Source organism: Zootoca vivipara, chromosome 8, assembly GCF_963506605.1.
Source record: "Zootoca vivipara chromosome 8, rZooViv1.1, whole genome shotgun sequence".
Classification (NCBI taxonomy): Eukaryota; Metazoa; Chordata; class Lepidosauria; order Squamata; family Lacertidae; genus Zootoca; species Zootoca vivipara.
This window is the reverse complement of record NC_083283.1, coordinates 37,003,005-37,133,105: the sequence shown is the minus strand read 5'-3', so window position 1 is coordinate 37,133,105 and position 130,101 is coordinate 37,003,005. Positions and strand designations below refer to the sequence as shown.

At 43.0% G+C, this 130,101-nt stretch overlaps 4 protein-coding genes and 1 non-coding gene across 12 annotated transcripts; 2 read left to right on the top strand and 3 right to left on the bottom strand.

The window, feature by feature from the left end:
* Nucleotides 1-6,337: 6,337 nt before the first annotated feature.
* TGS1 (trimethylguanosine synthase 1) lies at nt 6,338-30,039 on the top strand. 4 transcript variants are annotated; one of them, XM_060277807.1, is made up of 13 exons: nt 6,338-6,639; nt 9,116-9,180; nt 10,750-10,934; nt 11,395-12,181; nt 13,760-13,886; nt 15,688-15,774; nt 16,942-17,116; nt 18,006-18,348; nt 19,205-19,375; nt 19,601-19,744; nt 20,349-20,567; nt 22,854-22,930; nt 28,734-30,039. In XM_060277807.1, the coding sequence occupies exons 3-13, from the start codon at nt 10,878-10,880 to the stop codon at nt 28,848-28,850; spliced, it is 2,304 nt and encodes a 767-aa protein (XP_060133790.1). In that variant the 5' UTR covers nt 6,338-6,639; nt 9,116-9,180; nt 10,750-10,877; the 3' UTR covers nt 28,851-30,039. The 4 variants fall into 4 exon arrangements, 3 of the variants coding, with proteins under 3 accessions (XP_060133790.1, XP_060133789.1, XP_060133788.1); XM_060277806.1 differs by having other exon boundaries at nt 6,589-6,831; XR_009558016.1 differs by lacking the exon at nt 6,338-6,639 and having other exon boundaries at nt 6,866-9,180; nt 22,854-28,368; nt 28,734-28,849.
* Nucleotides 30,040-43,717: 13,678 nt separating this feature from the next.
* Nucleotides 43,718-89,627, top strand: LYN (LYN proto-oncogene, Src family tyrosine kinase). Of its 5 annotated transcripts, none has more exons than XM_035125192.2 (13): nt 43,718-44,038; nt 61,275-61,340; nt 64,228-64,273; nt 64,373-64,478; nt 65,028-65,126; nt 65,226-65,329; nt 66,354-66,503; nt 68,464-68,616; nt 73,962-74,144; nt 77,973-78,049; nt 84,524-84,677; nt 85,363-85,494; nt 87,670-89,627. In XM_035125192.2, the coding sequence occupies exons 2-13, from the start codon at nt 61,281-61,283 to the stop codon at nt 87,870-87,872; spliced, it is 1,467 nt and encodes a 488-aa protein (XP_034981083.1). In that variant the 5' UTR covers nt 43,718-44,038; nt 61,275-61,280; the 3' UTR covers nt 87,873-89,627. The 5 variants fall into 5 exon arrangements, with proteins under 5 accessions (XP_034981083.1, XP_034981081.1, XP_034981082.1 ...); XM_035125190.2 differs by having other exon boundaries at nt 61,275-61,403; XM_035125191.2 differs by having other exon boundaries at nt 43,719-44,038; nt 64,370-64,478.
* Nucleotides 89,628-89,682: 55 nt separating this feature from the next.
* LOC118089973 (kinesin-like protein KIF20A) lies at nt 89,683-113,543 on the bottom strand. Its single transcript, XM_060277804.1, has 17 exons — nt 113,388-113,543; nt 112,632-112,709; nt 111,353-111,472; nt 109,600-110,004; nt 107,305-107,401; nt 106,208-106,381; nt 104,221-104,332; nt 101,656-101,727; nt 97,939-98,085; nt 96,631-96,796; nt 94,849-95,019; nt 94,072-94,211; nt 92,183-92,348; nt 91,526-91,631; nt 91,390-91,445; nt 90,929-91,048; nt 89,683-90,474 (listed from the first exon to the last, which is right to left on the bottom strand). The coding sequence occupies exons 1-17, from the start codon at nt 113,496-113,498 to the stop codon at nt 90,232-90,234; spliced, it is 2,484 nt and encodes an 827-aa protein (XP_060133787.1). The 5' UTR covers nt 113,499-113,543; the 3' UTR covers nt 89,683-90,231.
* A 6,846-nt stretch (nt 113,544-120,389) lies between these two features.
* RPS20 (ribosomal protein S20) lies at nt 120,390-123,998 on the bottom strand. The gene is made up of 4 exons (XM_035126186.2): nt 123,855-123,998; nt 122,333-122,432; nt 121,539-121,612; nt 120,390-120,614 (listed from the first exon to the last, which is right to left on the bottom strand). Exons 1-4 carry the CDS (start codon nt 123,855-123,857, stop codon nt 120,432-120,434), a joined length of 360 nt encoding a protein of 119 aa, XP_034982077.1. The 5' UTR covers nt 123,858-123,998; the 3' UTR covers nt 120,390-120,431.
* Nucleotides 121,689-121,752, bottom strand: LOC118090580 (small nucleolar RNA U54). The gene has a single exon (XR_004693276.1). It is a non-coding gene; the product is annotated as a small nucleolar RNA U54 (small nucleolar RNA).
* Nucleotides 123,999-130,101: the final 6,103 nt, after the last annotated feature.

Below are 130,101 nucleotides of genomic sequence, written 5' to 3'. Positions count from 1 at the left end.
GCGGTCCCTATTTATCTACTTGCACTTTGATGTGCTTTCGAACTGCTAGGTGGGCAGGAGCTGGGACCAAGCAACGGGAGCTCACCCCGTTGCAGGGATTCAAACTGCCGACCTTCTGATCAGCAAGCCCTAGACTCTGTGGTTTAACCCACAGCGCCACCTATGTCCCATAATAAAACCTACATACATATAAAATCACAAAGGTGTGTGTGACAAGGAGCAGGAATTCCCCAGCAGTCCCATGAGCCTGGCTTTCAAAATCACTTTCAACATGCATGTATATAAGCCATCCCTAGCTCCCATATTGCGTCATCTTACTTTCAACCCCCTTCTTCACTGTTCATTGCCAAGTTCCTATATTCCTTGCTTGCTGTCCACCTCCTGGTTCTTCCCCCAACCCAACAGTATTTCAGTTGCACTGTCAATTTGCCCTCTGTGTTTGGGGTGCTGCTGTTTAATGGCAGATTGGCCCATAATCAGACATCTGTCATCAGCTTCAACTGGCCGGCTAAACCAGGTGAGGGTAGCCAATGAGTATGAAATGTTTGGTGAGTTAGGGACTTCCACTGCATGCAAAGACAGGCTCCAGCAGACTTGAGTGGACAAAACAAATCCAGATTGGAGTCCCCAAGTTAGTTGGATGGCGTCTTATATGCCTCCTTCTGGAGACACAGGGTGGATCTTCACAGAGGTCAGCAGATGCAGGTGAAACACTACCAGGTTAATCTGTGCGTCCACCTCGAAGGCACTGATATGCTTTGGGTTCAACTTACGCAGTGCTTTCCAAGGCAAATCCTGTGTCGAGAGCCAGACACAACCCCCCACTTGGATCAGAGTTCCCGGTTGCCTGTGCACATCAGCTGTCCTCTGGTATGTCACTTCGGGTCAATCAAGTTGCGCTCATAGCAACTGTTGAACTGCTTCCAGCTCTTCCACAACCTCTGCTGCAGCAGGCACTGACAAGAGGGGAGCTGGTGTCTGGCAGGTGTGAGGATCATATCCAATCCATAGTTCACAAAGAAGGGGGTTTGCTTGGTGGAGGCATGCAATGAGTTATTGTATGTCAACTTTGCTAGTTAGAGGAATGCCATCAAATTGTCCTGCTGGTAATTGACATAGCAGTATAAATATTACTGCTTCTTCTGCCTTGTCATTTGTAGCTGGGTGGTGGGCAGAAGAGATGCTCAGCCACTGCATTGAATGCCTTCCAGAACTGGGCACTGAAGTGGGTTCCTGTGTCAGAGACAATCTGCTGCGGTAGCCTGTGCAGCTTTAAAATGTGGTCTACAAACAGCTGTGCAGCTTCTCTGGCAGTAGGGAGTCCCTTGCATGGGATGAAATGTGGTAGATAACCACCGTGATGCATTTACTTCCAACACTCTTCAAAGGAATTGGACACTATTTTCTGGCAGCCTAGGCTGGATAAGTAGAAACCTGTATGCAACTAATTGATTTGCTGTAAAATAGGCATTGTGTAACTGAATTTTACATAGTAAGTGAATGCCACAAAGAAGTTAATTTCACATGACTTGCTTATTGCACAAATTTTAATTATGAGTTTCAATCATGTGCCAAGTGGTTTATTATGTATGCATTTATAGTAATTGGGTTTTGTGCAATTAGATTTTGGACAGTTAAGTGTATAATGTGCACATGGCTTATATGCAATATTCAAGCTAAAATAATTGGGTCATGTTCAAAGAAGCTCAAGAAGAAAGTATGAATATTAGAAAATGAGGAAAAATTCAAAAAACTAGAGAAATTAGTCAAGTGTAGTTAAAGTTCTGCAGTTCAGATTTTGTATGTATGGTGTATGCATTTTATATTTTTGTATGTTTTTCAATGCTTGTGTGTTTGTGTGTGTGTGTGGAAAATACATGTACTGTATTCATTTTGGTCCCAAACTTCACTGTAGAATCTGGAGAAGGATGCAATACAATTGATAGCTGTGTTCAACCCTGCAATTCAGTTTGGGACTGGCAAGTTGTTTTAAAATGCTGACCATTTAAAATGCTGACCAGATAAGGAGAGTATGTTTAGCATAAAGAAGCTATGGGTCTGAAGGGAAGGGAAGGATCTGGGGCTTGCAGTTCCAGTGGTGAGCTAGGAGAGGTGCAGAAAAGGAAAGAGCCCACTATATTGTTATGTGTTGGGGTGGTAGGCTGTATGTCTGAACTACCTTCTAATTCCTGGGATCAGCATAGATTTAATTCCTGGAAAAGCCTGGCTAGCTTCCTGATGAAGTAATGGGCCTCTAAGTATGGGCCATTAAGGTAACAAAGGAAGTAGCTCTGTGCCATAAGAAAATAGGAGGGTGACAAAGGCCACAGTTGAGCAGTTAAGTGAGCTTAAAGGTAGAAGCTGGCAGGCTTTAGGTTGGGCAGCTGGAAGATAGAGCTATAAAAAGAGCCTGTTGGAATCCAACAGAAGAAACAAGACCCTCTTCAGGTGTTAATGCTGTGAACCCCTCCATCATACGTTTGGGTAATGTATGTGTGTGTAAATAAACCATATACCGTGTTTCTCATATTATAAGTCATGTCTTATATTAATTTTTTCTTCAAAAAAACACGACATGGCTTATTTTTGAGGGATGTCTTATTTTTTAATAAAGTGCACGCGGGCGCTGTTTGCCGGGCTTGTCAAGCCCAGCAAACAGCGCCCGCCGATCTTCGGTGACAGGCGGGGGTGGGCGGAGAGCGGAGAACGATCTCCGCTTCCCCCCCACCCCCGCCTGTCACACAGCACAGGTCGGCGGGCGCTGTTTGCCGGGCTTGTCAAGCCCAGCTAGGAGTGCCCGCCGATCTTCGGTGACAGGCGGGGATGGGGGGAGAGCGGAGAACGATCTCCGCTTCTCCCCCACCCCCGCCTGCCACACAGGACAGGTCCGAAGATCGGCGGGCGCTGTTTGCCGGGCTTGTCAAGCCCAGCAAGGAGCGCCCGCCGATCTTTGGTGACAGGAGGGGGTGGGGGGAGAGCGGAGAACGATCTCCGCTTCTCCCCCACCCCCGCCTGTCACACAGCACAGGGCCGAAGATCAGCGGGCGCTGTTTGCCGGGCTTGTCAAGCCCAGCAAACAGCGCCCGCCGATCTTTGGTGACAGGCGGGGGTGGGGGGAGAGCGGAGAACGATCTCCGCTTCCCCCCCACCCCCGCCTGTCACACAGGACAGGTCCGAAGATCGGCGGGCGCTGTTTGCCGGGCTTGTCAAGCCCAGCAAACAGCGCCCGCCGATCTTTGGTGACAGGCGGGGGTGGGGGGAGAGCGGAGAACGATCTCCGCTTCCCCACCCCCACCCCCGCCTGTCACACAGGACAGGTCCGAAGATCGGCGGGCGCTGTTTGCCGGGCTTGTCAAGCCCAGCAAACAGCGCCCGCCGATCTTTGGTGACAGGCGGGGGTGGGGGGAGAGCGGAGAACGATCTCCGCTTCCCCCCCCACCCCCGCCTGTCACACAGGACAGGTCCGAAGATCGGCGGGCGCTGTTTGCCGGGCTTGTCAAGCCCAGCAAGCAGCGCCCGCCGATCTTTGGTGACAGGCGGGGGTGGGGGGAGAGCGGAGAACGATCTCCGCTTCCCCCCCCACCCCCGCCTGTCACACAGGACAGGTCCGAAGATCGGCGGGCGCTGTTTGCCGGGCTTGTCAAGCCCAGCAAGGAGCGCCCGCCGATCTTCGGCTCTGTCCCCCGATGCGCGACGGCTCGGGGAAGCAGGCAGGGAGCTCCTGCTGGGTCCCGCGCCTTCGCCTCTCGCTCGGTCAGGGCTACACGACATGGCTTATTTTCGGGGTATGTCTTATTTTTCACCAACCCTTAGAAATCCTGTCATGGCTTATTTTTTGGGGATGCCTTAAAATATGAGAAACACGGTACTGTATCATAAAGACACCACAGTCTCAACTGTCCCTCATTCTGAAGGAAACACATACCCTGGATAAGCACCTGGAGCTCCTGGAATCGCAAACCTCTCAGATACTGGAGTTGTGTGCAACAGAATTATAAAAAAGAACCTATCAAATGCAATATTGAAAAGAGTACCCAACTTTTCAGAGTAATGGACTCTGCAGGATGTAAGAAACACTCTGATGGTCCGGGAGACCTCGGGCAGGTACAGGTTCTCATATGTCATGAGTGTCTTTACAATTCTGAGATTCTGCTTTCTGTGTGTCTATCATAGAGTTGAAAGGTGTCCTGAAGGTCATCTAGCCCAACCCCCTGCAATGCCAGGAATCTCAGCATTCAGTGCCCCATCCAACTTGAAAGCATCCCAGATCCTGTTAGCTTTGTACATGTGTGTGGCGTTCGCACAGAGCCCCTGGTCGATCCACAGACTATTGACCCTGCACCACCACGGCTTATCTCTTCCACGGCCACCAACCAGGTTTCCCCGGTAATATATTCAGGCTCAGTCAGGCTGTAACATATTAACAAAGATTCCAGTTTATTGTGAACGCAAACAGGTTTTAAATACTTTGAAACACTGTAATCCGATTCACTCTCTCTGTCTCTAACTCACTCTGACTCCTATGCCTCCCACCCACAAGAAACCAACCGAACTAACTGCCAAAACCCCTGTGTTGAGCCTTAAGCACAGTTAGGCTCCGCCCCTGGGCTTTCTTATTGGTCAGCCTATTAACCCTTTCTCTCTCTCCCCCAGTACGACATCTCCATAATGAGTGGGCAAATGCCACAAGGTGCTAGCAGTTTTATTGCTGTATCACTAGGAGGACATTAACATCCATGTGTATGAGAGAATGGAGCCCTATTCTGACATTCATTAAACAGAGGGTGAGAGATTGAACTGTTTGGTCCCACTCAATTTCAGTGTGTTCAACAGAAGGTGTGAGCAGGGCATTATATTCATACAGTTGTATACAGCTTTCACTTGAACTTGTGGTGGTCAATGATGAGGTCACTTGGCAAAACCCCATTCCCGTTTTCCATGCCTTCTGTGAATGCCGTTCGAAGCACATCTCTCGAAATATCTTCCTGACTATAGGTGCAAACTTAAATTTTTCAAAACAAAATTTAAAAAATCCTTCCAGTAGCCCCTTAGAGACCAATTAAGGGGCTACTGGAAGGATTTTTTTTATTTTGTTTTGACTGCGTCAGACCAACACGGCTACCTACCTTAAATTTTTCAGACATATTTTAAGAATGGGAAATATTAACAGTGTTATTAGAGCAAGGGACAAACTGCGGTAATGTATAAGGATCGCACTAGACACGATAGGAAACAAAGACCACTATCATTCTTTGCGTCTTTGTAAAGGCCACATTCCCTTGGGGTAATCAGGTGGATGTACATGGGTGGGACTGAAGTCAGTGGTCGACAAAGCTACATTTTCTCTTTCTGCCACCCCGGTTCCTTCACTCAATTCCTCACCCTCCCCACATTCTCTGTGGGCTGCTAGAGAATAGACAAGATTCGACAGGTTGTTCTTCCAGAGATCTTACCTGTTTAGACTTCCTATTTCCTCCCCCAGTTCCCCCCTTCTGCCCACTTTCTGATTCACTGGGCTCCTCCAATCTGTATGAATTTGAGCCATGGGCTCCATGAAATTAGACCCTCATGTTCCCCATCCCTGGTCTAAAAAGAACAATGGGTAACAACTGCACATTGCACATTCTTCTTTCTTGACTGATCAATGTGGCACAGTGTGGAGAAGAAGGGAAATCATTTATCTTTGCTCATGCATTATTTTTATTAAACGTGGTGAGAAGGATGCCGATGTAAAGAGACATGGGGCAACTGTGGTTCTGTCTTGGTTTTCAAGAGACCAAATGAGAGCCAACATGTGTTTCTGGTATGGCAAAGAGTTATTGGGTATTTGTAAGGGGAAAATAATTCCTGATAATGCTCTTAGGCACAACAAAAAATCCAGAAGACACCACGAAATGAAACATGTTTTACTGCACAGGGGTTAATTTGATCTTTTCTAGAGATTAGCTCTGGAACATGTGAAATAATAGCAGCGCTTTTGAGCACGAGTGCAATCTCCACAAACGCCTATTTTGGATCATGGGGAAGCGCTTCAGTAACCAAGGATGTGGTTTCTAGGAAAACTAGTAGCCTGTGTGGCAGCTCACATTTTAAAAATAGAGCAGTTTGGCTTATAGAAATGGAGGGTGTGAATTTCCACACACACAGAGAGAGAGTTCCTTGTAACATTGACATTAGAAAATGGGTGACCGGCTGTCGTTAAGGATTGTTGTTGCGCCATCCAGCGGGATAAAGTTGCATTTCTTACGACGGAGCCCTTTTTTTTTTGCCTCTGCCTTCCTGTGCCGAAGACAGAGAGGGAACCAGCCACCAGCCTCCATTTCTCGGCTGATTCTTATCGGCGCAGGGGAGGGAGGGGGAAACCGGCCTCGAGGACACCTGGCAACAGCACAAAACAGCTGCACGGCTGAAACAGCACAAAATCTTTTATTGTATTTGTAGTTCAAATGTCCGCAGAACAGGGGAGCCACCCCCCTTCCTTCCAGCCTCGCCAAGCAAATTCGCCCTGCTGCTCCGGGGCACAAAGCGGCCCCGCGCTCGCTCGCCTTTTTTTCCCCACCGGACACTTACGGGATGCAACACTCGCGGAGGCGCACTTCCGCCGGAAATACCAGTTCCCGTGTGTCTGTCAGCCTACAGGTCCGCCGCGCTGTTTCTCCCGCGGGGTTCGGAACGCTTGCCTCGAGTCCTTTCGAGGGGTAGAAGCGGCGGCATGTTGCGCGAGGCGCCGCAGACCCTGGTGGTGGCCGAGCTGCTGCTCACGCTGCGGGGTGAAGGAGAGGCGGAGGCAGGAAGCGACATCCTCTGTCTGTGCACGCGAGCCTTCGTGGAGTGAGTGGGAGGGGGGCAGGGGCGGGGGGCCGGTGTGAGCGGCCAGCCATAAATAAGGTCTCACTCGCTTTATTTGCTTGTTTGTTTATTTCCCGCCTTGTTCCCTGACAGGGATTCCAGGCGGCTTAATTGCGGGAGAAGTGGCGCCAAGGAGTGACTTTTTGAATTCCCGCGGCTTCTGAGTACAGTAGTACCGGTAGTAACCTGGTGGTGATGGTGATGACCTGGCATCCCCAAACTGCGACCCTCCAGATGTTTTGGCCTACAACTCCCATGATCCCTAGCTAACAGGACCAGTGGTCGGGGGAGATGGGAATTGTAGTCAAAAACATCTGGAGGGCCAAAGTTTGGGGGTGCCTGGTGATGACAGTGGGTTAGATCAGGCATCCCCAAACTCGGCCTCCCAGATGTTTTGGGACTACAATTCCCATCATCCCTGACCACTGGTCCTGTTACCTAGGGATGATGGGAGTTGTAGTCCCAAAACATCTGGAAGGCCAAATTTGGGGGTGCCTGGGTTAGATCTAACAGTTCACTGTTTCCCACCAAACTTAGAACAATAACATGACGCTTTGGAGAGCATAATATTTACTGCTGTAAAGATCTTCACAAGTGGAGATATATAGGGGGCAGGCGTTAATAATACTGTTCTATCTTTGAATTGTTTTCTGCAGCCAAAAAAACATCACAATGAAGGGGGGTCATGCACCCATTGATACCCCCAGGGGTATGTATATCACACTTTGGGAAATCCTGTTCCTGTGTTAGTTGAACTTCAAGTCCCACTGAAATAGATGGGACATGTTAGTCACAACTAAGTCTCATGTACTTTAGTGGGGTTCCAAGTTCAGCTAATTTAGCCTGGATTTTAGTACATAATTATGAGGTTCTGTCACACTTTTGCTAGCTAACAGTGGGGTGAAATGCAAGGGGTGGTGCCCCCCCCCAGTAAAGTAAGGTAAAGCTGCTGTATGGTAGACTATTCGTGTTGTTGGCATTTGTCTATCTCAGGATACAATGGAAGAGTGTGTCTTTGGGGGTAAAGTCAAACTTTTGGAGAGTTGCAGCACCTGCTGTGGCTGTAGAGACTGATATGGAACAGGCATGTTTTGTTGCAGATTAGGCTGCCTCATGCTACGAACATGAGTTTGACCAAACTACGGGAGGCAGTGCAAGACAGGAGTGCCTGGCGTGCTATGGTCCATGGGGTCACGAAGAGTCGGACACGACTAAACGACTAAACAACAACAACAGGCTGTCTGGTTTTGCTGCTCCAAGTGCACTGTGGTGTTTCTTTTCTCTGTGCTCCTCCTAGTGGATATTCCTCCATTGCTCACTGGTGTGGATGCACCTGACTGTCCATCTCCAGACACCGTGATTGTCTGCAAAGGATTCCCATATGATGGGGTTAATGTTGCCAGCCTTCATGTCACGTTTGCAGGCATCTGTAATTTAGAGTTGGTCTGCCAACAGGCCTGTTGCCTGAAGGCAGCTCTCCATAGAACACATCCTTGGGGATTCTCCCATCTTCCATTCTGTGTACATGAGCAAGCCAGCATAGATGCCACAGAGACAGAAGTGCAAACATGTTGGGAATGTGAGCTTGGGAGAAAACATCTTTGTTTGAGACTCTGCCCTGCTATGTGGTGCCCAAAACCTTCCTGATGCAGCACATATGGAAGGCATTGAGGCGTCGCTCCTGGTGGGTGGCTAACCATGACTCACTTCCATAACAGAGGATGTTGGTCTTTGTAAGGCTGATGGTGAGGTCGAACTCCATGTAGGCTTGGGGTTGATGAGTAGGCTTGGGGTTGGTGATTCTCTGTAGAGTTTCCTTGGAGTGCGCTGTCAAGGTTGCGTTATCTACAAACCACATCTTGTGGATAAGAACCCGTTGCATTTTTTGTCTTGGCATGGAGATGTGCCAGGTTGAACAGACCCCTGCCACTTCTTGAATGGAAATACACACCATTTTCAGTCAAGATGAAGGCATATGAGAGCAACAGAAAGAAGGCTATGCCAAAGAGAGTTGGGGTGTCTACACCTTGGGACAACATTTCATACATTTGATGAAATTGAATGTAGCCCAAGAAATAAATTCGTTAGTCTTTAAGGTGCCTCAAGACTCTTTGTTGTACATGATGATTAGTTTCAGGAAAACCAAAATTATAGCATGTTGTGTAAAGAAGGCCTTTTTTGCATGCTTGCTTTGTCATCTGCTATTTTACTTCCATATTTCATTGATGGCCTTAACAGTGACATGTATTTTTATTTTATTCCCTAGGGATCGAAAACTTTACAAACTAGGCTTGAAGGGATTTTATGTCAAAGATGAAGGTGACAGTATAGGTAAGATATGCTCAAAATATTGAATTAACATTGTGTGCATTGCAAAATAAGTTGTTTGCACACCTGTAAGGTAGAGAAACTTGAATTAACAAATTATAGTTGTATCCCTGCTATTAATTTATCAACTCAATGTTCAGATACAAATTTTTCAAAGTCCATATAAGAAAATGTAGGTGAAGACTTTTGAAAAAGTGAAGAGAACTTATATACGGAAAGTGTTACAACAGTAGTTGTGCTTGAGTAAATATATTGTTGCAAACAACATATGAAATCTGCATGAGAATTGGCAAGATAGGGTGTCTTTAGGTATGTAAACCAATGTAGTATTACTTATGACCTACATACACATCAACCTGGGAGTGAGCCTAGATTAACTTACTTCTGAGTGAACATGCACAAAATTCCACTCTTAGTGTTACACATGTATGTGAATAAACATGGATTGAAATCACTGCTAAGCACTTCTACCCAAGGCTATCCAATATCTCGTAGCCTGATTCTAGTGATTCTTATTAGATGGTTACATCAGTACCTGAAAACTAAATCTCAGAACTCGCATCTAAAAGCCCTCAGCCATAAAACAGTAGGAAACTGACCAACAACCAGAAAGTAGGACATCTCAGCAGTGCCCCTTTCCTGCTTTCCCCACTACCCCATGAAACTGCTGTACAAACTGCTGCATGTGAATTCTGTTTAGGTTTCTTGACTGGTTCAACAAATAATTATTTATTTTAGTTAGCTTACTGTACAATTCATACCCCACCTGTCAATGAATTTTTGTAGCGATTGTAGTGCTGCCCTGATAGTATTCAGGGCAGCATTGCAATCTCCACAAAAGTTAAATGATAAAAACAGCAAATTGGTAGCAAGTGCAAAGCAGCAGAAGAGAACATAGCAGCAACAAGAACAGGCATGGGAGAATAAGGAGGACATTAGAATAGGTGCCTGTGAACCTCACATGGAGATAACATTTCACAAACAGGGACAGGGACATGGACTAGGGAAACATGGTATGGCTGCTGGCTGGCTGCTTTGTTACATAGCTTTGCATTAAATACAATTTCAGACTTGGACTTAGTGTTTTGCAGCTGGGTTCTCATTTAGACAGTTTTGTGCCTTTGGTATCTAGTCTTCATGACTGTGAGACCCTCTGGTGCTTTCCCCCCTTGTGTTTGTGCCTGTAGGAAGAAATTGTCTCTGCAGTAGGAAATTGTGCTTTTTAATATTTTATTTAAATTCAGGCATTTTGGGAAATTTAGCTTTGGACTAACAGAGTTAATCTAAGCATAGAATCAATCACTGAATATTCATTTGAAACGATTATTCACTTACATTTGGTATTTTCAAGAGAACATCTTCTCAAACTTCAATAAACATCTAATGCAATTCGCTTTAAGGGAAATTAATCATTTTTCCTAAGGAACTTGGTGTACTCTTTTGAAATGACTGCCACAGGATGCTTGTTGGGAAAAATAATTTGGTATTGTAATTCTTCTGCTTCATAAATCTATGACTGACAAAAGTAAGAATGAAAATACAAACTTTGTAACTTGGTATTGTGGTTTACAGGGGAAGATCAAGTAACCACCGAGGATGAAGAAAAAGACAAGAAACATAATTCCTTTGGGACTGCTGATTTATCTAACAGTCATGCTTCTGGAGTGGAAGACATTGAACTCGATTCAGAGACTGAACTCATGAAATGCATGGGCTTACCTATTCAATTTGGCAATGCAGCAGCCCATAAGACATTGGTAATAAAACCCAATGTATTTTCTGTTCCTTTGTGCTATTTAAAGTTCTTGGAATGTAAAGTAAACTTAATACTTTGCATTAACATACCCCACAAAAGAATTTTCAGGAATACATTTCCTTTTCCTCCTGGCTCTAGAATAAAAACCAAAGTTAAATGAGAGAAGGAATGGGGGAAATGGGCTTTTAAGAAGTGTGACAAAAGAAAAGTTGAGTCGAAAATAACAAATTGGAAAGCAAATGTATTATTGGCTGTTAATCTAAGAGCACACCAAATAATATAGCAGTTGAAGATTATAGGGTAGAATCATAGAATTGTAGAGCTGGGTAGATGTGTCATTTGTGATTTTCTGGCTGGGTTACAACCAAGCTATACCATGAGAATTTGTGAAATGAATTAACCACGTCAACCAAGTACATTAAATTGCATTTATGCTTATTCTCTTTCATGCTGAATTTCAGGCACCTGAGAATATTAGTAAGAAAAGTAAGAAAGTGAAGAAGAAGATGATGATGAAGAAAAAGAAGATGCGGCAAAGAGAGATTTTCACAGTAATGCAGGAATCATTGAAAGAAGATCATGATGAAGATGACCTCTTTCTTTCCGATGATCACTCTTCAATTAAAAAGGGATCTGAGAATGACAAGAGCTGTGAAAATGGAGACCTTTTACTTGATGGGTTTCATATGAAAGAAAAATGGGAAAAGTATTGGAGTGAGTATGGAGAAGGACTTCTGTGGCAAAGTTGGCAAGAGAAAAATTGTGAACTTGTGTCTATTACTGAGCCTTGGAATAATCCTGAAGTAAAGGAAAAGTGGGAGCAGCACTATAATGAACTATACTGGTATTACTGGCAACAGTTTCACTACTGGGCAAGTCAAGGTTGGACTGTTGACCCCACACACAATATTGACCTGGAAAATAGTGCAGGGGAGCTGGAAACCAAGCAGCCAGCAGAAATGCAGAACATTGGTGTAGACACTGTTTTCGTAGGAGTGCTAAATCCTTCTCCAAGTGATAATCACTGTAATAGTGACATTCTTCCTGAAATTAGTAAAATAAATCTAAACTCTGAAGAAACAGAACGGATCAAATTGGAAAATGCAGATGATTATAATGGTGAGAGTGGACTGAGCATAACAAGCATTGAAAGGTGTTGTCCTTGTGATACTGCTCAGACTGTGAAATGTGATGAGGGAACAAGAGAAAGTAATGCGTCTTCTGAAAATGGATATTCAGACAAGCCAGGTTGGTATACCAGGTTCCCTTTCCCAGAAGGCATAAGACCCTATGTTTGAAAAAGCTAGGAAAGAGATTCCCTTGCAGCCATCCCATATTCTGTACTGTGCATTTCTCCATTGAGTGGCCCGTATAAAAGCTGTATTATTTTGGATGTTTTATTCCCCATTCTTTGCAATCCTGTTTCCCTTCCTCTCCCCTTTCTCCCCATTCCTGCCACGCACATTCTCAGCTGAAGAAGTGTAGATGACGCATCGTAACTTTGTGTCTAGAGCTGAACACTGTCTTTCAAGCATCCTAGACTGCTTTGGCACACAGATATAAAAAGACCCTCTCCCTGTGCTCTCAGTATAAGAGATATTGTCTGTCTACTACATTCCTGCACTGAGTCCAGTAGAGAGTAAATAAGTGTGTATAAGCAGCTACTTCTGCAGCCTGGAATTCTACCTATCATTTCCAGGGCAGGTGAGGATTAGGCATTTCTTCTCAAAAGGGATATGTTTTGGACTCAGAACAGTCATTTGCAAAATGTGAATGGTCTTTAGAACATTGTTTACAAAGTGAGCCTCACATCCATATTGTGGTCTTGGGTATCAAAGGTTATTTAGCACCCAGATGGCTCACTTTGAAAATATTAATCTAATAGAGTGATTGGTTCTGTTTTGCAAGATGTACAGGGAATGGCCTTGAGTCTGTGGTAAAGGGGCAAAGGGTTTGTGTGTTCCATCCACATGCATTTGTCATTCTGAAGGGAAACTATTGTTTAATCTTCACTTAAGACAAAGCCCAACCTTGCTTCTCTGAAACACCCCTAATATTCTACCCACAATTCCTCTGATCTTTCCACAAAAATGTTTGGTTTTCTTGCTAGGCATTTCTACCAGTTTGAGGTGCTATCAGAACATACTGCAGCGCCCAGGCACCTTGATCTTTTCCCAGCCCTGTCAGAAATTGAACATTCCTGAGACCCTGATGTTTTCAATTCAGAGCTGGCTACTTGGACTTTGTTATATTGTTATTTGGAAAGAGGCTCTGAAAGAATGGCTTTCTGATGTTTTTGAATTTTAAATGCCTAGATCAGATACTTAATGAAGCAGAGGCTTTCAGATTGGTGATAGATTGATTTGCTTCGCCAAATGCACAGTCAACAGTTTTGTCTCGACACCAGATAGATTGATGAGTGCAGTTGGGTTCCTAATGAAAAGCAACTGGAAAACAGTATTTCCACTGTGAATATGGTGAAAATGTAAATTTTCTGATTGAAGTTGCTTTCCTCATACAGGAAATGAATGACTACTTGAAGATTGCTGTTTTATTGTATTTTATTATATTTTGCTGTGTTTTGTATTATTGTTGGCCATCTTGAGTACCATTGGTGGGATACAAATTAAGCAAGCAAACAAATAAAATTCATTAACACAGGGAAGATCAACTTGTGGCCTTCCAGATGTTGTTGGATTTCAACTCCCATCATCCCTATTGTCCATGAACGATGGAGCTGATGGAGTCTTAAAAACCGGGCGGCAAACAAATTCCCCACCAGTGTATCAAAGCAATGCTTTCTCTTTTTTCCCTTTTCCTTCTTAGTTTCACAGGGGTCATCTAGATCTTGTTCAGATGCCACAGGAGGTAGGGGATCACACAGTAACAGTGATGGTGATGATGGTGATGATGATGAGCCACCTGAACGCAAACAAGTCAGATTAAAGAGGAGGCAGGTTATCTATCATATATTTCGCTTCTCCCATTCACATTTGGGTGCCTATATGGTTTAGTGTACAGTCGTACCTTGGAAGTCTGTTCCGGAAGTCCGTTCGACTTCCAAAACATTCCTGCAGCCAATCGGAAGCCCCTTCGGACATTCAGCTTCCAAAAATAGTTTGCAAACTGGAACACTCACTTCCTGATTTGCGGCATTCGGGAGCCAAAACGTTTGAGAACTAAGCTGTTCGAAAACCAAGGTATGACTGTACTTATTAACCCTTACTGGCTGCTGCCATATTGCCTTTTTCAAAATGTTGCTGCTTTCATGTTATTACTAGTGATTTGAATATTCTGTGAAATATAAGGCTGTTCTCTTGGGTCTATTTCTGTTGACGAATGATTCACTATAGTTTAGATCAAGGGTCTGCAACCTTTTTCTGTCGGGGATTCAGTGTTGGAAGGTGCCAAAGCCAGCATGGCCAGGCATTTCCTCCTCTTCTCCCCTTCTGCTCTCACTTCTCTGTCTCTCCCCTGCCCTTCCTTCCTACTCAGCTGGCTGCTGATAGACAGACATGTTGCTCTTGCCAGAGGTTTGAACAGACAGTGGCCTTTGGAGCAGCAAAAAAAAAAGCTAGCACTATTCTAGGCTGCATCAACAGAAGCATAGTGTCCAGATCAAGGGAAGTAATAGTACCACTCTATTCTGCCTTGGTCAGACCACACCTGGAATACTGTTTCCAGTTCTGGGCACCACAATTTAAGAAGGATGTTCAAGCTGGGACATGTACAGAGGAGGGCAACCAAGATGATCAAGGGTCTGGAAACGATGCCTTATGAGGAGCACTTGAAGGAGCTGGGCTTGTTTAGCCTGGAAAAGAGGAGACTGAGGGGAGATATGATAGCCATCTTCAAGGTTGCCACATGGAAGAGGGAGCATGCTTGTTTTCTCCTGCACTGGAGGGTAGGACTTGAACCAATGCTTCAAGTTACAGGAAAGGAGATTCCGACTAAACATTCAGAAAAACTTTCTGACAGTAATAGCTTTTCAGCAGTGGAACAGACTCCCACGAAAGGTGGTGGACTCTCCTTCCTTGGAGGTTTTTAAGCAGAGGTTGGATGCTGTCATGGATGCTTTAGCTGAGATTCCTGCATTGCAGGGGGTTGGACTAGGTGAGCCTTGGGTCCCTTCCAACTCTAAGATTCTATGAGTTCTATGAGTTCAAGGTTGTCCCCTCCCTTCCTGGTAGAGATAGCCAGACTAATTGTTTTGTACAGTTACTTTTTCCTTTCAAGCAAAAAGTCTTTATGACAGTTTCGGTAGTGGCATACCCTCCCACCAGATGTCAAAGAGAAAAACAACTACCAGACTTTTAGAAGACATCTGGAGGCAGCCCTGTTTAGGGAAGCTTTTAATGTTTAATAGATTATTGTATTTTAATATTCTGTTGGAAGCTGCCCAGAGTGGTTGGGGAAACCCAGCCAGATGGGTGGGGTATAAATATTTATTATTATTATTATTATTCACTGAAGACCCTGAGTCTCAATTTGAAACAATACTGGGCACAAAACTTCAGGTCATGCTGAGAAGGCATTTATTAGGCATCATTGGGGAACCTGGCCGTACAAATTTCTGACCTTGTCAACAAGTGATAAAAGTTATCATTTGAATTCAATGAACACTTGCTTCTTTTGCTTAGTTGCTTTATAAGCATTTAGAAATAGACTTACCCTTCATTTGAAGTCAAAATAGGCAGCTCTTTTGTCTCAACTTGCTGTGAACTGTAGTGACAAATATTTTTGTTTCTTTCTAGCCATGAATTGGATCCTGAAGAACATTCCCAGGCTGATCCAGAAAAGATTTGCTGTCTTTTGGGGCTCAAACATGGCAAAGGACAAAAGTAATAAGTGTTCTAATGGTTTCCTTAAAGCAGGAGTGAGGAACTATTTCAGCCCGAGGACCACCTTACCTCTTAGGCAACCTGCCAGGGGCTTCATGCCAGTGGTTGGCAACAACAGGCGTGGCTCTTGCCTTTGTACAGTAGGCTACATTCAAGCCATGCAAAATCTAGAGGTTTCTACACACCTCTATCCATTCAAGCAAGTAAGATGCAAAAGCACTTCAGGAGCAGGCAGAGCAGGGTCAGTGAGAGGTGTGACTTGGAAACTATCCTGAGGACCAGATAGAGAATTCTGGAGGTCCACATTTGGCCATGCTTGTTTATTGTAAATAGTTTTCTTTTTCCACTAACAGTTCCTGTGTGATCTATTTAGATCAAAGGTAGAGAACTGGATCTGGCCAGTGGGCCAGATCATGATCTCCCTCGCCCTGGGCAGGCAATGTTTGGTAGCTTACTTGTCAATCACTTGGCATCACATTGCTGTTTGGTGACATTTATGCCCTCCATATGTCTTGCAGAGTGCTTTGCAAAGTGCTACTCAGTATCCTCTGGAGATACCCCTTTCAAAGTACTGCACAAGATAGCACTTTGTTCACTGTTGCTAAGTCCCTTTCAATCATCTGATCAAGGTCTTCTGGAGTGATTTGAAAATGACTTCTAAGCTCCTTTCAAAGCACTTATATTTGCAGTACTTTGCATAAATTGATTGGTTGTGCCTGCAAATCACATTTCAGCTGAGCTGGATTTTTACCTGTCCCACCCCCAACATCATATATGACATCAGTATAGGGTATGTGGGCATGGCTTGGCTGAAATGTCATTGCAGACCAAATGGGGAGACCTGATGGGCCTAATTAGCTAGGAGGCTTGAAGGTTCCCTAGGCCTTATTTAAAAGCTTGAGTGATTCAACACAATATATATTCAAACAAAATACATTAAAGCTTTTTGGTAAGCTTTAAATGTATCAAAGTACAATATGTATAAAAGCAAAGTTTACTGCAGTAACTCCATTATTTTTTTAGGCCTATTTATGTGGCAATTTTGGCATGCTTAAAAGGAGTCTTCAGTTGAAGAAGGCACAGCTAATAAACATACTGTGAAGCGGAGCAAAACGTCTCCCCCATCACTGAAAATGTTGTTTTTAACCTTTCTTCTGTTTTCTCCAGATACAGAGACATTCCTGACTTCAGTGAAAGAAGAGTGAGTCATCTCAATAAAAATATGAAGTTTAAATCAAAATTATTGGACATGCACAGAACAGTCAAGACCAAAAGGAAACATATATTTTTTACAGAAGAACCTGAGACAGGGGCAATTAAAAAGAGCAGTACTTTGATTAAGGTCAGTATTGTATATGGTATATTAATACTGTAGTCTTGAACTTGGGATTCTGATGTTAAAACCTGTGTGTCTGTTGGCTCTTAAAAATAGTGCAAGATTGTGTTCATAATTCAAATTTTATTAAACGGTCACAGACCAAAATGACTTGTGTTCATAATTTAGAATGCTCTTAGTTGCTAGTGAGAGAAAGAAAGTAGGTACAATTTTATGTTTCTTACTGTATACTAGATTATGTAAGTAATTAAATTCGTATTAGTCTAGTAAGGACTGTATCTTAAGAAGAGACTTCAATGTTTAGGAAGGACTCAGCCCCATTATACCATCTTGGATTGTTCCTGGGGCATATACAGGACCTGAGATTTTACCATGTCAAAAGCGCCCTACATAGAGATACCCTGCAGCTGCCAAGGTCATCTGATGTGGTGGTGCGTCATGTGATGACTGTACTGCATTTCCATCCTAATATTTTCGTTGGTTTGCCTGTGTACAGTGAAAGAAACTGCAACACAATATACCCAAGGACCAGTTTACACAGATAAAACAGCTTGTTTCTCTCTGCAATGGCATTGTCCGCTTACATCAAGGTTTATTGTAGACATAACATGAAACTATCAGGATTAAGGCCGAGCCATAATTTTTAAGCAACTTGGATATCACAGTAAGCAGTGGTGGAGTGGAGGAAGAGCCCTGCCTGGGGGTGGGGGGAGTCTACGAGCATGTGAGGTGAATGCTCCCGAATGCCAAAACGTAGTGTTCCTTTGTAGGGTTCTGTTGACTTCTTTTTCCTTTTACTTAGACTGCTGAAGTAGTGATAATCTCCCTTCAGTAGCAGCAAGTCACATTTCTGCAATTGTTTGAAATGTGGTTCTGTAATACATGGTCTTCCTAGGTAGAAAGCTTCTTGAAACAAGTGAATGAGGCTGCGGAAGAGATGTCTCAAGACAGAGTTCACCCTCCTTCTTCCAGTAGTGATTCAGAGGAACAGGAAAACGTTGCTGGCTCACAAAATAATTTGGATTCTCCCCAAAGTGACCTGCCGTTCTCCAGTTCAGATTCTGGAAAGCGTGGAGGAAACAGCACTGAGGAAAGAGGCGAAGAAAATCTGGTAGTAGCAACAAGTGACTGGAAGTTCCAGGAGCCCAAGGAAGAGGCAGGAAGAGAAGATGCACATCCTTCAGGAAGAGAGTTAGTTCCTATGGATATTCCAAACTACCTGCAGGTGGAAACAGAAGGTATGTGATAATTCTGAGTAAAAGCTTTTAAAAGGGGTATGTGGGTGTGCGTGTGTGCTTGTATGAGAAACTGTTGATAAGCCCCCAAGATACTAGCCTTCAAAAAACAAAAATTAACCCCCTTTTTATTTGCAAGAGGGATGGTTTGCTCCTTTGAATAAAAATCCAGCTAGAAGCAACTTCTGCTGGAAATAAATGTAGCAGATTAATGGGGGAACATGGAACTCTGCCTGCTTCTGTGAGTTTGTTTTACAAGAGAGCAGTTCCAACCTATAGTAGAGATCTTCTTGGTCCAATGAACAGTTTCTTTCTCAAGAAATGTTATATGATAAGCAACATAGGTGCTAGGGGAATTTTGCATAAAAGATTTTGTTGGTTAGATTTCTGTGTTCTATTAAATTCCTGAAATCTCTGTGGGAGAAAAGAATGTTTTGGTTTTCATTGTACTAATTTTTGTTGAAATGTCTTTGTATGTTTTCATATGCTTCTTTATATTTTTTTTATTTCTAAAGACAGTTTTCCCAGTGAATAAATTTGTGGTGAATTTCACATTTGATTACTACAGTAGATGCAGCAATAAAGCAGATTGTTGTGGCTTTTTTGTTTCCCTGTTGCAATATCAGCAGCTGAAGTGAACAATCACACTAATATTTATTTCAGTTTAATGGATTTTATTGTATGTTACATTTTGCATGTTGTTGTCCCTGTAATCACTTTGGGACTTCTCATGGCTCTGTGAAGCAATCCATAAATTGAACTGAAATGGGTACTAAAAGTAATTTAGATTTTTCTTTGTGTTCCTAAATCCATTTAAGAGAAATGAGCTAATTGCACAGTATGGTTTTCTTTGGTTTAGGTGATGTAAAAACTACGAACAAGAGGAAAATCAAGATAATACTGAAGAAGACAAACAGGTGTGGGCAGCCTCTGCCCCCTGAAATAGTTGCTGATCCCGAGTTGGCTAAATACTGGGCACAGCGCTATAGACTCTTCTCTCGATTTGATGAAGGGATTCAGTTAGACAGAGGTAAATTCATAGTAATGATAGAGCTGAACATATTAATTGGAAGCTACTTTGTTTTGAAGTGATTGGCAAGTTCTGTGATAGACCATTCTACACATCTAGACCATCACTTGATACTTCAGCACTAAATGATTATTGTGCATGTGTGAGCTATATACTTCACTGATTTTTATGTTCAAGCTTGTCCTTTTTAAGTACAGAAATATGACTACTGCTTTCTTCCATTAGAGGGATGGTTTTCTGTTACGCCTGAGAAGATTGCAGAGCATATTGCGGATCGTGTAAGTCAGTCCTTCAACTCTGACTTAATAGCAGATGCATTCTGTGGCGTGGGAGGAAACGCTATTCAGTTTGCCTTGGCAGGGAAGAAAGGTAAACATTTCTGTTTGCTTCTTTTCTCTTATCTACTGTTTGCGCATTAATGATGCTAGTTTTGTGGTAGATATATATCTTGTGTGTGTGTGTGTGTGTGTTCTAGTTAAAGGTAAAGATTCTTACTACTGGACAGATCCAGTCTTTGCTATTGGCTGTTGCAAATTCCCCCCTCTAGTTCCCAGTGTCACTTTCCACGTTGTCTTGGAAGTGTTGGATACTGCCTCCACCCTCCACCGTGTGGATGTAAGAGGAGGGAGGAATCTGCAGAAGTGCCTTTCCTGCTTTCACTAGTGAGATCCTCCAAGAGATGGTGTCTTTTTCCCCATGGTGATCTTTGTTCAGCCTTATGCTTTGCTTGCTTAGAAAAATTAAACCATTATCAGCTTAGTTCAGAGTTACACAATATACACCGGCCAAAAAAATTATACAAATGCAGAGAAAATATAGTGGTGTTATTCCAGTTTAGGTAATTGGTTGTTTATGTGGCACAAGTACAAATTTCTACTGCTTCCTTGCTTTTCAACATACATGACTGGTTAAATTATTATTTTTTATAAAAAAAACCCTACATTTAAAAAAATACCTTGTTCATTGTTTTTAGTAATCGCAATCGATATTGACCCTGTGAAGATCAGTCTTGCTCTCAACAACGCAGAAGTCTATGGAGTAGCAGACAAAATAGAGTTCATATGTGGAGACTTCATGAAGCTAGCATCCAGTTTAAAAGCAGATGTTGTGTTTCTGAGCCCTCCGTGGGGTGGGCCTGAATATGCTGCTGCAGAAATCTTTGATGTTCAGACTATGATTTCTCCCGATGGATATCCTTTTTCAAGTCACTTGTTCCACAAAAGTAAAACAAATGCTGTTTTTTCTTACAGGGTGACCGCTTATCACGTATTAATGCTTTCTGCTATCTATAATTTCGTTTTATACATTAAATTAACACCCCACCCTTCCTCCCAAAGAATCATTTCCAGAGAATAGGGTCCTTCCCCCTTACTTTGTAGTTGCAAGGGGCTCAGATGATCTGAAAAGTGTAGTCTTAGTTTCAAGCTGCTTATATTAAGCTTAAGTTCTGTTGTGGGGTGGGTTTTTTTCCCATGACACACCTTGCATAGGAATTCCAGTGTCATGAGTTAAGATTTTTGTACGGTTGAATGATTGGTGATATCCTTCTTCAAAGCAGCTGATGGCAGTGTTGCAATCTGATTCTTGTAAATCATATGTTCATTGCTGTTTCTCTCAGGAGAGATTTTGGTACTCTGACTAACAAGAGATATGGACAATTACATCATAAATAAGCTTCCAGACAAGCTGGGGGTTTTCCACATCCCCCTATGTTTATTATCTGAATACTGTTGTGTGTGTGTGTTTCTTTTTAAGTGACTTTCTTTTCAGAATTGGTCCTAATTAGGATGTTGGATTTATAATGCTGACAACCAGATTTCTGTTGTTGAAGAGGTTTTGTTTGAGTTGGCATAAAGTCTTGCGTAAGCTGGGAGATTTCTGTTGTTGCTTTCTAAAAAAGCCCACCACATTTTGACAGTTCCTTGTACTAAGTTTGACTGTCTGTTAGACAAAAGGGTTGAATTGGTTCATAGACTCCAAGGGCTGAAAAGGATCAGATACTTATCAAATCTCATTCTTGGTCCTGTGGCGGGATCACCTACTAAATCTAATAATTCCTTCTGGGTTAACATTTCTGAGTTCTTATAGGATGACTTTACATGTGTACTAGATGATGCAGTAACTAATTCCCACATTGAGGAACTAGTGTAAAGGGCAGTTTCAGGTTCCCAAATTCATCGCAATCATCATTTCAGATCTGTTGTCCATATGGTATGAGGGAGGGTTAGAAACAGTTATGTCTCTGGAGAAATACCTTCTTTTTCCTTGGCAATCACTCGTAGCCGAGTAAAATTGTCTTCCGTGAAAATGGTCTTAGCAGTTTGTCTGTAAGTGACTGTGGAGATTGATTCTGGATCCACACATCCTTCCACAGTGAGGATATAGGTTTCCAGGTGAGAATTAGATCACTGTGAGGATTTGCCAAACGTTTCTCCCTTTTGGCCTGAGTTCATACTTCTTCAAAGTCCATGTTGCCTTTGATATAGGCTATTCTCCAATTGGTGGGCTCGCAGGCCAGTGATTCCCAGGTGTTGGTGTTTATACTACATTTTTAAGGATTTACCTTGAGATCATCTTTAAACCTCTTTTGCTGTCCACCAGCATTACACTTATCATTCTTAAGTTGGGAATAGAGTAGCTGCTTTGGAAGACGATAATCAGGCATCCGAACAACATTTGACAAGTAGTTTGGGTATGGTCAGTACATGCAGCAGAGAAGCTGGGAATTGGGGTAAAGGTAAAGGGACCCCTGACCGTTAAGTCCAGTCATGGACGACTCTGGGGTTGCGGCGCTCATCTCACTTTACTGGCCGAGGGAGTTGGCATTTGTCCACAGACAGCTTCTGGGTCATGTGGCCAGCATGACTAAGCCGCTTCTGGCAAACCAGAGTAGTGCACGGAACGGTACCTATTTATCTACTTGCACTTTGACATGCTTTCAAACTGCTGGGTGGGCAGGAGCTGGGACCGAACAACGGGAGCTCACCCTGTCGTGGGGATTTGAACCGCCGACCTTCTGTTCGGCAAGCCCTAGGCTCTGTGGTTTAGACCACAGCGCCACCCGTGTTGGGAATTAGGTTGGAGAGACCTAAAGTGGTTGCATGGAATATGCCACTTAAACTGCAAGGGGTAGGGGGAGACACGTTTTTGAAAGTGATTAACACCTCTAAATTGAAAATTAGCATAGAAAGAAGAAAGCTAATCTGAACAATATTTCTTGCTGATTCGTTAATGGCTTGTTTTCATTTTTATGCTTGCAAATAGTTTTGTTTTTTACTAGAATATTTAAAAACTATACCTACCCCTCTGTTACCTTATCCTGCTGCTTGTGTAGACTAGGGCCCTGATCAGAATATCACTCATGGTATTCTGTACACACCTGTGGAAGAATGTGTGTTACGTTAGGGGACTGTCTTACTAAGGGGGCCATACCCATTGAAATAGTATTTGCTTTTTCTTCCTTAACACATCTGTACATTTGAAATTTTCAAGCTGTCGCAAAAGATTACCAGCAAGATTGTGTACTTTCTTCCTCGTAATGCTAACATAGATCAGGTAAGTTTTAATTTGCAGGTTCAGGGGTAGTGCAGTACAGTTGACTTAGGGTGGAATTCAATGTTGCGCATTTGCAGCTTGCCAAAAGGAATGACACCCCCCCACACACACACACACTCTGTTCTGGGGACTCTCCCCATACTCACTCAAGCCATTTGGGGGGGGCAGAGGTGGGGAAAGCCCTGTTGCAAGTGAAAGTCCTTATGCAAGGCTTCTGCTGACTGAATTCTGCTCCTGAGCTGCGAACAGACATTTCACCTCTGCCCAATGGGCTTAAGTCAAATCTCTGTCTTTCACCTTCCATTTCTTCCCACCTCCATCTATAATATGGCGATAACACTGGCCTACCTTACACATTTGTTGTAAGGAGTACTGAGAGCCTATGTAGAATGTGTAAAGATTGAATATTATTGTTATCAAATTTTCTCCCTGTATAACAAGGATGGGGAATCAGGTGGCCTCTACCTCTCCAATCATTCCTGACCTCTTGCCCATTGCAGAGTGGAGCTGGCGGGAGTTGGAGTCCAACACCTGGAGGGCTATGGGTTCTAGAATACTAAGCTTCTTCTGTAAATATGTATTTTTGTTGGAAAAAAGTAGGCTCTTTGATATTCAATAACCTTAGAAGTTTGGGTGGAAAGGACCAAAGGGGGAAACATGATAGAGGTTTCTAGCACAGACAGTATGGATAGTGTTATCATTCTGTGCTAGAAACCGAGGTCACACTGTGAGATTGAATGGCGGAGCAGACAGAGAGGAAAACATAATTTACCGGTATATCAGTGAGTACACGAAAAGTTAGCAAGGACCGCCAGCTTAGATAACATTTTAAAAGGATTAGGCCAATCCATAGGGGCTAGGTCTATTAATGACTATATAAATGGAATCTCTTTGTTCTGAGGCAATGTAACCCTAAATCAGGCATCCCCAAACTGCAGCCCTCCAGATGTTTTGGCCTACAACTCCCATGATCCCTAGCTAACAGGACCTGTGGTCAGGGAAGATGGGAATTGCAGTCCAAAACATCTGGAGGGCCGAAGTTTGGGGATGCCTGCCCTAAATACTAGTTGATGCGGAGCAAAGAACTTAGAGAGCTTTTGCCTTTGTGTTCTTATGTGAAGGTTTTATATTGATACCTGGTTTGGCGCACTTAGGTGGTGGACCAGGTGTAATTTTTTGGCAAAGGCCATAACTAAATGTTTTGCAGTACTAGGCTGATGCAGCTGCAACTTTTCCAATACTAGTAGTTACTTAAAGGTAAAGGTACCCCTGACCGTTAGGTCCAGTCGCGGACGACTCTGGGGTTGCGGCGCTCATCTTGCTCTATAGGCCAATGGAGCCAGCGTTTGTCCGCAGACAGCTTCCGGGTCATGTGGCCAGCATGACAAAGCTGCTTCTGGCGAAACCAGAGCAGCGCACGGAAACACCATTTACCTTCCCGCCGGAGCGGTACCTATTTATCTACTTGCACTTTGACGTGCTTTCGAACTGCTAGATAGGCAGGAGCTGGGACCGAACAACAGGAGCTCACCCCGTCGCAGGGATTTGAACCTCCGACCTTCTGATCAGCAAGCCCTAGGCTCTGTGATTCACTTTCTCACTTTGCACTCACTCTCCTCTTTTTACTTAACGATTTTTGACATCTAAGCATTCTAATCATGGTTAAGGATTTTCCCAAGCCCTGGTGGTTTAGCATTAAAACCTTGTTTTAGGAATGTCCTCAAGCATGGCTAGCAATGAAAGGCTTGCAGGCTGCACATCAGAGATCCTGAACTATACCTGTTACACTACCTTGTACTGGGGTCTGACATCACACTTCAAAGGTTTGAGCACCATTACTTTGCATTTTCAGTTTTCTTTCAATATTTACAGTGCTGTAGATATAGCAATATACAAACCCCCACAAAGTTTAATATAAACAGTTAATAATCAAATCCAGCCTTAAAATGTGGAAGATATAGACACTGCCTGAAGGGGCAAAGCTGTTCAAACTTGAATTATTGTCAGTTTCTTTGTACTTCCTCTAGAGGGAGCAGTCATACCAAAAAGATACAGATAGTGCAAGTAAATTATGCGTGCTGTGCTTTTAAACTAAGCAAAGAATGAACTGTTTGGTATAGGGGTGCTGCTGGCTTTCTTTATACACTTTTCAGGACAGAGTTTTCAGGTTGTGGGATACTTGCTTGGCATGAAAGTATTTTTGTTTAAAAAGCTCAGAACCACAAAAGCAAAGTGAAGGTAAACCAGGTCAACAGTTGTTGTTTTTGTGGTGTTTGTTATTAGACATTATTATGTTTGCTCATGATGGAGACTTAATAGCAACTTGCAGTAATAAAGTGCTACTTCAAAGGCAATTTATATGGATGTAGACACCTACCCTGGAATAGGACAGACTTATTAAAAGTTCATTGTATGTATGTTTGCACATACACATCCAGACCATAATAATAATAATAATAATAATAATAATAATAATAATAATAATAATAATAATTTATTTATACCCCGCCCATCTGGCTGGGTTTCCCCAGCCACTCTGGGCGGCTTCCAACAGAAAAATAAAACACAATAATCTATTAAACATTAAAAGCCTCCCTGAACAGGGTTGCCTTCAGGTGTCTTCTAAAAGTCTGGTAGTTGTTTTCCTCTTTGACATCTGTTGGGAGGGCGTTCCACAGGGCAGGCGCCACCACCGAGAAGGCCCTCTGCCTAGTTCCCTGCAACTTGGCATCTCGCAACAAGGGAATCACCACAAGGCCCTCGGTGCTGGACCTCAGTGTCCGGGCAGAATGATGGAGGTGGAGACGCTCCTTCAGGTGTGCACTGTCATTTCTGGAACTGATCTTTCTAGAAACTGAATGTTTGGGCTTACAATCTAGGCCATTGTCTGTTCTTCAGTCACATTTCTAGGTTTGTTGCAATAACAAAGTATGTAAACAGATACTTATTCCCTCAGGATCTTGAGCCTTTTCCCAAGTTTACATAAAAGTCTGCTGAGATACTGCAGATTCCAAAAGGTTCCAAAAATGTCAAATCTTACTAATGTTAACAGAGATAAAAACTGGTAGCGCATGAAAAAGCATAACTTTAAAATGTCAGTGATAGCTTGTACAATCACATAGGAAAATGGTCCCAAATGAGCAGGTGTGTCAAGTTAGCATGATGTAATCACAGGTAAATGTGCATAGAATTCCATCTTTGTACTGAGGTACCTGTCAAGTTTGGGATGCTCAGATATGTTTTTCCTAAGTAATCTTTGCTGCACAAACTAGACAGATCTCATCACTGATGGCATTTGCACAAGCATAATGGATATCCCTTTCAAATATAAACACAGCTTCCACATCCAATTCTATCCTAGGAAGCAGGAATATTTATGTGTGTGTTTTTCCTTTTTCAGATATGCTAACTCAAATTCAAACCATTGGAGATGATAATGAACAAGTTTGACTAGGTTCAGTAGTCTATAGGCAGGCACTCTGGAACTGTACATCTCCATGTCCTGCAGATAGAGAACATGTACACTGAGAACAGAAAGAGTAATGTGATGTCTGTGAAATTTATTCCATTAGGCGCAGCCCAGGCCATGCAGCAAAGATGGGCATTTCACATACAGATGCTCAAATTTGTGAGAAGGTCCCATTGAGCTTTATAGGACTCAAATTGTCCATTTGAGGTTTTGAGATGAGGGTGTCCTCCAGACCATTTTGAAAATTTCCATGTAGCAACTTTCCATAAGCAGCTGGTAACGAAGCGGCATCCATTTGAATGACGCTCCCTCATTCTTTTAATTGATGAGGAGAACAGAAATTCATTTTCTCTAAGAATGTTTATTTTTATTTTGGGGGGTTGCATCTCTTAAATATAATCCAATCTGTTTCTCCCTAAAAGCCTGCTGTGCTGCCTACATGCACATGTGTTTTAACAAAACAAGTGTGCATAGGACAGGAACTGAGTAAATGCAGTCTCCAGAAGCAGTTAGATTGTATTGAGCGTCTTGTGTAATCCAGTTTTTCCCCTTGTTAACTCTCAGGGTTCAATGAACTTTAGAGAAATCCACTTGCAGTAATATGGCCAGTCCACACAAGTAGATCATGACTCCAGTCATTTGTACATAAGCAAAAATGGAAACTGCTGAGATATTTTGGGGAGTCAAGATAAGTTAGTAACTCCTTAATGAATCACAGCACCACAGACAAGATTCTCCCCTACCTAGCAAGGAGCTCAGGAACTAGCACTGGGAAATGAGTTTTAGTAAACGTAGGTTTGTCACTTGGGGGGGGGGTTATATTCAATCAATTAAATATGCTTCCTTCCAGTTTACTATTTTACTACTTAAGTGCTTATGCTGGCATGTCATGAATTGATATTATATCCAAATACAGCCATGGGAGGATGCATTAGCCACATTCACATGCCACATGGTTTGCAATGCACAAATGAATCACAGCTGCTTTCAGTCTCCCTCTGAGTGTTGGGAGAAAACAAACCATCATTCTGGTTTCATTTGTGTTTCGTTTGAACCAGGGTTTGTAGGTTTGTTTCACTCCCAAATGATCTGGCTACAGATTGTGGTTTGTTAGGGCTGAGACAAACCACAGTCCCTGATTTGGATGTAGCACTAGGTGAAGAATGTGATTTGCTTTCACATAACCATAACAGGGAACAGGGCATTAGACATGATTTATGTATGCATGGTAAGCTATGGTTTGTGCTTCACAGTGGCATGTGAATGTGGGGTGGAATTGGCATTAATACAGGTGCCACATAATAGCCGGTTTAAAGATGCCAGTTTAAAGGACTTGTCACCCTCTTTTTGCTATTAAAGAGGGCCATAGGTCAGTGGTAAAGCATCTGCTTTGCATTCAGAAGCTCCCAGGCCCCATCCACAGCAGCTCCAGGTAGGGCTGGGAGAGAACAGTCTCTGAAACCCTGAAGAGCCGCTGCCAGTCAGTGTAGACAATGCTGAGCTAGATGGATCTATAGTCTGACACAGTATAAGACTGAGCTTCCTGTATTCCTAAGTGTCAGCAGTCTGGTTCCATTCTAGTTTGAATGGAACATATCCTCTTTGTACAGGCATTGCTTGCCCCAAAATGTCCCCCACTTTTTAACAAAAAGAAACCTGTTTCCCACACACACCATGGCCTTATCAATAAATAAAGCTCCTTCGCTATGCCTTCTAGCTGTCCCTGTGTATGGAACAGGTAGCATTTATTTCAGCTTCTTGTGGGCTTGATTATTTCCCCAGCAGAGGCTCATAGTTGCCTATCAAGGATCCTGTGGTAGTGGTTTTCTGAAAGAGGTTGGACTAGATGAGCCTTCCTGCTAACAACAACAACAACAACAACAACAACTTGTTATTTATATGTCACCCATCTGACTGGGTTCCCCCAGCCACTCTGGACAGCTTCCAGCAAATTCAAACATCAAACACAGTAAGATATCATTAAAAACTTCCCTGAACAGGGATGCTTTCAGATGTCTTCTAAAAGTCAGATAGATGTTTATCTCCTTGACATCTGATGAGAAGGTGTTCTGCAGGGTAGGGGCAACTACTGAGAAGGCCCTCTGCCTGGTTCCCTGTAACCTCACAGTGAGGGAAGTGCCAGACGACTCTCAGAGCTGGACCTCGGTGTCCAGGATAAATGATGGGGATAGAGACACCCCTTCAGGTATACGGGGCTGAGGCTGTTCAGGGCTTTTAAGGCCCTGAATCTATTACCATCTTGGTGTTATTTTGAGTTATTAAATAACATTTTGAGTTATTTAACCGTTGTTTTTCTTTCTTTTTACTTTTTAGGTAGCTTCCTTAGCTGGGCCAGGAGGAAAAGTTGAAATAGAACAAAACTTTCTGAACAACAAATTGAAAACCATAACTGCATACTTTGGTGATCTAATAAAAAAACATGCATCCTGACTTTTTTATGTGAGTGAACCTGCTTGTCAAGGCAAAACATATTATCCCAAAGCTTTGAAGAATACTTTGCCTGCTACATATATTACAATCAGTGGCTCCTCTAAAATATTGTCATTTTGTTAATTAATGAAAAATGGTTTAGAATGCCTGTTGCAGGTATCAATAAAATATTTTACAATAAATCTGAAGGATTTTCTAAGTGATTATCAAAGTAAAGTGTGAAGTGGATTAATAATTATACTTACATTTACATACACAGAGCAGTGAGGCAATTCCCCAAACAGATTAGCTAGATCAGCCTCCAAGGATAGACCATCTGAACTCCCTGCCCTCTTGCAGATGGGAATAGTTGCTGCAAGTACAAACTTCACCAGGAAATAGTCAGACTATAACAGAGGGACAATGTCTGCCCCTATTTCTAGACCACCACACCTCCCTATTTGGAGCAAAGGCCAAATCAAGGGTGTATCCCACTCTTCCATGTGTCAAGCAGATAACCACGGGTGCATGGATGCCAAAATCCTCCAGCACTATGCTGGAGACCACCTCAGCTTGGAAAGCTGTTGGGTCCCTAACCTGTCCGACCCAACACCAGATACAGGCCTTGTACTCCTCCTTCAAAGGGAAGGGGTTTCCTGGTGATGGAAAATGAACTCTGGTGGTCCACAGCAACTCCCCCTGCCAAATCTGACTAGGTTAGCTGGCAGAGCTGAATCTGGCCCACCCAGGTCTTGATAAAATGCAGTAAGTCAGCCTGCTCATCCACAATTAAGGGATCAGCATGATCCTATGGCAAACAGACCCAGTCTTTTAACAGCACCACCCCCAGACTGTTGGTCACAGTGGTGGAGCATCCAGAGATACCAAGAATAGAGGGGAACTCAATAAGGGACCCACCATGCAAGCATATGTAATTTGGTGCACCCTACCCTGGCCATGCTTGCCCCTCCCCTTGAACACTTGAGTGTCAGTGACTGGAAGGGCTCCAAAGAGTGTGGTGGAGGTAGGGTACAAGGGGAGTGACCCAGAAGAGGGGACCAGTGATTTATGCAAGGTGGGGTGATGCTGCCTGCAAGGCAGGAGCTGGGGAGGAGGGAAGGTCAGGGCAGAGGAAGGTGTGCCAGATGTGGAGGTGGTTCAGCTGACAGTAGACTCCCACTTTTCCCCACCCCACTTTCTCCTAAAACCAGGGGGGGGGGCTTAAAGTGGAAAGAGCAGCGGCACCTGTGCAGGAGAAGCCTCAGGTTGCAGGCACGCAAACCATCAGGGTTGCAATGTAAGCTGGAGGAGAGGAGGGCCCCCACTGTTGCTGCAAGTACTCCATAGGGTCCAGACCTGCGGACAGCTGCTTAGAGGCTAGAAACGTGTGGTATCTGGAGCACCTTGGAAGCTGCTGTAAGTGTTTCTCTTGTCAATAAACAGTTAATTATCAGGCATGTTTCCTTCCTTATCTGGGACAGGCCTGCCACTGAGATAGACTGCCCTAAGATTTACTCCCTGCAGGCACATTCCTCCTACATTCCACCTTCTCAAGAATAGTCACAGGCAGCTACCCACACTACCCACAGGGGACAACCAACCACAGACACATTACAGCCAATTCACATTAAAAGGATAGCATCATAATTTATAGCACCCATAATTTAAATCCTGTTCACAGGCATTCCACTCTTTCACCTGTAGTATTGCAAATATGCATCATCCCCTGGCTCATGCCCAGTGGGTGCTAACTCATCAATCACAACTGACTTCCACACTGGGTATCCCAAGGATCACACTTAATCCTATGGATGGTCAAACAACCCACATACATTTCTCCAATTTCCCAATCCCATACTACCGGTAGAATACTGCCGGAAATATTACAGCAAAAAAGGCGAACAAGGAATGAAAGGAGGGACCCCCAGCCTTACTCCACACTCAAAAGTAACAACCCCAAAGGAGCAACATGCTTTGGATTTGTCCTTTCCTGTTAAACATCATACTAGCAACAATAACTTTCTAATTGCTGCCAAATTCCTTTGGATTGCTGCACTGGGACAAAGGAGTGACCAAGCTGATCAGTACAACATGCTCTCTTTCCAGAGTATTAGTGAAAACTGACAGGGGGCAAATTGAAACTGAACCATCGTTAACATGGGAAGATTCCTGGAAGTGTTGTTTGTTAATAAATCAACAAAATTGTTGGTCGTTAATAGAGATATCTGGTGGCAAGTGCTGCTAGGATTGTAGCCAAAACAGGGCCACTGAGAAATGAGAGAGGTAGGTATCCACATGTTCATGGGGATCATGTAACCTGCTTCTAAGAGAGCAAGACAAACTCTGAAACAAATCAATGAAAACTGCATGCTCAGTAGCCCGGGAGAGGGAAAATCCAGTAGGGGGAGGGGAAGAAAGAAGAGTAGAACGCTTATTGGAGGAAATGACTGACCAGATTCCTAAACTTTTAGGAAGGAGGACATTCAGCAAAATTTTGTTGCAGTCCTAGTTACAGAGTTTTGAACTGAACAGAATGAGCAGCCAATTGTCATATTCTGCCGTCATTTCATTCAGGGTAGATCTATGAAAGCTGCCTACATGTCCCGTGCTCTTTTGTAGTCTAGGAACCAGTGGCACTTAGAAATAGAGCTGCTCTCCTCACACAGCCCTGTGTAAGACAGTATTTATGGTAGCTGCTCCTGCTGCCCTTCTCTCTGTGGCAGTGAAAAGAGGATTGTTATATAAGTAACCAGCCAAGTGCTAAATTACTGAGCTGCATTAGATGATTATGATTTGCAGTTGAACTTAGAACCATAGAATGCAATGAGACAGGCATCCTGCTGCTTTTTATTGCTCTATTGAAAACATTCAACCATTTGTCATGATTAGCAGCAATAAAACTAGGCTAGGCTGGCATCTTTATTTGTGGAGCAGCTGAAAGCGTAAGACTATCAGTGGCTACCAGCCACAGTGTCTTATGTTCTACCTCCACCGTCAGAGGCAGTATGCTGAGAATCACAAGTGGGGAGGGTGCTGCTGTGCCCAAAGCCTGCTTTTAGGCTTTCCATAGGATGGCTGCTTTGAGAAATGGGATGTTGGACTAGATGGGCCATTGGCCTAAGCCAGCAGGCTCTTTTCATGCTGCTATGTGCTCACACACGTGATCCTAGAAAAACTTGCTTAATAAAACTAGCAACTAAAGCAGCCAAGGCACAAGTGATCATCACAATTTGTTGTAAATTCTCCAGGCTTATTGGAAAGCTTGCCTAAATGCAGTAGAATCTGCAGCACTTCTTACAGCTTCTTATTTCTAGCACTGCAAGAAATAAAGATAACTATATTTGAGATTTATTTGAGATGGGAAGCAGAGCCCTCTATCTCCTCTCCTAGAGGACCAGCTCCAGGCCATCAGCTTCCTCCTTGCCTCCCTCAGTTGTCATGTGGCAGCAGCCATTCCACTTGGCTGCAGCTGGAATAGATGCTCCCTCCTGGCTCCTCCTTCCCATGACCTGCTTCCATTCCAGAAGGTTGTATTAAACACACACACACACACACACACACACACACACACAGAGAGAGAGAGAGAGAGAGAGAGAGAGAGAGAGAGAGAGAGAGAGAGAGAGAGAGAGAGAGAGAGAGAGAGAGAGAGAGTTTTAAATGAGCAGAAAGCTGTCCAGTAGGGTCTGGTTATTAAACAGTTTGATGAGTCATGTATCTGACTTTGCTAGATAAACAAAGCAGGATATCCTGATATTGCTGCCCAGTTTTTCCTTTAACTTCTTTGCTCTCCCATCTGATGAGCATGGATGGAAAACAAGTGGGGGAAGGAAGGAGAGAACCTTTCATACTTCAGACTCTCAGCACCTCCCTGGAAGAAAGGAGAATATGTTTCAAAAACATCATAAAATGTTCGCATTCATGTCTGCATTTGGACAGCTTTTTTTTCCAACGAAACATTTTAATATAGTTTTAAAAATAAGCCGGTCCAGAATATTGCACTTTGATCTTCTACCTCCCAAGCAAAGTGCTTAGTATTGTCAAAGCTGATTGTACTGACAATTTGTCATGATATGCCCACTCTCCCAGATTCAGAAAGGAAAGCAAATAGGACTTGGCGTGACATCTGGGTCTCCATCAAAGGAGGCTTCAGGTGTATGCTCTGTGGGTACGAGTCCTATACATCGAGAGGTTTCCCAAACTGAACTTAGCCCAAACGCCAGCCTTGCTCAGTCATGACAATAGAAAGTGGTATAATTTGTTTGCTTGATTCTGAGTGTTGTGGTATTGCATTTAATCATTTTGAATATAGGTGGCCGGGGGGGGGGGCAGTTCATTAGTGTGAAAGCATCATATACCTTATACTGAGTCAGAGAATAGATCCACTGAGCTCAGTATTATCAACACTGACTGTGTCTTTCCCCAGCCCTACCTGGAGAGGCCAGGGATTGAACCTGGGACTTGAAATGTATGTGAAATGTGGACTCTGCCACTGAGCTGCAGCCCTCCACATACATCTCTCTTACTGTGAGAACTCAACCTATTAAAGTGCATTTTCCTCCCTGGCCCTTCTCATTTTTCTGTACATGCTGTGTGAATTGTGTCCAGAAGTTCTATATTTTTGTATAAGCCAGGTATTTGAAAGGGCAGTGCCTTGCTGATGGTGCTGCTTTAGCGTCCCATACCGTTGGCAGCCTTTGAGCTCCATCTTGCAGTACTAGGTTCACATGATCTGGCTTGTTCCTTTTCTGTTAATGGCCAGGATGTGGTCGAAAACAACTATTTCACACCTAAAGCTGTGGGGTCATTTGCAAGATTACTTTGCACCATCAAATTAGAAGTACGGATGAAATCATGTCTAGCAACTTTTCAGCATCACAACTGTCATACAATTTTGTCTCTAACTTTCAATTTATCAGAGAAAAACTCAAGATGATCAAATGGGGAGTAGGAGGAGGGAGAGGGTACATGGGTTTTGAAGGGTGGCATCTTTATAATTTTATTTGTTGGGAAAACACACAAAAAATGAGCTTTTTAAGCTTTTCTATGCTGAAACACATTGTTCATATTTAACAATCAAACACTCCATTATTTGTGGTATCTTTGAGACCTGCTTATCCTTTTGTCCTGGGCGGCGGGGGGGGGGGGTGAAAGCAAAACCTATGGTAAGTGGTTTTCCAGCTGCTTTTGCTATGTAGAAGCAACTCTTCCCACTAGAGGGGGTGGTTTATGGAAGAGTGCATTGTAACTACGGGCTTGGAGAGCTTCTTGGGAGATTGTCCCAAGAGGCAACTTTGTCAGCAATCATGGATGTCAGGAAATATGGATGGTCAGGAATGGAAAACAACTGGGAGAAGAGATTGGCTTTAGGAAAAATACAGGGCCACTAGAAAGTACTACCGTAGTTGGGTCTCACCCCAAACTTTGCAGTTTCATTTGTCGCCAAGCTTTCTCCTGTCCCTTCAGACTGCTGTTGCATTAGCCTTTTCTCATGTAACATTTGAAACATATTTTAAGCCTCGTGTGTTACTGATTTTTGTTTGCCAGCCATGCCATAAGTGGGATTGTAATAAAAAGGTAAAGGGACCCCTGACCATTAGGTCCGGTCGTGACCGACTCTGGGGTTGTGGCGCTCCTCTCACGTTATTGGCCAAGGGAGCCAGCATACAGCTTCCAGGTCATATGGCCAGCATGACAAAGCCGCTTCTGGCAAACCAGAGCAGCACATGGAAACGCCGTTTACCTTCCCGCTGTAGCGGTACCTATTTATCTACTTGCACTTTGATGTGCTTTCGAACTGCTAGGTTGGCAGGAGCAGGGAACAAGCAACGGGAGCTCACCCCATCATGGGGATTCTAACCACCGACCTTCTGATCGGCAAGCCCTAGGCTATGTGGTTTAACCCACAGCGCCACCAGCCTAATTACAGGGTACTCTGGACTGCAGTAGATTAGTCCAGAGTCGATAAGTGGGTAGTACCTCATACATTCAAAACACACTTTTTTCTCCAAAGAATCCTGGGAGCTGTAATTCGCCCCTTCAAAAAGCTACAATACCTTGCACTCTTGACAAACTACAGTACCCAATATTCTTGGAGGAGGGGGTACTTTATATCTATGGTGTGCATGCAACCATACCAGAAGAGTTGTGGTGACATTTGAAGCAGGAAAAATATGAACTGTGAGCAGTAATGTGTTCAATGAATCAAAGAGGAAGTTTCCTTATGAACATGTTTTAAAAAACAAAATACTAGCCTAAGGTTATAATTCCTCCAAAATTAAGCACAATGAAGTCCAGTTTATTTGTATTTCTTTCTTTTTTTCACAGCCTCACTTATTTTGGGTGTGAGATGGTTAAGCACAGACTTCATTTTCCTATTAAAAGTGCTGGGATTCACAAATACTTAACTTTGCCTGAGTCATGCCTTAACCACGTTAGTTCTGTAAAGGATTATGAACAACACTACTGCCCCTTCAAAATACTGTAATCAATATGAGCTGGGGGGTTACTAGAGGCTTTAAATAGCTGTTTGGTTACTTAGCGAGTTGGCTTCAAATGTTTGCTTTTGGTTCCTGTGATATTAATCTTCACAGTATTATGCTTTCATCACTTACCGTTGTCTACTTAACTGTAACAGTCCTTTGCTTCTTTCCTTATAATAGAATTCACCTCAAGTAACCGGTTCAGGAATGTGTGATTATGAACAAAAGACTCTTGATAGCAAAGCAGCTAACAAAAACAAAGTGCACTTCCTTCTTCCGTAGGAGAAAAGTATTTAAGGTTGACTTCATGTAGTACAGTTTGATTCTATAAGCTGAAAATAACCTGATTTTTTAAATGCTTTAAAACAGTAACCATCATATTATCTCTCTCTTTCAGAAAAAGAAATGTGCTTAGAATGTTGTAGTTTAAGAAGTTGGAAGTGCTTTGTTTAAATCTCAGGTCAGCTATGCACTCACTGTAAGTTCAGGTCTATAGTCTCCCAGGCTTTACCCTTCTGACCATCTATAATACCTGGATGTATTACTGAGATAATACATGTGAAGCCTTTTGAACATTTAGGAAAGCTCCTATCTAAATTTGCATTACATACTGCATGTACAAAGTGAGGTCATACATTCCAGTCTGCGATCCAATCTACAGGATATAATGCCTGCAGGACAGAGCACGGTTTTCTAGGTCAAAGAGAGGACATCTGTGTATACAATTGGAATATTTCAAGGCTGCCTTTTACCCTTCCTGTTCTAGGATGGTGTAGGGAAAAAAGAATGAACCGATGCTCCAACCCACAATTTGTTGCTTGCATACATTACTTTGGATCCTATCTTTCCTTCCCTGAACAAAACATATTCACAGAATGGGGCTTTCTCTCCTCTCCCTTCCAGTTGCATTCCCCTGAAAATCTGCTCCAGGGGCCTCTGAATGTTTTGAATATAGAAGGGGGTGCAGGCTGCGGGTGGAACTAAAGCTGGCAGAAATAGGGCCTCCTTATAGACGCGGGTGGTGCTGTGGGTTAAAAAACAGAGCCTAGGGCTTGCCGATCAAAAGGTCGGCGGTTCGAATCCCCGCGACGGGGTGAGCTCCCGTTGCTCGGTCCCAGCACCTGCCAACCTAGCAGTTCAAAAGCACGTCAAAGTGCAAGTAGACAAATAGGCACCGCTACAGCGGGAAGGTAAACGGTGTTTCCATGTGCTGCTCTGGTTTGCCAGAAGCAGCTTTGTCATGCTGGCCACATGACCTGGAAGCTGTACGCTGGCTCCCTCGACCAATAATGCAAGATGAGCGCCGCAACCCCAGAGTCGGTCATGATTGGATCTAATGGTCAGGGGCCCCTTTACCTTTACCTTTACAGAAATGAAGGACTAGCAGCCTTAAATCCAAACCTTTAGCAACATGCTGTACGGAGACAGACTATATGGAAACCATTTTTTCCAGCAGCAACTACATCACTAAAGCACCCAGATTCATGCATCTTTGGCTGTGCAAAAACCTGCAACTGGTTAAACCTGCATTTGTTGCATCCACCTTTATGGACAGGGGTACTTTACAGACTTTCACTGTTGAAAGATTGCTGTCTGCCACATTATATCCTGGGTTATACTCCTTTATTCTGCATTAATGAATTCAGAATTACTATTGGAGTGAGCCTGTAGCTTGATGGTAAAGCACCTGAGGGTCTGAGGTTCAGTTCCTGTTATCTCACAGGCTGGGAAAGTTCCTTGTACAAATCCCTTGGAGAACCATTGCCAGGAAGAGAAGACATTATCAAGCTAAAATGACCTATGCACTGCCCCGGGTCTTAGGCAGCTTCATATAGGTACATGCCCAATTCCACAGTAGCATGGATTATGACATACATTCCACCAACATCATGACTGAACAATGGAGAGCCATAACAGAAGGAGACTCTCTTTGGATTCACCTGGACTCTAAGCAGTGCATCCATCTGCTATTCAGCTTCACAGATAAGAGCTCAGTGATAGTCAATGGGCTGCTCCATCCTAGGAGTTTGTCAGGCTCAGTGCCTAAGAGCAGCAGGTTTCCTGCCCAAATCATTCGCTGGTTCTGATGGGCAACACTACAAAGCACAGTGACTTTGTATTTTCTGATCCAGCTACCGGTATCTGGTCCAATGGCCAGAAGGGGCACCCGAGCCTTACAGGCAGCAGTGACTCCTTCTGTTCACCAGTCATATAAGAGGGGAAAGGTGGAAAAAAAAATCTATAGTAATCCTTGTGTAATCAAAGCCTGATCTGAGGCTTTTCCAAAGCTGAATAGCTATTTTGTTTGTCAGTTAGAGAGTTGCCTATGTAATTAGATGTTTGCCATGGCATCCTTCACAAGCAATACAAATGTTTGGAGTTTGTGTTTGGAAGGCAGGAGGCAGGAGGAAGGAGGAAGGAAATAAAAGTAAAAAATTCCTTCCAGTAGCACCTTAGAGACCAACTAAGTTTGTCATTGGTATGAGCTTTCGTGAAGTGTGCATGCACACGAATGTTTAAATTTTGTTTCAACTATGTCAGACCCACACAGCTGGAGGAAGGAAAGGACAGCCTGGGCAGTGTGGGGATTCTGTCAGTTGATAGCTGGAGGGAGAGGGAACAGGGTGGGGAGCAAGAGGGGATTAGCCGAGTGGGAAAGGGTTTAGGAGATAGTTAGTTATAATCACATAATTTCCAGACTTCAGTTTACTGTGCATTTGTTTTCATTGTTCTGCAAATGAATCCTCTGCCCACTGATCACACTGGGCAATTGTCAGTGCCACCCAGCCTTAAAGAATTTGAACATCTACCGGTACTCTGATCCATGCATTTTGCTCTTAGCACAGTAAATCTTAGCACATGTTTTTATTCTTTTTCTTTACAGGGTAAGCCCACAGCAAACATTTTAACTCTGTCATTGAAGGGCATTATTATCAGAAATCATACCTAAATTATGTATTTGAATATAAACATTTCACAGGACAGCTTTATCCAAAGCTTTATTTGTATTTGTATTTCCCACCAAATTCTTACAGCTGATGTCGTTAGTAGGGCATGTTAGTCAAGGAGTCAAATGTTCTAACTCAAGTGCCATATTTTGCTATATTTAAAAGTTGTTGTTGTTCATTTCTTTTTTCCTGTTGCTATTCTTTTTATTTCCCCTCCCCAGTCACTGGTAGTGGGAACCCCTGATGCTGGGTATTAATGAAGCACAAGTGCATTGACAAACATATACAATAAGATGTACTCATAAATCATTGCTAGCTCTGTTATTATACATATTGTTAGAGTGAGTGATATATACATGAATAGCTGGAGGATATTTGCATTTTCAAGTCAAGCAGAAAAAAGATAATGTGTAAAATAAATTACTGGTGCAATTAGCTCAGCAGAAGACAACCACTCAAACACACAATGCCTAGCAAGGCAAATGGGCTCCAATTATGGTACCTTCAAGTTCCTATAATTCAAAGGGGTTTTGAACAGCTGAGAAACATATTCACCTTTTCATCTGAAAGCCTAATCATTAAGTTGACCTATATGTGACTTACAGTACACAGCACAACCCTAAGCAAGTTGTTTCTCTATATGAAATTATTGCTGATGTTTTTACAGTGAAATCAATTTGAGGTATCTTATGGGATGAGATTCATAAATGGAATCTAATATAAATAAGTAAGTTCCATTGAATTCAGTGGGATTTATTTTTATTTGAATTCATTGGGACTTACTCTCAAGTAATGTGCACAGGTTTGCCTTTTAGAATCATAGAATCATAGAGTTAGAAGAGACCACAAGGGCCATCCAGTCCAACCCCCTGCCAAGCAGGAAACACCATCAAAGCATTCGTGACAGATGGCTGTCAAGCCTCCGCTTAAAGACCTCCAAAGAAGGAGACTCCACCCCACTCCTTGGCAGCAAGCTCCACTGTCGAAAAGCTCTTACTTTCAGGAAGTTCTTCCTAATGTTTAGGTGGAATCTTCTTTCTTGTAGCTTGAATCCATTGCTCCATGTCCGCTTCTCTGGAGCAGCAGAAAACAACCTTTCACCCTCTTCTATATGACATCCTTTTATATATTTGAACATGGCTATCATATCACCCCTTAACCTTCTCATCTCCAGGCTAAACATACCCAGCTCCCTAAGCCATTCCTCATAAGACTGCAATATTATGCAACATTACTTAAGAACACACCATGGGACACAATGTGAATTATTTCAGAGTAAATGTGCATGGGAGTGCCCTGTAAGGCTTACAATCTATAACCACTTATCAGAGGAAAAAACCCCACAGGTCAGCAGAATTTACTTCTAAATAGGTATAGAATTACACTGTAAATACCGGTAGGCATAAATGAAAACTCTCTTGTTTAGCTGTTTCCTAGCTGTTTCTTTTTGAAGTCATATCAGAAGATTTCAGCACTCTACACCTCTCCAAGCTCAGGAGCCAACTCCTGGGGGCCAAGGTCCCTTCAGCCCCCCCATAAAATATTTCAGGGTATCGACCCCCCAAAAGTTGATGGGCATTGCCATTCAAATGGTGTGTGTGTGCCACATCTTGTGATCAATTGTGTGGGGCAGGGTCCTGCCCTCCCCCAATATTTTGTTCAAGTTGCCACCCCTGTCCCCAAGCATAAAGGTAAAGGTAAAGGGACCCCTGACCATTAGGTCCAGTCGTGACCGACTCTGGGGTTGCGCGCTCATCTCGCATTATTGGCCGAGGGAGCCGGCGTATAGCTTCCAGGTCATGTGGCCAGCATGACAAAGCCGCTTCTGGCAAACCAGAGCAGCACATGGGAACGCCGTTTACCTTCCCGCTGTAGCATATACAGCAACAATTTACCCAGTTATTAAAAACGCAGACACACATGGAGAATATGTTAATTTTATTTTACATTAAACCTGTTTCCAGTGTAATGACTGAGCCCCAGAACTTTCTACATTAGACACAACTTAACTGTGTTCTGAGGAAAACCTAGGTTGCCTCCTGCCTCTATTTTTCCTACTGTTAAGTAATGATTATTTATTAGTAGCCTCAGCATCACTGTAAGTATATACCGGTATTATTGTGTTGTTTATTTTTTTATTTATGGCTTATTTATCCCTCCCAATCAACAGTGTCCTCTGGGTAGTTCAAAATGAACACACACACACACACACACACACACACACTCAAATACAATGACAATCCAAAACCCCTGTTAATGATTCCTGGCTTTTCATACAGCAAAAAAATTGGGAACAAATGGGATATCAGCAGGGAAAGTATTCCTGCTGGTGCTGGATGCACGACAAGCTGACACCTGAATTGGTGCATTGTTTCCATAAAGGTATTTGCATGGCATGTTTAATACGGAAAGGAAAGAAGAACGTGAACAGCTCTTGCAGGATCAGAAGATCAGGCCAAAGTTCTGTTTCACATATACAGTCTCCAATACTTGGGAAACAGATGCTCCTGTGATGCTCACAAGCAGCAGCAAAACTGAGAGAGTTTGTTCCTGACAAGTGATTATCAGGGGTACACTGTTCCTGGACATGGAGGCTCCATTTTTATCATAACTAAAGGTTTTCAGTAGACTATGCTTATTGTCTAATCCAGGCATCCCCAATCTTCGGCCCTCCAGATGCTTTGGACTACAATTCCCATCTTCCCTGACCACTGGTCCTGTTAGCTAGGGATCATGGGAGTTGTAGGCCAAAACATCTGGAGGGCCGCAGTTTGGGGGTGCCTGGTCTAATCCATTTGAAATGCCATCCCACCTAGTGACCATTTTTGCCATACATGAGCTACATGCCATACATGATTTGCCTATCTTGAAATGACGGCCACGCAGCTGTATCCACACAACAGTTAATGCCTTCAGATTAGCAAGACTTCCATTAGCAGAAGTCATGCAGATTCATCCACAGGAAGGCTCCCCCGCCAGAGGTTTAACAACTCTTAACTTTACAATCTTATTGTGCTTGCCTTTCTTACAAGGTAAACCTTGGTTTCCCTCATTTTATAGAGGGATTACAAGCTGAAATGCTAAGAGCTGTCCAAGGCCGTGCAGTGCGCACAACTGAATCAGGCTATGTACGCATTAGTGGCTTAAAACATAGTGGGGGTATTTCCTCTCCTGCTGTGATTCAAGCCACATTTGCCCCTTGCTGTACACATCAGAGAGGGGTAAAAGGGTGTCCTTACCCAATGCATATTACCCTGTTCAGTTCCCACCCCCATGCACCCTCCCCCCAACACCTCTCCACAAAGCTGACATTTCACATGTGCAACAGATGCCTCAAATATACACACCTGGCTGACTTGCAAAGTGAATGTGGCTTAAGTTTTCTAGCTGAAGCAAAGCTTCAATAAAAACTGCAATAGACAGCACTTCTCAAGAACCTACAGGACCAATATGGATTGTGGCTAAACTGGGGTGGCACATCCCGTTTTGCCACTTGAGGCAAAACGGGAAGTGCTGCCTTGCCCTGCTGTTGTCACTTCTCTGCCCATCTTGTCACCTCTGCTGCTGGCTCCAATCTTGAGTAAGATCTTGATGAAATCGCACATGATCTATCTATCTTGCTGATACTGACACTGCTTCCATGGAGGAAAGGCACCCACAAGGATGCTGTTTTGGGGGCTTCTGCCGCCTGAGGTACCTGCCTCAGTATGCCTAAGGGCAGAGCCGGCTCTGGGTTAACCTCATGTATATGTGGCTTCAAAAACCAGCAATGGGAGTGCACTGGATACAAAATAAATGGTAATTTGTATACAGCCACAGAGTTGATCCAGTGTGGTATCTGAAGAGGTGTGCATGCACATGAAAGCTCATACCAATGACAAACTTAGTTGGTCTCTAAGGTGCTACTAAGGTGGATAGATCAAACCTATCCATTCTGAAGGAAATCAGCCCTGAGTGCTCACTGGAAGGACAGATCGTGAAGCTGAGGCTCCAATACTTTGGCCACCTCATGAGAAGAGAAGACTCCCTGGAAAAGACCCTGATGTTGGGAAAGATGGAGGGCACAAAGAGAAGGGGATGACAGAGGATGAGATGGTTGGACAGTGTTCTCGAAGCTATGAACATGAGTTTGACCAAACTGCGGGAGGCAGTGGAAGACAGGAGTGCCTGGCGTGCTATGGTCCATGGGGTCACGAAGAGTCGGACACGACTAAACAACAACAAAGGTGCTACTGAAAGGATTTTTTCAAATTTTTTTTTGACTGTGTAGTAACTGTTATGTGTTTGGAAGGTGTCAGTCTAGATGGTACCCTGGGTCCCTTTCCAGTTCTCCGGATCATGTATCTGTGGGAGTAGAACAGGCACCCCCAAACTTCGGCCCTCCAGATGTTTTGGACTACAATCCCCATCATCCCTGACCACTGGTCCTGTTAGCTAGGGATCATGGGAGTTGTAGGCGAAAACATCTGGAGGGCCACAGTTTGGGTATGCCTGGGGTAGAATGTTTAAGAGCAAGCTTGCCAAACTAGTTCCTTTGTCAAGGCAATGGCTTTGGATGCCTTAAGTACCACAATTTAGCATAACCAAAGTTGCTCTGCACCACAGAAGGAACAAAAGGGTCTTACCCCCACACCTACCTAGCTCCTATGTAGAACAATAAGCTAGTGTGTGTGTCAGTCAGTTGGGTCCGGAATGCTAGGTGCTGCTAGCATAACATGTGCTGGGCTTTGGGGGCTCCCCTGGAAACCTAAATGAGAAACAAGATCTGTTGGTGTGTCGATGCTGCGAGCCTCTCCATTCTCCATATGCTCAGGTTGTAGATGTGTGTAAATAAAACCATATATTTGAAAGGCACCACCATCTCCATTGGCCCTAAGGAAGCAGAACCCTGGGGAAGCACTAGAACCCCTGGGTCTCTCCCAGCTCGGAGATTGGGGAAGTTGTGGTGTAACGCAGCACTGGAGCATGTGGCTAGGAGTATTGATCTTCAGAGGCCTTCCTTATGCAATCGAGGTTTCTTTCCCCTATTTCACTAGAGGGGGCTAAAGGCTGGAAGGCCATGATTTGCCCAGGACCACGCAAGCCAGAGTTGGGCAGGCTTCTTGGGGGGAGACCCCGATGGAGGCTCGTTTCTGAGGCTGGGCGGGCGCAGAGCTGGGACCAGAATCCACTTGGCTTAGCTATTTTTATCCCCTCACACACCGGGTTGCTTCGGTCGGAATAATTACTCCCCACCCACAAGGAAGGCGCGCAGCTGCTTTTCTTGGGATGACCGAGCAGGGAGCCGCGGGCCGAGTCCCCACCCCTCCGCCCCCTTCGCGCTGTGGGGCCGGCTGCCCTCAAGAGCCCCGGTTGCGAGGGCGAGAAAGAGCGAGCGAGTTCTCCCGCTCTCGAAGCGGGTGTGTCCGCACTACCACTACTCTTGGGGCGCCTCGTCGCCGTCCTGCCTGGACCCGCCTTTCGGTTTCCAAGAAATATTCCCACCCCCCGCCGGCCGGCCACCTTCCCGACCTGCTATGCAAATTTCCCGGGACCAGGAAGTGAGCGACAAGTCTCAGCCCCCGACAGGCTGCGAAAGCCGCCCAAGTTCCTCTCTGCGAGGGAGCAGGACGGGCGCTTGGCAGGAGGAGGAGGCGGCTCGCTGGTTCCCCTCGGGCGTGCGTGCTCTCAGTTCCCCTCTGGCCGAGAAAAACGCGCGGCTCGGGCTCGGGCTCTATCCGATTCCGGGCCACTGGGCTGAAGCAGCGACCGTGGACTTAACAAGCTTGAGACCCCGGGAAAAGTAAGTGGGCTCCCCTCACTTTCTCGGCAAAGCCCCGGTTGGGTGGCGAGACGGAGGGGCTGGAAGGTGGCTTGGACGAAGCCTGGCAATTTGAACTTCTCCCGCCGCGCTTCGGGCTAATAGCGTCGGTGTTGCTTGCATGCTTGCTGCTGCTGCTGTTTTTAGCCACGTAGCAAAGTCCTGTTGCGCTGCAGAGAGAAAGCTGAATCTTCGCTGGTTGGTTCCTCATAATTTCCTCCATGAGGTAGATGCCCCCTGTCTAAAGATATGTGGGTTGCTTTAGTGCAAGGCTGTGGCGTGCCTACTCAAAAGTAAGCCCCATTGAGTTCAGTGGAACTTACTCGCAGGTAAGCGTGCATAGGGTTGCAGCGACACTGATGTCGCCAAGGGCAGAAGCACCTGGGCTCGTGCTTGGCCAAAACAGTGCGAACAGCGTTGCAGCTCTTTGCTTTGCATTTTGCCAGCCAAACATAACTTTCGCACATGCAAGGAGCACGATCCTTTCTTTCGAGGGGGAAGAAAGGCTGCGCGAGATAAGCCCCGAACGAGGGAAAAGAAGGCGTGGCCATAGATTTTTAGATCGATTACAGGAGTATTTCTCTATTGTGAAGTGGCGCGCGGGGGTGGGGGTGGAGTTCAATGAGTAGAGAGAATTGCGGGAGATTGGGATTCCTATCAACCGTGAAGTTTCCTGGGAGGAGGGCTTTGATAAATCCCTTTCTCTCAGCTGCAGGCTTTCGGGCTTTTGTATCATTTTTAGATAACCACCTTGCATAATTCAGCTGCGGTAATATACCAAGGGAGCTTTTATTTTTCACCAAGCTCTGAAATCTGATAAAAGCTCCTTCCCTCTGTGCGCTCTCTTCTATTAAAATGAAAATTATTAAAGTGCTGTATTGTGAACCATATGCGGAGCACATTTTAAAAAAAGAGGAAGTGTGGTACTAATTGGACGGTGCGCGCGCCTGACCCCTAGAGGAGCTTCTATCTGGACCCCAGATTAAAACATGTTACAGTAGTTTAGTTAAAAGGAAGTAGCGTTATTTTCGCAGTGGCTCGCTTTTCCTTTAGCCTGCGGGAAGGGGCGTTTATCTGGCCTATTCTCTCATGTGGTGCTGATGAATTCTTAAGGTCATCTGACTGGTTGCTCTAGTGCTTTGTAAGTACAGCTCACATTTTCCTGCCTTCTTGTTACAATTGGAGTTTGTTTGTTTGCTTAAGGAAAAAAAAAACTTTGGGAACTCATCTGATATTGATGTATTATAATCTATTGTTCCCCACAGGGACTCTGATGACATTTTTTTGTTACACTCTGTTAAGTAATCAAAAGGTTTAGTAAAAGTAAAGCTTGTGATGAATCACCACAAGTAGTTGCTAGTGTTTTGTTTGTTACCATTCATGATTAATTTGTCAGGTTTAGAAATCTGGGGAGGGACTAAAGTTAACAATTACATAAAAGGGAATCTTAAAGCAAGCAGATATAATGCTGGATAAATTAAATTTTTCATTTCTTTTATTCTAAGCTTCCCCAATTGGTATTTCACAAAGTTGGTATTTTCTCCAAAACCGGAACAGCTGCAAAAATGGCTTCCTGTCTTCTTAGCCATGCAAAAGGGAACCAACCATATATATAGATATAGATATATATATCACTGGTGCCTTGGGAAGGCAGTAAACTAAAGTGTTTGCTTGCTTAGTTTACCCCAGAGTAGGGAGCATAGTGATATTAAAGTCAACCAGTGATCAGGTCTACACCTACTTAGCTGCAACAATGCTTCATCATACGTATCCACAAACTGTTCTCTGAATAGTAAGTAGTTTAGTCCTTGGCTATATATATGCAATTGCTATTGTACAATTTGGGAGTCACATCAAGTACAGTAAATGTATTTGCCGAATGATCTGAAATAAACGTTGAAGGCAGTGGAGGCTGGTCTATTAGGGCAAATGGGACTCTACCTTACCAACCACCCTCAGCCAGGCCTTACCTACCTGCTTTCTTAGTTATAACCAGCTACTTCCTCCTTAGTCTCAGTTTTCCTCCTATAAAACTCAGCAGGGAAGGAAACAGGATGGTGAGAAAACTAGAACGAGATGCCTCTGCCTACCAGCCTCCCGCCTCACCAGTCCCAGGAGGCATCAAGCCACCACTGATTCATGACATGATGGGGACTACACACACACACACACACACACAAAAAAAAAAACACTGTTGAAGACATAATGATAAAGTGGAAATAAAGATTTTGCCAAAAGCCCCAGCAGCATCTTGTGATGTAGCTCTCCACAGGGTGCCCTCCACACTACAGTGGTTGTTGTAGTATTATTCTGGTTTGAAGTAAAGTACTGAAGAAGAAATGTATCACTGCTTTTGATAAAGTTTTGAATCATGCAAAGTTAATTTAAGGAAGGGATGGCGAACCTGTGTTGCTTTTGCTGGACACAGAGTATTCACATTTTAATAAAGAAAGGCTTTGCATATTCATAGCTGGTAGTGACCACACTTCACCAGAAGAACAGAGATTGTCAAAAGGTTTTCCACTCCAGAAGGGACAGCGTACTTAAAATGACATACTCTTTTGTGGCATCACAGAAGTGTATCAAAATATATAGATCTGATTATTTTTCACCTATGTCGAAATTAATTGCTTTCTTTTCCCATGGCACTGTGCTTTAGAAGAGCAATTGTTTCAGTCAGCAAAGAGTTAAGAGGTTATGCATAATGGACTTCTAAACAGAAAGTGAGTGTGCTTCCTCAAAATAGAAGTTGATGCTTATTTAAAGGGTTGCATGTAGAACTAGAGGAATGAACACGGGTTCTAGTTACCTTTGCAAGTGAAATAATTCCTCAGGGGCTTCTGCTAGTGAATGTTTGGCTTCGAACTGGCTTTAATTACTCAGCTGTACTGCAGTGACTTCCCTTTTTTTTTGTATTTCTGTGGACATTTTTCGTTTCCAAATTTCAAATGATTGACACTTGAGAGGTTTCCATGCAGCCGTGGTTTGCACAGTCACAGCTAAGGTGATTTTTATCATGCTTGGAAAGAAACACCAAGACAAGACAAGGCATCTTATAGTACTTTAAACCAGGAACTGAGAACCTGTGGTCCTTGGGACCTGGTTGAACTACCGTTCCCATAATCCCTGACCATTTGCCATGCTGGCTGGGACTAATAGCAGTTGGAGTCTTAACAACATCAGACTATTGTATCTACTATTTAATGAATGGTTTCACTGTTGAGTCAACTCCTTATTTAGTCAAAAGAACCTTAAGCTCTCATACATGGGGGCTACTGCTGGCTCATGGGTCTTGATACAAAAGAGGTTTCCATGCTTTTAATAGCTGTTTAGCAGCTCTTTATAATATTTATACAGTATATAACACAGGTATAGCCAGCATGGTGACCTCCAGTTGTTGGACTCCAACTCCCATCATCCCTAGCCACTGGCCATGCTGGTTGGGGCTGATGGGAGTTGGAGTCCAATATCACATGGAGGTCTACCAGTATATCTGACACAATGTATAATGTATAATTCCAGTGCTTTTTTCTGGGGGTACACAGGGGTACACAAACCCCTAAACAATTTGTGAATCTAAGTTTGGCCTCAGTGAGGGGCAGTATTTCAATATGAGTAGGAAAATGAGAGTGCCCCTAAACATTTTTTTAGAACAAAAGCACTGTATAATTCTGTATATTGAGGTACCTGCCAAAGTGACAACTTCTATACATCTCGCCTATCTTCCTTTGTATCTGTTTACCCAGGCAGCTACCTTTTGTGTATTTGCCATGCACTAGTACTTTGAGACCTACTGAAGTGGAAGTAAACCCCATTGAACTCAATGTGTCTTACTTCTGAGTAGACATGTAGCAGATGACGCTGCTAATCACATTCCACAGAGTGGCTGGGGCACCCCAGCCAGATGGGTAGTGTATAAATAAAGTATTATTATAATTTAATTAAATTGTTGTTGTTGTTGTTGTATTCTACTGCTTCAATCATCTGGTCAGTTGTTGTATCATCTGGTAGAGTGCATGTTGTGTTGAAGGGACCGTTCCGCTACCCAGTTACTAAAGATGGTGCCACAGTTCCTTTTGTTGAGGTTTCATTATTTCATGCAGGAAGTCTGTTTTTTTAAAAAAAGAATTTCTTTCAGCTACATTGGCATTAGAAGGCTGAAGAATCTTGAGGGAGTGCTATGAGCTCCCTATTCTCCAGTGGTTTCTCTTCCCCCTCCACAGGGGATCGTTCCCCCCCCCCAAAAAAAGACAAACAGAAACAGAGAAAACACAAACACTGCTTTGCGTTTCCAAAGCAGGATTGGGGTGGGGAGAGTCTAGATCAGAATCAATAGAATTAATAATGAAATATATTGAATTTGCAACATGCGGTTCCAAAAATGCCATAAATGCCATTTAATTAAAGCTTACAGTGACAGACTGCACAGGTTGTTTTATTATATATATATATATAATCACAGATCCGGTTCTTGCCAGAACTGCAGGAATGTTGATGCAAGGCATTGGTTGTCATGAGTCTTCATTTTTTTCTACATAGGATGATGTCAAAACACCTAAATAAATGTGCTTTTCATGATAAAGCACCAGGGGATGTCCTCTAGGGAACCGTTGTGCATACCGTGTTTCTCCTAAAATAAGACACGTCTTATATTTCTTTTTCCTCCAAAAAAAAAAACACCACGGCTTATTTTCAGGGGATGTCTTATTTTTTTAAAAATTAAGTATGGTACAGTGATCTACATTTATTCAATTATAATTGTGTGTTTGCTTATTCCCTAATTGGTAGCAGTCCTAAACATACCTTACTTACTTCAACTAAGACTCACTAAGCTCACAGTAAACATTCATAGGATCCATCTCAATTCTTGTCACCAGAAGCATTTCCCCCTTCCCTAGGCCTTTTGATCGCAAGGAACGTGGACATGAAAGGTTTCGGAAGAGAAGGGGGTCCTGCTTCGGTGGAGATAAAAACTCTCTCACGCTCTCTGAATATGGCAGGCGCGCAAAAACTAAAATAACGGGGGACGGAGAGCACGCGCGCTCAGCACCAAATTGCACGGAGAGGGACGGAGCAGCAACACAAACGGTGCGGTGCGGTGGGAGGGACACAACTGGAGCCAGCGGGATGGGAGAGCTGCTTCCCTCCTCAGCCAAACCCAGCTTGCAGAACAGAGCGGGTTTCTGGTCGAGCAAGCTGCCGGCACCCACCGGGCAGCCAACCACGTCCCTGTCTGCACACACGCACTCTCCGGAAGGCGGGCGGCAACTGCTACGCCACGACCGCCACTTCCTCTTGCACTGTCTGCGCTTCAGCGTGCGGGACCCGGTAGACGCTGCAGCGAGGAGAGGAGGCGGTGGCAGCAAAGGGGGAAGAGGAGGAGGAGGCGATGGCCTCCTCCCTTTGCAAGGCTCCTCGGAAGCCTGGGCATGAGGCAGAACCTCGGGCCCGGGAGCCGCCAGCTGGCACTCACCAAAGGGAAAGGACCCGCGCCCCCTCGGCGCGCCGGCAACGTGGCTTGCATGCCTGTCAGCTGCACGGCTGCTGCCCCCATTGCTTGGATTCATTCACGCCGCCTCCGCCATGTTCCTGGGGCGCCGCACATGCCCGGCCCGGCAGCGGGACTGGGGGAGGCACTGGGGGCTTCCGGTTCCCTCCGCCTTTGCATCCTCCCTTTGCAGCCTCCTGACAAGGGGGCGGAGGGCGCGGGCAGTGGCTCACTCACTGTCTCCGCCGCTACCACCATGCTGCGGACCCAGCTCGGAGGTTTTGGAAGAGGGAGCGGGGGCGGGAGGTCCTGCTTCGGTGGAGATAAAAACATCTCGTGCTCTCCGAACGCGGCAGGCGCGCAAAAACTAAACTACCGGTAACTAAACAGAGGGACGAAGAGCTTGCGGGGTGGCAATGGTGGCGGGGGGGCACCCTCAGGAGCTCTAGCCAGGGCCGTCTTAAGGGAGGTGCCGCGTCCAGCCTAGCCTCTTCCTTGGCGCCCTCCAAAACTGCGCCTATCAGTATGGCTTATTTTCGGGGTATGTCTTATATTTTATTGCCTCGAGAAAATCATGCCATGGCTTATTTTATAGGCACGTCTTATTTTAGGAGAAACACGGTACAGTCGCTGTGTTGGTGACTGCAGCACTATAGTGACACTATATCTTCTCCTTACTCCCTTTCTTCACCTTCCAGTGGTCATTGTTTCAGTTTGGGAATGGAAACTAGCTAGAGCTACATGCATGCTTACGAGCTAATCCCAACTCTGATGATAACATGATATTATGCATGCACTTCTATTTTCATTCACAGGATGTCTGTCCTGCCTTTCTCCAAATAGTCTCAGAACAGCTTACATTGCAAAGCATTTAAAATACAATAACCAACACACAAAACAGCACATAAAAATAGATAAAATGTAGTTGGCAATTAAAAGCCCTAACAGAGACAGCATTAAAGGCGATTAAAAGGATCTCTGATCCCTTGTACAAGGGAATAGAATGAGCTTTGCTTGGTGCCTAAAAGCTAGCAAGCAAGAGATATTGTAGCTTAAACCTTCCCACTGGAGTCGATGGAGATCCCGAAACGAAAGTTTCCCTGCACATCACCTTTTATATCTCTCCATCTCGCGTTCCCCTGGGATTTCATGTCATGTCTAAACCATAGAGCCTAAGGCTTGCCAATCGGAAGGTCAGTAGTTCGAATCCCCACGACGGGGTAAGCTCCCGTTGCTCGGTTCCAGCTCCTGCCAACATAGCAGTTCGAAAGCACATCCAAGTTTGTTTCCAATAGGTTCCCCAGAAGGTACGTTTTGCATTGTGGAGGCCACAATTTTATTTCCATAGGGTACACATTGAACCCAAACCTCTTATTACCCATTGTTTACTTTCTCCCCTGTCTCCAGCAACCTTGTTGCTAAATACTTCATTCTTGTACAAATGGCTTCCTTCCCTTTACTTTGGAAAAAGCTAGTTCTCCTCCCACAGGCACCCAGCATGTTCTATTTAGTATTGTTAGTGTTTACTGTGTGGAATCACAGGCACCAAAACAGGAATTGAACCCTTTTCCCGAGAAGCTTCTGGCTTCTACCTGTATATGCCTTCTGACTGCTGGGGCCACTGGTGGAGGAAGCTGAGTTTTTTGTTCCTGGTTGGGTGCCAACTTGGAAATACTAGCTAACAGAAATAGATCTCAACACAGCGGAGATGGCTGTAACCAGGTGACCTTTGTGCCTGCTCAGTTCAGGTGCTGTTGGTGGTCAACTTTGAGGATTCTGAGAAAGAGAACCTATCCAGTTGACGCCGACACGAAACCCTGTGTGTGTGTGTGTTCACACAGTAGCTCTGTTAACTCTAGTATACCTTTGATAGCTTTCATAATGTACATCTCTGGTGATCTGAAGATTTAATGTATTAGTATTCCTTTTGTTATGTTTTTGTAAATGTCAAATCTGTGGCAGTAGTTAAAGATGCTACTTCATGGGTGTAGCCAGGGGGCGCAGGCAGCCGGGCAGCTGCCCCCCCATCAAGTAAATAAATAAAAATACTTAACTGACTAATTGAATTAAAGATAACTTGGTTCTGTGCCCCCCCCCCAAACAAAAAGCCTGTCCCTCCTAAAATATCCTTTACGTTTTAGGCTGTGTATTTTACACACTTCACATCCATCAGTCCTGCTCTTACGCAGATATCCCATTCAGAATTCTCTGGTGAATCATCTGCTACCAGGCAAATATCTCGGCTTCCCCCACCTCCAATGACAGGGCTCAAAGTGTGACTACAAACTACCTGTTTCAGGGATGGGGAATCTGGCTTCCACATGGGAACTGAAGTTTGTTAAGCGTTCTGGTTTTGCCTTCAGAATCTCTGTCCCAGACTACCACTACACCTAAGTTCCTCTGGTTCTATGCAACTTAGACAACATTTTAAAAGAGAGTAAATGTTGAGCTTGGAAAGCCCCTGAGTTAAATAAGAGGTGCCTGTGTACAATACTGTAAAACATATGGAAGGTGTGCATTGATTGGACCTTCTGAATGGAATCTATGTTCACATGTAATTTCTGGGCATGCAGCTTCTCATACTTCTTATTCTTCTTCTTGTTGTTGTTGTTTAGTCATGTCTGACTCTTCATGACCCCATGTACCATAGCACGCCAGGCACTCCTGTCTTGCACTGCCTCCCGCAGTTTGGTCAAACTCATGTTCGTAGCTTCGAGAACACTGTCCAACCATCTCGTCCTCTGTCGTCCCCTTCTCCTAGTGCCCTCCATCTTTCCCAACATCAGGGTCTTTTCCAAGGATTCTTCTCTTCTCATGAGGTGGCCAAAAGTATTGGAGCCTCAGCTTCACGATCTTATGAACCTATAACTTACGAACCTATACAGGAGGTAGCACATCAATGTTTTCTTAGCACATAGGAATCTTATACTGGGTAGGAGCTTCAGTCGAACACAAGTCTTCTCTGCCTTGGTTTTACTGTACCTCTATTATGTTATTCCATTTCCCCCCAGGCTTGGTATCCAATATATGTACTTTTAAATTGAGATATTGGCAACTGAACCTAAATGCTTCTAGTGCTAAGCAATAGTCCCTCCTGTGTGACTATTAATCCCATAAGAATTTAAGAAGAGCTCTGCTGGATCACACCCAAAGCCCATCTGTTCCATCATCCTGTGCCTCATAGAGACTTACTGCATTTTATCCATATCATCCATAATTATGTTCACTTGTACCACATCCCTTTTTACTCTGCTCCCCCCCCCAAAAAAAATAAGAAGCCCAAAACATTGAGGATGAACTTGTAGGATGACTTGCCCCAGCCCTCTGATCATTTGGGTTGCCTTTTTATTCACGTTTTCTAGTTCTACATTATCCAGAGTTGTCATTCGTATTCCACGTGTAGTCGCACTACATGTTTGTGGAAAGGCCTTGGGCAGTTTTGTTTTTCATCCTTTTCATAATGGTTCCTTACATGGAATTAGCCTTCCCCCCCCCCCCACAATGAAGCTCAGTCTGCATTTGAGAATTTTCATGTTAAATCTATATCAGCTCTTGACAAGATGTATTGTTTTCTTCCTGCCTTCTCTTAGACACTGAGAATTATTACCGAGTGCAGACATGCGGATGTCATGTCATGTTTCCCATAACGTTATGTTGTTCCATTTCGCTAAAACATTTGTTTTAGAGAAATGCAACAATAAATTGTTGCCATTGAATGGAGTTTGATGCGAAAAATTCCAAGAGCTCGGGCCAAAAAGATGATTAGCTGTTCAGTCTTTAAACAATTTTATTTCTTTATGTTAAGGATAAGTTCCAGTTGAAATAAACTCCAGGACAAGGCCCTGTTTCGTAATTCTTTGTCAGCTGGAATATTAAGAGACCCTATGTTAGACATATATAGCACAACCGTTACTAGTATACGTATCTATAATTTTTTTTATATTTTCTAAATAAACAGTTATATGGTTTACAACAAACAAATAATTCTTCCCAAGTTTCCACGGTCAATGTGTACCAATTTATTTACAAAATGTAAACAATGTATAGATATGCTAGTAATTGTTGTGCAATATATGTCTAATGTAGGGTCTCTTAATATTCCAGCTGACGAATAATTATGAAACAGGGCCTTGTCCTGGAGTTTATTTCAGCTGGAACTTAACCTCAACATAAAGAAATAAAATAGTTTAAAGACTGAACAGCTAAATCATCTTTTTGGCCCGAGCATTTTTGGCCCGAGCATTTTTGCATTTTGTTTCTCTTCCCTTCCAAGAACTCCAATTTGTGCAGTTGAATAGAGTTTAGCAATATATTGGGGATAATGTAGTTCCCATGCTAGAAGAATAGATTGTCTCTGGAATCTCCAGCCGCCTCTGATTATTGCAGGTTACAAGAGATGCCTTTTTGCTAAGTCTCTTCCACCTCAGACTTTCTGTTTAAATGATTTATTTGCAAAATGAAGGTAGGAAGCATAGGTTGAGAAATGCTGGAGATTCAGATGAGGAGCTGAAAGTTATTGCCATGAACGGGAAGGAGGAAGTGAAGAAATATATATTTGGAGCTCAACCAAGCTGATGGATGCAGAATTGGTAAGGCCGTAACTGCCGTTGTGACCAATTTAAATTGGTTAAAAAAGTATGCAGGCTTTAAGTAATAGAGAACATGAAGTCAGCCTTACATTACTCTATTTCATTGTTGAATGTCCCAGGGAGTTGTTCCCATGGACATTCTGTTTATTGCAATGCTCAAAAGTCATCCAACTATAGATGAACAGGAAGTAGCTAATAGTTTCCACAGGCATATCTGGTACTGCCCCAGACAGACGTGAATCTCCTACAATGCTACTTACCGTACTTTTGTCTTGCATACCTCCAATGTACATTGTTTGCCTATAGTTGAACTTAGAAGCACGCAAACCTCTTTGGCTCTCATCTGGCTTGATGTGTGATGCTAGTGAGCAAAGGGTTTAGAAAATTGTAGAAACTGAATGAACAATATTAAAATATTTGTATACCACTGTGTGAGGGCAGCCACACACTCCTCAGCCAAGCAGGTTAAAGAAAAGGAGGGAGGAATAAGCTGTATTGGCGCCTGGCCGATGCAACTTGATTGTCCCTCTGAGCTGGCATGAGGGGCAGACCGTGATGGCCGTTTCACTCAGTGGTATATCACTGGTGAAATCACTCCGGCTCTGAGTCCTACTGCCTCCAGTGGTCAGATGTAGCTTGTTTCTCCCTCGCTGCGTTGGTAGCAGAGGGACACGGGAGCGGCGGTGGTTTCACTAGCGAGATACCGCTGAGTGAAACCACCATCGCAGTCTGCCCCTTGTACTGGTTCCGTGTCTGCTCTCATGCCAAATTGGACATGATGGTATCAGGTACTCAGTCTTGGCTTTCTGTGTTACTTTCCTACCGGCAGTAGGTCTTAACATTTAGCAATAAAAGGATCATGTGAGAGAAGGGTGCTGTGTACCCTCTTGTGTTCTTCTCTGTCATTTGATGAATGCATTTTTATCTACATCTGACTCCGGTCCAGTGTTGAAGGCAGGACGGAAGAGAAGTGTGGGGAACAACCAACTGCTGGGATGTAATGGGTGGGACAGACGTGTGAATGACAGACTCTTATCATGTCTAGTTGTGACCTCCATTTAATGAATAATGAACAGTCTCATGAGCAACCTCTTGCCCCATTGCCTGCTGCCTCTTTTTCTTTCTTCCTGTTGCTCCCATGCACACACCCAGCACATGCAGTTGTTTCATCTGTGTCTTTTGCTGCATTTGCAGATTCCAGTCTTTAGCAACTTTCACTTCACTCCAGCACAAGTACAAGAACAGAAAGTAGACTATGATACCCGAAGGCCTCCCCCTTTCTTTGTCTGCAGTAAGCAGCTCACAAAAAATATTTCTGGGAAGAGTGGGAAAGCATCTACAAAAACATGAACAACTAAGTAAGCAGGCCCCTTTCTTAACGCAGGCTTCCCACCTATAAGGCTTCCCACAGTTGACCACAGGGCTGGCCCAAAACATTTTGGTACTTGAGGCAAACCACAAAATGGCGTTCCCCCTCCCCACCAAGGAATAAGGAGTGAGTGAAGATCTACATCAGGAACAAGGACAGACTGCATTGTGATCTGTTGCACCTATGGATTCTGCCACCTGAGGCGCTTGCCTCACCTGATGTGTGGGCCGGCCCTGGTTGACCAAGTTTATCGCTTTTACTCACCTGTTATGCATGCAATACTTGCAAGCCCTTCCCCTCCAAGTGATGGTTTTAAATAGGAAAGCACTAAGAAGAAAAAACAAGTTGCCATATAATTTATTTATTTATTTAAAGCATATTACTCTCATGAGACGCAGGTGGCGCTGTGGGTTAAACCACAGAGCCTAGGGCTTGCCGATCAGAAGGTCGGCGGTTCGAATACCCACGACGGGGTGAGCTCCCGTTGCTCAGTCCCAGCTCCTGCCAACCTAGCAGTTCAAAAACACGTCAAAGTGCAAGTAGATAAATAGGTACCACTACAGTGGGAAGGTAAACGGTGTTTCCGTGTGCTGCTCTGGTTCGCCAGAAGTGGCTTTGTCATGCTGTCCACATGACCTGGAAGCTGTACGTCGGCTCCCTCGGCCAATAACACGAGATGAGCACTGCAACCCCAGAGTTGGTCACGACTGGACCTAATGGTCAGGAGTCCCTTTACCTTTACCCACATACATAGTTTGTTGCACACACTAACTTCCTGAGAAAATAAATAACCTGAATGAGAGTGGGTTCTTTCATCAGGCCTGCCTTAGCCTGAACCTTCCAAACAGAAGGTGTCAGTTTCTTGTCCACCAATAGTTTTCTTCTTAAGCCTTACCGTATTTTATTTCCCTTCCCTGAACTACATTGTATAGCACCTATTTGTTGAGCTTTGTTTACTGTTCTGCTAGGATAGGGCCCATTCAGATGCCTTATTTATTGTGCATTCATGATGATTTGTGCTCATGATCATAATGATGTGATTATAGGTGTTCCTGCTTTCAATACTGTTTGCCCCCGCCAGTGTTAGAAACTGAGGTATAAAAGCTAGGAGCTAAATGGCATACAGTGGTGCCTCACTTAACGAAATTTCTGCTTAACGAAAGGATTTTTCGAGCGGAGGTTGCCTCGCTAGACGAATTCGTTTTATGAAAAATTCATCTAGTGAATCGCGGTTTCCCATAGGAATGCATTGAAATTCAATTAATGCATTCCTATGGGCAAAAAAAAAAATTCAATGCATTCCTATGGGATTCACTAGACGAATTTTTCGTTATAAGAAAATACCCATGGAACAAATTAAATTTGTCTAGCGAGGCACCACTGTATTAAACCTAGGTTATGGGCGCAACAACGGAAAGTCTAGGCACACTTTTTTAATAACAAGAATACAAAGCTGAAAATGTATGAACTACAGTTAAAATATTATGTTCATTTTTCACATGGTCTAGTCCTCCCCCCCCCCACTGATATTCTTAAGAAGGTCTCTTCTTCAGTCTTCAGAGAGTAGATAGAAGTGGGGGCAGAAAACTCTGCGGTTTTAATCTGAAATCTTTGGTGCAGTACTGCGCCCAGAGCTCATAAACTTGTGCTAATAAAAATGCGCCTAGAACAATGGGAGTTTCGAACACAGGCCCCTGCAGCCACTTTGGAGATGAACCACTGCTTCATCTCCAAACAGTGCATGCCTCATAGCTTCCTGTTGAAATCCAGTTGCTTTCACAAATGTTTCGGGGTTTTGTTTTTGTTTTTGTCCATGTTTTGTTGTGGCATAGCACTAAGGTGCCCCTCCAGACAGCAGTAATGTAATATTGGGAAAGCACCTTAGAACAATTAATAAAGCAGAATTATGTGTGGAACATCTGGTATAAATCCACCCCTAGTGCATTATTATTGCTTCAATGACATACACAGAATACACTCACAAAAAAACCACCTGGCTGGAGGGGCCCATATGTGTAAAGATAGCTTCATACCCCCACCCCCACGTGAACACAAAGTATACTGTACTGTATTCCTCCACTGGAAAAAAGGAGCAGAGTGATGACATATCTGTTGCTTTAAGGAACAGGGACAATTAACCTCTTGCCCTGATCTCAGTGTATTGCTGAGAGGGTCATCAGTTGGTTAAGCAGGCAGTTAAGTGGCACATGCAAGTACACCATGCATTTGTTGCAATCTTTGCTATTGCAACTGGATAATTAGTGCTCCCTAACTATGCCTTTAGGGAAGGGAGTCAGTCATAAAGGGAAATGACACCAAAAATGTTAGTTCTTGAAATAGGGAAGTGCACAGCTTTTAGGAGCTTCGGGCCTTTAGAGTCCCTTCCTTCACCATCTTCCACCCAGACAAAAACGTCAGATACCTTTTCGAGTTGTGAAACTCAATCTACAGTAGTACGGTACTATATTAATGGGCTGGTAAAGGACTCCTGTCTGAAATCCTGGAGAACCGTGGCTAGAAACCAGTGGTCTCAGTACCTGGTCCTATGGTTTGACTTGCTATAAGGCAGCTTCTTGTCTTCTTATGAAAGAGAACACTTGCCATGTTGACCTGGCTATATACCACTTTGTGGCTTAGTGCAAGAATTATATCATTTAATTACGCATATAGACATGACAGACTCCTGAAACATCTATTTCTGGATCATGGTTGAAATATTTTTCCTTTTCCACTTTCCGTTTCACTTTTAAAAACCCCAACAGATTCCCCTTTTCACAGAATTGTTCAGTCCAGTGATCTGTTTAAAAATGAACAGTAACTGACAACCCTTCCTTATCAGTGCAAACTCCAATGTGAAATCATCACACTTATATACTAAGTATTTTTCCATCCTCCACACTTCATTAAGTTGTATTTAATGGCTTCCATCCCCTAAGAAGCTACAGGAGGAGTACAAGAGGAGAGGAACAGAAATTCTTGTTGTTACATATTCACACTTGTATCTGAAACTGAGGATTAGGAAGTGGTCATTTTTACAGTTGCGTACAGATTGAAACAAAACAAAATAAATTCCTTCCAGTAGCACCTTAGAGACCAACTAAGGTATGAGAGCTTTCGTGTGCATGTACACTTCTTCAGTGTGTATCTGAAGAAGTGTGCATGCACACGAAAGCTCATACCAATGACAAACTTAGTTGGTCTCAAAGGTGCTACTGGAAGAATTTTTTTTTTTGTTTCGACTATGGCAGACCAACATGGCTACCTACCTGTAACTACCGGTAGTACAGATTGAAAGATTGCGTACAGAGTGAAAGATTCAGTGGGATTCTTGTGATTTTGACAGGATATCTGAAAGACTACTTACTCCCATATGGATTGCTTGTAGGCTACATTAATCTTCAGAGACCTGCTTTTGAGCTAAATATATTTGGTTGGTGGGAACATGAGGCAGGACCTTCTCTGCAGCAGCCCCTGGTTACTGATTTCATTAGCCCCATCCCTACTGGTTTTTAGGTGAGCAGTAAAAAAATATGTATTGTAAACCCAAAAAGTATTATAAATATAAAGGTAAAGGTAAAAGGTAAAGGGACCCTTGACCATTGGGTCCAGTTGTGACCGACTCTGGGGTTGCGGCGCTCATATCGCGTTATTGGCCGAGGGAGCTGGCGTACAGCTTCCAGGTCATGTGGCCAGCATGACAAAGCCGTTTCTGGCGAACCAGAGCAGCACACGGAAACGCTGTTTACTTTCCTGCTGTAGCAGTACCTATTTATCTACTTGCACTTTGACGTGCTTTCGAACTGCACTCATTATTTTAAAAAATGCCATGGCCCAGGGTAAGTGACCCTGTACATTCCAAGACGGGGGGGGGGTAATTCAACATGGGAATGCCATTGAAAGCTTCGTTCTCTCAGACATCTGTAGTCTTGGTTCTGACACACTTGGCTCCCACCCACTGACAAAAGGGGAATACTTTTTAGTGCAACCAACTAAAATGTCACAAATTAGTGTGTGAGCTTCTTGGTTTCTAGAACTCTTCTTCATATGAAAGGGGAGACAAAGCACTCCATGATGTAGATGCCTCAAAATCTTCCAGTTGTAAAAGTCTTGAGGGGTGAGTGGAGGTGCAAATACATCTTTGAGTTTAATTTGGGGTGGATAATTAATTTTGGTTACTCCATATGTAGCCTCCACCTTACAACTTCCAAGTCTTCAGCTTTCTCCCACAGATGCTTCAGTTCTGAAGTATTTTCCTCGATTTCATTGGTGGGGCATTCCATTTACTTTATGCTCATTTATGGCAGACTTTGTGAGTGAAGAAACTCTATGCTGGAAACTGGTGCACTCTCACCACAGCCAATCACAAACAAATAGCCACACCCTAGGCCAACCCCAACCTCTCTCACCACCAAAGGAACGCAAGCGAATAGTAACACCGCACAAGCGATGCTGACACAAAACCCCACACGTACATTAAGTAGAATAGAAACATCACCACCCGACCCCACCCCCACTCACCATGCCCCCCTCCACCTCTTTCCCCCTTTTTTTCCTAAGGTAACACTAATGTCTCAACAAATGAAACTGATCTGTAGAAAATGTAACTTGAAAAAAGAGACATAGCACATACTTTTGTAAACCAAGAAATCTTTAATAAAAATATGTTTGTTTGTTTTTTAAAAAGAAACTGGTGCACTGTTGCTTACCACCAAATTTTGCCAACTTGGTTCATTCCAGATCAGCATTGCAACATAATTTCTCTAGCAAACTTTGTACCTGGCAGAAATAAAAGTCGCACAGCAGAAATAACCTTAGCTGTTTCATGTCCTCATTTGAAAATATGAATAGACTTTGCTGCAAAACATCCTAGAAAAATTGTCAGCCAGTGCATAGGAAGGTTCCCCCCCCGTAATTTGTAGATAAACCAGCATGTCAGAGGAAATAGGAAACACTTATTGTGTTAGAGATAAGGCCATTAATAGTTCAGTTTGTATTTATGTCTCAACTGTCCAAGCCGAGTCAGCATTTTAGCCTTTAAAAAAAATAATAAAGTGAAATCCTTCTGGCAGAAGTATTTCTAAAATAATTTCTTTGCTTTAAAAACAACATTAACATTAAAATATATTGCTTTTCTTTTTCTTGTGAAGGAATACAATCCTATCTTAAGTAAATATGCACTTATCTACATTCATTCATACATACAGAGAGAAACTTGGCTCATGGTAAGAGTTGTTTAAGCTCAGTCCTTTATCCTCCTCTTTAAATCCAGTTGGTCAAAATCAACAATCTTAAGATATGTACACCCAATTTCTAGAAGTTGTGCAATACATCTTAGTGTGGGAACGATTTTATGTATTCATTATATCTTGTGCGGCCCTCAAATCTGATATGACGAAGACGACATAGAACGTAAGACCAATACAAGAAAACACAAAACTGCATAGTATACTGCATAGAGGTTTTTAAACACTGCAGGTTCAGAAATGCTTTTAAACAAAAACAAAGTGGCAGATAAACTCATTAAACAAATGTAAGATTTGTTCATATCAGATCACGGTCCAGTAAATGAAAGTGTTCCCTGCCTGCCACTACAACATAGTGGGATCAGTGCTTGGGGATCAGATTCCAGAACCTCTGTCAGGAAATCCCCGTCCTTTCTAAATAATTACTGCAGCCCTGGTAGAAGAGATATTGGGAGAAAGGCCTTGGAAGATTTTTGCTACATAACCTAGACAACATTGATTTTTGCTTAATTCTTATTTATTCCAACAGGAAAATATGGGATGTATAAAATCCAAACGAAAAGACAATCTACAGGGAGATGCGAAGATTGAACCAGTACGTAAATCTGAACGAACTATTTATGTGAGGGATCCAACGTCCAATAAACAGCAAAGGCCAGTAAGTAGATTAGTTTCAGGGAAGAATTCCCAAGAGTGAGATCACAGCATGACTGGCATAATTTAAATTTTTATTTAAAACTAGGGGCTGCCTCCCTGCTCGCACCATTCGCCAGCCTCCTGCCATTTCCCCCACAGAGCTTCCCCTTCCCACCCTATGCAAGCTTGCTTTCCACCTTCCACCTTCCCCTATTTTCACCTTCATGCTCATGTCAATGCCTCTCCCCTTCTCTTAGGCACCTCCTGTTGCACACAAAGCACCCCCATGGTAACCTCCTATGTCTTCCTCCTCCCACATATTACATCTACATATTGCGCCATCTGCCCACTTAGGAAACCACCTTTCTGCAAACCCTTTCATGCCCCTGCTTTCATCTATAACCCCATCCCCATGCCTCATATGCCTTTTTTTGCAACCACCTTTTTTCCTCTCCCCCTTCCTTTTCTCAACTCTCCCTTGCACACAAATCATGCCCCCATCTCCACATTTTCTTCTTTCTATCATATTCTTCAGCCAACTTTGCACACAAACACCATTCTCGCCTACACTCCCCTTTTTCTTGCCTCCCCCTCCTCCCTCTTTTTTCAACTGTCCCTTGCACACAAACCACCATTTCTACACTTCATCCTCTCTCCTATTCTATGGCCCCCTTTGTGCACACACTCCATGATGGTATATGTTACTGTATCTGTAAGATAACTAGAATCTTAAGAACAAGCCTGTCAGTTAACTTGTTTAGTTATAGAAAGTTCAGTTCAGTTGATGGATGTTTTAAAATATATAGATGTTTGCTTGTTAATAAGATACGTATTCTAAATTACTGCAGTTGAATCTGAAACTTACGGTTGAAGGCAACACAGGGTACCAGAAGTGTTATACATTGTGTGGCGGTACTATGGAGTATTTGAGGGCTCATCACCCTTTATCTCTCTCAGATGAGGAATGGAAGAGAGAGAGATTTGAGTACAGTGAGAAGGGAGTAACACTGAAAGGAAAAGAGGCTGTTTTAAATAATGGCATAGGTGTGAAGAAAGCAGAGATGGAGATGCACTGAGGAGTTGGTCTACAAACAAACAAACAAAAACAAACTAGTTTTAATGAAGAAAAATAGCAGAGATGGCTGCAGCACAGAAACTAACACCCAAAACTGCTTTGAGATTGTTGTTTTTAATATAGATAGATAGATTAGATTTTATGAAATAAAAATAAATAAAATTAACAGAGCCTTTCCAGATTTTGGATTCGCAGCTATGGGAGCTCATTCTAAAACCCTCTTGCTGTATGCCATAGAGAGCCAGTGTAGTCCCTTCCAGTTGTTTTGGAATTCAACTCCCATCCATCCCAGCCAGCATGATGAATGGACAGGGATGATGGGAGCTGTAACCCAGCATCATCACTTGGAGTGCCATGCTGCCTACTCCTTTTTAAAGAAAGTCGCAAAAATGATCGAACAACATATCTTAAATGCTTCCAAGGCATCACTATTTCAAAGGCGCATTGTGCTTTATGAGCCCAGGGAACTTGTGTCTATAAAAGAGGCTCTGTGCCTGTTAAGAAGATTTTGTGCACACCCATAATCACATGGAGAAATACTAATGCATACAAGCATGAGCGCCTGGTACATTTTTCTGAAATAGCAGGGGGGGGGGATTTCCCAGTTGCCAGAGGCACAGGACTCTATGTGACTATATGCATCTTGCTTCACAGTTACATCTCTGTGAACAAGCTGTGCTCCAAGGACATGCTATAACTGCTCACGTACATCTGACTGTGTAAACTGAATCTGAGTGATGGAGTTACAACCATAGATCCACTGACTTTAGACAGCTATTGGAGCCCCACTTCCATGGCTGGACTCACTGTTGACACCTGCCCTGGTCTCTTCCTTTAAAAAATAATTAAATAAAAATGTTTGTGCTCTCCACTATCTGAGGACCTTGTCCCTTTAAATTTCCCACTGTTCTCCAGAGTGATGCTATATCAGGGTCGTTGTAGGAAATTTAAACAGTGGTTTCCCCTGACCCAAGGGCCAGGTTCTTATTGGAGCACTACTGCAGCCCTCTGCCAGGTAAGCCCACAGCACCACTGACCTAGCAGAAGGCCCAACAGGTTTCTCCACCACTTTTTGTAGACCATTGGGAAATTAACTAGCAATTTTCTATCTTAAATTTATGAAGAGGGTTGTTTTAAAAGTAAAAGCAGTTTTGTGTCCTTTTGTGCAGCTGTGTTTTTTTTAATTTTTTTTAAAAAAAACCTCTCAAGCAATTATTAAGCATCAGCATACTTTCAAAATATCCAGTTTTTGTTCCATGCTTGCAACAAGTCCTTTTCAACATTTAATGGTCTAACTGCTGATAGGTTGCCCAAAGGCTGGTTTCAGACAATCTAGAATCCTGTGAGTCTGCAAGGGAATCCCATTCAGCTCAGTGGAACTTGAGTCTAAGCACAAATAGGATCCGGCTGCAAGTCACCTCTTGCCAGAAGCAACTCTGGATTAGGCATATTAATAAAACACTTGTCCCTTGATAAACATAGAGCAGTTTCCCAATTAGCTGTATTTCAGAACATGTGCTGCTTCTCCTGTAAGCTGCAAAGCTGTTGACTGCCGAAGGCGTGTAAAGCGTTATACTGTACTTTGTCTTCTAAGAATCTCAGTGTAGATGCTATAAATTATATCTAAAAACTGCCAGAGATAACACAGTCATCATTAAAAAATTGTATAGTTATGTTTTAAACATGTTCTAATTTTATAAGTGTGCATTTATATAAATATGATAGTGTTATAAAACAATTTTGTTAACTCTTCTTCTTGTTGTTTTTCTAGGCAACTGATGATATCCTTCTGCCAGGTCAGAGGTTCACTAAAGAAGGTATGTTTCTAAAAGGCTGCTGGTTACTACCACGAGTTGCTGTTTTGATAGACTTGAAAAATGAGTAAGAATATCTTGCTTGAATTTCTGTATTAGCAGAGGAAAAAGAACATCAGGACCTTGTGGTAGCCTTGTATCCTTACGATGGCATTCATGAAGATGATCTGTCCTTCAAGAAAGGAGAAAAAATGAAAATTCTGGAGGAGTAAGTATCGAAATAGTCACTGCTCTGTTTGTTGCTCCTAGACCACGTTTATGTGTGTGTTGCCACCTAGTAACTAGCAGCATGATACATATGCACACAAGCTTTCTATTTTGAAGTTCCCTGCTTGTCCTCAAATGCCTGCCTTGATAAAAATGTCAAACTACTGCACTTATTGGGGTTAGTCTGACTAGCAGCAGAGCGTTTTGTGGCACCCTATCTTAAGACTTGTGTTAGTTTTTGCTCCAAGAGACTAATATAACTGCCTCTCCAGAAAATACTAATCAAAATGCAGAGAAGTTGATGCACAGCAGTATGGGCTGAACCTCCTTATATTTCTCTACTCTGAATCATCAAAAATTTATTTTTAATTGCATGATCTAGAATTCAGCTTGCAGCCTTCAGTGATATGGAGATGTTCTTAGGGGACTTTATTCCAGAAATGTTTGGTGGAAAGCAACATATTTCTCCTTCCAGTGAAGTCTAAGCCTGTTTGGATGGCTCTGAAGATGATCAATACCTCTTTACAAAAGGTTCTTTTCTTTTTCTTAGACATGGAGAATGGTGGAGAGCCAAATCCCTTTTGACCAAGAGAGAAGGCTTTATCCCAAGCAACTATGTCGCAAAAGTTAACACCTTGGAAACAGAAGAGTAGGTTCATGTATTTTAAATATTTGATTTTCTACTTTGGCACTGTGCACTTGAGAAAGACAAAAAAAGGTGTAACTATTTCCCCATAATACTTTACAGATGGTTCTTTAAAGACATAACCAGGAAAGATGCAGAAAGGCAACTTCTAGCACCTGGGAATGCTCCTGGGTCATTCCTTATCAGAGAGAGTGAAACATTGAAAGGTGAGCTTTCTGTATTTCATTTGAATTAAAAGGAAACTCAGCCTTCTGCCTTGATGAGCTCAAATTTTTCCAGTAAGTTCTCTTTTCTGTTTATGTATGAGTGAATTTACTTATTATCTGTCACCAAAGAATGATGATAGCATTTTCAATTTACATTTAGCTTCCCTGCCCCCCTTATTACTAAAAAAATCTATTAGCCCGATAAATGTGGCTAATAGCACCTAATTATTATATAGGAATGGACAAGCAAAGAGGGAAGATAACTGTAGACCAAGTATTTACCTTAAGCCGTGTTATTCTTAAATATATGAAGAAACTGGGATATCATGCCTATGTAGCCTTTGTAAATAGAGAATAGCTATGGGAGAAACTCTTGTACAAATATTGATGAGACACTGGGCACTGGTGAAGGGATTATATACTAACATGTGTTTGCACAGGGAGAAATGTAGACTTTATAGCATAGTATTAAAAGTACAAAAACGGTCAAAGAGACTTGTTCTGGTCTTATCTAGACCTCTTTTTCACATCAAAACCTTGTAGTATCATTTATGGAATGCCCAGTTTGATAATCATACAGCCAGATATATTGTAATGTTAATGTGACCAGTACCTGCAGTATTGCAATATAGAGCAATCTGGCACTGACACAGTGGCTGCATCCAGATGCCATGGTAAACAATGGTTTTGTCATAACCAGTGGTTTATCATGATGGGAATGTGGCTATCCACCCCTAGGCTTCCCCTTTCCCCTCTCCTCCAGGACATCCACAAGGAGAAGGGCAGAATATTTCACTTGCAACTTCACTTCAACCAGTTTGGAATTGGGCTTGTTTCAAACAAATCATAGTTATGATTAACCACATTTTGTTGGATTTGGATAATACAGCAACATGAAAGCAAAACTCTGATTTGATGCAGCTAGTTCTAACTCCCATTTAACCTGTGGTTGTTGTTGTTGTTATTATTATTATTATTATTATTATTATTATTATTATTATTATTATTATTATTTTGTATACAGGTAGCTACTCTCTGTCCATGAGGGACTATGACAAACAACATGGTGATGTCGTCAAGCACTACAAAATCAGAAGTCTAGACAATGGGGGATATTACATCTCTCCAAGAATTACTTTTCCCTGTATCAGTGACATGATCAAACATTACCAAAGTAAGCCAGTACCTTTATCAAAATGCAAGTTATTATCAAATAATTATATATATATATATATCTGTATTTTAGATCACTCTAAATATTTTCTAACTTATAGTGCAGATTGTGTAAAGGTGGACATTGATGAAAGTTCCACACAACTCTCTCAAGGGTGGGAAATAAAAGTATGTCAGCTTTGATCACAGGATTTTACATCAGCCTGAAACTGAGTTGATTGTAGGAGAAATATCAGCTCAGTGTAAATGGGAACACTTTGCTTGCCGAGTATAAGCAATATTTAAACACTAGTATGGACATAGTGATAAGCTGAGAAGTTATCGGCATTGTAATTATTATGTGCCAACACGGTGGCAATCTTGTGAACATATTTGATGTGGGAAAGTAAAACCACCAGTGACATTTAAAAAGAACATGTAGTTCATGCATAGTAATGCTTTATACAGAAGTTTGCTGAAAAACAACAACAACCCATGATGCTGTTTTCATCAGCTGGGAAGACCATACTTTAAATCAACCTGATTGCAGATCTTAAATACTTCAGGGCATGACTTTTAATATATGGCATTTGGCAAAATAATGTTCCTTGGTTTAAAACTATGAGCCTTAACTTCATATGAGTGCATTTTCTGAGGTTAAAACAGGTGATGGCTATACTTAAGAAGTTGCTTTTAATTTAGATCCCACCATTTGTCCTAAGAGTTCTGGGTGGGTTACAACAACACATATATAAAGCAAACTCATTTAAACAAAAAGAATGACACTTAATCTATGAATTCCTAGGATCTTGGCACGCTCTATATCAGGCATCCCCAAACTTTGGCCCTCCAGATGTTTTGGACTACAATTCCCATCATCCCTGACCACTGGTCCTGTTAGCTAGGGATCATGGGAGTTGTAGGCCAAAACATCTGGAGGGCCGCAGTTTGGGGATGCCTGCTCTATATTCAGAAGCCTAAACGATATTTACTTACCCCAGTGACCAAAATAGGTTTTCATAGAACACATATCTGACTAAAATCTATCAGCTGTTGATAGTTGTCAGCAATCCATGTAATGATGCAAACTGCAGCATCTACTAGTGTAATTAAAGTTATCCTTCTGTTCATGGCAAAAGAAGGAAAATGTGCATTTAAAACTGAGAATCATGAAGGGTACGCCTCCCACCAGTACCTGTTGCCATATACCAGCCTTCCTCAACGTGGTGCCCTCCAGATGTTTTGGACTGCAACTCAGACCACTGGCCATACTTTCTATGGTTGATTGGAATTCTAGTCCAAAACATCTGGAGGACACCAGGTTGGGGAAGGTTGCCACATACCAAAGTGAGAGAATATTTTGTCCCAGTAGCATGTATCTGTACTACTACACCATGTTGTGTCAAGGTCAGAGGGAGAAGTCCAGTGCAGCTGAACCTATGGCACATGTTGTGCTGTTTACAAGCAACGAAGAAAATAGTTTTGTTCCTGTTGGGTTTTCAAAAAATTCTTGCAAGGAGGATTTAAAAGAGAAAGTAAATCTCTGCATGTATGTTGTCCTTTGGTGTTGCTTAGGGTCCCATGTGGTGCTGTGGGTTAAACCACAGAGTCTAGGACTTGCTGATCAGAAGGTCAGCGGTTCGAATCCCTGCAACGGAGTGAGCTCCCGTTGCTTGGTCCCAGCTCCTGCCCACCTAGCAGTTTGAAAGCACATCAAAGTGCAAGTAGATAAATAGGTACTGCTCCGGCGGGAAGGTAAACGGTGTTTCTGTGTGCTGCTCTGGTTCGCCAGAAGCAGCTTTGTCATGCTGGCCCCATGACCCGGAAGCTGTCTGCGGACAAACGCCAGCTCCCTTGGCCTATAGAGCGAGATGAGCGCCGCAACCCCAGAGTCGGACACGACTGGACCTGATGGTCAGGGTCCCCTTTACCTTTTGGTGTTGCTCAAGGTACAAATGTAATGATGTTTGTCTCTTAAACAGAGCAGCCAGATGGATTATGCAGAAAGTTGGAAAAGGCATGCCTCAGTCCCAAACCACAGAAACCGTGGGATAAAGATGCCTGGGAGATTCCGCGGGACTCAATCAAATTAGTAAAAAAGCTTGGAGCTGGTCAATTTGGAGAAGTCTGGATGGGTAAGATATTTGTTCATGTGGATAACTCAGATATTTAGCAACATGTGTGACACCACAGAACTGACATGCTAGGTTGTTAACTATGTTCATGTTCAGTGATGTAAGATAGGAAATGAACTAGATTCATTCATTTGTAAAAATGCCCCATTTTGTTTTAACTCCTAGAATGGGGAAGTGCCATATGTGTGCATGCACATAAATATTTATTTCCCTTCCCTACTCTGAGGAAATTCTGTGCTGAATTCAACTAAACTGCACAAGTCCCACTAGTGCATCAGGCTTTCTCCCCATGTCAGAAGAACCCCAGTACAGCACATAAGGGAAAGAATGATGTAATCAAGGACCAGACCCTGATGTTAGCTTATTTGTCAGAGACAAGAGTAATACTACTTGCAGTCAGCATTGATTTTTAGCTTTAGCTGGCTGTGTTGGAGCCTATAAATGCTAGAGAAGGTGATCCACACTGTGCCTTAGTTTGAAGCTCAATTCCAATGTCATGCTAGCTCATTGCAACTTTCACCATCCTTGACTGTTGACCATGCAGACTTGAGTGATGGGAGGTGGAGTCCAACAACATTTGGAGTGCCACAATTTAGCCGTCTCTGGTTTAAAATGTTGTGCATTAAATTATTGTTGTTAAGTGTTCTGTAAATCCTACTCTGTGGGACAGTAAAAAAATGGGATAACAACAACAACAACAACAACAACAATTTATTATTTATACCCCGCCCATCTGGCCGGGTTTCCCCAGCCACTCTGGGCGGCTTCCAACAGAAACATTAAAATACACTAATTTGTTAAACATTAAAAACCTCCCTAAACATTAGATAAACTGTGGGTAGGGATAATATCCAAATGGTTGAACATGCTTTAGATTTTGCTGTAAACCAAAATGTGAAATGACCATTTGAAGAGGGCTTGCAAATAATTATTTGCATGAACAATGGCATCTGCTGTTGTTCTTCCTCCAGGCTCCTGTCCACCATAGTGATGGGAGTGCTCAACTGGAAGCAGAAAAGTAGCCTTTTCATCTGTTGTTCCCTAGGCACGTATCCGATGTTGTGGGGACAGACAGAGTTGCACCAGGGAGTGCAGGAATAGTAACAGCATCCCTAGCTTGATTCCCATTTGACAGCATGAAGCTGGGGTCCATGTGGCACTTGGTGGATACTGTTGGGACAGGGGCAAAATCTGTTCCCTGGCACAAGGAGTCTTGGCGCCCACTGGCATTTCACTTGAACTGCACTGCCTGTGCTTCCCTAAGTAATGCACCTTGGTATGCTCCAGTGATTCCATCTCCATGAGTTCCTCCCTTCTCTACCCACCATATTGGTTGGCCACTTTGCTAGTGTAATAGAAAACATGCCTTCATTTTCTGGGGATGACATCATCAGGGCATTTGCCGTTTAATGAGCCCATACGAAAACAATTTGCCTACTGAGCTAATATGCAGGGGTTATTGAAGCACTGTCAGCTGCAGAAGAAAGAACTAATTTCAGGAAGTTATGTTCCTGCGTATGTGCTCACAAAGGGTAGAGGGGGAGTGTTTCTGGTTCAAGATGTTTCCTCTTGTTTATGTGTGCCTCTTTGACGTCTAAATTTGGCTTGGTCCTCTGTGGGTTACTTTTACGTTATGGGTAAAATTACTGCACTGTGAAGCCTGACTACATTCTTCCTTTCCTTGCTGCAAGTATGAAAAGCTGATTTGCATGATGGCAGACCTTGTTTGATTGGAACGAAACTGCATGCTTTGGTAGCGTTCCAGTTGCCTTTCTCCATGGAGGGCCCAAGAGTTCCATCAGCTCCCAAGGATTGCGTTTACTTAGCACTGCTTGTTTCAGAATGATTTCAGGATGGCAAAGGAACGAAAAGAAATATAATTGTAAAAAACTAGGCTGTACTCACATTACATTGCAGTGAAGTTACTGTTTTCCCCGCAGTGGATTTCCCAGCTCTTTCCCCTTAGCTGTTCACATTGGCATAGCTTCATTAGCGTTCTGTTTATTTCTGCTTGTGTATGCATCAGGGGACACTGATGGGGTGGGATGTCTTTACCCTACTTAAAGGTGTTCACGTCTTGGCTGGAGACAAACTAGAAATGGCTTAACAACTCCAGTGATGTGAGCTGGTTGGGCTCATTGAACAGTAGTATTTTATAACAAACTATTGGATGCATATGCATTTTGGATCACATTGTGTGAACGTGGATTAAAAACTCAGCTCTGGAAGCACAGTGAGTGCACAGAAATGGGAGTTTTGATAAGAGAAGGTTTATGTTTGTTTGTTTGTTTGTTTGTTTGTGTTTTGTTTTGTTTTAGGAAAACATTTTAGAATAGTGGTTGTGTTTCTACATAGTTCTAAACCAGCAGTGTTGCAGGGCACTTTATTATGCTTTACTGTATTTTATTTATCTCCTGAGTTTCAGGATGCAAATATTTTCATGGTGGCTTATAACTCTATTGTGTTATGAGCTTCCATGGGCAAGAGCCTACTTCAGCAGACACAGGAAATGACAGGGATGGAACTGTTTGCAAGAGGAGATTAACAATGAAATTGGAGAGGTGATTTCAGTTGATCAACTGGAATGAACACCCCACCCCACCCCACCCCGGTCTGTGTCTTCCATCCTTTTAACAGCGTAGGCAATATTTCAGATCCAAATTCTATCATCCACAGTATAATAGTTTGTAGATCTACACTTTTTCCACTGTAAGATACATCATTAGCTTGGCATAGTTCTTGCTATCTACCTTCAGACCCTAATATTGTCTACCCTAATAAGGTAGACAGATTTGTTTCTGGTCATCTGTTGCCATAATTCTAGACCAGTGTTTCCCAAACATGGGTCTCTAGTAGCTGTTTTTGGACTACAATTCACACCATCCCTGACCAGTGGTCTTGCTAGCTAGGGATGATGGGAGTTGTAGTCCAAAAACAGCTGGATACCCAAGTTTGAGAAGCACTGTTTTAAACCAACCAGTTGTGCAATGTGGGTCTATTCACCATCTCTCATAGTGTGCCCGAAGCAGCAGGGGATTGAAAGGTCCTCAAAGAGCAAAGAGTTCTACAAGGGTCAAGTAAGCTAAGTAATATGCTCTAGTGAAAGGTACTGTCTAAATCTGATCAGCCAGATGATGCTAATTTTGTCATGTGTCCTCTGCATCTTACCATGTGGACAGAGAACTTTTATCCCACTCTTTGGCTTAAAAAGTTCCCAGAGCAGCTTACAGGATTGGTCATAGGCCAGTTTATGCTCTGGGGCTTACAGTCTGAAATACATTATTTATACACAATGAGAAAAGGATGTGGAGGGAAAGCGGGGGGGGGGGGACAAGCTCGTGCACCAGTTCCTAATGTTACAGTTTTAGAATGACCAGCTGAGAAGGAAGCCTGATGGAATGGCTGCTGCCAGGTGACAGCTGAAGCAGCTGATCTCTCTGCAGAGGCGATGACATGGCCCTGCTACTCTAAAAATGAAAATGCCCAGGAGAATAAAAACATCTTTGGTGCACAGATGACATCAGATTAAGTGATAGGCAAGGCTCCCTTGGGAAACAATCCCACTTGAAAAGGAGATACATGTTTTCGCAGGTACATGGTGGGCACTCATTGGGGAAACAGCCAACTGAGACCTCATGATGCATGTCAACCCATATTATGTCCACCATGAAAACATTGGGATTTGAAGTCCTCTTCCTTGTAGCCAGAGGCATAGCAAGCCCAGGTGGTACCTGGTACGGAAATTTTTTTTGTCACACCCCTACCCCACATCGACAGCTCGGGGTAGGCTTGGGAGTTGTGGGCGGGTGCCGAATGTCACCCCCTCAGCGATGACATCTGGGGTGGTCCGCCCCCCTTCCTACGCCTCTGCATCCCCACCCCCATGACTCCCAAGTACCCCAAACTGTCGGGGAAAGGGGGAAGCAATGCCGCTTTGCTGGGGCGCTGGCAAAGCTGCACAGCTTGTCCTCTCAGGAGCCACGGCTCCCGTCCATCTGTCCGTCCCCCTTCCTCCCTTCCCAGCTCGCTGTAAAGCAGCAAAGCTGGAGCTGCTTATAGCGAGGCTGCGAGGGGGGCTCCTGGCTCACTGTAAGGGGCTCCTGCTTTGGCGCTTTACAGTGAGCCAGGGAGGGAGGGGGAGCCGTGGCTCCCACCCGCCCCTCCCTGGCTCGCTGTAAAGTGGCAAAGCAAGGAGCCGGTTAGGGCAAGCCGGGGAGGGAGGGAGGCTGGGACCCCGGCGGCGTCCGTACGATGCTCCAGTGGCACCAGTGCAAACCGGTATGTACAGCACATGTGCAGCGTCTACACACAGCGCATGCATACGATACTGCACATGCGTTGTACATAGCGGTTTGCTGCTGGTGCCATCCAAGAGCTGTACGGATGGTGGCGGGATCCTCTGCTTGCGGCTGCCGTGGCAGCGGAGGGATCCTCCGCTTGCAGCCACGAACGGCTTATCCTCCACATGCGGCTGCGGCGGAGCGATGGCTGCTCGTGACGCCAAGCCTGAGCCAGGCCAGCACCCTGCAGGGTGCCTTCTTGTCACCCCCCCCAAACATGGAACCCAGGGAGTACCGCCCCCACCTTGTGACGCCACTGCTTGTAGCAGCTTATTCTTCTGCAGTGTCAATCATCACAGAAGATTAAGCTTGCAGGAAGTTGGCAACCATCTAGTTTATATTGGTTAATGGCTGTGAAAATATTCCTCCCACTTCTGCCATGGTCTGCATTCTTCATTGACAGAATTAATCTCAAAGTTTAATTCCTGCCGTCAAAATGTATTTGTGTATTTATTTCTTTTTTTACTAAATATTATTGAAGTAAATGTGCGGTGGGGGAAAATGGAAAATGAGATCGTGTGTGTCAGGTTATTCTTTACATACAGTATTTGGCCTTCTTCAACCTGGTGCTCAGTGGCTGGTGGAACTTGTAGTCCAAAATATCTGGAAGGCACCAGGTTGGCAAAGACTGAAGTACATTTTCCTAGGCCAATACAGTTATACCTTGGATCCAGAACGTCTTGTGAGTCAAACATTTTGGCTCCTGAAAGTCGTAAACCTGTAAGTGAGTGTTCCGGTTTGCAAATGTTCTTTGGAAGCTGAATGTCCGACGGGGCGTCCGTGGCTTCTGCTTGAATGCTATCAAATGTTTTTGAAAGTTGAACAGATTTCCAGAATGGATTCTGTTCGACAACTAAGGTACGACTGTAGTAGCATTTGTTGGTGCCTGCTTGTAAATACATCATTTATAAATTTATTGTTAAAGATCTCTCATGGCAAGACATTTGACCACCACATCCAGCACTCTGGATGTCTCTTCTCCTGTAACTATCCCTTTTGTTCTAGGTTACTACAATAACAATACAAAAGTAGCAGTGAAAACTCTGAAGCCAGGCACCATGTCCACACAGGCATTCATGGAAGAAGCCAACCTTATGAAATCACTTCAGCATGACAAGCTGGTCAGACTCTACGCTGTAGTTACCAAAGAAGAACCAATTTATATCATAACTGAATTCATGGCAAAAGGTAGGTATTACTGAATTCATTAACCAGAAGTACCATTTGCATGTAGGTAATGGCGTATGGTACAATTGCAACAGGCACTTGTAACTGACAATTTGATAGCCATTCATTATGGGACTGTAGTAACTTGAGTATTGGTTAACAGTGTCTCTTACTCTGGACAAAAAATATTACACATTAAATTAGGTATCATAAGAGGAATACACTTAAAGAAACAAATAGGTCAAAGTTTCATCTGTTCTGCAAATAGCCAAAGTTGTGCTCTGCAGACGTTGTTGGGAGTCCAACTCCCAGCATCTCCATCCAGCATGGCCAGGAATGATGAGAGTTGTCATCCAAAAACATCCTTTCTTTGCACTAGAGCTCTAAGGGGCCACAGTCTGCTGAATTGCCTTCTGCCATCATCATGAGGAATTGGCGGGATGAACCTGTTCTATGGATTATAATTAGAAAATCATGCAGCAGGTTACATTTGAACTTTGCAATGTGTAGGAGATGAAAGCTTGAGGGTGGTTCATGCCAAATTTAGGATAGGATAGATAAGTGGCTTATTTTGAACCAATTAACATTTGTTTTTATTTCGTAAATTTTATACACCACTTGATTGTAACAACCACTACCACCACCTTCAAAGTGGTTTACAAAAGAGAAAACAAGAAAAAAATGCATACTTTAAAATGCTAAAACAGATTAAAATTAGCTTGACCTTCTAATCACCTGGGTAGGCTTGGCCAGACAAGGATGTTTTTAACTCCATAAGATTTTTCGCTCCATAAGATGCATCTGACCATAAGACCCACTTAGTTTTTTAGAGGAGGGGAAAAATATTCTGAATCAATGCCACTGTTGGCAGCAGCGGCGGAGGGAGGAGCAGCCCGCTTTCGGGCTACTCGCCCCTCCCCTGCCCCTCTGCCACTGGTGGCCCGATTTCGGGCTGCTCATTCCGCTGCTGCCACTGGGAGCCATGGCTCTGGCAGCAGGGGCATCCCTCCACTCGAGGGTTCCTGCTGCTGTCCAGTGCCTTCGCTCCATAAGACGCACAGACATTTCCCTTTGTTCTTATGGAGCGAAAATACGGTACCTGCTTGATGTCAATAGGCAAGGAATTCCAAAGTGTAGGCCCTGCCACGCTAAATGATTTAGTTCTTACAAATACAGAACTGGTATGTGGCACCTACAGGGCCGTCTCAAGCCGGCCGGGCGCCCTGGCGCGGAGATCGCTCCGTCGCCCCTGCCCTGTTGGGTGGGTGGGTGGGTGGGCGGGCGCAGCACGCAGCATGGCTTCTGCGCGGCTTTGCCACGCAGCGCCCTCCTGCTGGCCCGGCGCCCTGGCGCCACGCACCACCAAGACTACCCCTAGAACTGGGCCTGGGCACCTATAGCAGTACCAATTCTGCCAACTGATGCAACTTAGTGGGACATGTGGGGAAAATATTTGAATGGCTGGCATTTTGACAGGTGCTGCAGATTTTCCCCATCTCTCTAGATTTTGTTGGGCTGAAGCATAGGAAAATATCTCTCTGTTCTGCATCTTGTGTTAGGTCGAAGTAAACATTAGTATGTACTGTTACTTTGGTAGAAGTGGAAGTGTCTGTAGTTTTTATTGAAAATGCAGTTCCCCAACCATTTCAGCCTACAGAGAAATTTGAAAATTCATACACGTGCTGAGTATAAACCACTGCTGCCTAGTAATCACTTGAGAGGGACATTCAGGTCCCTATATAGCCTTTTGTTGGAATGATGCCAGGGGAAACAGATAAGGGGTTGCTCCTCCGCTGACTGGAAAGGGCTAGAAAAGGTGTTGAAGAAAATTAGGAAGAGAGAGAAAAGGGTCATTTAAAAATAACAACAAATTAAAGTGAATGAGGGATGAGAAAAAGTGGTAATTTATGAGAAGTGGATAAGTTAGGTATGGAAGAGGGGGAGGAGAAATTACAATGAATAAAAACAGTTCTGAAAAGCTTGGTGCGGGGAGATGAAAATATAAAATAGGAATCCCTCTCTGCTTAGAGTCTTTGGATCAGGCATCCCCAAACTTCGGCCCTCCAGATGTTTTGGACTACAATTCCCATCTTCCCTGACCACTGGTCCTGTTAGCTAGGGATCATGGGAGTTGTAGGCCAAAACATCCGGAGGGCCGCAGTTTGGGGATGCCTGCTTTGGATCAACATTTTCTTCCTAAAGTGGAAATCTGAGTCAGAATGCCTCCATACCTAATGTCTCAAGGAAAGCTGAAGTGTGGAGCTGCTTGCTAGAAAGAAAACAGTGTTGTAAAGACTAAAAGCAATTTCCAAAGAGTGATCATAAATCAAAAGAAAACAATGTCAGTGTCAGCTGCTCATGTTGGACACTGCTTTGATAAGTCACCATTTTGTGACTGGAGGGTCTCAATAATTTTCAGCCATCTCAAGAGGGCCCTTTGAGTATAAAGTTTGGGAACGCCTAGATTAAGCAGCTAAAGACATTACAGTGGTACCTCGCTAGACGAATGCCTCACAAGACGAAAAACTCGCAAAACGAAAGCATTTTGCGATTTCAATGGAGACTCGCAAGACGAAGTTTCCTATGGCGCGCTTCGCAAGATGATTTTTTTTCATCCCATAGGGTGCCTCGCATGATGAATTTTTTTTAATGTCTTGCGAGGCACCCTATAGGAAACCGCACTTCAATGCGTTCCTATGGGAGCCGCTTTGCAAAACGAATTTTTCGCTATACGAAGCAACTCGCGGGACAAATTAAATTCGTCTAGCGAAGCACCAATGTATAGTCTTGCATATTCTTCTCACTTTTAAGTTAGGCCCCCTGAACCCACACTCTTTCAGTTACCAATGGATATACAGTAGAGGGTGGGAAATTGTCCAGCAAATAATTTAGCAGTCACAACTTTCCCAACACTTAATTTCTGCCTCATGCAACAAACTGCACTGTGCTCCCACATCACAGCAACTTGTAGTGAACAGCCAGGCACAAATTTCTACAGGCACCACTTTCCCAGACACTTGCTACACATGCATCTGGTGAATTTTCCCTGGACACCCCCCCCCCACACACACCATGCACATTAAGCCCTATGGCAAACTGTGAAGGACCAATATATTTCTGTAACCTTTGAAAAGTTACTGTGTTTTGTGAGTTCCTAGCAGGATATGGCAAGTCCTCAGCTGTTTGCAGTGGTAGAGCTCTCATGGCTGCTTCATTTAAAATAATAATAATGGGTGCCAGGGGTGTACCCAGGATCAAAACTAGGGGGGCAAGGGGCGGGGCCAAGGCACGGGAGGGGAGGGGCCACATAGTGGGAATGTGGGTGGGGCTACAGAGCCCAGGTGAAATCAAAATAAACAGTAAAAACTACAGCAAACTGATCACATATATTTTTTTTTAAAAAAAATTCAATGCCATTTAAAACATTACTGAGAGAAGTACAGCTGTGCCGGCCGGCCCTGCTTCTAGGGGTGGCAGCGGCCCGCCCCTGCCCCGCGGTGGGTACGCCCCTGATGGGTGCAAAGTGAGTGCAGATTTGTCATGTGCTATTGAGATCTCTTCCACTGCACATAAGCCTGATGTGTACACACTATGAATCTCCAGCCAATTTCCTAAAGCAGCTCTTAAACTAATCTCATAAAATCACCCTTGGCATGGTTTTGCAGAGCAGAAAGCTGAAATGTATTAGGGTTGCTAAAAGGTAAGTTTCCCCTAACATTTAAATAGAGATGAATGCTTTTAAAAACCTCATTCACTCAAAAGATCCCCAGAAATATTTTTATGCCATTCATTCGCACCTGAGTTTGACTTGTTTTTACCACCTTGTCTTGCCCTTACTTTATCACACAGGGAGCTTGCTGGATTTCCTGAAGAGTCAAGATGGTGGGAAATTACTACTTCCAAAGCTCATTGACTTCTCAGCTCAGGTAAATAAATTATTTTTATTTTTTATAAATATTTTTAAAATAAATGCTCATGTTTTATATATATAACATGAGCATTTACGGGCCTGTTGCTATGATGTTACAACAGAGACCTGTGCTTTCCCTGTGCTTCCTGCAGCAGTAAAACAAAGCTTGGGGGGAAACCTAGGAGCTATTCCATGTAGCTGCCACCTCCATGCTCCCCCTCTGAAGCTCAGTGTGTTCCAGCTGAAGACGTTTGATACTGGGCTGGCTTGGCACTGGCTATGCTTCGTTTTCACCGTTGTCTGGAAGCCAGGTTTACTGAGACAGGTTTTGGATGCTGAAAGTTCAGTTTAAAGTGGATTTCTCCTGCAGATATGGCAACAGAAAATTGCTCTCTGAATTGCTGGGGCCCCAGGCACATTGTGTTATCCCCTACCTTTGTGGCTTAGTCAAGTCACATCTGGGTCCGTTTTGAGGAGGAAGTGGCAGGTCAACTATAGGTGGAATAATAGAATGATGTGCCTGGATTGAACTATATAAATAATAGCTACCCCAGTGCACAGCATGAGAGGATGTAACTGGCCTCATCCTGACCCTGGGTGTGTAAGAGTAGGCCTAACTGCAGTTTTATGTACAATGCTACCTTTACTGTGTAAACTTTGCTTAGTTATGAAAGTGTAATTAATTGTATTTAGAGGGCTGCTGCCTGTTTGTCTCTCCAAATGTTGCCTGAGTTGCTGTGATGTCACGGAATATTCACAAATATTCTAATTAGTGGGGGGAATTGGCAAGAGAAGAAAGAGATTATTCTTGTGCTGTCTGGAAGAAGGCTGTCACTGTGTTTAGAAAAATAAATTGCCGCTTGCTACTGCCAAGGAGATTACAATGAATGTTGCCCAGGCCAAGGTGTAGCACGGGCTTAGCACGGTGGCAGGGTCGTCTAAGGCAGGCATAGGCAACCTTGGCTCTCCAGATGTTTTGGAATTACAACTCCCATGATCCCTAGCTAATGGGGCCAGTGGTCAGGGATCATGGGAGTTGTAGTTCCAAAACATCTGGAGAGCCAAGGTTGCCTATGACTGATCTAAGGGGCTGATGCATAACCTCTGATGAGGATTGCTCCTAACCAGGAAGAAATGGGAGTGAATGAAATTTCCAGCAACGGATACTACTTCCTGTCAATGATGGGTAGCCCCAAAGAGTATGCAGCAAATTCAGAAGTATTGCTCCTTATTCAGAAGTGACATGTTGCAAGGGATGGACATCCATTGGCTCAATACATCCTGGATCGCCTTGCTGGTGCTTGGAGCTGTGTGAAACGGTAACAGGCTCCAAAATTCCACAATCCTTGGGAGACATATCACAGAGCAGGAACCCATGCAGAATGGTGTTCTTAGTCCCATCAGTTTAGAGCAGGCATCCCCAAATGTTTTGGACTACAATTCCCATCTTCCCCGACCACTGGTCCTGTTAGCTAGAGATCATGGAAGTTGTAGGCCAAAACATCTGGAGGGCCACAGTTTGGGGATGCCTGGTTTAGAGAGTGCTTCCAAGTAACTTGCACCCTTATTTCCCCCAAAGTAGTAAAAGGAGCTACAAAAGTCCCTGTAGAAATGGACCCCATTACTATGGAGTGGCTTCATCTGCACCATGCAATTAAAGCACTATTATCCCACTTTAAACTGTCATGGCTTCCACCACAAAATCCTGGAAACTGTAGTTTGTTAAGGGATCTGAGGATTGTTAGGAGCCCCCTATTCCCTTTACAAACCTACAATTTTCAGAACGAGGAATTGATTGTTTAAGCACTCTGGGAGTTGTAGCACCGTGAAAGGAATAGGGGTCTCCTAACAACTCCCAGCATCCTTAACAAACCACCATTTGTCTGAAGTAGTAGAATGGTGCTTTAAATGGCTGGTGTGGATGTGGCCAGAGACAGGTGCAGGGAAGGCAAGTCAGATGAGAGTCAGAGCAAGCACATTGCATTCTGGTGAAGGTTGCACAATAGCTTGCTCTTGGTTTCGTCTTCCTTATTTTTGCAAATGGCTTTCGTTCTCTTTAGAACACATAGCAGCTGGTTGGAATATACTATGCTCTATTCATTGCTCATCTTCAAAACAATGGCAATGAAAAGAAAAAGTGTAAGTGGAAAAGGGCCCACAATGCTTGGGTAGATTTTAAACAAAAACATTTAAATCCTGTTTAAATCAATATTTACCAGAGGGCACAACACTACAGAGCAACATGTCCTGTACCAAATATCCTTTGAACATGACCTTAATTTCCTGTTGCAAAAGTTGGCCTCAGTCTGGCTGAAAATGGTTGTAATAGTAAGAGACGCCTCATATCAACATCTTTATCTATGTCACATGCCATACTAGCAACGATTAATATCTATCTTCAGACTGTGTTACAGTTGTTTTCTTTACTAACACTTGTATATTCCACATTTCTGTTTTAAAACACGCAAGTGGCTTCACAATAACACGGTTTTGAAACAGTCTTAATATAGAACTTGACGTTTTAGCTTCAAACATGACCCAGACATGGTTTTAAATGGTATTTTTCCTCATAGACATTTTCATTTCATGGAATAGATGCAGACTGTGAATAAATATTGAGCATGTGTGGTAGTTTTAATTCTTTTTAGCTCTGATTACTAAATATAAGAAAAATAAATATGCTATATTAGATCACTCTATAGGGCACCAGGAGCATTTCCAACAGAACTAATTTTATTTTCTCTGATGCAAGTTACCATATGCAGTTACCCTAATCTTGCAGCACTGATCATCATTGGTTCAGGAGTAGTGATAGAACCATTCATTAGGATTGCAAGTTGTGTTTAGAAGTTCATTCTTGGAGAACATCTGGAATGCATTGCTAGCCATTAAACATCTGGGGGGTTCATATCTGGCCTGGAAGGAGAATCTTTCCTAATTTTTTTCCTGCACTAAATTGTAAACTATGTACCTGAACGTCTTGGACATGTGGAGTAGATAAAGTATGTGAACATGAGTCAAGATTGTAACATTGGAAAGGAGACCAGAAATGAGAGGTAGAGGGCATGCTTTAGGCCAGGCATCCCCAAACTTCGGCCCTCCAGATGTTTTGGACTACAATTCCCATCTTCCCCGACCACTGGTCCTGCTAGCTAGGGATCATGGGAGTTGTAGGCCAAAACATCTGGAGGGCCGCAGTTTGGGGATGCCTGCTTTAGGTGCAGAAGGTCCCAGGCTCAATCCCAGCATCTCCAGATAGGACTGAGAAAGAAACTCTAGGAAGGTCCTGCCCAATACTAAGAATTTAGTACCTATTTAGACAATACTAAATAGGCCAATACTTGGTATAAGGCAGTTTCATGTGTTCATATCTCCCTTCCAGTGTACATGCAAAAGAAGGCCATCATACTCTCCCAATATGCCAGCCTTTACTGGATCAAATGGTTTGGACTACAACTCCCATCAGCCCCAGGCAAAAGAAATGGCTTGTCTCTCTGGCCACTGGTGCTTGCCTGTGGAGCTGGCATCAGCATCTGGCACCCTTAAGCAACTGTCAGGAACTGGCACCCAGACTGAGCTCACCGATGATGCCTGCTTCAACCCCCCACCCCTTAACATTTTTTCTGGCCTGCTACTCTGAGCTGTGCCAGATGGCTGGGTCTAACTGCCATTTTAATTTCCACCGTGCTTTCAATGTCACAACACTCTGGGGGCATTGTGGGAAATTAAAATGGTGACTAATCCAGCCATCTAACTATGTTTATAGCACTGCCACCACAAAAGGACTGCTTTGCTCAGGGGCCCCACACAACCTTGGAATCGACCCCGTTTGCCTGAAACCAATCCAGCCATTCAAGCAAACTCTTCCATTGTGAAGGAGCAAGTCTGCTTTACAGTTAAAATGTGATTTTGTGGTGGGGGTGGGCAGCTTCCTAAAATGGACTGGAGCAGGTGCTGACGACACACCTTCTCTAATCCCACCTCACTGGTAGCAGGCCACATGCTTCCCTTGAGTTTAAGTTCCAAATTTATCTGCTGAGGGTTTGCACCTGTGTGCTGCACTCTGTTGCCAGTGTTAGTGTCATGCTCTAACTGGGATTTTGGTTGGTGGGAAGGGAAGGGACCTAGAGAGGCCTTTTAAAATAACAAGAAGTATTTGGGCATACCTTGGAAGTTCCCACTCCTGCTTCCTCTTCTCTAGGCCCGCCCAAGGACTGAAAATTGGTCTAAATTTGGTGCTGCAGTTAGCTCATCTACTTGTTCATCTTTTTTCTCTCCAGGATACGAGACAATAATTCTTTCCTTGCAGGGGGTGGGGGAATATATGCAAGGTACAAATCCTGTGCACAAGGGCCAATCTATGCCTGGTGTCAGGAAGCATGATCCTTCCTTTTTCTCCTCCTGGCATTGTTTGTACCAACTTTATTGAGGTTTTCAATGCTGCTCCAGTCTGTATGGGTTTGTTCAATCCAGCCTTTTGTGCCCCCATTTCATCTCAAGTTTTTTTTTAAGTGACCTGTTGTAGGCTTCTTGTCTTTATAAATCCCTTCAGTCAACAGGCTTCTTATCACACTTCGACAGATATCTTAGCCTTAGGCCTCCTAGTAATATATATATTATATATATAATATATATATATATATATATTATATGGAAAGCCTTGTTCAACAACAGATCCTGGGGACGGGAAATATTTGCCACTAAGGGAGTAGCCACATCCTCTGGTTATAAGAAGCGCTACTTTCTGAGCCTCCTGCACCAGAGAGAAACTTCTGGTCCTCTTCAAAGGCTTAGCTTTTGTGCAATATTTCTCTTCACAAAAACTGTGTTCAGCACTTGTGACAGTGTGGTGGGAAGTACCACCATGGGTATTTTTCCATTGCCTGACCCACAAAAAGAGGAACAAAGCGAGTGTGCAGTTCCTTTTTTAAAATAGATGCTGATCTGCATATTGCTACAGGACTGGTACCTGAGACATTTTAAAGAGTGTGCAGACATTTATGGTATCTATTAATAGCTCTACAGTTCCTTGAACAGCCAAAACTATTTAAGCCAAATAAGTCCAACTAACTTTAAAAAGAATGAAATCTGGCTTGCGTGCGAAAACTTAAGACAAAAGTGAGTTGCTCATCAGGCTTGGTTGGGCTGTGTGTTGACAATCTTGCTCAGCAAAACTAGGAACTGATACCTTTTACATGTTGCGTTGTTTTAGAAAATATAAAATAAATATATAGCCGGGAACTGAGCTGAAAACTTTTAGCTAATGCAGCCCTGAAAAACAATGATTAGTAGCTTTTCCAGTCTGCATCTGTCCTGGTCTCTCTGGTTTAGGGACCCCTATGTTTGTATCAAAACAAGGAGACAGGTGGTATGTTCTGGAACTGTGTTACAAAGGGACAGAATTGGCTGCACCCTGACAGAAGTACTAGAAGTTGAGGAACAGAAGGGGGGCAACTATGATCTGAGCTGTGTGTCTGTCTTCTGACATCTTTACCTTGCCATGCAGAGACATTACATTACACCAAGAGTTGCCAGCTGGGTGCCTCCATGCCCACCAGTGCCTTTGATGGTGCCCAGGAGAGGTTTCAGTAAACATCACCTTAGAAATCCGCAATGCAATTGGGGAGAGGCATGCCTGAACCATTTTGTGTTCCTGCCTCTTCTCTGGCTGTGGCCACCATTTTGTGCTATGTGACATGCACCATGGCAGCCATTTTGTGATTGGCATTCACGGCCATTTCTCAAAATTCCAAATGTTCTCACTGGCCTTAAAAGCTTGGCGACCCCTATCCTACACAGTCCTCTGCTCCTACCGGTTGAGGTGCAACAGAGAAAGAAGTGAGGCAACCTGCTATCAACTTGGGGTGTGAGTGAGCTGCAGGGAGGGGAGGGGAAATGAGCTAGAAATATTAATAATTATTATTTTAAGCAAAGCATATTTATAGATGGCAGCTGATTCATAGAAAACTAAATATTTGTGCTAGCACAAGGATTAGCAGTAACACAACATAAATTGCCCCCTTTCCCCCCAGTGTGTGCACCTCAGAACAGATATAAGGAACCCACAAGGGGAATGTTCCATTGCACAAGAAAAAGCCTAAATACTTAACAAACCATATGGCAAGCCTATACCAAATGCTGTTCTTGGCTGCATGTAAAGGGACTTTATGGCACTTCTGTAAATTGAAAATGAGGAAAACCTATGAATGTTGACCAACCCACTCCCCATTTCCCTCCTCTCCATTTGTAAATACAATCTACCATTGAGCAATGAATGATATTTAATGTAAGCAAAGGGGTGTTATCAGTACTCAAGTGTATCCCTATTTTGATTTTTAAAATATTGGAGGCTGTGCATATCATGGCTAATGTGTAAAAATGATATGTTAAAAAAGGAGTTTCCCTGACTGTTTAAAAATATTATTTGTGTGCGTATAAAAGTGCTTACAAAAAAGTACAAAAGTTAAAGATATTTCATTTTTTGTTGCAGATTGCAGAAGGGATGGCATATATAGAAAGAAAAAACTACATCCATCGTGATCTGAGAGCAGCTAATGTTCTTGTTTCAGAGTCTCTAATGTGCAAAATTGCTGATTTTGGACTTGCTAGAGTAATTGAAGATAATGAATATACAGCCAGGGAAGGTTTGTATCACATTATAATTTTAAGCCCTATAAGAATAATTACGTTAACAGCCACATGTTTCACTAGAAATACCTAAATGTCAACAACACCCACTGTTCCATCTCTGCTGTCTGCCCCTGGGATTTCATACCTTGCTACTTGGTTTGCACTTGCATTTCTACAGAAAGACATAGCAGACCTTCACATTTTTCTCACTGGCTCCTGTCATAAAATCATAGAATTGGAGGAAGTCTTGTAGGCCATAGGGGCTACCCCTTGCTTGATCAGGAAATCCAGAGCTAGAGCATCTCCAGAATATGGCTTTAAGACCTCCAGAACAGTGTATGTTGCAGATGTCCAATTAGTTCCATTGATCTTGAAACCAAGAAGGTTCTCCTAACATTAAACCAAAATCTACTCTTCAGTAACTTACACCCTCTGGGACAGCAGAGAACAACTTTTCAGGTATTTGAAGAGGGCAAATTTGTCGTCGTCATCCCCCCCCCCCCCGGTCTTCCTTCCCAGGCTGAACACCAGTTCCTTCAACATTTTGTGAGAGTTTATTTTCCATACTATTGAAGAATCTTCATTGTCACTTCCAATTTTTCAGTCACTTTCCCCTCATGAATCACCTTACGAATAGTTTCTAATGGTTACATGAATGAAACCAGATTTAAAACGGTGCTGTTGTTTTCCTCTCTGTAGGTGCAAAATTCCCTATCAAATGGACAGCACCAGAAGCCATTAATTTTGGCTCATTTACTATTAAGTCTGACGTGTGGTCCTTTGGAGTGCTTCTGTATGAAATAATTACTTATGGGAAAATTCCTTATCCAGGTATGTACTTTTTATTTACTGCTTATTTGCCCTCAGTTTATACAGGTACGAGAGTTAGTAGAATAGGTGCAAACATGCAACAAGACACATTTTGATAATTATAAAATGTTTATTGGTTGCTGTACTTAAAGTGTCTTCAAAGTACTCATAGGAGGAATGTGGGTTGAAACCATGCGAGTCTTTGGCCTCCCTGCAGCATTTTTAAAAAAAAACAAAACAAAACAAATGAATGAATGCATTTGCTTCATTCAATGTAAGAAACATATTAGCACCAGAGGCGCCCTTCCCATAGGGTCTAGTGGCTCGTTGCACCAGGGCGCCGGCCTCTCAGGGGCGCTGGCGGGGTGCAACCAACTACTAAGCCCTGAGCAACAGCACCGCCGGCATCTGAGGGCGCCGCGCCAGCCCCGCTGAGGCTGCTCCAGGGCGGTCGGGGAAACCTCCGAGACGCTGAAGCTGGCAAGCCGTGGTACAGAGTTGGGAGCCCCTCCCGGGTTGCACTGCTACCCGGCTTCCCCGGCTCCTGCCCCGCCGCAGCAGTAAAGGATGAAGAAGTGCAGGAGCTCAACGTGCTCATTGGACTGGGCGGCGGGAATGGGGACCGGGGAAGCGGCAGCGGGCACAAAAAGAGATACCCAAGGAAAGGCTCCGCCAGCGTAGGCATGGTGGAGGCCGGCCTGAGCCCTGAGCAGCTGCTGGCCGAGATCCAGCTATGGCTGAGAGGCGAGCGCGGTACAAACCCGGTGCGCCATGATGGCGCCCTTTCCGTTGCCCCGTGCGGAGTCTTTGCCCTCCCGGCGAACTTCCCTCGGGATGCCCCCTGCTGGCCACTGCGCGGGGCACCCCAAGGGCAGGAACTGCCTTGGCCCCGCTCCTCTAGGGCTGCGCTGGCCTGCCCACTGACAGGTGACCCCCAAAAGCCCCGCTACTCCGAGCAGGCACCCTACCTTGCCCCTTCAAGCTCTGGAGATGCTCCTGGCTGCCGCCACAATCCCTGAAGCTGCCAATGGGAGCCTGCGAGGCCGGGGCTCAACTCTGCAGCCACCAAGCCGGGGGTGGGGCTGGAGGCGCTGCCCCCGGAGTTCTAAATTTTGGGAAAGGGAAGGGGCGCTGGAGGAATCTTTGAGCCACGGTGCTGGATGTGCTTAAGACGGCCCTGAGCAGCACGATAATCTTTGCTACAAAAGCAGGTGTGTTTGCTGTACAGTGGTACCTTGGTTTACGAACTTAATACGCTCCTGAAGTCCATTCTTAAACTAAGACGGCTTTCCCTAATGAGGCCTCCCGCCCCCGGTGTCCTTCCACTGTTTGGATTCCGTTCTTAGACCGAGGTAAAGTTCTCAAAACGGGACTCTATTTCCGGTTTTGCAGAGTTTGTAAACTGAATCGTTCTTAAACCGAGGTACCACCGTATCATAACTGGAGTGGAAAGCTGAAAGCAGGCCCTGGGGTCAGAGCTGAATGTTACAGGTGATGAAACTCTGGGGATGGACTACAGATCCTTAGTACCTTAGGGGGGAAATTGAGCTGATCTCAGATAAGATTGTCTGCTGCTGATTCAATGGCCCTGGCAGGTGATTACCTCTCTAGGGAAGGTTTCTGAAAGGCCAAAATGCAAACATACAGTCTTTGAGAACACAGGTGACCAGTTTGGCTTTCTGCTAGGTAATATTTGGGTCCTAGCACCCTCTTAGATACCACCCACTTTTTAACCCAGCCAACATTGGAGCTCTGGCATTGGAGGGCAAGGGCATCTTGAGGTTTTGTGGCAGCAGGTATGGAGATCCAACCTAAGGTCTTCCTCTCTTACATCAGAGAGGGGGGTTCTGATGTATCCTACCGGGGTGTAGTGGGGGGGGGCAGGGAGGCCTTACTTCTGGATGCTTGGATCAGCTGACATTCAGTTTACAGTGCAATCAAACACATGTTTACTCAGAAGTAAGTCCCACTGTAGCACTTCAATGGAGCTGACTCCATAAGTCATCTTAATTTCCTACAATTGACTTTCTCCAGTAACAAAAGCTTGACTATTCAATGAATGAATTTGATATAAGTATTAGAAATGCAAGGGTGGAGGAAGGTTTAAGTTTATGATTGATTGGGTTCGGTGTTTTTTTTTTAAGACTGACATAGCCAAATTTGCTAGTGGAAGAAATATGTTTTTTCTTGTTTCAGGGATGAGTAATTCTGATGTCATGATAGCTCTTCAACGTGGGTATCGCATGCCACGCATGGAGGCCTGTCCAGCTGAGCTCTATGATATTATGAAAACATGCTGGAAAGATAAAGCAGAAGAGAGACCAACTTTTGAATATTTACAGAGTGTCCTTGATGACTTCTACACTGCTACAGAAGGACAATATCAGCAGCAGCCCTAACAGGAAAAAGGAGGAGCTCCTGCCTCCAAATTGGTGTAGACCTCTTAATGGGACATTGTGGTTGCGCCAGTTACTTTTATGCATTAGGATATCCTAACTGCTTGTGGATCCTGAAACTGAAGCTCAAGAAAACGTTGCAGGTGACCACTATCCAGCTTAAGGCTTTAATGTCCTCTATTGCTGGCACTTTCTTTCTATTTTTCTTAAGTACCCAGATTCTTTTGACACACCAGAAGATCAAAATCAAGCTGGAGACAGCTGCAAATGTAATGAAGAAAAACAACAATTCATGACAGCAGCCAGAACTTAGCCCCACATGGTCCAGTCATAACAAGCATCTCAAAAAAGGTCTGTTTTAGGGCCCATCTAGATGCTATAGTGATGCATGAGCTGTTGCCACCCATTTATTTTAACTGAAAAGCTTTTCAGGCTGTGGGAGGGAGGACTGCAGAGCCATCATTTATTTGCTCAGAATGGCATCTGTTGGAATGGCTTGCCCACCTGCAGCATAAAAGACACAGGAATGGGGTCTTTCTTAGATTGGAAACTAGCTTGGAGAGACAACTTTGACTGAATAAACAGTGGCAGAGGAAATGTTTAATCAGCCTGCCCACTTAGCTCTTCCCTGCTCACCACTGAGGAGCTCATGCTAGCAGCTTGCTGCAATTGCATTTTACGTTAAAAAGACAACTCTTTTGTGTTTTGCCTTGTGAAAGTGGATTGGATGAATGGGCTTAAACAGAAAAAGCTGCTGTAGTGTCTATACTTGTCTAAAGAGTAAGGTGGAATTGGCACAGTTGCAATGAAGTGAATGAGACATCAGAATAGAGTGGTTCCCCACAACCCCCAGGAGATAACCATGCTTTTAAGCAAGAAAGTCTTTCTGGCTCACATTACCTCCCTTCAAAGAACCTACCTGTAGAATCTGAAATGCAGTACATTTATACCTGATGATCTAAAGCAGGCACCCCCAAACTGTGGCCCTCCAGATGTTTTGGCCTACAACTCCCATGATCCCTAGCTAACAGGACCAGTGGTCGGGGAAGATGGGAATTGTAGTCCAAAACATCTGGAGGGCCAAAGTTTGGGGATGCCTGATCTAAAGGTATATTGTATATGGCTTTATAGTTTGTTTTCAAATAGGAAGCTGATAGGGATAAAATGAAGTATAACCTAGAGTCATTGCAGAAACCTTTCTACCAGTGTGGCTCATAAAGCTGCCATTCTTAAAGGCAGCACTTTAGTTCCAACATTAGGCAATTTAATGTTTAAATTCAAAAAGCACAACTAACACAACATTCCCATTAGAAAGTACACCCAGCTACTATTATAACCAAAGTCTATACAATTTGTTGAACGTATTATGTAAGTAGGATGCGGGTGTGGGATGGGAGACACTTGAAAATCAGGTTTAAGGGCACTAGTTGTATAAAGTCACGACTGGACTGAAGTTATGAACAGGATGCGATCTCACTACTCTGTGCCTCAGCTTTCTCAAAAAGGGTTGTGTTTTTTCCTCGATATCATGCTGAGACTTTTCCAAAATACTTATTCACAACTTGGTTACTATAGGAACATTGTGATTCTAACTATGTTCAGTTGCACAACCCAATATTTTTGTAGTACACATGATATTTACTCTTTTTAAATGAAGGAATCCAGTTGACAAACTGGCAACCAGGCTGTCAACCTGTAAATACTGTTTTCATTTTATTGTGATTTTAATAAATAAGCATTCTTGAAATTTCAAACCTGGCAGATTTCGAGTATGTTCTGACAATCACAGTATATGGCAGCAACTATATTAAGCCTATGCTTCCGTAGACAATTGTTTAGTTCATTCGCTGCTGCTTGTAAAGTATTGGTAAACATTTTATTAGCAAATGTATAAAATGGCTGCTTTACACATTTCCATCCCAATTTCTTCATACAAGGAAAGCAATTCAATCACAGAATTCATGTAGCTTCATTCTACACATTTGTACAATGGGCCTGAAGCTGAGATAATGGATAGTGTGATCTGAACATTAAATATATTTCTTAAAACAAGGGAACTTCCAAAATCTATCCTAGTACAAGAAAAACATAAGCAATGGTGTGTTTAATGTGTTCTGGCATTCTTGATGCAGATAGTAGCACTATACAGCAACAAGATCATCTGAGGCCACATTTAAGCCATGCCGATACGCTAACTCAACTTTTTGTTAAGCAAAGCATTTTATTTTCAAAGCAGAAATTGCCTCCAGTGCTTTTGCACTCTCCGATTAACCACCAATTCAGTACCTGTACTAATTCAGTAGCTCCATTCAACCCTCCCCAAGAAGGATCCCAATTATTCTTACTTTGTGTGTTGCTGAGGTCACTTGTGAGAGCTTGTAGAAGATACCTCAGGTTTTTCTGAGTCTTTGTCACTGAATGTTTTAGGAACATCTGCTAGGGTATATTTCAGATTTGCAAAAAAGCCCTTCTTGGATTTCTGATGCTTAGAATCTACGCTTAGGAGTTTTTTATTTTCACGTAGCTCCTCTTGTAAAAAAGACACTGTGGCTTCAAGCTCATTGCCACGCTTAGCCCAGTTTTGAAGACCCTTGACTTCTTCTTCCTGTTAAGCCATGGAAGGATACATTAGAGGTAGAATGAGTCCTGGCATTTACTGGTTTTAATACATCTCACTGGCATCCTCTGAAGGTGAGCAGCCAAAATGAATAGTTAAACATTTTCTAATAAGTTAGAGGCCATATTGAAATCACCAGTTCTCAGTCAAGACGATACCTCTGTTACTTAGCTGGTATGTATAGCAATCTACTTCAAATATAATGAGATGAGATAAGACCTCATATTTTCTATATCTGCTCACTAAAAGCTTGAATAGGAAGAGAGCACAAAACTGCATTTTCAAGTTAATCTTATTATCCTGGTAAATTTGAAATATAGACAGTTTCAAGTCATGCAGCAGGTTAAGACTAACAGGTATAGCAGTCATAAGCAGGGGAAATAGCACAGAGAGAGAGAGAGAGAGAACAGCAAAATGCAGCTTTAGTAGCCATGTGACCAACCTTATGCATCATCTCTTGCTTAAGTCTATTATTTTCTTCCATTGCTTGTCTGCAGAGTTCATTGGCATCTTGCAACATTTCATTTAATTTCTCTATTTTTAATTTCAAGGATCTTATTTGCTGCAAAACAATTTTATTGTTACAATTAGTGATTAAAGGGAGAGTCCTGTTGGTGTAACTCTGCTGCAACCTTTGACTGACCATGATTTTGCTTTATTGTAGGGTCAGGGTTTAGGAATCCGGTAGCCCCCAACCCTGATACTGTTGGACTCCCAATTCCCATCAGCCCCATCCAGTGGTCATGAATTGTGGGAGTTATGGTCCAGCAACAACCAAAGCACCATAGGTTCCCCATCACCACCTTACGTATTTTACCAGCCCCTTGATCAAAGAGCTCTAAGAAATATTTTGATAATGAAGCAGAGAATCAGGAGGGACCACAGAAGGAATCAGGAAATTACCTTGTCTCTCTCATCACATTGTCCCTGCAAAGCATCTGAAGCATTGCATTTAATATCTGTGAAGCAAAAGAAGGTTAAGAATATTTGGGCCACTTTTCAGAAAAAAATCTTAAGCTCAAGAATGCAGGTTGCTTACCTGGATCAATGTTCCCTTCTGCAGAGTCTAAATTAGGACATTCTGAAGGCAAGGTATTGAGTTTACCAAGTTTTGCTTTCAACTCTAGTATTTTCATTTCTCTGTCCTGAGCAACAAGATGAATTATAATAGTTTTGAATCATAATAATTTACTCGAATGGCACATTTAATTGTAGTAACTAACAGCATGTGCTTAAAAAAAAAGAAAGCTTGGCTGTTCTTCCCTCCTGCTCCCACATCACTTTAAGCAACAATTAAGATAACTTTTAGCACCTATTTCCTTATCCAATATGATGGTCTTTGGAAAACAAACATATTTGTGTCACATCCCACTTTGGTCTAATATTTTCTGCATTAAATATATTTAGGAACCCTTTCATGTCTAAAACTTTATTGGTATATCACCAGACAATGTACTTTTGGCTAACACCTGTCAAAATATTTTTGGGGCACACAACATTTCAAAATACATAGGCACATCCAAAGTAATGAGGATTAATTAACATCACTCTCTCCCACAAAAAACACCACCCAATATAAACCCTACCTTTCAGAGCTTTCATTTAACAACTTAACCTTTTACTAGAATTCCTGCAGGTGCCTTGGAAAGAATGCCAACATGTACAATGGACAACATAACTTTTAGGGAATAAGTACCTCGACCTTTGCTTGTTCAGCAAGGAACTCCTCTATTGGCACATAGCGGTCTTCAATTTGATCCATTGCACACATGTATGCATGCTTCTTTATGGCCTCCTTGTACATTTCAAATTTACTCTCCAATTGTTCTTCATACCTTTCTTTCAGATCTTCTAAGCGTTTACTGGATAGTATTAGCAATGAGAGACAGACAAAATACTTTTAATTACTAATTATACTAATGATTCCATTAACAAGCCTACAGAGGGGTGGGTACAAAATGCAGCCGTCTCCAATCCCAGCACCCTTTCCCTAATTTACACCAGAGGTTAGAACAGGCATCCCGAAGCTTGGCCCTCCAGATGTTTTTGGACTACAACTCCCATCATCCCAGACCACTGGTCCTGTTAGCTAGGGATGATGGGAGTTGTAGTCCCAAAACATCTGGAGGGGCGAGTTTGGGGATGCCTGGGTTAGAAGATCCTTCCTCTGAGCCACAGCACAGAGGAATTGTCAAAATATGCCTCCTACCTCATTTCTGTTTTATAGAAGCCCTCATTTCATTTAATGGGAAGAACTCCAGTTCCAACCCATAGCTAGAAATCACAGATTATGCCCCATGCATGTTTCCTGGAGGTTTCCTGTACAAATAAGGACTAACCTCATAGTAACTGACATCTGGCCAACCCCCCTCCCTCCCCCCCTTTGCCTATGCCCTCACAGGCTGCCCAAGCCTTCTCTCACAGCTATGCCACCTCCCTTTCCTTATAGCTCACCCCCTCCCACTTTAAAGGAGGGTGGGAACACTTCAGAGAGCAGTTTGCAAAATTATTCTCTGAAGTTCCTCCAGATCTCCTTTAAACAGCTTGCCTGGGTCATCTGCCTGCTGGTCTGCCATCATGCTGGAGTTGCTGTGGCCACGTGAACTGCAGCATGAAGACAGGCTTATAATTTTATTACATAAGGTAATGGGACCCCTGACCATTAGGTCCAGTCGTGACTGACTCTGGGGTTGCGGCGCTCATCTTGCGTTATTGGCCGAGGGAGCCAGCGTACAGCTTCCAGGTCATGGCCAACATGACAAAGCCACTTCTGGAGAACCAGAGCAGCACAAGGAAATGCCGTTTACCTTCCCACTGTAGCGGTACCTATTTATATACTTGCACTTTCACGTGCTTTCGAACTGTTAGGTTGGCAGGAGCTGGGACCGAACAACGGGAGCTCACCCTGTCGTGGGGATTCGAACCGCCGACCTTCTGATCGGCAAGCCCTAGGCTCAGTGGTTTAACCTACAGCTTACTTTTATTACATAGTAAGAAGTAAAATCAATTTACTACAAAATATCTTACTTCCTAGTAAATGTGCGATTTACATTCAGAAAGTAACTAGAAATGTGAATGCCAACCATTTTCAACAGAATTAAACCCACAATTTATTATTGATTATTGTTATTATATCCTGTTGCTCTAGTACTACAGTCCCATTGCTGTTGGCTGGATATAAACATTGAATTAAACTGAAAGGTGGCTAATAGGATTTCCTATATTGGCCATCCACTGTATTGTGCAAGACACATTTTCTTGGTTCCATACTAGTAAAACAAACTCATTTTAGCTAAGAGAACTTGAGACAGAAGCAGATGTCTCTAACACGTAGATTTTATCACAGAATATATTTAAATAATTGCTAGAAAGCTATTACACAAATATTTGGAAAAGCAAAGCATTTTCAAACCAACTGCTTTGAAATAGTCCAGCATGCAACACAAAACAAAAGATCTGTCCTAGAATAAGACACCTGTAAATATGATGCCTTATTCTAGAACTGATGATGTGCTAAGCCATGCTTAGAGAGGTGGGTGCCTGCGGCCTTTCAGTTCCTCACTGCTACAAAATCTTAAGGCTTACCTCCAGGCTTCTTCTGTTTCCATCAGTTGCTGAAACATTGCTTCGGCCATCTCCTTGCGTATTTGCACCTCAAGGAGCAGCTTGCCTTGCCTCTCTGCAATCAGCTTGCTCTTCAAGATCTCTGTCATTTTCAAGAGATCCTGCAGGAATGAAGTCAAATTAAGAACATGGAATCAAGGAGCAGAAGACAGCATGCGGTGCCTGAGCTAACATTTGCCATTCATTAAAGTAGGACTGGGAGACCATTCCGCCCCTCCTTTCCCCAACCTTGTGCTCTCCAGATGTTTCAGACTATGCCTCCAATCAGCCCCAGCCAGCACAGACTTGTAGTCCGAGCATTTGGAGGGCACAAGGTTGGGGAACATTGCCCTAAGGGGTAATGAGCCAAGGGTCACATGCTGGTTGACAGGGCTAAGAAACCCATTACACAACTGGGAAAATACTTAAGTGATTTCTATCTGCTACTAGGGATGGAAGGAACTGCCAGTTATGGTTCTCTCATTTTCCCAATCTTAAATTTAGTTCTCCATATTTTTGCAGAAATTTGTAAAACCTTGTTTGTTTGGAGAAACGCATCAAAAAATTGGGATAAGTGGGAAAATTGGAGGACTGTGTTTTAGTTCTCATTTTGTTTTGGAAAGTGTGAATTTGATAAATTCAACTTTAAATGCAAACTGAATTTAAATTCTTCCCCGTCCCTAACCGCTACAGAATCTATTAAGGATTTAGGCCAGGTAAGCATGCACCAGATTGTCTGAAAACAGTTTTAAACGTTACCTCATGGTTCATAATAGTTATATCTATTTCCTCTTCTTCAGAGGAGATACAAGAATCCTCTGGAAGCTGCTCTGCAGATAAGTCATCAAAGTGCACTGTAGGCCTATCGTCCCTTCCAATATATTTTTTTGGAAAATAATCAAAAATTTTGTGTTCGAATGTTTGAATAACCTGAAAAATAATACTGTGTCATTGGTTTAAATTACAAATAAGAGCACAATTTCACAATAAACTGTAGTTCTGCGTTATTTGCCCTGGAAGGCCACAAAGGGAATTTTGAGAACTTTTGGAAGTACACTGCAATGGTCATAATTGAGAGGTCACTATTAATAAGTAAGGTTGAAAAGTTCCGTTGTCTAAGGAACTGAGAGTTAGCCACACTCTCTAATTTTAACAAAACCAAGCTTTAAATTGCATTTGTCATGGTATATCTGTTCACAGTTTACACCGCAGCTCATATACCGTACACACATAGAACCCAATCATCTGCGTGCTTTTGCTGAAGTCTTCTCCATTTACACAAAGAGGTGGTAAGGTTTAGATTTAAGAGTCAGAGAGCAGTAAGGTATGCTCTTTTGGTTCTTAAATTTGGACTCTCCACCCCTCTATCCTCCTTTTTTTAGTCTGAAAGTTCCATCAAGTGCAAAATGGAGCAACTTGGTGGCTGATGTGTGCAGACAGCCAACAGAATAAAGCAGCATACCTTGAGGATCACCTGAGCCCTTTTATCCCAAATCAGTCTCTGGGATCATCCAGTGGAGCCCTGTAGTTGCTGGCTGTGTTTTAAAAGTCTGGCCAGCTCCAACTATAAGCCAGGCATTCAGCGTCGTTGGCCCCATGCTGTGGAACACTCCACCAGCAGAACTTTGGCAAGCAGCCTCCCTGCTAACTTTCAGACCCCTCCTGAAGCCAAACAGGCCTGTTCAATTGTTTTAACATTTTTTCCAAGATGAGCCAGTTACACTTACAATTATTTTGTGCTGTTTTGCGGTATTTTATGCTTTATTGCATTTGTACACTGTGTTTTATACAACCCTGGTATTTTATGAGAGTGGTTGGTATGTCAATATTTATATATATAAAAGAAAACTGCAAAAACACCACGCACACATATTTGCTGCTGTGAGCTGAAGACGGAGAACATCGACAGAAGACATGAGAGTCTTGATATGTATCAGGAATCCGTTATATTAGAGGGTGTAAGGCTAGCTGCTACATTTTTGTTATTGTTGTGCATTACAGTTAGATGGGCCAAGCAAGTAAGTATTCCTAGTAAAGAGGTCAGGATCCTACAGGCTGCTTTGCATGGACACACCTCAGCCAGGAAGCACTGGCTCATAAAGAAGATGATTTCCAAATGGTTGTCTCCACCCACATCATGAGGTCCAGCTCCAAGGGCCTTCTGGTGGTTCCCTCACTATGAGAACTGAGGTTGCAGGGAACCAGGCAGAGGGCCTTCTTGGTAGTGGTGCCCGCCTTGTGGAATGCCCTACCATCACATGTCAAGGAAATAAACAACTATCTGACTTTTAGAAGACATCTGAAAGCAGCCCTGTTTAGGGGAGTTTTTAATGTTTGATCTTTTATTGTGTTTTTAATATTCTGTTGGGAGCCGCCCAGAGTATCTGGAGAAACCCAACCAGCTGGGCAGGGTATAAATAATAAATTATTATTATTATTATAAATTATTATTATTATTATTCACCCAGGAAAAAAACAAGGCAATGGTATAAAACAGGCAGTGCTTTGGGTATGTTGTGGAGGGCACAGCCTTTTACTTACTTGCTTTGCTACAGCAGAAAACTTCATTACATGCAATGTCTCATCATAGGTAGAAGCACACTGGTTAATATTGACAATCATGCAAGCTTTGCCTTTACCACAGAAGAATGGCTGGAACAGGCGGGTCAGCTTACTCTCTCTGAAGGGAATGTATGCTGGCCTTAATCTTAAGGGAAAGTTGTATTAACATTAATTTCAACATGTGCATGATTTGTAAAAGCAAGCATGGATTCAGACATGTGTGACTGCTATCTGCCCTTTATCTGCAGATCAAGTACCTATTAGGACATAGCTGTTTTAAGATTCAACAGATTGGTCCCATTTTCATTCATTTATTCATTTTAATTATTGCCAACAGACTGTTCCATCTTTTTTAAAACCAAAGAGAAGAATAGTGCTATACACTATATTGCGAAAATGCTATAAAGTTGTACCTTGGTTTTCAAACAGCTTACTTCGCAAATGCTTTGGCTCCTGAATGTTGCAAACCCAGAAGAGACTGTTCCAGTTTGTTAACTATTTTTGGAAGCTGAACGTCCGACGGGGCTTCTGATTGGCTGCAGGAGTTTCCTGCAGCCAAACAGAAGCCGCGATTTGGTTTTCAAACATTTTGAAAGTTGAACAGACTACCAAAACGGATTCCGTTCAACTTCCAAGGTACAACTATAGTACTATAATGTTAAAGTACTGTGGTGTTACAGCACTATATCTCTTTCATTTAAAATATAATTATAGCCATGAAAATCATTTAGTAGTAACTAAAAAAAACATTAAAAAAAACAAAATTGAGTCATAAAAAAGCAAGGGTCACAGTGAATGCCTGCTGAAAAGTACTAGGGTGATTTTCCTAATATGTTTTGCCCATGTCAAAAACCCCAAAAGACAGAAAATGAGTGCTAATGGCATCTATACCCACTGCTTTTTTTCTGGGCGTACGCATACCCCTAAACATTTTGGGAATCTAAGTTTGGCCTCATTGAGGGGCAGTATTTCAATTTAAGTAGGAAAATGAGAGTACCCCTAAACATATTTTTTTTAGAAAAACCCAGATTTTTTTGAAAACGGAGAAATGGCATAAGCAACACAGAGAAAATGCAGAATGTCAATGACTGGAGGACAGCACAAGGTGGCTGCCTCATAAAAAGTGTGCATACAAAAGAATGAAAAAAATGTTGGAATCTGTTTTCAGCACTCTTAGCCGATAAAAAAGACACCTTGCTTCTTGGGGAAGATAAACGTCGTGTAACAATAGGTTAGACTAAACAGTTTTATATGAAACTGGTGTGAAGATTTACTTTTGTCACTTACTTAGGGTTTTGATTTTGCTTTAGAGCTGCAATGCATTTTCCAAGAATAAGAAGAGAATTATTAATATTGCCTGCTTCTTTCAGTCTGTCTCCAAACGTTTGTGCTTTATGGCATCGTTCTGATCCAGCCAAGTCACAGAGAGAGAGTCTGTACAAAGAATGCAGCTGATTTTAATATCAATCTTTCTTTTGAAATTAATTTTTATTCGTGTTTTTCATAGAGTTCAAAAAGATTAAGTACAGAATAAATGGAGAAAATGAAAACAAAATCACAACAAACCAAGGACACAACACAAAACATCTAAGGACTTCCTATCAATCTTTCAATACATCAATAAATATTTGAATTTTAGGTAGCCTGGTACAACACAGACTCATAATATTTTTAACAGGTAAAATACACACTGTCAAGTAATAACTTTTATTATTGATCCTGTATTTTTACTGTGTTGTGTTCCAATGGCCACCTTCAGCTGTTGATAAGCATGTCACAAAGTTATAGATTATTGTGACAATAAGAAGCCGGATCCGGCCCTTGCTGCCGAAAGCGCTCCCGCCACTCCCGCTGGGCGGAATCGGGCCCTCGCCATTGCCACACTCAGCTGGCTCCCGCTGGATCTGGCCCTTGCCACTGCCAGCGCTCCTGCCACCCCCGCTGGGCCGAATCGGGCCCTTGCCGCTGCCACCAGCACTCCCTGCACTGAAAGGTAATGTTGCTGTGCAGTTAAATTGCACTTTAAAGTCTTTTTTTCTAGGCTCCGGAACGAATTAATCTGTTTCCAATGCATTCCTATGGGAAATCGTGATTTGACTTACAAATTTTTCTACATACGAATGTGCATTCGGAACGGATTAAATTCGTAAGTAGAGGTACCACCGTGTAGAGGTACCACTGTACAGTGGTACCTCGGTTTATGAACACAATTGGTTCCAGAAGTCTGTTCATAAACTGAAGTGTTCATAAACTGAAGCGAACTTTCCCTTTGAAAGTAATGGAAAGTGGATTAATCCATTCCAGACGGTCCGCGGAGTACTTAAACTGAAGCATTCATAAACTGAAGCGAACTTTCCCATTGAAAGTGGATTAATCCGTTCCAGACGGGTCTGTGGAGTACTCAACCTGAAGCGTACTTAACCCGAAGCATGGGTGTAATTGGTTCCGGAAGTCTGTTCATAAACTGAAGCGTTCATAAACTGAAGCGAACTTTCCCATTGAAAGTAATGGAAAGTGAATTGATCCGTTCTAGATGGGTCCGCGCCGTTCATAAACCGAAATTTCGTAAACAGAGGTGTTCATAAACCGAGGTTCCACTGTACACACAAGTTAATTGCATGTAAGTTGTGGGTTTACTGTACATTAATATCCCTTGACTCCTTAAGACAGGCCCTTTTGTAGCACTGTTAATCTGTTACTTTACTTCCAACCAAGTAGATAGGATGAAGCTAGCTACAATTAATGTTGACTGCAATTCCAGAAACAGAAAAAACAGCAAATTGTAGCTAACTAGAATTTGAAGTGAATGCTTCTGATCTCCCAGGTGGGTTCGGGAACCTAGGTCAATTCATCTTGTTCCTGGCACTAGAAACCAAGGTGGGGAAACTTTTCGGCTCTGTGGGCCAGACCCTTATAAAATTCTACACTTGTAGACAAAACTTGATGCAGGAGGCTGCCCACCTGTCAATCAGCTGACACCATAATGTTGGGTGGTTGGGTTCCAAAATCAGGACTTCAAAGTACTACACAGCTCTTGCAAAACAAAATAAAACCCTGTGTGGTGCTTTAAATGCCCAAGGCTTTGACTATTCCACCCATCTGTTGATGAATGGTGAAGCCAAAGTGTCAGACCAGACTGAAGATTACAGCCTTGATGAGGAATGGTGGGAACCCCCCCTCCCCCTCCCCCTCTTCCTGCTCCTGACCAGGATCCTGAAGCTGCCCAGGAACAGTGGAGCAGTATAGATTTAGAGAATTGGTTTGCAGAGGGACATAGTTTGGAAAACCACAGCTGGGCAGAGCTGAATAGGGAACAGCTAGGACAGTGATGGGCAACCTTTTGAGCTTGGTGTGTCAAAATTCGCCAAAAAACCGAGCATAACTCAGGTGGTGTGTCACTTCGAGAAAACCCCCCAGATATTTATAGTTTAAATAACAAAAATGTATAATTGTAATATATAACTGTATTTAATAAACAAAAAACTAATTATTTAACTAAACCAAACCAAAAAGTCCCTTATTTATCACAAAGTGCCCAGAGTTTTTGAGCTTTTTGGGGGGAGCTGCTGAAGTTTTGGAGGTTTTTTGGGGTGGTGCAAAAGTTGGTTTGCTTTTGGCGGGTGCCCCAAAGCTGCTGTGGTTTTTGTGGGGGAAGAGAACAGAAATAAATGACGAATAATACCTTCGCTGGAACTAACACGCAGCACTGACATAGTCTGCCAAAGCGCCAAAAAAACCCAGCACATAACGGGTTAAAAAATGAACGCTGCTACACCCAATCATCGTCTGCCAAAGTGCCAAAAAAAACCAGCACAGGAAGGGTTAAAAACCAATCTCTGGCTACCAGCAACAACAACAACAACAACAGGATCCGGGTTTCAACAGTGGAGACAAGCTGTAGCGTGAGGAGAAGTGGGAGAACAAATGGGGAAAAACAACAACAGCGCGAATGGGCCGATGGGGCGCGTGCCAGCAATGAGGGCTCTGCGTGTCATAGGTTCGCCATCACTGAGCTAGGAGAAGCAGAACAGGGAGAGGGAGAGAGAGAGAGAGAGAGAGAAGTGGCTCCTCTTCACTGGAAAGTGTCCAGCCTCTCTCTCCAAGGGCAAGGAGAGCTGATAAGGTTGCTTGCTACACAGAAGGCTCCAGTGGTTGCGAGATCAGGTTGCAAGAAGGGGAAAGTGACAGAGATGACTTGGGGGGTAAGTAGGGGGAAACTTAATTGGGAGCACCTTTACTCCCAGAATGCCTGTGATCATTAAACACTCTTAAACTGGTAAGGGACTCCAACTGCTTTGTTCTGTGATGCCACGGCTAAGGGGGTGGGTGGGGGAGGAAGCTGTTTCTCCGAAGCTTGACACAAAGTCTGCTTTCTGACATTGGAACTCGCTAGTGCAGCCAGTTCAGCAGGCTTGAAGTTTGCCTTCTCTTGCCAAAGCTTGTGCACTAGCAGGTGAATTCTCTACCTGCCTCACATATGATGGTTTGGAGAACACAGGTGGTTTGGTGAAGAACAGCCTTGTAGGCCAAATATGAACTCATGGCAGGCCAGGCCTGGCCTGCAGCCTGAAGGTTCTCCACCTGCTATAAACCTTGGCTTATCATGACATTCACATACAATCAGTTTGTGTACAGAGTTACCCTATTCACCTTGATAGTTGAAGCTACACACACATGAGGACAAAAAGATCTACATACTGCAAAATCAAAACACACTGTGGCATTTGTACAAGCACATTTTCAAAGAAGAAGATTTTGTTTTCACTCAACTTTCTCTGCACCAGGAAAGCAGTGAGACCTACAAAGCAAAGTCTCAACATTGTCCCTGTGCCAAAGACAGGAACTCCAAACTAAGGCCAGTAAAAAAAGGCTTGCATTTTAGCATAGTTTATAACTGAGAACACTAGTTTGACCTCAACAACTTTGCTATAATTCCACACAAAGGAAGATTCACTACAGTGCATATTTAGCAGAAGCAAAAAAACAAAAACAAAAACCACTTACTCAGAGACTCCAAGAACTCGTGGCACACTCTCATCACTCAAGCTGAGCAGTCGAATAGAAAATATACTGTGACTGGAGGAAAAGAGACACAAGTTCGATTTTTAAAAAATATTTCATTATTTAATTACTTTGTATTATGCTCTATATTGTGCTTCTTTACTTTCTCCTGTGGGGCATAACTGATGTAGTTGCTTGAATAATCAATTCCCATATATATATTTGCTTGACATTTGTCTGGAAGTATTAATATTTCATTATTTAGAGTTTTTTATTCCTTTAATTTTACAAAGTACATAGCTTTAAAAAAGTAGAAGATATAAGAGAAGGTATCTCAAAATGGGATGGGGTGGGGGTGTTTAAAAAAGAGAGAACAAAGAGAAGGTATCTTACAATTAGTCATATTGAGATGATAATGCATATAACTTTACTTAATTGAAATTTTGGCATACAGCACACAAACAACTTACACACATTTAACTTTATTAAATGGCCAAAAAGTGATATACAAAATTAAAAAGGGGTCAGTCAGGGGGGAAACTTTGACAATCCCATCCACCATTGAACCCAATGTGTTTTGACTATACACAATTTTGGCTTTAGGTGTGATCCCCAGAACAGAACCCCCATGTAAGTTGTGGGCTTACTGTTTAATAATACAGCAAGCCACCCATAGAAACATACCGTGTTTCTCTGAAAATAAGACACTGTCTTATATTTATTTTTCCTAAAAACAACAACACGGTGGCTTATTTTCAGGGGTGTCTTATTTTTCCCCTCCTGCCGCGGCCAGCATTGCTGCTGCGCCTATCACTATGTCTTATTTTCGGGGTATGGCTTATATTCCTTGAATACTTAAAAATCCTGCTATGGTTTATTTTATGACTACGTCTTATTTTCGAAGAAACAGGGTAGATTTATTTCTATCAAAACTTCAAGACTCCATGATGGGCACTGGATAACATATATCCTATAACGATCCATTTTAATGTCCATTTTTGCCTGAAAATGTCCCAACTTTAATTTTGTCCTTTGAGTCTGATAAAGGAGGTCAATTTAGCCATTAAAACAGAGTCCCAAATTTTACCATACCATTCTATAATTGATGATACACCTCTGCCTAGAATTATATTCAGGTGTCAAAGCTTCATAATACTCTTGACAGGCTGTTCTTCAATGTGCACAGATCTTTAACATGCAAAAACATTCATCAGAAAAAAGTTACGGTAGATATGTCTAAGGTCCATTCAGATCAATGGGACAAGTTCGGAAGTCCCATCATTTCCCCTAAGGTGGGGAAAGTCCCATCTTTTCCAAACTTTCCCTGGGTCATTCCTCAAATATAAGGAACATATGGAAAATAACTTGGCATGTGGGTATATCCCATATGCTCATTTTTTTAAAGCTAATTATAGAGAAGTTAAGGGGAAGACAGGCAATATATTATTTTTTTGTTAAATTGGATTATGTAAAAAAACAAACAAACAAGCAAATACAAAGTAACCTTTAAAATTGGCAGTTAGATTCCAGAATAAATCTAGTGCCAGTAGAAAGGATAAAGAGCAATGGTCAATAATACAGTGTTTAGGACAGGCATCCCCAAACTCGGTCCTCCAGATGTTTTGGGACTACAACTCCCATCATCCCTAGCTAACAGGACTAGTGGTCTGGAGGACCGAGTTTGGGGGTGCCTGGTTTAGGATATTCACACTCTCTCCAAAACCAAAAATGGCTGGACTGTGGATGTGGATGGCCATGTTCTAGTCTTGTTTATCTATCAGGGCTAGACAGGCGCCTTCTGCAATTATGCAGGGCTATGTCTCCTTCTCCAAGTCTCCTAGGAAACACCACAACACAAACTAGGTGCAGCAGAGTGATCATTAATGAACAGATAGTTCTCAACATTAATCATTTATTTTTCCACAAGCAGAGATCCTTCTAGCCAGGAAGTCCAAGGGGCATTGCTGTCGCAGGATATGAATCAATTCACCCTCATTTAGGTGCTGCCAGTGACTCGCATGCATCAAGCAGGTTTTAAGATTTTGATCTAAACAGCAGCCCCTAGTGCTGTATAAAAAACGGGAAAATCCAGGTGTGCAACTTGCCATGGGCACAGAGAGCTGCTGTTTGAAGAATGCTGTAATCACCCAGTACTGTAGCATCAGCTGGTGGACAGGTGTGCATGCTGTTGGGGAAATGGCCTTATGGGCCAAAACTGGCTTGTGAGCCCATAAATCATAGAGTTGGAAGGGAGCCTGAGGATCATCTAGTCCAGCCCCCTGCAGTGCAGGAATATGCAGCTGCCCCATACGGAGATCAAACCTGCAACCTTGGCATTATCAGCTTTAAAGCCCCACACAGTTAATTGTGGTATTAGTAATGCCATTAGCCTCAATTTTTTATTACTATTTATTGAATTTATAGAGCACCCTATACTAGGAGGTCTTAGGGTGGTTCACAGAATAAAATCAAAATATAAAACCCCAAAATACGCAATCAAAACCAAAACAACAACAACCCAATAACCCCTCCTTGAGGAACAAGAACTTTAAAAATGAGACCACAAACCTTCTGCTTGATTGTTGGTTCATCCTGGTGCATGCCAAACTTCTGTTCTTATTTCCTACTTTAAGAATTTTGCAAGCCTCATCTGTACTCTTTATACTGATCCACTTTAAGTCTGGAACAATAAAGTATTTTATACAATTAGCAGTATGTAAATTTTTTGGCACATTTACAGCATACTTTTCTACATGCTTACACAAGAAATCAGACACTGAGTTCAAGGAGTTTTACTTATATAAATAAGTAAGGTTACAACCTAAGTGTGAGAACATAATGGAGATCAAGAAAGATTTGAAACAGCGGCAGCCTAAAGCAAGGGTGACTAACCTGTGTGACCTTCCAGATGTTCTTGGACTCCAACTTCCATCAGCCCCAGTCAGGGATGATGGGAAATGTAGTCCAACAACATATGGAAGGTCACAGGATAGTCATGCCTAATGTAAAAAATCAACACATGTTGTTTTTAAAATTATACTAAACTGGAATCAAACCAGAATTTGAAGGACCACAGATATAAAGTATGAAATTTTGAATTTTTGAATAAAAACAGTGCTACATAAACACAATGGCATATTTTTAAATACATGTCTGTCTTCACAAGTTGGGCCAGCATAGAACTATTATTTTTAGATGCAAGTTGAACAAGATTTTGGTGATCAATAACTGATCTCACACCTCTTAATCTGCTTTAAAAGCAGCTGGCAGGGAACAGGGGAGGGAAGATGAACGGATGTGTGTTGGTTCTGAATTCATAAACTCCTCCACCAGCACTACAGATGCCCCTAGGTTCTCCTTAACAGCATGAATAGCCATGTTATAAAAATGGTGGGGGAAGGTTAACCATTCTCAAGGACAGGAAGCCATAACTGGCCATCTGTATTAAGTGACTATAACCAAACAGCTCAAAGCAATCCATCCGTGAAACTTTTTCAAGATAAAAAAAAATGGGCAAACTTTATTACACCTTAGATTATTTACAATGGAAATCAAGGCTTATAAGGGTATTCTGTACATTTACAGTGGTACCTCAGTTTACAAACACAATTGGTTCCGGAAGTCTGTACTTAAACTGAAGTGTACTTAACCTGAAGCGAACTTTCCCATTGAAAGTAATGGAAAGTGGATTAATCTGTTCCAGACAGGTCCACAGAGTACTTAAACTGAAGCGTACTTAACCTGAAGCGAACTTTCCCATTGAAAGTAATGGAAAGTGGATTAATCTGTTCCAGACAGGTCCGCGGAGTACTTAAACTGAAAATACTCAAACCGTGGCGTACTTAAACCGAGGTATGACAGTATTTGGTCTTGCAAGTACCTGCTAAATTTGGCTGAGAGTGGGAAAGCTGCGCCCCCTGGTGTCAAGAGCTTCCTCATGCAGCTGAAGCTGTCCACTGTCCAAGAAATAGTATTTGGCTAGGTCAATGGTTTTCAACCAGTGTGCCATGGTACCCTTGGGTGCCTTGAATGATAGTCAGGGGTGCCTTGAATGATAATCAGGGGTGCCATGGACAACACTGGCCTCTGTCCCTCTTCCCTTCCTTCCCTTCCTTTGACGCCCTCTTGCATCTATGCCTCCCAAAGGATTGCACAGCTAATTATTGCAGCAGCCCTGGCTATAAGCTCTGCAGGCGAGTGGTACCACTGGGAGTCATCTCTCTTTGGGGTGACAGAGGGGGTGCAGCTCAGAGACCAGGGATGGCAGCAGATGCTGACCGGAGGACTCCCAAGGAGAGGGGAGAGGAGGCTGAGGAAACACTCCACAAGGGAGGGTGTTTGAAAAGGGCGAGAGGCTGCCAGATCTGCAGGCAAGGGATGACATAACTGGGCTCTTGAGCCCCACAGGGGCGCCACAGAAAGAATGCAGTTGGTCAAGGGAGCCATGGACTCGAAAAGGTTGAAAACCTCTGGCCTAGATGGATTCTTGAGATAACTAGACCCAAAGAGGAATTATTCCTTTGAAGCAGCAGTACCAGCAAAGTTGCAGCATTACCTTTTACATAAGAGTTTCCTCCCTGATCTTCGCATATCCTTAAAACTTTGCGCTTCTGGTTTTTCGATGCAGGCACTAAATCCAGCAGGTCATAGATGTACTCATTGTAGATTTCAAAGAAAGAAACCCATACAGATGCCAGGGTCCTGGGGCACTTGCTATAAACCTCAGAATCTAAACATTCAAGGATGGTGAATAAAGGGAGTAACCGTTACGCCTGTTGTTTATTGTAAGGTTAAATTTATTTAACTGCCCTTTGCCCTAAGGTCACGTTCCAACATTAAAACACAGGATCAGAAACAGTTTAAAACAACTTGCAGCAGCAGAAGGTATGTGCTATTTTTGTTCTCATTTATGAATACTTCCTCCCAGGACAGATATTGCACCATTCTTGTTTAAGCATTTGGTACAAGGCACATACTTTTGCATTACTACACATTATTGCGCTAAAATCATTGGATGAGGTGCTCCTGGTTGCATTGTGCCTCGCGGTGATTCACTTAGTGGCGACTAGGAGGAGGGTCTATTCAACAGCAATGCCCTTCCTGTGGAACCACCTCCCCCTCTGACAACTTTGGCACATACTGGAAACACATTTTTTCCTGGAGGCCTTTGCCAGGGCCGGCCCTACGGCCAGACTGGTTGGCGCAGGGCCACCCGCCCGCTGTGGAGCTGCGCCCACCCACCCGCCACGGAGCTGCACCCCCAGCAGCCGCGCTGTGCGTTGTGCCCGCCCGCCCGCACAGCTCCGCCTGCCCGCCCGCTGCACTGGGAAATGGGGCGGGGGCGCCAGAGGGATCCGTCGCACCACGGTGCCAGGGCGCCATATATACTTAAGACGGCCCTGGCCTTTGCTAGAACATCAATACCAGCTGGGTTCTTTTAAATGCCTGCTCTTTTAGTCTGAAATTAATAATTTTATTTTGTGATATTACATCTGAAAGTCAATATATATTTTAATAAATAAACATAGGGTTATTCTTTCCCCAATATCCTACATAAATCAATCCTGTTTTTATACAATTAGTAAGCAATGCTATAGCCACCATTTTACACAATTCTATATGCATTTTTAACCACAAATATTCACCCATTACCTGATTCATTCAAAACAAAACTTGGTGAGCTACAGCTACTAGAAGTTGAGCCTGATGCACTTGAAGTTCTGATAGACTTTGAAGTATTTTCAGTATCCTTGATGAAATACAAAAATGTCAAGATTATGTTGCTGCCTCTGTAATTCACATCTTTTAATTTCTACAGGAGGCAAGCTAATTTCTACAGGAGGCAAGTTTTTTGTTTTAAAAACAAAACAACTTTAAATTAATTTTAATTAAATCAATTTTGAATGGGATATTCCCAACAATTCAAGGTAAGTGCATTTTTGAGATGATGATGATTAATAATAATTAAATCTGGATACCACCCTTCACCCAAATATCCCAGAGAGGTTCACAACAGGGAAATACAAAATGAGAATACAAAATATATAATTAAACATAAACAAACCAATAACCTGCCTCCCACAAACACATTTTAAACACATGTTAAACAGCCAAATGCCTGGTTGAAGAGAAACACTTTCATCACCAAGAAGACTTCAAGATGAATGTCAGACTTCGGGTGAGACTGAAAAAGACATGTAAGAAAGGGAAAGTATGCTGTGGCCCTCCAGATGTTGCTGACTACAACTTCCATTATTCCTGACTATGCTGACTTGGCTGATAGGTCCGGGAGTCCCAGAATATCTGAAGGGCCACAGATACCCCACCCGTGACCTAAGGGATTGAGAAAAATTCCATAACGGTATTTATTTTCTTCCTTCCTTCCTTCCTTCCATAGACCTCCATGCCAAACAGCAAAATGCTTTGAGAAGTCCCCTTGGATGCTCTCTGCTGCGTTATCGTAATAGCTAAAGCATGATTCAGCACTCAGAACTACTACACCTCAAATGGTGGCCTCAAATGAAGAAAAGAAAAATCAGCATATTTATTTATAAATTACTTTCATTTCAACTTTTCGGAAGCATCTTACAGAACAATCACTTTAAAAGAGCATGCAAGCCTTCTCTGTGGAAGGATGAATTGAAATGAAATTTCATTTCATTGTGGAAGGATGTTTTTTGTTGTGGAGGGTGGGGGTGATTAAATAAATCAATCCTCCTGTCAGACTGGGAATATCCCCTCACTCACACAGTATAGGATATTCCACCATTCTTCATCAGTTTCTTTTCTTTCAGCATAGTAAGTGGCTCACGTATATGTCAAACAAAGTTTTAATAATAAAGAAAATTGTAACACAATAACATACTGGCTGAGAGAAATTAAAACACCACCCTGAGGCAAGAATGACAGTTGGTCTCTCTTAACTGAACACCCGAAGGGAGGGGCCAATTCCAGAGCACAACACTTAAGCCCTCCCACCAGATGACAGACATTCTACTAATCAAATTAGGCCCTGGTGCCTTTCTTAGTTTTGAGAAGCAAAGCCGCCACCTCATCTGCATTCGGAAGCTTGAGAACCTGCTCTCCATCAGCATAATGTGGCAATGCTGGAGCCAACAGCTCCCATAAAGCCCTTAACCAGTGGTGCCAACCTGCTTCCCAAAACATTTTAATATCTCCCACATTTTTCAAAGATGTTCCAATGTTTCAAAGAGAAGTGCAAGGTTAGGTGGCTATCTCAGGATCCAGAGGAATTCTGGGGAAATTAAGATGGCTGTAAACCAATGCCCATCCTTGCTACGTTTCCGAGCACAATTCAAAGTGTTGGTGCTGACCTTTAAAGTCCTAAACGGCCTCGGGCCTGTATACCTGAAGGAGCGTCTCCACCCCCATCATTCAGCCCGGACACTGAGATCCAGAGCCGAGGGCCTTCTGGCAATTCCCTCACCGCGAGAAGCAAAGCTACAGGGAACCAGGCAGAGGGCCTTATCGGTAGTGGCACCCGCTCTGTGGAACGCCCTCCCATCAGAGGTCAGAGAGATAAACAACTACCTGACATTTAGAAAATACTTAAAGGCAGCCCTGTTTAGGGAACTTTTTAGTCTGTGATATTTTAATGTATTTTGATGTGTGTTGGAAGCCGCCCAGAGTGGCTGGGGAGACCCGGCCAGATGTGTGGGGTATAAATATTATATTATTATTATTATTATTATTATTATTATTATTATTATTATTATTATTATTATTTGCTGTGGTGTTTCCACCCCACATAATCTAACCCAAAGAACTACAGCAGTGCTATAGTCCAGAACCCCCTTAAGCCAGGCCCCTTGAGAGCCTATATGAATTTGTAGTTGGGGTTTCCAAGGAATGTGTAGTTCTACATTGTGTGAATTTTAACACATGGTAAACACCAAAGCAGGATACGGAAGGGTACTTGCCACTAACCTCTTTCAGAGAAGCAAGAAGGGCAGCTTTGATGGATTCTTCTTGCTTAACCTGCATATCATTTAGCCTCTTGGTAAGATTGCTGAAGCATGGTTTTAAGTTCATCTTTGGATACTGTCTTCCCCTTACATGGTTAAATATGAGATCAAGAGAGCGGGGAAGGATACCACCATCTTTTGAGCAGCCTGCAGAAACAATGAGCCTCTTTTCAATATATGCCATTGTTAGATCTTTTCTATTTGACCCCATGAAGAATAATTGGATACCTTGAACAGTGAAACTTTTGCCTGCGTTAGTCACACCATAGGTAAACACAAGTCCATTCACTCCGTTGATATAAGTTTTTACTATGTCTTTCATTGTTCCTTCAAAAAATTCACTTTGAGAAGTCTCTGGTCCAAAAACCTAAGTATAGGAAAAAGTTTTACAGGGACAGTGAGAAGCAAACTGTACACATGAGGTGCAAGTGGGATCTCCGACTAATTGAAGTGTTAATACAGGCATCCCCAAACTTCGGCCCTCCAGATGTTTTGGACTACAATTCCCATCTTCCCCAACCACTGGTCCTGTTAGCTAGGGATCATGGGAGTTGTAGGCCAAAACATCTGGCCGCAGTTTGGGGGTGCCTGTGTTAATAGCAGCACCCATAGGGGCCTACTTCAAGCTGGGACCATGGAACTTAACATTTTCTCACCATCAGTCCTTCCCTCTCCTACAAAGTTGCCATTTGCCTCATGAAGTCAAATGATACCTAAATGGTTTTCCCCATGAGGCAAACAGCAACTTTGGGGAAAGGGTGATTAGAATGGGAGGGGAAGGGTTAACCCCCAAACCCCAGTGTAATTATTCTGATCCAAATTAGACCTTTCAGCAGCTACTGATAATGTTTATTTAAAAAAACCCCATAGAATATGTTATTTATAGATTCATGTTGCATCCAGTTTGGCACAGAGAAGCAGTTTAATTGCTTTGCTTATGACAAGTCATACCATGACCCAGTCAATTTGATCCTCAGAGCAAAGCACCACTGAATCCTCTCAAAAGTATTATTGATATTTTATTAGAAGAATTTCATTTATTGAAAAGTGGTGAGAAGGGGGGGGAAAGTGAAAAAGTGAATGAAAATTCAAATTGAAGAAAAATACTCCATTACATTTCCACAAATATACAAATGTGTATAGTCTTATTATCCTAACACAAATTTATTTAACAACCACATCATATATTCTATATAAAGTTGTTACAAATGTCATTATATTTATCCAAAGAAAGTCTGTGTCCATAAGCAGTCTGCTCGTATGTTACTAATATTGTCATGTTTGTCTAGCCCCTTATTAAGGGGAATCATATTTCTATTCTTCCAGTTCAACAGTATTGGTCTCAGCCACCATTAGGGAGCGTGGAATCCCTTTCCCCTGTCCCACTGTCACTTTCCATACAATTGGTATAAAGTTCAAAAGAATAACCACCTTTAAGAACTTTACTATACGGTACCCCTACTTCGTGGGGTCACGAAGAGTCGGACACGGCTAAACGACTAAACAACAACAACAGGAAAGCAGCATGCAATTAATGCAATGGTGCACATTAAGGCTGAAGTCCTGTGCAACTGTTTGGGAGTCAGCTATATTTTGCTCCGAGTTCTCACCACTTACAGAAACAGGAGCAGCCTGCACCAAGTGTTCTTCTAATGCAGTCTGCTTTATGCACTTTTATTTATGTTCACCGAAATTGGCCATGGAGGAGAACCTACCTGTGTAAAGGTGAACTGATGCGCTGATTGTCCAATTCCCTTTTCACTGTTCTTCATAGCAGTAGAGTATTTAGGTGCGTGAAGAGTCACTGTTTCTTGATTTTCAATAATCAAACAGTCCTTAAGAGCACACAAGTTATTTTAACCAGTTTCCTGAAACATTCTTTGCCTACTAAATTGCATGCTACAAACCTGCTTTACACTTACTGACGTGGTTTCGTTTGTGACCTTTCGGTGCATGCGATTCTGCCGCTGTGTAAACACCGTACCTTTCAAGTGCATTTAAAGCAGGTGACTTCTCCCAAAGAATCCTGAGACCTGTAGTTCACCCCTCACAGAGCTACAATTCTCAGCACCAGGACCAGCCCACGAAAAACTTGGCACCAAAATGGTGCCCCCCTCCCCACCAGATTAGAAGGGGCGAGGGAAGATCTACACCAGGATTTGTTACCCCAGTGGACCAAGCAGCCTGAAGCTGCCACTACACCTTGCCTCCTGGGTGGGCCGGCCCTGCTCAGCACCATTAAACTATAGTTCCCAGGATTATTTAGAAGCAGTCATGTGCTTTAAATGTGTGGTATGCATGCAGCCTCAGTGTGCAAGCTGCACTTTGACATAGTGTAGTTAAATGCAAAGTTCCAAACGTTACTGTAGACCAGGGGTATTGTGTTCCCTAGTTGGTATTGGACTATAGCTCCTATCATCACTGACTATGCTGGTTGGAGCTGATGGGAGTGGAACTCCCAACAAAATCTGAAGGTTACCACATTGCCTACCCATGCTCTGGTGCAAGAGAGCCAGTTTTCTAACAGTCTCATTCAGGCACAGGCAGCCTTGGCTCTCCAGATGTTTTGGAACTACAACTCCCATGACCCCTGACCACTGGCCCTGTTAGCTAGGGATCATGGGAGTTGTAGTTCCAAAACATCTGGAGAGCCAAGGTTGCCTATGCCTGGTCTCATTGGAGCATTTCAGTGGTAGTTATCTAAGCTTCATCATCTAAAAACCTAGTCTGCTATATATGTCATGCTTTTCCAGCTGTTTCAGTGTCCAAATCTTGTGAAGGGTGACTCACAGCAAGTATAAGCAGACTAACTATATACATACTAAGGCAATGTAACTTCATTGTACCGATGGAGTTTGGAGAAGGGTAAGTAAGGACCACCAACCACCATATTACAGACAAAACATAGGTTAAAGATTTCAATTTCCCAAACTGTTTTTGAATCCAATTCCCCACAAAAGATTTTAAAAAATGAAGCCATATTTCACAACTAACCTGGTTTTCATTGTTTTCAAGCTCTGCCTTAGAAAAGGGCCGCACTCTCAAATATACTTTCAATGGCTGATACATAATCTTAAAAAAATAATAAAAAACTAAGGCTGAAACTGTGGTTATATTAAATATGGTTCTTAAAGTTCTACACCACTACTTTATACTTCAGTATTGTCAATCTTCAATATCCCATCATTTGTCTTCATGTTTTGCCCAAGCTTTGACTTCTGCTTAAAAAGATTACTTCTCCACCTTAAAACTTTCCTTCTCTTAAACACTCAGATAGTCTCCACCCCCTTCCACCCCTGAGAATACAATTATGGAACTGCATTTTTAACCAAGAGTGGCACAGTGAGGGTATTATATGTCCTGCAAATCCTATTTGAACTCAGTGAAAACGCCAATAAAATGCACATATCCACCACCCGACTGCTTTCCCTACTTAGTTCACTGCAAAGTCAAAACTGAGTGGAAGTTTTATATTTCAAAAGCTGTAAAGTCTTAATAGCTGCGTTTTCTTTTGATAAATTTCTAGCATTTAATATAGTACATTTTAAATACAACTGCCCCAATTTGCCCTAGTCAGCTTGTCCATGTTGGTATTGAGAAGTCAATGGCTATGCCGAAATCTATTGCAGATTGGTTTTTAGTCTTTGAAATATATGTATGAAGGAACAGAGTTTTCATACTAAGCATTTGCTATGCACAACCAATAGAAAACCACACAAATGCTTATGAAATTAATAGCAAGCAGCCCACCTCCTCTTCCTGCTCATCTCTTGTGTTGGATACTTCAGATGAGTCCATAGACATCAATTCTGCCATACCCTCAGCAGCGGATGTTATTCTTTGTCTTTCCTGACAATTCATTATTTTACCGTATAAGATGGGGAAAAGAAATAGCAGGTCTGTACAGTATCCAACCTTTAAACAAGACACAAGTGTATATATACGTATTTTATGGACCATAGATCACTTCCTGGTGAAGTCAATGAGTTGTATCTACAGCAACTAAGTTTTACTTCAGCTGCACTGAAATCAGCATGAGAAGTTAGGTGTAACTAAAGGATATCCTCATTGATATAAATGACTCACTCTGGATCCAACCCAATGCTACAATTATCGATGTTTGCTATGTCAAGGCAATCCACCCACATGGATTTTAACCAAAAAGTAATAGTAAGTGACAAGGAATTTAGTTCTCAAAGCCTTTCTAAACAAGAAAAAACCACAGCCAGCACAAGGTACCAAAGGAGGATCACTATTACCGGTAGCAACAACTGCTCCTTCCCCACTCATTTGGTCAAGGTTTAAAAAATGAGTACATGTATATGGCAAATCTGGAATTCAAGTCCTGGTTCCTGGTTCCACCTTCCGCACTCAACATTTGTTATCGTTCCAAGAAATTAAGGGGTTTCTTGTTGTTTTGTTTTGTTTTTGCTCACCAGAACATGAACAGGCCATAAGTGGCCGTGTTCACAAAGCACAGCGGCAGCAACCAAGTTTCAATAGGCCCACTATTAAGCCAGGCAGCACTGGAACATAGGGAAGGGCCTTTTAGTGAGTCAGATCATTGGTCCACCTAGCTCAGCACTGTCTACACTGACTGACATCAGCTCTCCAATTGGTCTCAAAAAGAGAACAATTCCCAGTCTTCCCTGGAGATAACAGAAATTGAACCTAAGACATTCTGCATGCAAAACGGATGCTCTGCTCCTGAGCTACAGTCTTTTCCCCAGCCTCTGATACTGAGCAAGGATCTCTTAATTTTACAGATCCAGAATGACTAAAGACATATCATTGAAGTCTACAAAAATGAGTACAGTACATGATATCAGAAAATGAATCTGGACCCAATGTCTCTTCAGCATGTAGGAGAGTAGTTCGGTGCATGCAGAGTTAACTGCACCTGTACTAACAAACCTATTCTTTTCTCAAGCAGGAAGATAAAGGCATGGTAAACAGCACTTCTGAGCTAGAAAAAACTATTTCAATTGCCTCCCATAAAAAACAGAAATTCCCAGAATGTGAGATAAAAAGAATTAGCTTCTGGTTCTGAAAACTTACATAATTACTAACTCAACTTGTATATGCACAACACTTTACACCTATCAATACATTACTTCAAAAAGAAAATGTCTTTGTTCAATTACTGCCTCCTCTTTTCACTCGTATACCGTTTTACTTGCAGCTTGATCCTGAAAGGAGAACTTAGGCCCATTGATTCCAATGTTCTTAGGCTTATCTAACATTGAATAGGGTCAAGCTAAATTGCTGCAATCTTCTGCACACTTACTTGGGAGAAAGCTCCATTGAAAAAAACAAACTTACTTCTAAAAGAAGAGCATGTGTGGAATTGGGCTGCTAGACCCTTCCTATACCTGTGTTCAGACTTTTCCTTATTCTTAGCCTTTATACACATACTTGTTTTTCTTTACCAAATAACTTTTTCCTATCATGAACTTTACATTTTCATCATACATACCCGTTTTAATATTCCTACAAACACTGCTAGCTTCTTTTGTCTTTGCTAACACAGACAAATTGTGCTTCCTACTACTGCTTCAGTCAGACCTACTATATCCCTCCCCCGAGTTTTATAGGCAGGCTGTTGACCAATGAGGAAAAGACAAACAAACAGCTACACAGGCCCGTCAATTAACTCATATTTCCATTCTCCAAATGACTCAAAAGCAACAGGTGGACACACCAGAGACCTACAGCACACCTGAGAGCAGAGAATTTTTTTGGTTTTGGGTTTTAAATGGAACAAAACTGCATTGGAGGCAGGCAGAGTGACTCACCTCTCAATTGAAAACAATAACAAGCACAGGGTTGTAATCCTGTGGAGACTCACACTTGGTTGGGAGTAAAGCCCCATTGAACTCAGATGCACTTGCTTCTGAATAAACACAAAAAGGATTGGGCTGCACAGCTGCTATATCATTCACTCTTAACTGGAAGCAACTCCCATTGAGCAAAGCAGCACTTACTTCTGTGAATCCAAATGTGAGCATGGCATTTTCAGGAACGCATGGAACGGGACAAGTCCACAACCCTGAGAAGTCCTATGCCTAGGAAGGAGCAAAAATGAGTCTGTGTTTGCTTGAAACCAAACAGCTGCATAAGATAAGCCATTAAGGCAGGGGTGGGGAACCTGAGGTTGTTCAGATACCCTCCCACCAGATGTCAAGGAAATAAACAACTACCAGACTTTTAGAAGACATCCCTGTTTAGGGAAGCTTTTTAATATCTGAAGGACTATTGTATTTTAATATTTTATTGGAAGCAAATTATTATTATCACTTGACTACAACTCCCATCACCCCAGAGACTACAGCCATATTGGCTGATGGGAATTGGAGTCCAAGAACGTTTGGTGGGCCGCATGTTCCACGTCCCTGCCATTAGGCTTGCACACAGAGGGAGCAGCTCTAAGATTCAAGCAAACAGGATTTCATAAAGCAGGAGGGTCAGAGAAACACTAGTATAAAATAAGGATGAGCTCTGGCCCACAGAGCAGGGGTAGGCGACATGTTTTCACATCAGCCCCAGCCAGCATGGGGCTGATGTGAAAACATCATGTTCTACTCCCAACAGCATCTGGAGAGCACCAGCTACTTCTGGCATAGAGGAACCAGTGCACAAGCTCTGCTGTCTGCTGCTCACCTCTGTTCAGATGAACAGTGTTGGGAGGGCAGACTGTATACCGTGTTTCTCCTAAAATAAGACACGTCTTATATTTATTTTTCCTCCCAAAAAACACACCACGGCTTATTTTCAGGGGATGTCTTTTTTTTTTTTTGGTGTCTTTGCGGAGGGGGGAGAGACGGAGCGAGGCAAAACGGTGTGTGTGTGTGTGCAGAGCACAGACTGCCCACCTCGCGGGGGTAACCTCCTGCTGCTGCACCTGGGTAAGGAAAAGGGGACTTCTCCCTCGCGTGCACGCACGCACAAGAGCACCAGAAGAGTGCTCTTCGCGCTGCACTGTGCTCCCCAAGCGGCAGCGCGAAGAGCCTGGTGAGAGGCAGCTGCGGCTGCAGGTGAAGCCCGGGATCTGCGTGGGCGACTGGGGGCGAACGCACTGAGCGCTGCGGCGGTAGCGAAGAGGCGCCCGATCAGCTGAGAAGCGGGCTGATCGGGCGCCTCTTCACCACCGCCGCAGCGCTCAGGGCGTTCGCCCCCAGTCGCCCACGCAGATCCTGGGCTTCACCTGCAGCCGCAGCTGCCTCTCACCAGGCTCTTCGCGCTGCGCTGCGCTCCCCGAAGCGGCTCCCACCCCCGGCTTATTTTCGGAGGATGTCTTATATTTATTCTACTAATTAAAAGCCTGACATGGCTTATTTTTGAGGACCGTCTTATTTTAGGAGAAACACGGTAATAACATAAAAGGAAATGTGGTGTACACATCCAGGAGGAAGGCTGGGCTTGAGGGGTGAAGCAGCAGCAAATAAAGCAGCTTTGCCACTCCTCCTGCCCTCACCAGATCTGAGGAATCCAGCCCAGCATTGCCACTTAGGCCCACTTTTCTGACTTTCCATTTGCATTTCCGAACGCTATCTGTGCAAACCTATCCCAGCCTCGCATGAAGAGAGGAACATTCTCCTGATTCGCTCAGGACTTGGCGTGACACACACGAGTGAAGCATGAAGACTCCGGTGTAGTCTGTGGCAGGCAGCATGCTTGCTCTGCAACAACCCATTCTCAGTTTGTTTTGTAACTTGAGTTAATCTTTAATGAAAATTAATATAATTTTAAAACAATCTTTCTCAATTATATACCACTTGACTGGGGACAGACGGACCCTCAAAGCAGTTTACATGCTACCCTGCACCCTCTAAGCCAGTGTTTCTCAACCTTTTTTGGGCCACGGCACACTTGTTCCGTGAAAAAAATCACGAGGCACACCACCATTAAAAAAGTTAAAAAATTTAACTCTGTGCCGCCCTATATTGACTATAATTATGACTGTAAGAAACACTTGCCAATTGCTGTGTTGGTTGCAAAACACTTGCCAATTGCTGTGTTGGTTGCAATCTCCTGTAATAAGGCTTCACAAGCCGTCCGGCGGGTTAGCGTTGTGCATTGGCGGCCGCCAGGCTCGTTTGCACTGAGCTTTGGGAAAGAGGAGAAATATTGCTTTCCGGCGGGTTAGCGCTGTGCATTGGCGGCCGGCAGGCACGTGACATGACAATGCAAATCGCCCTTCTCGTCGCCGCACGTCACGGCACACCAGCCAGCGTCTCGCGGCACACTAGTGTGCCGCGGAACAGCGGTTGAGAAACGCTGCTCTAAGCTAGCCAGTGCTCACCATCTTGTCAGTGATGAATTAAGGTTCAGCTGGATGTGGAATGGGGAGACCTTTGACTCAGGAAGGAAAATGTCCTGGCCTGTCCATACCAGACTACAGTTCAAGAATGCAGCGGTGAAATTCTGTTTCTTCTCCATCCTCACTGCCAGAAAGTAAGCTTGATAATTATTGTATTCCGTTTTCTGACACCTGTGTTTCAGCCACTGTGTTTCAGCAATCTTATTAGGCCCACTGGATTTTTGATGAAGTGATGGGGATACCGCTCACTCTGGTCTAGATGTTATTGGACTCCAGCTCCCATCAGCTGAGTCAGCTAGAATCTTATGACTGCTATATTTACAAAATTATATCTCAAGGTCCTTCATATACTATTGGATTGCCATGAGCCCCAAATAGCATTTCCAATAGTGAGCAATAAGGGTAGTTGCAGTCCAGCAACATCTGGAAGGCCACAGATTTTTTGCCCATTAAAAGATATGCAGGGCACTCCCATATGCCAAGCAGATTAAAGGTAAAGGGACCCCTGACCATTAGGTCCAGTCGTGACAGACTCTGGGGTTGCGCGCTCATCTCGCATTATTGGCCGAGGGAGCCGACGTATAGCTTCCAGGTCATGTGGCCAGCATAACAAAGCCGCTTCTGGCAAACCAGAGCAGCACATGGAAACGCCGTTTACCTTCCCGCTGTAGCGGTTCCTATTGATCTACTTGCATTTTGACGTGCTTTCAAACTGCTAGGTTGGCAGGAGCTGGGACCAAGCAACGGGAGCTCACCCCGTCACAGGGATTCGAACCGCCGACCTTCTGATCGGCAAGCCCTAGGCTCAGTGGTTTAACCACAGCGCCACCTGGGTCCCCGCCAGATTATATCCACAGAAACCTCAACAACCTTGAACAGGCATTAGAAACACACATCCCCATTTACTACTGGGAAACTTTTGTCCTGGCCTTCAATGTTGCCTCTCAGGTGCTCAATCTGTACCCCACCCACCCACTCTTTGAATCAAAAGTAATAGTGAAGTAGGTCATTGTACTTCAAATACTCACTGGGAATCAGAATAGAATCATAGAATTGGAAGGGACCCTGACAATTGAATTATCCAGCTGCCTATAGAACTGTAAGTTGTAGTTTTTATCAAGTTCCAGGTAGGTAGGCGTGTTGGTCTGAGTCGAAACAAAATAAAAAAATTCCTTCAGTAGCACCGTAAAGACCAACTAAGTTTTTATTTTGGTATGAGCTTCCGTGTGCATGCATGTTTCAGTGTATCTGAAGAAGTGTGCATGCACACAAAAGCTCATACCAAAATAAAAACTTTAAAAGGTCCCTTTACCTTTTTAACCAAGGAATGTATTCAGTGTGGATTACTGAGGATTAAAATGACCCTAATTGTAGCTAGCTGACTTACCTGGATTTGAGTCTTTCATTGCTGGCATTCAAAGCGTTGTTGAATAAAAAATCTTCGTTAGAACTTCTCTTGTTGGATAAAAAACACAAATGCTACTTCTAAACTGAATGCACACCCTTGCCTTGGTTTCACCTTATGTTTATAAATACATGCAAAAATACACTATGTGCTTTTACAATTGCAGCTGTTCTCCAGCAGAGGGCATTAGCAAATGCCTTCTCCCTCATTATCAATCAAATGTTAAGTTAAATGTAGCACTCTCATTTTCAGAATCCTACATAGCCATTATTTATTGTAACAACTCCTTATAAGCAGTGGTCCGGGCCTAAAATTCCATTTAGCATTCTTGTATATTTTGAATACAAATACTTCAGGGACTTTTTATGTTCAATGTGCTATGTCAAACTATGTACACTGTGTATTGAAGGCTGTTTAATGTTACTGATTTCCACTTCCTCCTCACATGTAATGAAGTCCGATAAACAAACACTAGATTTGGCTCCTGGAGGCAAGAATGCATCTCCCAAACTAGCCAAATATACCAACAAACTTCTTGTGATACAAGACTTTGGTTCAAGTGCTACATAGTTAACATTGATTATATACATGTCCAACAGGAGGAACCTAGCACATAAATACAGTGGTACCTTGGGTTACAAACGCTTCGGGTTACATGTTTTCATGTACCGCAGGAAACCCGTAAGTACCAGAAAGGGTCACTTCCGGGTTTTGCCGCTCACGCATGCACAGAAGCATCAAATTGCGTCACACGCAGCACTGTGGGTTACGAACGCTGCGTGTTGCGGACGTGCCTGTGTCACGGACCAATAACAAACCAATAACCCCCCTCCCTTAACCCCACCTAGTCTATTCACACTGGTATGCTTCATTTGTTGAATGAGTTCTAAAAATCAGTTTAATCAGAGATCTCTTATCTACTTGATAATTACATACTTTGCAGGCTTTTTAATTGTGGACAAGTAGAGGCTTTTGATACTATTCATAATTAAAGCAGGAACACTGCCACATAGCACACAACAAGAAGTAAAAGTTGATATTAACTTTTATTGAAGCAGATGACAATCATTTAGGCATCGGCAATAGTAACCTCAACTTCTACTCCAGGTTCAATACTGATAGAAGTTATCTGCTTGACAATCTCCGAAGGACTGTGCAAGTCAATGAGACGCTTGTGAATGCGCATCTGGAAACGATCCCAGGTCTTGGAACCTTCACCACATGGTGTTTTCCTTGTGGTGATTCGCAGAGTCTAAAATATGAGTAAAATGTTTATTTTATATATTTAGCAAGGTTAATAAAAAGATGAGGCATTTACATATTCATTCAAAATAGAGATAAACAGACATTAAAACATTTTGTTTAATAACATTATCTAAATATACATAAAACCAAGTTATAAAAACAAATATACATATTAAAGGCCTGCCTTTTAAAAAAGGGGGTGGGGTGGCAAGTATAAAAACAATACAACCAAGTACCTTCCCTAATATCAATAGACAAGGCATTTCAGAGATTAGTTGCTGTCACACCAAAATATCCCTTGAACTCAAGGAATGAACATGATATGACACTTGCATAATGCTATGTAAGATGTCTATAGAGCTTTGCAGAAACTTGCATCCCTGGGGAAGTCAAGGAGATAACAGAGCAGTTGATCAACATTACCTCAGCAAATAGCCCCACTACGAAGGACTAAAGAGTTTACAAGCATCATATTGCTATGTTGACTTACCAGTAACTACAGACTCATTTATACCATGCTACCGTAGCATCTTTGGTTAAAGACAGGTACCATAGGTGCTTACTAGATAGTTCCCAGTTCAGGTACAGTACTATGTTGCAGCCTGTTTGGTCCCTTTTAAATCTTTAAAACATTGGGGAGGGGGGCAAGGAGTTGTATGTACCTTCTAATGCAAGTTTATACACCTCTAACTTTTTAAAAAATAACTATTCAATACTATACTACACTACACAATACTATACTAGTTCTATCTCCTTCTCCATCCCTAACCAATGCATTCACTACAGAGCAAGTAAAATATGATGCAATGATAGGCCTTATTAAGAGGATCTTCCATCTGTAAAAGCTATGAAACAAAGGAAGTGGTGCTATGTCAAGAAAGAATTTAAACTTAAAAACACCCAGGATAATAATGTGCATGTGGTTACATACCTTGGTGGGCATGCGGACAGGTCCTTTCACTTTTAGGTTCTTTTCCTTAGCACCTCTGATCAGATCTGCACAGACTATAAAAGTGCAAAGTGAGTTTTTAAAAAGTTGTGTGTTCATCCGTAAAAAAGCACTATTAAAAAGAAGTACAAGTGTTGGCTCAGAATAGCGTATAAATTAATCAAAGTAGTTCAGTGCACTTTTGTCCTCATAGCCAACAATGTAGATAAGTGTTTCCTACTGTGAAATTGCCAATGCAACAACTGACTAGAAGTGACGACCATTTAGGATAACTAAGAAACTAATTTCATTGCTCTCTTTTCTATATAGCTTAAGGGGCAACATTCTCAAATTTCATAAAAATGCCCACTGCAAAAATTTTAACTTACACAACATAAAAATTACCTCAATCAACATAGACTTGGGTTTATCCCTACCCCTGCACTTAAAATATGGAAGTGAACCAGATGATACAAACATGCAACTCTACCTCAATAACAAGATATGGTAGCAAACTTCAACAGACCACAACTAATGAGTCTATAGAGGTGTCCTTAATTTCAACTGAAATCGTCATTTAATCAAGCATGTCCTCACAATTTTTAAACATTAACTACATTAACAGCTGAATACGATGTCATAAGGCCCAATGAAATCAATGGGCTTAGAAGCACCAAACTGCACAGGATGAAACTGCCGAAACAGAAAATTGGGTGGGAAAGTGCACAGATTTCTGTCAGCCATTTAGGATTTATGATCTATTGAGGTTAGATCCTATCAGCTATTTTGCAACTTACCTTTTTCAAGCGACTTCACATTGCGACTTGTCAAGGTGATTCTGATTCGATGAATTGCTACCTCCTGTTCTACAGGTGCTTTCCCACTATCTTTAAATGCCTGAAAGAAATGGGTTGTAATGGTAAGTTCTGGCATTCATTTGATGCTAGTTTTGCAACCTCAAAAACTAATTCAAATCAATCTTTAAAAACATAAATAAGATCTACCGTACATATTAAGACTCTTTCCCTCCATTACAATACCAAGCAGAAATGAAGCTTTTAGCACTCTGCACATCATAAAACAGTAAACACACATGGGAAGGCAATTTCTGCATCACCTTTACAACAGCAACAACTTGCTCAAACTCAAGCATTAGTTGATAGATCTTAGTCTTTTGTGAATAGGAATAAGTATAATTATTTACACTTTCAATGCCAAAGAACAAAATCCCCAGGGTACTCAGTAAAGAGTAACTTTGTAGGTGCACAAGTATTTGTCATGAAAGGTGTCCCATGACACTTCTCAATAAAGGGCTGCACAAAAAGCTTTTACTGACCACTTGGGCTCGGTTAAAAGACCCATGCAATAGACCATGTGTCCCTTACATTTGAAATTGGGATCTAGCAAACCCAATTCACTAACTAAAAAAAAATGCAAGTCTGGTGACTGTGAGATTAAGAGCTATTTATTTTCATAATGCATATCTTGCTCTTTTAACAAAATGTTCCATGTAGTAAACAATAAAAGTAAAACAGCAGCAAAAACATATGTAACAAGAGCCCCAGTGGACAATGAAAACGAACTTTGTAGTTCTTAAAACAAACATCCCTCCACCACGCGAGTTAACAGCGACGAAAGAGTTCTTTTCTCTGTAGCACGTGGGCACAGTCGTCCTACTTTGTTATAAACCTCGGTATATCCAAGCAGCCGCAAATCGGTATTTTGCGCAGCCCGATCCTATCTATGCATATTTACTCGTAAATCAGACTTTGTTCCGCGGGGTTTACTTCCCGAGAGCTGCAGCTAAAACGGCATTAAAGCTTGATCTGGCGAGATACCGAGGAACATCAAAATGGGATCTTACGCGTGCCTCTTAACAGCAGCAGCCCCATCTTTCTTAAGCCGCGGGAATTGTAACGTTATCCTGCCCGCCTATTACCATTATTTGTTAAAGCTGTATACCGCTCTTCTTCTGAAGATCGTAAGGCGGTTCACAGCATAAAAACTACAAAACGGAAACAGAAAAACGGGCAATAAAACCAAGAACGAACCAATAACCCCCTCCCTTAAAGAGGTCTTTATCCGTGGTGGACTTTTAATGAGGCATAATAAAGAGAAGCAGAACCAAGGAACCACGACCTCGGGCCGACGAACTCGAAGCAGTTCGAGACAGCTAGTGAGAGCGCACGCGCGAGAAGGTGGGTTGGGGAGAGGGCCTTAGGCGCAACCTTTCAATCCGAACTTCTCCCACATCCCTGGCAACCCGTCGGCGCGAGGGCTCTTCCCCGCGCGACACCTCCGAGGCCCAGTCTCCCTCACCATGGTCGCCGCGGAGCCTTCCTGACCGACTTATTCCTGGCCGAAGCGCGCGAGGCCCGGGGAACAGCGGTGAGTCAGGAAACGAGCACCTCACCGAGACACGTACGCGCACGCAAAGAGGGCGGCTGGCGCGGCGGCGCGGGCTTTATAGGCTCGCCGAGGCGCACACGCCCCGCCCCTTCGCCCCGGAACCGATTCGGGTGGGTGGATGGGGAGGAGAAGCGGCGACGGCGAGGGCTCGGCCTGCGAAGCGGGGCAGGGGCGGAAGTTGTTCCTCAGGGCGGCGGATCGGGGGAGGGGAGGGGAGGGGAGGGGGGTAGCCGCCATGGCTGTGCGATGTGCTTTAGGCTTGTGGCGGTAGCCGGGTCCTTTTCCCTTTTCGTCAAGGGAAAGCGTAGGATCTCCCTGAAATCTCCATTCTGTCATTTCCCCCTTTATTCCGGCAGGGAAGAAAGGAAATTCTAAAACCTTCCTTCTGAAATGTAGAATTTCCGATTGATCCAGAATAAGACACACACACACACCCAATACTCCATCGAGGGGTAAACATATACTCACAATGCGTCTTTTTCTGCTGTAGCCTTTGCCGCTCTGAGGCAGTTTATCCAGGATGCCAAGCCTCGTCTGTCAAGTTAGAATTGGTTAAACCTCCAACCCCCCTTTTTACCTCCCGCCTCCCTTTTTACTATTTATATCTCTAGCTTCAGGCTGCCTTCCATTTCAGCAGTGATTGACTCCCGATTAGCAGCCCCTCGCCCATAGAATTGTAGAGGTGGAAGACACCTGTGTTAACCACGTTGCTGGAGTTAGGGGGAAGGAAGCCCCACTTAAGCCTATGAGGCTTAACGCCCAAATAAGTATGTTGGAAAATGTACTTGGCCAATAAATTGTTGTTGTTGTTGTTGTTGTTGTGCGTGGGATTACTCCCTTGAGCGCTGGTTTAACTCCTACAAATGCGCAGAAACCCAAGCTTTGTTTCAAAGATACTCTGCGTCAACCAGTCTGTCTTAGGGTGATGGAACCCACAGCATTCTTAGACTTGCAGTCTTAAGACTTCCACTTAAATCTGCATTGCACTCAAGGGTACTTATTTCTGAGCAGCTATGCACATTTGGGTGCGAAACATGGGGAGGCAATCTGCAGTGGCAAAATGGTGGTGGTGGGGGGAATAGGATCACCCCCCACTTGCTGCAAACTGACTTCTATTTCCAGACAAAGACAAACATGGGATAGATAGTGATGTATTCAACGTTTAGTTCTGTTTAGTCCTTAGGGAGACCTATTATGAAGTATTGGAAGGTATGAATCACTTTTCAGTCTTATAATTGACTGGTGCAGCAGCATATGAATATTTACATTTTAAATGGGATGGTTCAAAGGCAGGACCAAGAACACCAGTGTTCTGAACATACTGTATGCAACTAGGGCAGAATAATTTATCTTTGCAGTATTCCTTGTGTTAAAAGATCTGCCAACTTTTAACTTTATTCTTCCTCACAATCAGACACAATTTGGAATTTGATTATACTTTCTTTGGAACAACTTAGTCCTCAGCCAAGTTTTTAAGCAACAGGCTTAATGGAATATTTTATATAATAATGAGCCAAATGCCTTTAATAAGGTACTATAAAATCCTAGTGTGAACACATGTTCTAACAACAAATAAAGCAAGAAAAAATAAAAATAGTAGGTGACTATACCTACTAGACTATAGGTAAAGGGTAAAGGGACCCCTGACCATTAGGTCTAGTCGTGACCAACTCTGGGGTTGCGTCGCTCATCTCGCATTATGGCTGAGGGAGCCGGCATACAGCTTCCAGGTCATGGGGCCAGCATGACAAAGCCGCTTCTGGTGAACCAGAGCAGCACACGTTTACCTTCCCGCTGTAGCGGTACCTATTTAGGTGGCTATACCTACTGTCTAATCATGTTGCTCTCCAATAGAACCATTCAGATGACCATTTTATCACAATTTTGTACCTGTTGGATGGCAAAAACCCTCTCTTCTGCTTTGCACAATGATATATCCAACCAACAGTGCAATCCTAACTGTTTACTCAGATTTAAGTTTATTAAATTCAGCGGGGCTTACTCCCAGGTAAATGGGAATGAGATTGTTGGGGTGTGGGGAGGTGAAAACTCGCCCTGGAACAATTTGGTCATTATTTTGAACAAAAGTCAGAATGCCTTCAGGAATACAAGACACAAAATAGGCATATCTTACATCGCTGCAATATAGGATTTAATTCCTTGTTTCCATTAGCAGGGCTTCAGTAATCATGCTACTGCTCTTACCCATCTAGTAGGTTAAAATAGCAATGGCACCATTTTTATCAGGTATTTGTTTTTATCTCTTATATAAAAGGTTTTGCCTTGTTTTAAAAGGTGAAGGTTGTAGATAAATTGAAATGGATAAGCCTATTTCATTTTCACACTCACATTTTTGTTAAGAAGGTTGGGTAAGTGGCTGAAGCTAATATGAATACAAAACAGATTTGATGGATGACAAAGGAGATTAAATATCATTGGTGGTAGTTTTGCAATAAGGCATGACGTGGAGAATAGGGAGGAAGAAAAGATGCCATCCATATTGAGCTTGAGAAAACAATTCCTTTTTAGTAGGATCTTAGTATAAAAATTATAAAGAATTATTTATGCACAGCAGTGTCAACACTTGTCATTGGCAATATACCATACATTAGCTTAGCAAAGCTAGGAAAACAATGCTGGCAGTGGGAGATAAATCCTTGACCTAAATTTAAAATAGTCCACCAACAGACTTTTATTTCACTTTTTTGCCACCACATTACAAAGTTGTATGGGACTCCCATCTCAAATCTGCTGTAAAATGTAACATCACTGAACTAGAATTTAACTCCTAGCAATTTTGATTCTATTTATGCTATATTAAAAACACCACTTCTGTAAATTTGTAGTGTATGACACATATCCAGTTGTCATGTTATAGATGCCTCAGACTTTGCCATATATATATAGAAAGTTTTAGATGTCGTAATAGTGTCATTCTGTCAGCCAAACAAGAAAGCTAGAGAGTTCTAGGCACAAAGTCAGGAAGCATCAGCAGCTGTTCTGGGTTTTTAAAAATACTCTGCTTATTTTTGATTATTGTTTAAATAGATACAATTGAGAGTGCTATTTTAAACTTCCTAATATCTTAATAAAAAAGACGAACTTGGCAAAACTTGATTCTGCTGGAAACAAGATTTTCTTATTGTGAGAACAGGAATTGCATTTGCTCCCAGCTGTGTTCCTAAAACAGCCTATCCTACAAGTTTATGTAACTTAAGCCACAGTCTATTCATATCAACAAACCCTGCCATAGCCATAATACAGAAATCAATATGATTTACCCCCCACAAACAGCAGCATATTGTAGCACGGGGTAAGTCTCTTGGAAGTTTGAATGACTGAAGCAGTTTGAAATACTTGAGGGGAGGAGAAGAGGACGCCCCCCCCCCACCATCATAAACCAAAGTCCATAGTGCATACGTCATATGACGTAAAAGAGCTCTCTGAACTGTGACCAGAGTATTGGGATGGTAGGGAAACTGTTTTCAGAAGTAGCTTTGATTATTATTTTATAATAAACTTCAACTTGCATTTCTTAACATAAAAGAAAATTGAAGTTGGGCTTCCGGGTTCAGCGCCAGCGTCGATCGGCGGGGTTTCGTCTCGTCTCCGAGACGGCCCGTCTCTGCTAGGAGTGGGGAGGGCAGCGAGAGCAACGCTGCGCCCCTTAGAACCTCGGGAAGGGCGTCCCGAGGGCAATTTGCTCGGCACAGACCCAATCCGGACTCCCCAACTCTTCGGTTAGCTCTAATAAGAGCTCCGGAGCGAGGAGGGTAGAAGTCGCGGGGGCCATTTTGAGCGGCAACGTTATTCTAGCAGGGAGAAGCTTCAAGCCGAAGGCGGAGAGCGCTGGATTCTTCCGAAAATAAAACGATTGGAAAAGACTGTAAGTAACCTCATGATTTGGATTATAAAACAATTTGGTCTGGGAGAGAGGGGAGAAAAGAGGAAGCCACCCCCCCCCCACGGCAACAAAGAGACAGTAAATAGAAACCCGAAGCCATAAACAGAAGATTTGTAATTCAAAAGGATCCCTCAAAGGCATCAAAGAGAATATCCCCTTTGATGCAGGGTGAAAAGGGGAGAGAGACTGTGGTTTATGACTGCCCTGCAGCAATGAGGTAAAGCCTAAGAAAAACCTTTCTTTCCCTCGGGAGCCGGCAATCCAGTGAGTTGATCAGGATTTATAAGTCAATTTTTACTTCACTTTGTATTTCTGGACTTTGTGGAATTTCTTTTTTGGCTTAAGTGCTTGTGAAATGTGAGTTCGAACTTTATTGTTAACAAGACTTGAAGAATGCAGCCAGCTTGTTAAAATGGAGTCGAGAAAATAAACTGTGATCATATTCCACCCCACGTGATAAGTTTTGACCTTGGCAGGACTGAAATATGTCAACAAAAAAGTGTTCCCCTGAGTTCCAGCGGTCTGTTTTGACCTTAATGTGGGAAACAAGAATAGAGTTATGTCAAGAGGAGACACGACGACAGGAGTTACAGCAGAAATTTCAGGAGGTGATGGCGGAATATGATTTTCTAGGAGATGAAGCTTTTGACACTGAAAAAGAGCAATGTGAGAATGACAATGATGGGGAAGGAAAAGATGAAGATGAGGACTGTGATGATTCAACACAAAATGAAACACACCATGAAAAAAATGACGACTCTACTCTACAAAAAGTTGGATGGAGTGCCCTGCCTTTGAGGGGGGCACGATTGGTATTATTGGAACTCCAGAACGCCCACAGGGAAGAAGGAAAAAATATGCAGAGAAGAGAAGAAATTCAGGGGTCCTGTATGGTGACCTGGATGGCAAGAGACTGTAAACAGGGGGTGGGGTGAAGGGAAAGTGATGTTGTGATTATAAGGATGGATTAACAGGTTTATAACTGGTCTGCTGATTTTGGAATTTGCTGGATTGGGGGGGGTGGAGCCGGTAATCGGGGATGTAAGGTTAAATTGAGAATAGTTATAGTTTTAAAAGTGAATGGATTTTGGAAAATGTGAAAATATGGAGGCTTATAGAGGGAGAAAAAAAAAATTAGGCACGGGAAGAGAAAATGGGAGTTTGAATTTTCAGTGATTTGAATATTAGATGAAAATGTTAACAATTGATTTATAAGTTGTATAAGATACAAAGGTGTATTTTTATAAAGTAAGAAACTGTTGCAGATGATAAAAAAGGGATGAAAACCGGGGAAGGGGGGGAGGGGAAGCCCATAAAATATGGTTTTTCAACTATGAATGCAAGAAAAATTTTTCTGTTTTGTATTGTTTTTTTCTTTTTCTTTTTTTTCTTCGCCCTTTCTTTTTTCCCTTTTTTTCTTATTTCTATTTTTCTCTTTTTTTGGTATAACAATAGATGGTTGGATGGATGTCCTCCTGCGTACTGCCCTGGTTTGCTGGAGCTCCCTGGTGGCAGGGGGGGGCTTTGGGGTCAGGGGAGGGGGAGGAGGACAGAAATCCAAGCATAAAATGGACCATTTCTGACTGTTCACAAACATGGGATACTTCTGTGGCAGGGGAGGACCCATGTGGGTGGGTAGGAAGGAGGTGGAAAAGGGGTTTAAGTATGTACCGTTTTTTTTGTTTTTTTGTATTTTGTAAAATTAATAAAAAGTATGTTAAAAAAAAAAAAAAAAAGAAAATTGAAGTTTCTAGTTGGTGTTTATGTGTGTGTTATAAAGAAAATGTGGATATGACAGCAGAGTTTAAACACAAACATTTAAGAACAAGGTAGCACAAGACTTGCAACAACCAAAATGGGAACATTGACATTTGCATGGAAGTGAAATTAAACAAATCATTATCCATAATTCAAAGGTCATCCGAGAGGGTGTTGCAATAAAATAGCAAGGATTTCACCATATCTTTAGATTCAGTTAGAAAACTACTGCAGACCTCCAGTCTCCTGCTTCATTATCAATGGGGCATAATTAATTAAATAATATACTGTGCTTCACCCAAAGATCACAGGATGGCTTGCAGCATAACTCACACACCACATATTAAAAGTACAGTACCTTGTTATGAATAAGTATCCAAATCTTTTTGCAGTACCATTGTTAGAAGTTAACTATTTTGTGTTGTTCTTGGTTTCGCCAAGACAGCAAATAAGGTTTTATCATTTTAAGAATGCTTGTGATTTACATGAGGGCAC

What these genes read in the sequence shown, in the direction of transcription:
- LYN (XM_035125189.2), top strand. Translation starts at nt 61,281, where the DNA reads ATGGGATGTATAAAATCCAAACGAAAAGACAATCTACAGGGAGATGCG. An exon ending in CCAATAAACAGCAAAGGCCA is followed by an intron (nt 61,404 to 64,227) that starts GTAAGTAGATTA and finishes TTGTTTTTCTAG; the next exon opens with GCAACTGATGATATCCTTCT. An exon ending in AACACCTTGGAAACAGAAGA is followed by an intron (nt 65,127 to 65,225) that starts GTAGGTTCATGT and finishes AATACTTTACAG; the next exon opens with ATGGTTCTTTAAAGACATAA.
- TGS1 (XM_060277805.1), top strand. Translation starts at nt 8,901, where the DNA reads ATGAAATTGAATGTAGCCCAAGAAATAAATTCGTTAGTCTTTAAGGTG. An exon ending in CCTGCAGGTGGAAACAGAAG is followed by an intron (nt 18,349 to 19,204) that starts GTATGTGATAAT and finishes TCTTTGGTTTAG; the next exon opens with GTGATGTAAAAACTACGAAC. An exon ending in TGCCTTGGCAGGGAAGAAAG is followed by an intron (nt 19,745 to 20,348) that starts GTAAACATTTCT and finishes CATTGTTTTTAG; the next exon opens with TAATCGCAATCGATATTGAC.
- LOC118089973 (XM_060277804.1), bottom strand. Translation starts at nt 113,498, where the DNA reads ATGAATTGTCAGGAAAGACAAAGAATAACATCCGCTGCTGAGGGTATG. An exon ending in GAAACAGAAGAAGCCTGGAG is followed by an intron (nt 92,349 to 94,071) that starts GTAAGCCTTAAG and finishes AATACTATCCAG; the next exon opens with TAAACGCTTAGAAGATCTGA. An exon ending in AATGTGATGAGAGAGACAAG is followed by an intron (nt 91,049 to 91,389) that starts GTAATTTCCTGA and finishes ATTGTTTTGCAG; the next exon opens with CAAATAAGATCCTTGAAATT.
- RPS20 (XM_035126186.2), bottom strand. An exon ending in TGTGAAGTCGCTTGAAAAAG is followed by an intron (nt 121,613 to 122,332) that starts GTAAGTTGCAAA and finishes GCACTTTTATAG; the next exon opens with TCTGTGCAGATCTGATCAGA. An exon ending in CTGTCCGCATGCCCACCAAG is followed by an intron (nt 120,615 to 121,538) that starts GTATGTAACCAC and finishes CTCATATTTTAG; the next exon opens with ACTCTGCGAATCACCACAAG.